This window comes from Crocodylus siamensis, chromosome 2 (genome assembly GCF_052110815.1).
Source record: "Crocodylus siamensis isolate JL-2025a chromosome 2, ASM5211081v1, whole genome shotgun sequence".
In the NCBI taxonomy this organism is placed as follows: Eukaryota; Metazoa; Chordata; order Crocodylia; family Crocodylidae; genus Crocodylus; species Crocodylus siamensis.
This window is the reverse complement of record NC_143396.1, coordinates 209,671,720-209,802,354: the sequence shown is the minus strand read 5'-3', so window position 1 is coordinate 209,802,354 and position 130,635 is coordinate 209,671,720. Positions and strand designations below refer to the sequence as shown.

At 43.3% G+C, this 130,635-nt stretch overlaps 1 protein-coding gene and 1 long non-coding RNA gene across 5 annotated transcripts; one reads left to right on the top strand and one right to left on the bottom strand.

The window, feature by feature from the left end:
- Positions 1–13,709: 13,709 nt before the first annotated feature.
- Positions 13,710–78,394, bottom strand: CAPRIN1 (cell cycle associated protein 1). Of its 3 annotated transcripts, XM_090032918.1 has the most exons (19): positions 78,222–78,389; positions 77,677–77,909; positions 58,527–58,589; positions 57,083–57,169; positions 47,330–47,568; positions 47,127–47,209; positions 43,001–43,138; positions 42,316–42,368; positions 42,138–42,224; positions 34,748–34,903; positions 34,270–34,378; positions 33,843–33,904; positions 30,886–30,996; positions 30,196–30,345; positions 28,452–28,602; positions 18,416–18,610; positions 17,569–17,669; positions 16,904–16,967; positions 13,710–15,012 (listed from the first exon to the last, which is right to left on the bottom strand). In XM_090032918.1, exons 2-19 carry the CDS (start codon positions 77,905–77,907, stop codon positions 14,948–14,950), a joined length of 2,145 nt encoding a protein of 714 aa, XP_089889044.1. In that variant the 5' UTR covers positions 77,908–77,909; positions 78,222–78,389; the 3' UTR covers positions 13,710–14,947. The 3 variants fall into 3 exon arrangements, with proteins under 3 accessions (XP_089889044.1, XP_089889046.1, XP_089889047.1); XM_090032920.1 differs by lacking the exon at positions 42,138–42,224 and having other exon boundaries at positions 78,222–78,391; XM_090032921.1 differs by lacking the exons at positions 13,710–15,012; positions 16,904–16,967; positions 17,569–17,669; positions 18,416–18,610 and adding an exon at positions 20,885–22,926 and having other exon boundaries at positions 78,222–78,394.
- A 155-nt stretch (positions 78,395–78,549) lies between these two features.
- LOC149871653 (uncharacterized) lies at positions 78,550–112,371 on the top strand. 2 transcript variants are annotated; one of them, XR_016440283.1, is made up of 6 exons: positions 78,550–79,211; positions 79,425–79,529; positions 87,349–87,514; positions 108,582–108,703; positions 110,053–110,167; positions 110,306–112,371. It is a non-coding gene; the product is annotated as an uncharacterized LOC149871653 (long non-coding RNA). The 2 variants fall into 2 exon arrangements; XR_016440284.1 differs by lacking the exons at positions 108,582–108,703; positions 110,053–110,167; positions 110,306–112,371 and adding an exon at positions 88,238–91,205 and having other exon boundaries at positions 78,550–79,529.
- The last annotated feature ends 18,264 nt before the right edge of the window (positions 112,372–130,635 follow it).

The window sequence follows — 130,635 nt, the reverse complement described above, 5'->3', positions numbered from 1 at the left end:
GAGTTTGTCCTATAGCTAATAAACTTCCCTTGCTGCAACTTGAGGCCGTTGCTCCTTGCTCTGTCATCTGCCACCACTGAGAACAGTCCAGTTCCATCCTCTTCATAACCTCCAGCTAGTTGAAGACTCGTTGGTCACCACATTCACACCCACAGAGTTCATGGGGCAACTAATGCAAAAAAGGGCAGGAGCAGAGGTGAAGGAGGCACCTGACAGAGCACACGAGCCAGCACCCACTACCCCCCACACACTTCTTAGCGAGTTCAAGGACTCTGTGGACACTGCCTCATGAAACCACCAGGAGCCATGAGCAGAGGAGGGACAGGAAGATGGCCCTACAGCCAGACACTGGCCCCATTGTTCAGCAAAAGCAAGCATGGACCAAGGCCCAGAGAAACTGAGGCCCTCTTAAAAAGGGAGCCCACTGAGAATGACTTCTGTCCTGGGGAAGGTCTTAAAAAAGTTTATTAAAAGAGGTCATCCTTAATGGACTGGCAGATGCCAACATCCTGAGACAGAGCCAGCACAGGTTTGTTGCGGGTAGGTCTTGCTTGACCAATCTTATTTGGTTCTACGACCAGGTGACCTATCACCTGGACAAGGGGGAAGAGATTGATGTCCTATATCTTGACTTCAAAAAAGCCTTCAATCTGGTATCCCATGATCACCTCTTGGTGAAGCTGGCCAGTTGTGGTCTTGGGTCCACCACGATCCACTGGCTGGGAAATTGGCTCCACGGTCAGACCCAGAGGGGGGTCATTGGCAGAAGTCAATCGTCATGGTGTCCTGTGACCAGTGGGGTCCCCCAAGGCTCTGTCCTTGGACCCATATTGTTCAACATCTTCATTAATGATGTGGACATTGGTGTCAGAAGTGGACTGGCCAAGTTTGCTGATGACACCAAACTTTGGGGCAAAGCATCCACACCAGAAGACAGGAGGACGATCCAGGCTGACCTGGACAGGCTCAGCAAATGGGCGGATGAGAACCTGATTTCATAGACATCAGGGCTGGAAGGGACCTCGGGAGATCATCGAGTCCAGCCCCCTGCCCAAAGGGCAGGAAGTCAGCTGGGGTCATAGGATCCCAGCAAGATGAGCATCCAATTTACTCTTGAAGGCGTTCAATGTAGGTGCTTGAACCACCTCTGCTGGCAGACTGTTCCAGACCTTCTGGACCTTCATAAGAAATTCTTCCTTATGTCCAGCCTGAAACGGTCTTATAGGAGTTTGTGACCGTTCAACCTAGTCAATCCTTGGGGCGCTCTGGTGAACAAACGTTCCCCCAGATCCTGGTGGTCACCCCTGATAAACTTATAGGTGGCCATCAGATCACCCCTGAGCCTACGCTTTTCCAGGCTAAATGTCTCTCAGCCTATCATCATAAGATCTGTTTTCCTGACCTCTGATCATGCACATGGCTCTCCTCTGGACTCTCTCAAGCCTCTCCACATCCTTTTTGAATTGTGGAGCCCAAAACTGGACACAGTACTCCAGCTGCAGCCTCACTAAGGCCAAGTACAAGGGGAGAATGGCATCCCGGGATTTGCTCGAGAAGCATCTATGGATGCAAGCCAGCGTTTTGGTCACTTTATTAGCCACAGCATCGCATTGGAGGCTCATGTTCATCTTGTGGTCAATGATGACCCCCAAGTCTTTTTCTTCTGTAGTGCTATCCAACGTAGCACTGCCGAGCCTATAAGGATGCTGCAGGTTTTTCCTCCCAAGGTGGAGAACCTTGCATTTTTCGGTGTTAAACACCATCAGGTTCTCGTCTGCCCATTTGCTGAGCTTGTCCAGGTCAGCCTGGATCACCTGCCTATCTTCTGGCGTGGATGCTTTGCCCCAAAGTTTGGTGTCATCGGCGAACTTGGCCAGTCCACTCCTGACTCCAATGTCCACATCATTAATGAAGATGTTGAACAGTATGGGTCCCAGGACAGAGCCTTGAGGGACCCCACTGGTTACAGGGCACCAAGATGAGTGACTGCCATCAATTACAACCCTCTGGGTCTGACCACAGTTAGATGCGTTAGTGTGCAGTTGCACAGAAGGCAGGGAAGGGTAGGCACCTTAGAGAAGACTTGATTCACACAGGTATGAACAAGCAGACTTTCCCAACCAGTTTCTAGGCTTTATGGTAATTTAGGTCAGGAGGTGGCAAACTTCTCTAGTGGCAGGCTGAAATAATAAGGCAGCTTGGCACTTCTGAACCCCCTGCTCCTGCTTCTTCCAGTGCCAGATTGCTACCACCATTCTGCTGCAGGCAACAGAAATTGGAAAACTGAGGCCCCCTTTACATGTTACATGCATTACACAATTAATTAACACATGCAAGTCAACTATGGTGCCTGAAAAAGATCCAACCAGCTATAAAGTTATTAACTTATTACACATTTTCAAGCAATAACTTAATAGCTGGTTTCTATCCAGATTTAATTTTGACATGTAGCCTGTGGCTGGGAGCCCCACCAGGTGATCAAAGCTCCCAGCTGTGGGGGACCAAGAGAACCCACAGCCTGGGAGCCCCATCAGCTGAAAGGGCTCCCAGCCACAGGGATGTGTGGTGCCTCCCTGTGGCTGGTAGATCACAGCAGCAGGAACTTGTGTCCTGCCCATGCAGCCCATGATTGGGCTCCCCCTCTACCAGCAATAAGGCATGATGGGATCAAATTCACAATTTCAGTCATGCCTCCTGCCATGCAATGGGTGGCATGGAAGGAGATGCGATTGTGTGGATCACACAGATCCCATCAAGCCTTTTGAACATGTAGAGGGACCAAGAATGGCAGGGGAATTAAATGTGCCACCACTAGTTAGTAACATTTAAGCAAAACAGTATTCACATTGTGATTTGCCATCCTTGGGCTAAAATCATATTCCAGGAACCATCTTATAAAACCAGCAATAAGCAATTTTTTTTGGTGATGGGCTGGAATGATCCATCTTGGGTCTGAGACAGGCTGGCATGAGGACCTGAACATTGTTACTGCTTCTCCCCACCAGCTACTTGGCCATAGTGTAGACAGAAGCTGCTGATGCTGTCTATCCCCACAACCACTTACTCTCACTCCAATACTGGCATGGCCCTGGTCCCACTCCAGAGCCTGGGGCACACAGCATATGCTTGCTCCAGCCCTAGCCCACTTGGTAACAGCTGTTGCAGTGGTGGTAGCTCTGGATGGGTCCCAGAACTCAGGTCAGAGCTGCTACCACTGCTACCAGACTGGGCTGGAACAACCAGGCTGAAATGGGGCTGGCGCAGTAGGGGAAGAGACAGGGACAGGTAGCAAGGAGGGACAGGTAGCAGGGGTAAATAATGGGGGCAGGGGACAGGAAGCAAGGGGAGGCGATTGGGCTGCTTGACCCCCCCTTTATCACCTAAGTCCATACCACTAACTTCCCCCACTGCAGCATTTGAGGGGAGATGAATTTAAGACAACCTCTCAATAATTAGATTCTATACATGGAAAATTATACCAAAGTTATAACTTTCCAATATATAGATTCTAACAATGGGGGAGGGGGGAGGGGAGTTGTCTTGGATTCAAGTCAGTCCAGTATTTAAATGCCAAAATACTCTCTCTGCTGTTCTAGCCTGCAAGGGATAGATAACCAAAACCTGCTTATAGAGGACCCCCCGCCTTTGCAAATAACTGTACATTTTTTTGATTTTGGCTTCAACTTTAGGTCACCATTTCCTATAAAATCTTAGCCTAAATATCAACATGTGGCTAATAATATAGAAAAAGAAAGTTTACAGCCCCAAATTCAACCAACAGCCTTATAATGTTTAGACAAGATATAAAACCTGCCTCAGTTCCTTAGCTGTACCATAGCTCAAAAAGTGCCACATTGTATATACGCAGTGGCTTCATAGTTTCTAGGGCTGGAAGGGACCTGAGCAGATCTAATCCGACACCCTGCCACGAGATACCCCCTCAGCCTTCTCTTTTGGAGGCTGAACAGGTTCAGGTTCCATAGCCTCTCCTCATAGGGCCTGCCCTGTTGTCCCGTTATCATGCGAGTGGCCCTCCTCTGGACCCTTTCCATGCTGTCCACATCCCCCTTGAAGTGTGGCGCCCAGAAATGGACGCAGTACTCCAACTGTAGCCTGACCAGTGCTGCATAGAGGGCCTGACCAGTGCTGCATGTTTTCTTTTGGCGTAACCCCATTTCTGCTGACTCGTCTTATCTTTGTCGTCCGTCTTTCTCATCAAGAGCTCTCAGTAATCTGCAGACCGTAGTAATTTGTGTGAACTGCTTGAAACCTGTATTCAGCAAGTCTGCAACCCACTGTAATCGCTGGGTGACAGAGCATCTGCATGCTGTAACCAAGTAATCAACTCCTCTGCCTATGCTGCACTACATCAGTAGCGTAAGTAAAATAAATCACCTCTTTGGACCTGCTCAAGATGCATCTGTGGATGCATGACAAGGTGCGGTTGGCCTTCCTAACTGCCTCCCCACACTGCCGGCCCATGTTCATCTTGGAGTCAATTATGGCTCCAAGATCCTTTTCCGCCTCCGTACTGACAAGAGGGGAGTTCCCTAACTTGTAGGTATGGTGCTGGTTGTGCCTCCCCAGGTGTATCACCTTGCACTTGTCTGTGTTGAATCCCGTCCTGTTCTCATCCGCCCACCCTCGTAACCTGTTGTCAAAGATCAAAGTATTTGATTTCAGATGCCAATGGCAAAGGTTAGAGGCAAAAGGTCAGAGGCTAACACAACAAACTCTACAATTGTAGTCTATCCCTCTGTATTAACAGTGCTGCATATACACACCCCTGTCTGTGCCACATTTCAAATCACTTGAGCTTCTCATACGAGAGAAAAACTAACCTTGACAGCCCAGCACGAAAGATAAAGTACCTATAGTAATAAGATTAGCTGACTTTAATGAAACTGTAAGATCAGAATAATGTGTCATGCTTACCCTCTTGTGACCAAACAGGCTCAGTACCACCTAAACTAAAAGAAAGGCCCCCCCTTTCTTGAAGGATGGGCTGCCAGCATGAAACTTGAGCAAACAAAGAAAGCATAAGTGCCAACCTGTTAATTATTCATGCCTGGCATGTAGTAATTGGCTACCCTGCCTAGTATAACTTTGAAAGAACTTCCACCCAAAGCAGAGATCTCGGAGCATTCCCAGGAGACACAATCTGTAATCTGATCAGTTACAGACATCTCCCCGCCCTGGTTTATTTTCTTTTGGCGTAACCCCATTTCTGCCAACTCATCTTATCTTCATTGTCCGTCTTTCTCATCAAGAGCTCTCGGTAATCTGCAGACTGTAGTAATTTGTGTGAACTGCTTGAAAACTGTATTCAGCAAGTTTGCAACTCACTGTAATCGCTGGGTCACAGAGCATCTGCATGCTGTGACTAAGTAATCAACTCCTCTGCCTACGCTGCACTACATCAGTAGCGTAAGTAAAATAAACTTTCTGTGTAACCATCACGCTTTAAATCACCTGACTCCTGCTCGCCGTTAACACCTACCTGACTGGTCATAAATCCCTCCTCGCGCCAAACCGGTCATGCCGACCCAGGCTCGCAGGTCAAGGGTGCACCGGTCATCGGGGCACGACACCTGTCTAGGTCTGTTTGTAGCCTGTTACTTCCTTCTAGTGTGCCCACATCTTAGTGTCATCAGAAAATTTGAACAGGGTGCTTTTTACCCCCTCATCCAAGTCACTGATGAAGATGTTGAACAGTGCGGGCCCGAGACCTGTGGAACCCCAGTGCCCACGTCCTTCCAGGTTGAGAAGGACCCATCCACTACCACCCTCTGGGTGCGGCCCTCCAGCCAGTTGGCTGGCCATTTGACTGTGTGGATGTCTGCACCACAACCCCCCCAGTTTCTTAATGAGAACAGGGTGAGACAGTGACAAAAGCCTTCCAGAAGTCCAGGAAGACTATGTCCACTGCTACCCCTGCATCTAATGATCTGGTGATCTGATCATAAAAGGCCACCAGGTTGGTCTGACAGGACCTGCCACTGATGAACCCGTGTTGGCTGCCCCTAAGCATGCAGCCCCCTGCTGGCCCCTCCTGGATGTGTGCCAGAATAATTTTCTCGAATAGCTTGCCTAGGATTGAGGTAAGACTAACTGGCCTATAGTTTCCTGGGTCCTCCTTCCTCCTTTTTTGAAGATGGAAATCATGTTGGGCCACTTCCAGTCCTCCAGCACCACTCCTGAGCAACATGAGTGCTCGTAAAGCCGTGTCAGGAGTCTTGCAATGACCTCGGCCAATTCCTTTAGAACTCTAGGGTGGAGATCATCCGGACCGGCTGACTTGAATACGTCCAACCCCTCCAGAAGCTCCCTAACTTAATCCTCGCTAACCCTTGGCCCAGGTGTGCCTCCCCCGAGGGGGGCCCAGCAGGGAGGTGGCTGTTCTGGTCCCTACTTAGGAAGACGGAGGCAAAGAAATCGTTAAACATGTTAGCTTTGCCGTCTGGTGTGACGACCAAGTTTCGCATCGCGTCCTGCAAGGGCCCCACATTACCCGGGACCTTCTTTTTACCCCCTATGTATTTAAAAAAGGACTTCTTATTGTCCTTAATCTGGGAAGCTAGTCCCAGTTCCATCTCTGCCTTGGCCTTCCTAACTACCCCCCTACATGCCCGAGCAACTACAGAATAGTCCTCCCTGGTGATGACCCCTTCTTTCCATTGGGTGTAAGCCTTTTTAGCAAGGAGACATTCCCAGATACTTTTCGTGAGCCATGGAGGCTTGTGTGCTCTCCTGCTCCCTTGGATCCTCGTTGGGATTACCTTCCTTTGGGCTTGGAGGATCATCTCCTTAAGGAGCGACCACTCTCCTTGGATACCTGGCTTCCCCCCCTCTGGGACCTCAGTGCTTCTCCAACTATCCTCCATAGCTCGTTGAAGTTTGCCCTCCTAAAATCTAGGGCCGCTACCTTACTGCATGCCTTTGCCACCTTGCGCTGGGTGGTAAATTCCAGCAGGCGATGATCACTGTCGCCCAGCTGGTCGAGCACCCTCAGCCCCCTCACCAGGTGGCCAGCACTAGGTCCAACAAGGCATCTCCCCTGGTGGGGCTGTGCACCTCCTGGGTTAGATGGAGGTCCTGCACTCTGGCCAAGAACCTACGTGAGAGTTCAGACCTGGCTGACTGCTCTTCCCAGCAGATGTCCGGGAAGTTCAGGTCCCCCACGACTACCACATCCTTAGCCTTCACTACCTCTGTGAGCTGACCCAAGAATTCCTGGTCAAGCTCTTCTCCCTGGTTGGGAGGTCTGTAGTAGACTCCCACCATTAAGTCTCTTTCCCCTTGACTGCCTTGTACTCTAACCCAAAGCACTTCAGAGTACCCCTCCCCTGGCTCCTTGCTAATTGACAAGGATGTGTATTCCTCCTTAATGTAGAGTGCCACGCCCCCACCTCTTTCCTATCCTGTCCCTCCTGTACAGCCTATAGCCCTTGACATTCACTGCCCAATTATGCGTTGAGTCCCACTACGTTTCCGTGATCCCCACTATGTCCAGACTGGTGTCAGCCAGCAGGAGGGTGAGTTCCTCCTGCTTGTTACCCATACTACAAGCCTTACCAAACAAGTGTTAGGTCGCCCCATTTTACAACTTAACTAGAGTTGATTTTCTTCTATTCAAGGGTGGCATGAGGGAACACTAGTGAGAGCTTGCTTGCATTGCCAATGAAGGATCAATGAGAAGCAGAGACTGGTTCCAGAAGATGCTTGAAAAGGTATTGGGACACCTGTACCAGAGAGCGCATGGGAATCAGGGCATGGAATTCCAGTTCAACCAACTTGAAAAGATCTTTGGAGTTGGATTGCTAGTTGGTACCAGTTCCCTCTGGAAAAGGACACAGTGCTGAGTAGGATGGGTTCAGCCAGCTGAATTGGAAAACAAGGCTGGAGTGTCAGTGCTGGTTCCTTATCAAGTTTCAGCAATATCTGCTTGTTTGGTCTGGTAGGGAAGTAGGTCTCATCATGAAGCCCTAAGGTGGGAACTTCCTTCCTGAACCAGCTTTAGCCCTTCAAAGTTTATCTAGACTTGAAGCTGGATAAACTAGACTCCAAATATTTTTATTTGCTTCAAGAGCTAATGACCGTCTGCTTGTAGAAAGAAAAAGTCACATCCAGCTCCAGATTTTCTTGAGTCATACTATTCACTATTTGGATCGTATTTCAGGAGGACAGAGTGGCAAACATCACCGACATGACTGTCCTAGAACTGAAGACCTGAAATCTGACACTGCAACTCAATCTAACAATCATCAGTTCCTTAAAATGCTCAAAAGCACAAAACAAATGAATGGATTAATGGCTAAATTTTTTTTAGACAGTGGATCTTCTTGCCCATCAGTTTTGATACCCACGGCCACCATTTTTAAAAATGTACTATTTACATACTTTAGGTATCAATGCAATTTAGTACCCGTACATCTTGTGACCAGCCGTTTCACTGAAACCCGTAAACAGTATACATACCATTTAATGACTGCAATTATAAACTCACATATAACCTTAATTCTGGTAGCTTTCTTCAAGTTTGAGACTGTTGTTCTCCAATCACAAGAAACTGTGTAAACCAAACTTTTAAATACAAGTGGCAACATTGATACTATTTCCAAGTCTTTTGTTCTAAACAATTCCTGAATTCCACCGCCCCTCCATTACTGAACACAGTATACCTAGTAATTTCAGGAAGACATCAGGATTCTGCAGTCTTGGTATCGACATTCCCTTTGTAAGACTGATTTTGTACTACTAGGGAAAAAAAAAGCTTATTTGGATAGGCTGAATGTTACAATTTAAGCTTGATTGCAGGAAGCCTGAGTCATTTATCCACTGAAAGTTACTGGCCGATTCAGTCACTTCCATATGCAACCTTAAGGTGCGTATAGAACTTTAACACACACCCAATGAATCCAGTTGCATGAAATCTTTCACTCCCCTGAGAATAGCTTCACTATCCTAACAGGTCAAGCTTGCCTGGCAGTAAAAAAAAAAACAAAAAAAACTAAACCACAACAAAACAATGCCCCACTCCCTGCAATCTCATTGCTGGAAATCTGGAAGTACTACAGCCTCCCTCTTTATGTGGCTTTGCTAGTCCTATTAATTGTTATCATTGAAACCTTTCAACTCTGTCAAATGCTGTTATGAAATTTATTGGAGATGTGAAGCAAAATGCAGAGCTTACACCATCTCCACATATTCTGCACTCCCAGACGTCAATAAATCTGTGCTGGCATAAACAAGGTAGAATTTAAATTTTGGAAAATATGTAAGACTGGGTAGGTTACTGAATTATGAAATTGCAAAAGACAGTGGCAGTCTTCTCAGTAAAACTGACTTACAAATAATTAAGGTCTGTTGTTTAATAACATCCTAGCTGTCAAGTTTTTTTATGCAAAAATTTTAAATGAAACATTACTGAAGCCATGATAGGAAAAGAATTTATCAAATTGAACTCTCAGGCTACCAGTTCTAGGAATACACTGCAGCAAGCACTGGCATATTCTAAATCCTGTTATTTTAGCAAATCTTGATGTCAAATTCAAACCTGTAATACCAACTTTTGTCTGTATTTAACTCATTCCTGGCTTTCAATATTTCCAAGAAATCTAAATTTCTTGAATAATGATGCAATTTACAACCATGCTAATATCATTCCACAGGAAAGGATTTATTTAAATCCAACTTCCACGAGCAAAGTTAGGTATTTTAGCCCCAAATACTTGGATTGTAACATAACATGATCCTTAGATAAAGGACTGTAGTAAAAGTTGCTAATAGAAAGCCTATAGAGTTCTGTGAGCAGATGAACTGAATTACCGAGACAAGACCAACAGATTGCAGAAAAATAAGACAGTCCTTTACAATGTATGGGAGAGGTGTACATAGAAGGGAAGGACATAAAGCACATTCCTTTTAACAGAGCTGAAGAATTATAAAGATGTAAATGTAGGTATCTTAGGCTGTTCAGTAAACTGAACCTCCACCCTGAAAGTTTGTTTTATAAACTCACTGCATCTTAGTATCTGTACAATCTTAAATTTCTTTTACATTCAAGTTTCTGCACATCTCGAGAAACTTTTAAATTTCTTGTTAATTTGGCAATTAATTTTCAAGACAAGTTCATTACAATCTGGTGATAGTCCAGTGGGATCAAACTAGTAAATTCTCACAAAATAAAATTCATCCCTTCTTCCAGCTTATACTGTAGAAACTGGCCACAGTGGTGGAGCTGGGCTCATTATATCCATCTAGAAACCCTGCTCGATTTTAAAACTTCCAGTCAGGTAGTTACCCTTGAAAGTGAAACGATGCTTTAAAGAAAAAAAAAAAAGAAAAGAAAAGCAACTAACACTAAACTGGTGACACCCAATTTACATTCAAACCAATACAGGTTGGGTTGGATATATGAACCTAGATTCTTGAGGAAAACGTCATGTAAGCAAATCAGTTTCTGCTACGCCCACTAGTCCCCCCGAAAATAGGATTTTTAATTGCCATATCTACTTACTGCTTCAAGAACCAGGATGCATACTAGTTGCATCTCCTTTCCTAGGAAAGCCATTTAAAAAATGAATTCGTCCTCATTAACAAACCTTGCATTTGAGTGTGGAGGAAGCTACATTTGTAGCAGCTTGAAGAGGGGGTCAGGGATTGGGAGTATACAGATGTTGTGAGCATAAGCCTGTATATACAACGGAAATGAAGTTAAAAATGGAGTCGTTTTTGCTTCCTAAGTGACAGGCAGCTTGTAGGGCTACAGGTTCCTGCACAGGTAAGTTACAGTATAACAACTGCTACAGACCCCTGGCAGCAGTTCCCCCTGCCCCTCTAAGGCTGCCAGAAATTTGTCCAGAGCTCTCAAAATATTTAATTCAAGAGGCTACAATGGAACATGGTTGTTTTATTTAACTGAATATAACCATGAACCATGGTGTAGTTTCCCAATGAAAATGCAGCACAGCTGCAGTGAAGAATAGTTAAGAAGTGAAGAACAGTAGCTCGTTGCTATTGCACAGTAGCAGCATCATCACAGTTAGTGCCCACCAACATGTCGTCTTAGTGACAAGCTACATCACTGTAGTTCATCGCTGCAGTGACGTAGTGGCACATGTAGATGCATCCACTCTGGTCCACTATAGTAACATCCATCAGGAATTTGTCAGTCTTCAACTACTAATATGTATTACACTTTCACAGTTTCCAGCATGGAAGAACAGTTGTCTTAATCATTTAAGTCAGGGTTTCTCAAACTGTGGGTTGTGACCTTGCAGGGGGTTGTGAGCAACTTAAGAGGGCTGCAAACTTTCCATGGGGCATGCACGGTGGCTCAGGGAAGCAGCGCACTGTGATTACTGCCACGTGTGAGCTCCTCATCTCCCACTGCCACCATCCAGCATTCGGGGTCACAGTATCGCTAAGTTTGAGAACCCCTGATTAAGGAGCTACGAAAGGCTATGGCTGATTAGGAAGGATTTGGACTCGCTGAATCCTCAAGCATTAAGATCAGGCAGTGGGTCCAGCCAGGAAATCTAAAAGCCTGGAGGACATGCTACAGACTGTTTTTATCATGTTAATCATGTCCAGCAGGAAGATAACATCTGGGGTTGAGTAAGGCCTCAAAGACATGTTTAATCCTAAATGAAATAGGAACAGCTCCTCCATTTAACTCGGTGGTAGCACTACTGGTAGAAATATACTCCTTATTGGCACTGCTTGACAGGCAAAGTAATCAGATTTTCCAATGCAATCAAAACAGAGATGTAGTAATGTGATATTCACCTGCTGTCTCATCATCAGAACTGAGCAGCAGCTAAGGCATTTTGCAATCATAGTATTGAGGTGGAAAGGAAAAAACATCCATGTCCTTGATGCCTCCCACTTGGTATCCCATAAGACATCCAAGGGCAGGACTGTCCAAGCATTCTCAGCAAGCTACCATCTATTGTGATGTTGTTCCCAGTGTCCCTTGGGGAAAAAGAAAACATTGGATATGCTTCTAATCTGGTCAGAGATTTAGATGTGGAGTCACATTAGGAACTAACTGCAAAGGCTCCAAATGCTTAAAGGGTTCTAAAATTCTTATGCATGTTTAATCTGAATTTGATCTCATGTTTAAGCTGCGTAGCAAACATGAGTTCCAGCTGCCCTTCCTGCACTAAGGCAGGAGAGAGTTCTGTCAGCCATGCCTGTTCTTTTGCTGTGCAGAGTACAAGACCAATTACTGGATCTAAGCCCAATTTAGATGAAGGCAAATTTTCAAAGGGTTTACCCAACATCTCTTAAAATTAATGGCCAGCCTGTCCCCCCTACATGCTTGCTTTAGTCCTGGACATGATTGTAGCATGTTTATATCATGCAGCACCATCCAGTAGCAGGGCTACACTACCTAAGAGGTCATTTGATACATAAAAGCTCACAAGATAACACCTCAAGTAAGAAGCCTAACAACTACCCATATTTTATTAGTACATTAAAGTTGTTTTGAAAAGAAATGAACTCAATTTTCCAAGCGGAATATTTTGATCCATTCATTGGTTTTCAATTCACTATGCTGCAAAGTTAGTCTGAAACTACTTAGCTATTAAAGAGTCAATTGGTATGCAATAGAAAAAAAACGGAAAGAGCTAACTGCCTAACAAATATTCATAAAATAGATGCAAAGGAGAAAAAAAAAATCACAAATCCACCCCGTTTTCCTAGATCTATTCAACATCAAAAAATGCTTTTTTAGTTGTTCTTCAACTTTTTAAAAAGACAACAGACAACTGGAGCTACCCTGGTAGCATTTTGCTATATAAATCATAGAATAGGGACTTGTTACTAGACTGCAGTTTCTACCATTAAATTACTAGAGAAAATTACCAGGTTCTAGGCCTTTGACCAAAAAACTGCTGTCCCAAGTACTAGCGCTTTAGCAAGGTGATAGATGTTTACTGTTCCCACAAACTTATTGTTTCTTGCAATAACGCTATGATGTAATTAATTTATGCCCTTCATACATGGGTCACAGCAAGGTAAAATTCTCATACAAATAAGCTTGGGACCACATCTCACAATAAACTAAAGTATGATGGAAAATGGGTTCTGGCAGTTCAGTCATGATACAAGTATAAGCCACATTGAGTGAAAGCAAGATTTTCAGTTTGATACAGGAAATCCCGTACCACTACACTACATGATTAAACAACCCCTCTTACATTTGTGGTTGCTCCTTATTCTGACCCCTTCTTCCAACATAAATTGATTACTTGATGAACAATATTTAACATGGCACTCTACAGCTTCAATGTGCTATAGAATGTATCAGTAGTAACACCTCCTCTATAGAGGTAGATATTTATGTATTCTCCCCATTTCAAATAGGGAAACAGGCACAGAGATTAGTGACTTCCCCAAGAATGCATCTACATTTTGCAGTAAAACTGGAATACCATTTAGGATTTTCAAACTCCCAGTCCTCTGCTAAGTCTTCCAAATGATGTTGCCTTGATGAACACAAAAGTTGCCACAGATAAGAAAAAAAATCCCAAGTAACCCAACTAATGTGTATTAAATGAGAGAACCAGAACTACTGGAAAAATTCAGTAGCAAGAAGGCCTACATAAACCTGTAAGTTTTATCAGAAAAAAAGCTTATGAAATGTCCAACCCCAGTGTATTAAGTTTACATCAGTCACTGAAAACTAGTGTTCCAGGATACAATTTTTATAAACATGTTTTATTTGTCTTGCTTATACCATTAGATTTGTAACTGCTGGCTGTCATTTCCCTTAAAAGGGGAAATCAATCCAAACACATACTGGTGCTTTTCAAAAGATAGCAATTAAAAGGGCAGCAGCAGCGGGCGTTTGAGATTTCTTAAAACCTTCAAGGCTGCAGGAAAGACGAAAGGACATGTGACCAAAAGTGTTATGATTATCCATTAGCGACTTCCATTGGTACCGGTATCAGTTATTTAGGTGATAATACAGCGAGGTCAAGTATTAGTGACAGACAATGTGCAAGTCATAAGGAATGATATAGTATACCAATCCTTACAAAAGTCATTGCTATCAAAATAAACTTAAAATGTGTCCCAAAAAAGATACCTAAATACTTCACATCAAATATACAGGTGGCCATCCAGATTATATCCCATATTTGTTGCAAAAATGTTTTGAAATGCCAATCAAAGCTAATCGTTTCTTTGGGGGGCGGGGGGGGGTGTTGGTTTTTTGATTTTTTTTTTTTTTTTAAACAAAGAAACGTTTACACAATTCTATCAGCAGTTACACAAGCAATTTATATATCCTTAGCCAAAGTAAACTGGATCAACTGGAGAGTGCTGTAGCTAAGGGAGTTTCTTGTTTGTTTAATCAAAAGCTGGATGTCAGCTTATTTTCTAGTTAGGGATTTCTGCACCATTATGCAAACTGTTCAGTGCTTCAATTTAACAAGAAAAAGATGAAATGCAGTTGCTCAGCCAAACCACACTTCACTTCTTCCATCCGCCTTTCATGGGAAAGTTTAATTTTGCCAACTGCCATCAGAGTAAAATCTTTAGAATTTTTCAGATTTTATCCAAATTTGTTCCATTACTATTGAATTTCAGAAGTGAGTCAGTCTTGCTTTTTCCTGCCACTTCAGTTAACGATGGATATTTAATCACCCTGAAATTGCCTTTTTGCTTTACTCATAGCAAGGGTGAGGAATCTGAATCTCATGTGCAAGGCTCAAGATGATGCTTAGGACAGAACATGCAGAGTAAACGTTGTTTCTTTCCATATCCAGGTAATATAAAGCTGACAATTGTAGTCCTGTCATTATGGGTAATGAAAATAGTCCCTTTACAATGAACTTCCTGCAAGGGAGAACAAATAGATAATAACTCTTCTGGTAACATGTATGGTACACTGGCCAGTGTGTTTTTGGCGTTTAATGTAATCCTGTGAATTATTTTAATTCACTTGCTGAGCATTCATTTGAGGCATTCCTCTGCTGGGTCTTGGAGGCCCTCCACGACCTAGAAAATAAAGAGAGCACTTAATTTTGGATCAAGCCGAACAGGTTTAGAACTCAAAGGGATCAGTTTCAAGAACTTTGTTTGGAATTTACATTAACATTAATGCATGCTTAAATGTCCACATTAATATTAATGTATGCCTTTTAATATCATTGCATGTTCAATATCCTTATCCATCCGAAACAGATGCATATGCAACTAATGAATCTTCTAATGTAAATTCTTAGGATGTCTGCCTTGACAGTTTTTCATGGCGTTACTCAGAACTTTGCTAAATAAATTAGATTCCAGTGAAATGTTTCCCTCCAATCAATTCAATATTCAAGTAACAAACGACAATCGATAAAGCGTCACTCACCCCCATATTAACAGGAAAATAAATCCAACATTAATTAAAGTTAAGCTACATTACTAGCTGTTGGTTAGTATTTTAGAGGAATTCCAGGCTTAAAACAATTAAACTCGGATTCCTTCTTATAAATACCAACCAGCCAGCTAGTAACTTCGCTCTCTCCTGTTCATGCACCGCAAGCTACATGGAAGTCTCAACAGCAGTCTGAAAAAAAATTGATCAGAATGTACTGTTCATTTAGAGATATATATTTTTAAAGTTAGTACAGCTACTCCTCACTTAACGTTTTAGTTATGTTCTTGAAAAACGTGACTAAGCAAAACCATGTTAAGCAAATCCAATTACATCACAGGCAGTGGCCAAATAGTGTTATAACCAAACAATGTGCAACTTTAAACAAGTATGTTCTCTAATAGATCAGTGACATAATAATGAAACACTGTTAATCAGGGCAATGTTAAGTGAGGAGTACCTCTATGTCTATTCTAAGTCAATCCACCTTACAACTAGATACTTACTGTCGTTTTTCTGAGCCCCAACATTCCTACTTTTATAGCTGTATCTTCCATATGTATGTAATGTTCAAACTCCATGACAATCTAACACTATCTCAGCTCCCACTCCCAAAAGAATTTATTAGGCTTCCTTATGACAACACATAGTTTCACTATGAAACTATGAAACATACAGATATTTGCATAATTAAATTTAAGCAGCAGAAAAAGTAAACAAAACAGCTATTACCCAAAGACGATTGAAAAAAATTATGAAAACACTGGGAATGCCATTAAAATTCGAAGGCAGAAAAAAATAAAAATCAGTTTAAGTTCAATTTCAGTTACTCGATAATAATTTAAGCTCACATATAAACAAGCAACTCCAATGCGTTACTATTTTTTAGCTCAGACCCAAAAGAACCTCACAGTGGGCAACTAGAAAGACGGGGACAGAGTCATTAAATAGATTTTTATAGAGGGGAGAAAATATGCATCTTTACTTTTGAAGTATTAAATAATCTATTAATTTTTCCACAGGATCTAGGAATAGAATGACAAGCAGAGTTTATGAAGATCAAAAAACCAACTCTGCAATAGGCTGCAAATAATGCAAAGTATTTTTATTGAAACTCAAAAAGAAATAGCAACATATACATTCAGAAGTCACAGGAAATTTCAAAAGCAGAAAAAGAGCCTGGTGTCAAAATTCTAGCAAATCCTGTCTGCCAGAACTAATACTTCAAGTTTATAGCACTAGAACGGTTAACATAAAGCTTTCCAAAAATATATGTTTTCAGTGCTTCATAAAAACAATGGCAACTGAATATTTCTGTTGAAAAGACATTGGTCTGCTGAAGAATATTCTGTCCAACAGCCAACAAACTAACTCCTTCTAACAAAGGTCTGAGGAAGTTTAAATACATTGTTGAACTGCAGCCTGTTCATTGAACACTATTATTTTTAAAAATCCACAACTATCTAGACAGTGAATTAGAAAACCCAATTCTGCTGAGTTAAGAACACATCATCACTTGAGAATTACCTCGAGGGGCTCCCCGAGGTCCATTCTGTCCAGAGCCACGTTTGAAATTCTGTTGATATCCATCCTAAAGAAAGTGCAGGAAAGTAAATTAAGGTCTCATCAAGATGAACTCTTTTGTTATTCTTCAGGAAGGTATATATTTACTAGTAAAAATATTAACATTTATTAAATATTAAAGAGCATTACAAATAATCTAATCATATTTTGATGAAGTGACGAGTTTGGGCACCATCAACATATAGCTTTTCAGGAAATCCTGATCTTGTGAGGAAGAAAAATCAATTGTTTTCAGCACACAGTGAGAATAATTTCCTACTGCTGCACTGCTCTCAAGGCTTGCCCCTGGGTAAATAAACTAAACTGGTAATTTTTTGAAGCTCATGAGGTACAGTGGTGGACACAACACCTTTATGTTCAAATCCCAGTATGAATTTAATACCGTCAGTCTGGAAGGTAAGGGTGAATTTTTGTTTCACTGGTTGCAATCTGTGGCTGGACATTTTTAGTTATCTTTTTGATAACATGTCAAGATAATAGTTCATCTAATTATGCTGAAGACATGATTGACAGGCTCTTTGAAGACAGAGAGAGCGAGCACAAAAACCTGTCTTCATTAAATTAAGCAATTTTTTCAGTCCTAGAATTTCAGCTCAATATTGGCTTACCCTCTGGTAGTTGGGATAGTCCCGTGGAGTGTTGAACTGGGGCTGTGTGTAACCACTGTTTGGAGTGTTGGAGAATGAAGGGCGATAGCCATCGTAACCTCCTAAGAAATACAATACAAATAGTTAATAAAGGGGAAACTGCCTTTTTTGAGTACACATAAACCCACTAATGGGATTTATTCAGTATCCAGAATATTTAAAAGTTTCTCAGATCCGTAGATATCGCAAACATTTGTATTAATAGCAACACAAGTGCCTTACATAATCTCATTAAGACATCTGGAAAGATGGCATATAATACTTTCTCCAACATTCTTTAGTAAACATGGCTCAAATCAAATGCAAGCATAAACATTTTTCTCACAACCAGACTAAAAAGGAAAAAAAAAAAAATCAAAGAGTTAATCTTCTAGGGTTCATACTGAAAGCTGTGGTGTTGAGTAGGTCTACTATTATTTTTTGTGCACTTGTAATTCCTCAGGGAAAAACTCTGAACTTCCTACATTTGTAAAATGCCCAGCCCTTTTGGGTTATTACTGAAATACTCAACACTTCATTTGGTATTTTACAAATGTATTATCATGACCAGGAAATGATAGAAGTAGATATCTTGCAAGGTATTATCATTTTAATCAGGTCTGTACAACTTCCAAGTGGCTGGGGGCTGCAAGACCGCCAGGCCCACACTGCACGCAAACCAGGCAAGTGCTGCATGGGCCTAATCTATTAAATGATATAGGATGTTGGTGCTAAAGATCCTTAGTATCCTGTACTACGGGGGGGGGAGGGGGGCTGAGGGGAGGGAAGGGGAATGATGGAGTCTCAAAAAGTGTACTTATTTATTTACCTCGAAACCCATTGGCCGGTCCTCTGTATCCATTCATTAAGCCTCTAGCACCACGTGATCCACCACGAGACACTCCCCGGCTGTTATAATAAGGCTGACTGTTACGTGGGAATCCAGTATTCTGTTGTGGAGGCTGCTGGTGATTACCTGCCACTTGATGAGACTGGTCTGGGGAACTGTGGTAGGTGCCAACCACTATAAAGAAACAAAAATGGAAGCATCAACAAGAGCATGTTCCCCAAAGACTCAAAAGAATACCAATCTAATGCAAAGTACACTACTTCAAGTACTATCAAGTAGTGTTTGCTGCTTATCTATCTAGAGCAAGGGTGGGCAATTATTTCAGGTGGAAGGCCGCTTAACAAGGTTTGGTGAGTTTTCAAGGGCTGCATGGGTAGTCCTGCCCCCTGGTCGCCATCTTGGGACCAGAAGTCCTGCCCCTAACCCCTAACCTTTGTCACCAGAAGTCCCTCTCCTTGCCCTCTAGAAATACTCCTTTTAGCAGAGTGTGGTTCCCATCTTAGAACCAGAAAAAAACCAAATCATACACTAAAGGTCAAAACACCTAGCAGAAAGTATTTTAAATTTTATTACAGAAAATATTGTTGTCATGATTTGTATTCAGGTACTGTATATAGAGACGATTGCATAGCGACTCAAAACATAAATTTTTAGTCTTGTATGTTGTGTGTGGGGGGCATATGTGTGTACGGTGAAAGGTGTGGGGGATTCGTGAGGGGGTATGGCTATGTGGAGGGGCAATAAGGTTATGTTTGTGGTATATGTATATGTGGGGGAGTGTGGACGTATAGTGTGGGTGTGTGGGGTACAAGTAGTGTTCTGCATTTTCAGGTTTTATTTAAAAAAATTCCAGGAATTTTTCGGGGTTTAATCTTCCAAACATAAAAACTGGGTTGAAATCTGGATAAAAGGAAGAAAAGGGAAAAATAAATTTATATCGGGGAAAATAAAAATACGTTTCTGTGGTAGGGAGGGACTAAGGCTGGAACTAGGGAAGGGGTAGGAGTATGGCACAGCCTATCAGCCGCTCCTGGGGCTGTGACAGGAATCAAAGCAGGGGAAAGCGTCAGAGGATGCAGGGCGGGGGGAGCACGGCTCTTGCTGTTACACACACACTGGGAGGGCTGCACCAGGCTCTTCCCAGGGGGTGCACAGCCCTGGATCCATGTGCAGGATGAGAGCAGGCTGCCACTGCAGGCTGGGGCCCACGGTGGCACTAAGTTCTTCCTGGCACACGGCACTGGACCCCGTCACATGGCATCAGACCCCACCATTCTTCCCTAGATGCGTTCATACCCCTCTCCGCTGCTGCAGCACTTGCTGCCCTGGTGTCTGGGGGGAGGAGGGAGTGGTGCGCAGCCGGATGTGGGGGTGGGAACCCAACCCTGGCACCAGCACGTCACCCCACCCGAGGTCAGAGCTGGGAGCCCTGTGGACCTGTGCAGAGCAGCTGGGTGCAGCGCCCACCACAGGGAGTGAGGCTGGGCTCTCCTACCTGCTCCCCCAGCAGGGCTTGTAGCTTCCAGCACCTGGGACAGGGCCGCAGCCAGAGCTGCCAGGGTGCAGCTGGGACCCATCCACCCTGGGAGCCATTCCTGCAGCCCCTCCCAGGGTCACACAGCTGGGGACTCGGCATCCCCAGGCAGCAGCTCCAGCTACCCTCCCCCGGCGCCCATATGGCCACCACTTCTCCCTCTCCCTCCCCTGCCAGAAACCTGTGCCTCAGGTAACCAGCACTTTTACTTTACCACACCTCCACATTCCCAACATGCTGGTTGACAGGGATTTTACTTTACCTAGTAAAATATTATTGAGTCAACTGAAAAATGGGTGTAAACCAGTAAAAACCAAGTAACTTGGGGGGGGGGGGGAATATCAGGCAATTCATTGGTGAAATTTGGTAAAAACCGAAAATGCAGAACACTAGGTGTAAGGGAAAATCTCCACCTCCCCAGTCTCGTCCCCACATGGCACAGCAGCAACAGGCAACGAGTGCTCGGGATTCTGGCTCTGGCCAGTGCTGCACATCACGGCAACAATCACCTCTATTGCTGGCACTCCCCGCCATGCAGCCCCCACACTTGTGTGGCACCAGAAGGAAGCCCCACGTGCCGTGCCCCACTGCCTTCCCCATGCCCTGCTGCATAGGTTGTACAACTCCGTGGAGAAGGCAGTGGGCTCCTGCACATGGTGCTTCCCTCCAGTGCCATGCAAGTGTTTGAGTCAAAATTTTTTTCTCTGGAAAATTTTCCAATGTCATAAATAAAGCGTGATCTGATTTAGCATGTTTATTGGGCTTATATTTAGTAAACAAATCTAAAAAAGTACCCCATGTTAATTTTATGTCCCAATAGTCACAAGTATTTGAATTGAAATATTTGATTAGGAAAAAATTAGATACAGCACACTTAATGTGGTTTAAATGTTATACTCAAACAAATTCAAACCTTTATATGGAAAGAAATTATTTTTATTGGAAAACTTGTAAAAATGTAAATACAATACACAATAACATGTACTTCCCTTACATTGCTTGTTTAAATTTAAGAAAAAAAATGAAGCCACCGAAAACTGTTGACACACTAATTCTAGCACATCCAAAGAAGTGTGCAATCATATGCTGCAGGTGTCCCCTCATCTACTTCAACGGAGTTTAACTCTCTTCCACTGACGTCATTGCAGTGTCTCCAGTTCCACTGTCACTATCCTTAGAATCACCTTCGCTGCTTATTAGTTCCATTTCAGAATCAGATTGAGGCAAATCTGATTCAGAACTACCTGAACCACATTGTCTTTCACTAAAGGATGGTTTTACCAATGAGTCTATGGGCAAGGACAACTTATTGTCACACTGCACAACTTATTGTCTGTATTAATTGTGCTTCGCACTGATTCTCCAGAAGCAAGAGATTTTGAGAAATAAAAACAAGCTTAGCGGTGCATTCCTTTGTTAGGCTAGTCCTCTTTTCTATCTTGATTGAGCTGAAAGCCTTCCAGTTCCATTCACAAGTTGTGTTGGTGGAATGCTTAGGATCCACAGAGCAATCCTGGACAACAGTTGGGTGTTACAGTATGCCTTCCACCATGTGAGAGGAGACATTCTCTGCTGCCTACCAAACAATGTCTTTTCTCCAAAGTTTTTCTTTTGGGCAGTACTCAGTAATGTCTGTCATCACGGCTATGTTGTCGATGTTGGGGACCTTCTTAACTACTTCCATAATTGTATCAAGAGCAATAGATAATTAATCTTCTGATAAATGTTGTTCTCTGTGTTGAAGATCCAAAATGTTTGCTGCCAGATGAACTGGATGAGAGCAAAACTCAGATTTCTTAGTAAACATCTGTTTTACTACTTTTTTGGATAGGGATGAGAAAGGCAAAAGCTTAATTAGATTTTCATTCAGTTGTCTGAATATCTCTGAAATATCTGAAAGGCTTAGTGCATCTCCTTCAAGTTTCTTGATAGCCATTGAAACTGGTGGTAGGAAACTGAATGTTCCTTGAACTTGAACCCAGAACACAGTTGTGGAGAATATGCTTCCAAATGTTCACGGGAATAATCTGGGATTCTGTGTCATCTATTGAAGCACACTGCAAACAGTTCTTTGTGCACGGCAAACTATGTAAACACTTCGTAGCTGAACCCCACCTAGTTTCTCCTGGCAATAAAAGTGCACTTTCCTTCCCCTGCTTCTCGTTCTGTAATTTCTTCCAAGTCTGATTAGCAACATGATGATTACTGAATACCTTCACAGTCACTTTGCAGTTTGCCAATACCGTCTTCACTGTATTCACACTTACTATGTCCTTTGCCAAAAGATTCAACCCATGAGCAAGACAACCAAATACTATTAAATGAGGATACTTTGCCTTTAATATTTGCCATGCAGTTTTCATGTTACATTATCAGTTACAAGGGCTTGTACCCTGGAGGGACCTGCACTTTCAGCATCTTCACTCAGTAATTTGGCTATTTATTCACCTGTATGACGAAAAGATTTGGTAACAGTTCCTTTCAGGAATATTGGTTCAGGTGTTGCTAACAATGTTCAATAAAAGATAGCCTTGTATATCAGTCCATTAATCTGACATCGGAGTTAGTGACTGTGCTTGACCAATCCTTTGAATAGCCATTCTTTGAACTTTTTCATACTCTCCAAGAGACAATGGGATAAGCAATAACATGACAGTAACTTATACGATGGGCAAATTAGTTTGTAATGTTCCTTCCAGTATTGATTTTCAGTTATGGAAAGAGATTTACCACTTGCAAATATAGCTCGAGCTAATGTCTCATCTGCTTTTCCTGATCTTCTTTTGACATTTTGTCCACAAAGCTTGATAAAAAGCCTGTCTTGAACAGGTACTCATGGCAGATCGCATATCTGGTGACAGTGATCTTCAAAGCAAGGATCCTGCTTCTTCCTCCAGACCTGGAAGCTCAACATTTTCATTTTTTGCAGATCTATTTCACTCAAGCTACCAAGTTCCTGCAACAAAAGGGGGAAATGATTTTTATTTTAGCCTATTCTAGTCTGGTCTCATCCATCAGAAGGAGAAGTGGCAGGGAGCTTACCCCCACCCCCTGCCAGAAAAAACACTCTGCTGCTCAACTTGCTGCTCAGTTGCCTTGGAACTGCAGAACTAAAGGGAAGTATATTCCTCTGGCCGAGGCCAGACTAAGCTCATTCTGCTGGGTTGAAATAATTAACTACTTATCTATTATATATTTTTTTAAAGTATTGTTAAACCTAAGGCACTTTGGGTGCTTAGTACAAACAGAAAAGCAGGATACAAATATTTTAAATGGCTAACTAATTAACTAACTAACAGTCCAGAGTTTCATTAACAACTTTTAAAATTATGTTTTAAAACAATATAGATGGTAGTCTAGACTATGCTAGTCTGCATGTTGTTTGACATATTCATTTGTTTACTTACACAGTATTCCTGAAGTAGACTTTTCTCAGACGATGTTATTCCACCACTTGGTTGTATTAGCTTTCTCTTGGCTTGTACTCTTTCAAGACAGTTTCTAAATACTATTAAATTCATCTTCATTCTTGTTGCGTTGTTAGCATACTCCTGCCCACAATATTTACATCTACCAACTTTTCTTTGTTCCTTCAGTGGCTTGAATTTCACTATAATGATGCCACACACTAGTTTTTTCTGATTAGGCATTATTATGACTACTTGAAACTAAAAGCACTAAAAAAACAACAGATATTATGCAAACACTTCCAATTTCCCCAACTCAAGAAAAGAAATGAGACACTGGTCTGTGAGTTTGCTGAACTGAACGTGAAACAAAAATTAATCACAGTTTTAGTTTTGGTTATGCTTTCACTTGCAGTTTGGAGATTTAATAAGAATTTTAGCTTTGGTTTTGATTTGATCTGCACAGCCAATTGGGTGAATTCGTAACTTGATTTTTGGTTTGGTGAATGTATTTACCCTCCTGTTTACAAATGAATAAAACAGATATGTACTCTCTCCCACACTTCCTAGGGAGAATCACCTGAAAAACATGATTTTCCTGAAAATGTTCTACCCCACATCTCTGCTCTGGTGCCACACAAACACAGGGGCTGCACATGCAGGGCGGTAAGAGAGGCATCCCAGCTGGGCTGTACCCCTTACCCCTATGTGCAGCACTGACTGGAATGCCTGCTGCTGCCACCAGCCAGAGCTGTGCGCAATGGGGGGGGGGTGTGGGGGGGGTCCCTGCCCACCAGAGCTCTGTGCTGCTGTAGCTCACTGGCCTCTGCCTGGGGTACAGGCTGCGTGCTGCTGCCAGCCCCAGCCCCACACTCCTGCCTAGCTGCAGCTCCCCCTCCACCCCCATTGCTTTCTTACCTGGAGCCTATCCCTATTCATGTCTCCATCTCCTGCAAGCGGCGCATCCCCAGCTGAGTCCAGCTCTGTCCCAAGAGCAGTGCTGAGCTTGGTGCTGCTCACAGCAGATGGAGATGGGGCTGGGCTCAGCTGGCAGGGCTGCAACCTCTGCAAGTGGCACTGCCTGGGCTACATCCAGTGCCACTCACAGGGGATGGGGCCACACCAGCTGAGCGCCAAGTCCGACCCCATCCCCTGCAAGCCAGGTGCGAGCGGCACCTGGCTTCCAGGGGATGGAGCTGTGCCACCCAGGCAGAGCCTGGCCTGGTCTGCCTTGAGCTGCGCTGCCAAATGCCAAGCCAAATGGGCTGGACTCAGCTGGTGCTGCCTTATCCCATGTGAGCGGCGGTGGTATAGTCCAGAGAGCACTGCTTGCAAGGAATGGGGCCACACCAGCTGAGCACTGAGCCCAGCCCCATACCTGATTTTTTTTATGTGGCACCGTGTAGAAGTCGAGTTTGATTTTTAAGACCCCAAAATCAAGCTTCAAAACCCAACTTATACACTGTGAAATACAGTACATGGTAAACCACAAGTCTTTTGGTTTTGGACTGTATCATGCATAGACTGTATTAAGTAGGTGCTAAAATTCTGCTTAAAAGTCTGTTTATAGAGTACCTGTGCCAAAGTTTGCAGGTGTTTCAAAAAAGGTAAAATGCATCATTTCTGGGTGAACTAAGTCTAGAGATACTACATGCAAATTGCTACAGCTATATTTATTTTAAAATCAGTTTTTTCACATTTGTTCCTCACTTATATGTGCTCAGGGAGAGCAGGGCCTGATAGAAAGAAGGGTAGGGAAAGAAGTTGAGGCACAGGGGAACGCAGCAAAGGGGCTACCTGACCTCCCAGATTTGTTTTGCCTAGTGTAGCAGTGGAAGGTTGACAAATTGAAGACAAACCTTGAAACATTAGATTCTATACTTACTAGCCAACTGCCCATCAAGAATGACTGGAGGGGGGGAGGGAGGGGAACAGAGGCCTAAGCCCCTTCTCCCACCTGCCTCGGGCCAGGGCTGGGGCCTGGGCTGCTCCCCCCCGCATTGCTTCAGACCAGAACCAGGACTGCTCCCTGCCTCCTGCCACTGCTTTGGGCCAGGGCCCACGATCATTGCAGCATTCGTGGTAGCAGTGTGGCACAGCTGCTAGTAACCGCCCTTCCTGCTCCACTACCTTCCCTGTCCCCCCCAGCTGTTGGGGGGCACCAGCCCCTGATTCCAAGGAGCAGCCCGGGGGGAGCAAAGCCAGCATGCTCCGGTCCCTGTCATCCTCCTCTGCCTGCAAGGAGCAGGGGAGGGGGATGAGGCCAGCCCTGCTGGCCTTGACCCCCTCCCCTCCGGCCCCCCAGTCATTGCAGTGCACCACTGTCTGTCCAGTGCACGCTGATTGCCTGTCTTGAGGGTGAATCAAACGTTACAGACAGACAGACCTAGGCTTTTATATTAGAATGTATGCATTTACAGAATCTAATTACTGGGGGGGTCGTATATTTGAATAAATACAGTATTTGAATGCATGTTAGCAGCCTATGTTAGGCCCTTAGCAGACATTCATTTAACGGTGCAATGGGACCTGTTCCCTGACCCTAATAAACATGCTTCCTGCCACGTATGCATGGCAGGATGCATGATTCTGTAATCAGGGATCACATCCAAATCATGTCACTACTACTTGCCAGTTCAGGGAGAACCCAGGATTATGACTGTAAGCTTCCCCTGCACTGGCATGTTAAAAGTCATGTGTCTCATGAGCCAGTTCAGTCCTGGGACTGGGACATACAATCATCCCAGCCCTGGGACTGCAACATACAATCATCCCAGCCCTGGGACTGCAACAGAGCCAGCTGGAGAAACCAGTGTGGTCCTGGAGAGCTGTCAACCAAGCCCCACTATACAGCTGGCATCAGGCTTCATGGGAGTGGACCCTGCCACACATTCAATTTAAGTTGCAATGGAAATGAGCCATAAAATTATTATACATATTTTACAGAAAAATTTTGTGGATGATTTCACATTTTGTTGTGCCATTAATTCCTTGAAGGCGTGGCTGGGTTACTACTTAAGAAGCGAATGACAGATCTCAGGTGTAGCTATACTGAGTGATAGAAGAATTACAGGAAACACGTTAGTAGAGCTACAATTGCGATATGTAAAGGTCTGGAGAATTCTGCCCCTATGGATGAGACTGAGCCCCACTACCACACATGCCTATCTACCCTTAGATCCAATAGACCTCAATTTCAGTGCTGAATCCTATAGGCTGTGTGTCATATAAACAAACCTTGCCAGGAGCGATCAGAAATGAGGTGGTATGTAAGACTGATTGCTGGTGATTGCTGGGGAGCAGGGAAGGGTGGAGGTTGTTTCTAACCAAGGTACTGTCATCTTGGCAGCCAAGATGACAGGAGAAGGACCCAGCCAGCCAGCAGGCCTCCTCAGCCAGGCACCATCCTGAGATACTGCCAAAGGGCAACACTAAGCACTGCCCATCTCTTTAACATTGTCCTTCAGTGGCAATTTGAGGAGGGAAAGGAGGCTCTTTCACTTCTTTTAAGGGTTTTTTTTATTTAATGTTGGGGGGAAGGGAAGGCAGTAGGTATGTTTTCACTGGGAGGGAGGGGTGGTGGTGAGGAGGTAGCCATAGCCCCTCTGTAGGAAAGCGGGGGTGTCGGGCTTTGCACAGTGAGGGGCTTTGGCATTAGGAGCTCTCCTCATGCTGCCAAGCAGAGAAGCAGCAGCAGCCACAGGAACAATCCACAAAGAAACGTTTGTGACTGGATCCTAATGTCTGCCTTCCTCTGACTCAAACTGGGCCATTTTAGTGCACAACCCAAAACGGTTGTTACACTTGGTCATTAGCATGTAATAAGTTACTTTTTGGAGTCTGGTACCTTCTGGTGCTGAATAAAGACACTAGGAGGGACCAGCTTACAGCACAGTCGCATGAATTCTTGATTAGACTGCTTAACAGTACACTAGACTTGTGTCCCATCACATATTTTTCTACACATCCTTCTTATCAGACCTTTTCAGCCATGTCCCAACTTCAAACAAACCTCCTCCCACCAGTAAGGCAGAGGCATGAACCTTGAATTTGTATTTACTGGTTTGTATGGGTTTAAGCCTGCATTATCACCAGGATGCCCTCAGATCTCAGGTCATTTGGGCAGAAAAGAAAGCCTATTAATGTACACAGGAAAATAAAGTGTGGATCAAAACTCTCCTTTACATCCAATTCTCCCCTCTTTTTCCACGCAACATAATCCTATACACTTCCTTTCCCCACATCCAACCACCTCAAAAAGCTAGCTCTTCCCATAAATCAATGTCAACCTAAGCCCTTCTCCTTATTTCTGGTTGCCAGAAAATATTTGCATGGGTATTTTGTTTCTTTGAGTGCCTTGTAAAGTATATGCTGTATACAAACTGTTTTCCTAAAAAAATCATCAGGATCGTCTACAGTTTAGATTTCTGCTAAATGTAGTTTTCATAATAAATGCCTAAAGCGTCCGTGTAAGTAATGACATTTCTGACGCATGAACATTCTGCATCAGTTTAAACTAGCTTAACCTTTTCAACTCAGAATTACTTCAATTTTGTTTCCCCAAAAGGGACCTACATGTCATCTACTGGCTGGGCTAACAGATCAGTAAGTGAATAATCAGATCATGATGCAGACTTACAATGTGCACACAAAATTTTCATAGAATCTATGAAGCCTGCCTTCCTTTTTGGGGGAAAAGGGAGACCTATTTCTTGAAGAATATCTAACATTTGGATAAAGTAAATCCCTCTCTTTCCAGGAGGATACACCAAAATACAGAACAATTCAAGCAAACACATGAATTTTAAAGCACCTGTGTATTACCAACAATAAATACAATTGAACTAGCATTTTAGTATATTTGCTGCAAAGTTTTAAGGGCACAGCATAGATTGAGAGAAGTGCACATATTCTTAAAATGCTTTCAGATTCTACCTAAGAAATCGCTAAGAGTCATAGACACAAACACTTTTCAGTTTAGAGCCTGAAGACCCTTGGTAGGTATTTGATACATTATAATCTCCCACTTAACACCTTACTTTTTGTCTAACAGCTTTATCTAAAGTAAGTTTACCTGTCTGGAGCTGTTCTTGCTGTAGCTCTGATTGTTCTACTTGGTGAGGCTGATTGGAGAAACTCTGGTTGTAACTGGCCTGGTACTGATTTTGTTGTTTAAGGGTTTCTGGCTCATTGACAGGAGGAACAGGTGCATTCATATTGAACACCTATAGCGTTAGAGGAACAAAAATAAAAAAAAAAACCAAACAAACCAACAAAAAATAGCTGGCTGGTCCAATTCTGCCTTTTTAAAAATTCCCACAATTCTTACTTACCATGCGCATGTAATAAAAGACCAGGTACACTCAGGACTCTTCTGCAAATTTATTCTGGGCAAATTCACTTATATGTGACAACCTTATTTATGCCAGAAATTTGCATTGTGTGAGAAAAATCCAATCTTATGCAAAGTCAGCTGGCAATGAGCTCCCTGCAGGCTGGCAGAGTTCCAGCCTGCAGGGAGCTGGGAGCAAGTGGAAGGAAGGCGATGAGACAGGGGACACCACGTGCACGTACAGTACATGCACGTGGCCCCAAGTAGCCTCGAGGGCAGCTCCAGCAGGTAAGTGGTGGGGAAGAGGAGGATTAAGGTCCCTGCAGGGAGCGAGTGGGGCAGGGATGGGAATGTTGTCCAGCCAGGGGGTGCTTGGGCAGAGCCAGGGCAGACCCTCCAGTGGCTCAGAGGAGGGCCAGCTCCCCGCTGCACCCTTCCAAACGAAAGGGGTGGATGCATGGGCACAGTAGACCATGGCCCCAAACCTGGGCCTGGCTTGGCTCCTCTCCCTCCCTGGTCCCAGCACCCTGCACCTCACTGCCCTGGCCACATGCCTCCCGTGGCGCAGGACTATGCCACTCAAAGAGCAGCAGGCACAGGAGGCATGCCCCTAGGGCAGCACAGGACAAGTAGGTACACCAATTCCCTGCTGCACTGCTCCAGGTGCCTCTCCAGCCCTGTGGGCATGACTTGGCACAACTGGAAACAGCAGGGCTGCATGAAGAGGCTATAAGCTCCCTGCTACACTGGGTCATGCTTGCTGGGCTATGGAGGTTCGGGGCAGGGAAGCAGGGAACAGCGGGGCTGGGTGGAGAAGGTGCTCGCCCCATGCTAAAAGCAGCAGCTTGTACAGCAGGCACGCTGCCAAGTCAGCGTGAAATGAGCATCTTCTCCACGTGGCCCTTCTGTTCCCTGCCCTGGGTGCCTCTACAGCCCAGTGGGCATGACCCGGTGCAGCAGGGAGCTTGTAGTCTCTGTGCAGCTCCACTGTTGCCAGCCACACTGAGTCATGGTCACTGGGCTGGAGAGGCACGCAGGGAAAGGAAGCAGGGCAGAGCCAGGAGAGGCAAGCACCTGGCATTCCCTGCCACCCTGCTTCCCTCCTCTTGGTGCCTCTCAAGCCCGCCCTGTACTGCCCTGGCAGTGCACCCCCTGCATGTGCTGCTGCTTGCGGTGTAGAGCTTGCAGCCTTTCTGCACAACACTTATTGTATTGTGTGATTACTGTTTGAATTTGTAATGGGTTCGGGGTGGGGCAAACAGTAGAGTGAGGCTGGTATGTATCCCTATTAATTACATGTAATAATGGATTCCCTTTATGCAAATTAACTTTATGTGAGGTTTTTTTGGAATACAACCCTCATATAAGAAAGACCCAGTGTACCAAGTATGATGAAGCAATTACATAACCAATTCCAGTTATAATGGCAACCAAAAGATGTTTTAACCAAGAGCAAATGGATTCAGTATTAAGTTTTGGTACTTACTGTTTGCATGGATTGGAATGGAGCTGCATTAACATTAATTCCACTGCTATGCAAAGGTTTGCTAGACCCAGTCTGGAATACTTGAGGCTGGGATACAGTGGGAAGTGATGAAGATGCTGGTGTCTGGTCTGCACTTAAAGACATTGAAGCCTATCAATGGAAATAAAGTACATCTTAGCAACTCTTGACTAATACAGATACAAAGCATTTGATAATGTCACGTTACCCTGGTACAAATTACAGGTGGGGTCTGAAAACTGCTTCTACTGATAAACAGATGACTCCTACTTTAACTGAGCTACTACCAATATCTATAACACACAAGGACAAAAGAGACTGAACAAAATTAAAAGCAAGCTCATCTGACATGCACTAGACAAGGTCAATAACATGTTCTTTCTTCTTCAAAGCATACACGTTCATGAGCTAATTTGTTTTTCCACAAGGTGGTAGACTGACAACAATTACCATCCCTCAGCTAATAGATAACCCAGTTTAATATCAATACCTGACCAAAAAATGACTGAAACCATAAACAGGGTCAAATGAAGAGCCCCTGTCATTTGATACCTAAATTAGTATTTTAAAATTATGAAACTGTCTTCAAAAGGGATAAACACTAGCCTTTTCCAGACCTGAAGACTGAGCTAGTTCAGGGTTTCCAAAGCAAGATGAAATCATGCAACTTGCCTGAAGCTGGTCAATTGATTCTTTCTGTGGCCGCTGCTCTGTTGTATGAGAAGGCTGATACATGGGCTGGGATGCTGTGTAGCCCTCACTTGTTGAAGAAACCAAAGGGACCTACCAGGAAAAAAAAAAAAAAAGAAAGAAAAAATATAGCGCAAGTTCCTTCAAGTTTCACTAAATGCACACAACCAGGCAGAACTTGCGCTTGTTTCACAGTAGCTAGGGTCAGGAGGGACCCTGCCACAGGCAGGATTGAATGCTGGGTTCACAAGACCCAACAGGTGATCATAGAATCATAGAAGGAGGGTTGGAAGGGAGCTTGTAGATTTTCAAGTCCAACCCCCCGCCTGGGCGGGAGAAAAACTGGACTCAAATGAGTCCAGCCAGGTAGGCATCAAGCCTCTTCTTAAAGATCCCCAGGGTAGGAGCCAGCACCACTTCCCTAGGAAGTTGGTTCCAGCTCCTAGCCGCCCTAACTGTGAAGTAGTTCTTGCGGATGTCTAATCTAAACCTACTCTCCAATAATTTGTGTCCATTATTCCTTGTTATCCCAGAGGGCGCTACAGGAACCAGTGTCTCTCCCAAACCCTTCTGGTCCCCCCTAGTGAGTTTATAGACAGTCACCAGGTCCCCCCTCAGCCTTCTCTTGTGAAGGCTGAACAGATTTAGGTCCCGCAGTCTGGGACTCTTGTCTCCGGATCACGCAGGTTGCCCTCCTCTGGACCCTTTCAATGTTGTCCACATCCCTCCTGAAATGGGGCACACAGAACTGGACGCAGTACTCCAGCTGTGGCCTGACCAGCGTCACATAGAGGGGGAGGATCACTTCTTTGGCTCTACTTGAGATGCACCTGGGGATGCACGACAAGGTCCGGTTAGCCCTACCAACCATGACCTCGGCCCATGTTCATCTTGGAGTCAATAATGACTCCAAGATCCCTTTCTGCCTCCGTGCTCTCAAGAAGGGAGTTTCCCATTCTATAAGTGTGCTGCTGGTTTCTACTGCCTTAGTGCAGCACCCTGCACTTGTCTGTATTGATCATCCAACCTCCTATTTGCCCAAGGTAGGGGAGAGGACCACTTCCCTGGAAGTTGGTTCCAGATTCTAGCCACCCTAACTAAAAAACTGCTTTCTGACTTCTAACCTAAACCTATTTTCCATCAGCTTATTACCACTGTTCCTCATCACCCCAGGTGGTGCTGGGAAGAAAAGGGCTCTACCTATTTGCTGTTGATCTCCCCTGATGAGTTTGTAGGCAGCCACCAGGTCCCCCCTCAGCCTCCTCTTGCTGAGGGTGAACAAGTTCAGGTCCCTCAGTCTCTCCTCATAGGGCCTGTCCTGCTGCCCTGTCACCAAGTGGGTGGCCCTCCTCTGAACCCTCTCCAGGCTGGCCACATCCCTATTAAAGTGCAGTGCCCAGTACTGGACACTGTACTCCAATTGAGGCCAGACCAATGTCACATACAGGGGGAGTATCACCTCTCTGGACCGGCCTGAGATGCATCTTTGGATACATGACAAGGTATGGCAGGCCTTGCTGGCTGCGGTCTGGCATTGGTGGCTCATGTTCATCTTGGAGTCAATAAATGACTCCAAGATCCCATTCCACCTCTGTGCTTTCAAGAGGGGAACTCCCCAGCCTGTATGTATGCTGTGGATTCCTTCTCCCAAGGTGCAGCACTCTTCATTTGTCCACATTCAACCCCATCTTATTCTCATCTGCCCACTTTTGTAGTCTGTCTAAATCTAGTTGCAGCCTCTCTCTCCGTTCAAGTGCGTCCACCTCGCCCCACATCTTAGTGTCATCAGCACACTTGGACAGCGTGCTTTCCACCCCCTACTCCAAGTCACTGATGTAGTGGTTAAACAGCGCAGGCCCAAGGACCGAGCCCTGGGGTACCCCACTGCTCACCTCTCACCAGGTTGAGTACAACCCATTCACCACTACTCTCTGGATGCGCCCCGTCAGCCAATTTTTTACCCATCCAACTGTATAGGTATCAATGCCACAGTCGTTTAATTTATTGATGGGGTGAGAGATGGTGTCAGAGGCCTTCTTCAGGTCTAGAAAGACCATAGTCCACAGTGACACCATCATCCAAGGATTTAGTTACCTGGTCATAAAAAGCAACCAGGTTGGTCAGGCAGGACCTGCCTTTGATGAACCCATACTGATTGCCCCTGAGCATGATCTCCCCTGCTGCCCCCCCACAGATGTGCTCTTTGATGATTCTCTCCAAGACCTTCCTGAGCACTGAGGTGAGGCTTATAGGCCTATAGTTACCTGGGTCCTCCCCCTCCCTCCCTTTCTTGAAAACTGGGACCACATTAGCCAGTTTCCCCCGGCACCTGGCCAGATGACCACGAATGCTCATACAGCTGGGCCAAGGGCTCCGCGATGACCCCTGCCAGCTCCCTCAACACCCTTGGGTGGAGGGCATCTGGACCTGCAGATTTAAAAATGTCTAGCCCTTCCAGAAGATCCCTAACTACATCTGCACTAACTGATGTGATTCATACCTCGTTAAGAAATCCAATAATGCTGTAATTTATCCCATTTAAACTTGTACATTTCCCTTGAAAAACAGGTGGGGAAAATTGGGGTGAGCATTATACACAGGAAAAGGGCTCTCTACTTGTATGGTAGAAAATATGGTACGGGGAAGAGGGGACATGGAGTGGTCTCACTGCTAATTGCTGCTGCTCTGAGAGCCACTGCAATTACCGCTGCATCCACAGCCTGCCCCTGCCAATAGAAAAACTTTCTTTTTTGTTCAGCCCTAATCTAGTTTAGACACACCAAAACTGAAGGAGTAGCCAAGACACTTGTAATGTAATAAAAGTCTTAAAATGGAAGAACAGAAGATTTCTGATAAACTTCTTACAACCCAATACTCAACAATTAAAGGAAACAAATCCAACTGAAGATGTAGTGAATATTTACTGAGGCTATTCTTACCTGCGTAGCTTCTGGCTGCACAGGAACCTGGGTAGGCTGGGCAAGTCTTGATTCAGCATGAACTGCAAGTATAGTGATTTGATTACATAAATTAGTGTTTCAGAGAGATCCTATACAGTATTAATAAAGCAGTGTACCACCCTACCAATTAAGCTGCCTGACACCTAATATTTGATGACACTGTCTTCCTGTTCTTACAACTTTAATTTAAACAGTTAGTTAGATATTTTCCTTGCTGTGCATATGTCTGAGTCTAAGTTACTTTAGAAAATTGAACCTGTTGTTTCAGAGAACAAAGCTAAGGCAAAACCTACTGTCCCATCCCCCACAAATTTTAAATTTTACAGACAACAAGAGTTGAGGCATTTCTAGTTTACATTTTGCAAGCCTCCCCCAACATGCAGTTTTATGATTTACCATTACAAACCTGGAGGGCAAACTATTTGCGGCATGTCCAAATTTTGTGCTGGATTCATGGGCTGTGCTGATACAATGGCAGGATCAAGAGCCTGATTCTCAAACTCCAGCATGGAGTCCTACAAGAATAAAACAAAATTCAAACTTTTAATACATTTCTGAGTACATAAGCTATAGATCTGTGAGCAAGATTAGGTCCAAAATTAAGACTGCTAGACTTTTACAAAATATTTAAATTTAATTAAGGTATGAAAAATTCCTGCAGCATAACCCCAAAATTACAGATTTTAGCTCACAAATATAAGGCATATGTCACTGAGCAGCTGAATGCTGCCAAACTAAATGAAGAGCAAAATGCAAGCAGCTCATCTGTACCTTACTATTTGGCTCAGTTAATTATAAAACAAATTTTTCTGCATGTCTTAGTAATTTAAATAATTATGTTAATTGTTTCTTAAACTAACTGACATCATGGAGCAACTACACACCTGCATGAAGTTATATGGGCCTTGCATCTGTGCCATGAGATCCTGTACTCGTTGTCTCCTAACAATAGGGTCTGCTTGAGCCACAGAAGCAAGTGTATGGGGTTCAGGAACAGGAGGTGAAGTAGCCTGTGTTTGTTGTTGGAGTGAATTTACAACCTAGCAAGAGAAACAAGGATCAACTCAGTTACAGCTACACACAGGTTGAAACAATATCACATAAAAATTAGTAAAATATTGACAACTTATTGATAAAGGACTGGTACATACTAATAAAGACTTGGTGGAGAGTCATTCTGTATCCTTCTATGATCACGCTAGCAATGGAGCTCCTATTACTTATAGATTGCCTGCACTGGTGATTAAACTACACTTTGTTGAACATTTCCATTAGTCTAATCAGACAACCATTTACAAATAATGATAGTGACAAAAGCTTTAGTAACTTTAAAGATTATCCAGTACTGCCATGAGATTATACTGCTTTTCTGGCAGAATAAATGCAAGACATTGTTTATATTATTTGTTTGTCAAACAGACTTAGAGGGCTTGTCTACACTTGTGAACCGACTAAAATTCACTAAAAATAGCCATTCTTGAATAATTATTCCACAATCACTTTCTATACAGGCACCTTTTTCTGTGTTTTCTTCCAAAGTTAATTAATTCACTAAATCAGAAATTAACATTCAATTTTGGAATAGTAGTAGCAATCCAAGGAGCAATTCCACAATAACTACTCTGGAATAGCTACTCCGATGAATTTACAAGTGATGAAAAACCTCTTCGATTTGATTTACATCAAGAGATTTCCAGTCTCTGAACAGACACCAAAATATTTTGAGAATGGAACAGAGATGCAGTTAAGCCATTTAAGTTTCAAGATTCAAGTTACAATGGTCAAGAAACAGGCTCAAATCTGCTGTGCAGCCAAAACAAACAATGCATACAATGACGGTATCTCCACCATACATGGAAAGTGACAGGCAGGATTTACCAGAGATAGTCCAATAAGAAAGGAAAGGAAGAATAAGTAGAAATGGTTGGATGCACTGTGTATCAGGTGTTCAGCAATTTGTGGGGTCACAGTATCAAAGCAGGTTGCATTGATTACATTCATCCTGAAACCAGTCAAGTTGGTGGTGGTGGCGGCAAACAGCAGAGGCTAAGAAGTCTGATCTTCAGGACATTTCTAGACTACAGCCTTTCACAAAGGTGCAAAATGCAATAACAAGCCCTTCACAGATCCACTGGGGATATATTCTGTTGCCAACCTATCCAGAATCTGCATTTAAATGACTTCCAAGAAAATGTTGCCAACAGAAAAAGAATACACAATCATACTTGCAAAGTAGGTGTATAAGACAAAGATTTTTTGTCACTGAATCAAGCTTAAGGGACAGAGGGAATTGAATTCTATACTAACAATGTTAAATCTCTGAGTCTGTCATTTGGGCTTTGTTTTTCCTACTCAAATCTGATGGTTTAGCTCCCCCAAATATCGTATGTACTCAAAACCAAGGCAATGTTCCCCACCCCCATTCAATATGGGGAGAAAACCTTCATTCTGGATTCAGTTATAAGCAAAGGGCCTCCCCCTGCCACATATCCCCAACAGGTTCTGATCCTTACTGCCACCCTCCCACTCCACCTGCCCTCCCCACAGCCTCTACTCCCCTGCCACCACCACCATCTCTCCACCATAGCTTCCCCCACCACCATTTAACTTTCAGTTATAGCTCTGGCTTGGGCCCTACTCTGGACCAAGGCAGGGAGCATGTGCTGCCTCTAGACCCAGCCTGGCCACACAGTGGCAACAGCAGCTCTGGTCCTGGCTTCACAGCAGCAGCTGCTACTGCTTCAATAGCTACAGCAGGCTGGGGCTGAATATAGCATTTGCTCCAAGCTCCCTACCCCAGCCCAGAGCAGGGACTCAGCTGAGTCAGAGCTACAAGGGAAAAGTAAGTGGTGGCATGGTGGGTGGAGGCGCTACAAGTGATGGGAAGGGCAGGTGTTGGGGCACAGGCATGAGGGAAGGGGTAGTTAGGAGGCATGAAAGTATGGAGGAGAGGCAGAAGGCAAGGTACAGGTAGGGAGGCAAGCAGAAAGAGGGTGGGGAAAGAATGGTGGTGGGAGGGGCTAGTCACCAGGACAGGCAGGAATCAGGCCACTTTACTGCCTGCCTCTTGCCACCCCCTGCCCTTCTCCAGCCACCACCACTGCAAAGGTATGGGGAGACCAAATTTAAAACAACTTTCCAAAAATAAATTCTAGACATGGAAGACTATAAACAAGTTAATAAATGTTCCATGTTCAGAATCTAATTATCTGGCCAGGAGAGTAGGTGGTAGGGGGTTACCTTAAATTCCAAGTCATCTTGGATTCAGGTAAATCCGGTAGTTTGAAAAATAAATAAAAATTTTTTTAAAAAGTCACTAGCTTAAAAAAAAAAAAATTACTACCTGTTTGAAACTAGTAATTCACATACATTCAGCAACTGCCTAGGCATTCCTAGAACTCAAAATAGCTATTCAGACGTTGCTAAACTTTTAGATACTTCTGTACAGTAAACAAGTATTCCTATCAAAAACTTGTTCTGCAACATGTGCGCACAAAACCTGAAAAGTGTTTTAATATACTTTAAAGCCAATGACCAAATTCTACCTCCCCCTAACAAACTTATCACCAGTTTTGTGAGGTTGTATTGTCCTCAGGGGGAAACTTAGAGTACCAAAATTTCTTCACATCACAAGAAAACCTGGACCAAAGGGTGGAGGGGAATATGACACTGATAAATGGAAGAGCATGGCTGTATAGTTTCTACGGTCGGAAGGGACCCGAGTAGATCATCTAGTCTGACCCCCTGCCATGGCAGGAAAGAGTACTGGGGTCAAATGACCCCCAGCAAGGTGTACATCTATGTCCTCCCCCAGCTGAGAACTCCAATTAGCTGACCAGCATTCCTAGTCTCTGAAGCACACAGGAATCTTAAAGGGCTCCAGTGTGCTCCAGAGACTGGGAATACTGGCCACATGTTCAATCAAAGGCATGATAGGAACCAGCTACAAAGTTATTACACATGTATAATACTTTTGTGGCTTATTCCTCATTTTATCACGCCATTAATTGAATGGATGTGTGGCCAGGTTGCTACGTCAGGCACCCCAGTTACTGGGATCTCCTTAAAAGGCAAAAAGGAAATATGTATTAAAGTCCAATTCTTATTTGCTGCTAATTCTGTGTAAAATGTAACAAAGATTGCAATGCTGTTTGGTGAGAGGATATTAAACACAAACACATTTTCAAGAATTATTCAGAATGCAAATACATCTCCCTTAACAATATTAAAGCTTTGACAAGAACTGATTTTCTCTATGAACATAAAAAACTCTGTAAGCAAATTATGCAGTTAATAAGTCTAATACATCAAGATTTGGAACAGACTACAGCCAACTGAAGTGATCTGAGAGATAATTTGACAGGTTTTTTCCCCTGCATGAAAAGGAAGTTAGTCAAATATTCAATTTAGACAGAAAACATCAGTAAGTTCAATGGCAAAGCTGAACACGCAGCAAAATTCTGTCTCCTTATGCATGCATACTATAAACAAGGGTGTCAAACTCATCTGGTGAGCAGCACCCCAGCATTTGCTTCAGCCAGTCTGTTTCTGCACCATATGTGGCACCTGCTCTAGCTAGATCAGGATGCAAGCCGCGCAGTATCCACTCTAGCCAGTTTAGAGCAGGTGCAATGTTCAGTGTGAATCGCAGATCAGCTAGACAGGCACCAGTTCTGGACTGGCCAGCATGGACACTGGATCCAGTATGAAAGGAACCCACATACCCATCCCCACCTCCACATGCCAGATCCAGTGCCTGCTTAAGCCAGTCCAGGACCTGTGCTGCAAGTTGGCACCTGCCTTAGACAGGTTGGAGCAGGTGCTAGACCTGACATGCTGCTTGAAGGAGGAGAGGGTGGAGGAGGTGGGGAACAGAACAGACAGGACTAGTCCCATGTGGGTACCACATGAAGCACAGGTCCTAGAAAAGACACATATGGTGCATGTCCTGGGCCCCACACACTCAGGGCTGGGCTGGTGTGTCATGGGTCAACTCAAGAGCTAGGACCAAATGTGACTGCATGAGTTGAATTTAGCTCACAGACTGCATCTCTGACACACCTGCCTCACAATACTATTTTTGAATTTTGACAGAGATGGACCAACCCGCAGCACACATGCTACAAAGCAGCTACTATGCAGCATGCAAACCCTGGGCACTTGGTAAGGGTAGGTGGCAGAATGGAGGCTGAAAGCAGAGCATAGGGCACACCCCTGATGCAAGTAGTGTCAGGCACCATGGTCATCCCTGGCTCTGCAGCCACCATCACAGAATCATAGAAAATTAGGGCTGGAAGGGACTTCAGGAGGTCATCTAGTCAAACCCCCTGCTCAAAGCAGGACCATCCCCAACTAGATCCCAGCCAAGGCTTTGTCTACCCAGGTCTTAACCTCCAAGGATGGAGAGTCCACAACCACATCCTTTCTGTGGTGTTTTACTACCCTTCTAGAGAGAAAGTTATTTCTAATATCTGTGGATCCTCACTTGCCATGTCAATCTGCAGTAGTTGTGGGGCCAGGGACGTGTTTAACCTGGCTTTTGGCAATGACACATGCTCTTGCAGCACCATCCTGCCCCTGGCTCTGGTCTGCATAGCTTCAGTCAGAAGTCCAAGCCTCCCCCACCCTGCCTCCATTCTGGCACCCCAAGGCACATATTTCATTAGGTATGAAGGGTGGGTTAGGTGGCAAAGATCAGATAGAACTGACAGGGTGACCTTGAACGATCTTTTTGAAACTCAGTGGAGACTGCCTGGGTCAAATGCAAAAGATTGCTAACTTTTAATAGAACACAACAAATTACTCAAACTACTCAAATGTTATTCCTTGCTCAAAAACCCGCCCATATCAATTTATATTACTCCATCTAACTTTTTTTATATTTGTAATACACCATGGTCAGAAGCCTAGTAAGTAAAGACTAAGCCATATGACTGCAATTAAATTGGTAATTAAATTGCCAAACATTGAACGTGCGTGGTTAAACCTTCCAGTTCCTATTGAAATAGGATTTAGCAAACAACTAATGCCATTTATATAATCGAAATAGCTGTCCACCTTTATCCATAGATATCTTAGGTGTCATGCTGTATTTTTAAAGCACCTGTTACCCTTGTGGAGGTGCCAGTCAGAGTTGTACAATTTATATTGATCTTATTTTATATGCAAAGTAAGAATCCAGCTATTTGGAAATGTACAAATGGGGAGAAGAAAAATTCTCCCCCCAAATTATAGCATTTGCCCTTTGGGAACACAGTACATTTCCTGAGAATTTACCAATACATTCATTAGTTTAAATTATTCTTAAAAATTTGGTTCTTCAAAGCAATGAAGCACCTAACTCAAACTTTTTTTCTGGTCTTCATAAACATTAGACCATGCATTTTTGTTTTTAAGCCACTTAATTTTAGAGAAATCTTGAAAACATCTTGTGTAACACATAGCCTTTGAAGAGACTTTAGTATTAATATTCATCTTTTTTCTTTAATTATTTATAATGTAAACATCTTCACCAGCAGCTGAACAAGAAGTAACCACAGTTATCAACATTACTGGGATATTTATTTGTGAGGGAGGGAGAAACCAGGGCATAGTTTCTTATGGCCACTAATGACACACAAAGAAAAAGAAATATGAAGAAGAATGCCTCTAAGAATATCAGTTTGATATTTCTAATATCTGTGGATAATAGATCAATATGGATATACAAACTTAAATTCATGTATTATATTTATATAGTTGTTGCACAGCATAAGTACAATTCAGTGTTCTCTGAGTACTCAACTGTGTGTTCCAATAAATCAATATCTGGTGTCTTAAAATATAATCTTAAGTCTTAATGACCTGGGTTTATAACTCTTCTTAGATGCACTTCTAATATCCTTTAAATAATTTTTTTTCCTAAATAATTCAACCTAATATTTGAATGATTTTATAGTTGGGGAATAGTGTTTAAGTGCTATGACATGGCAAAATCAGTACTGGCAATGCCTACAGAAAATAGCTATAGATAGAACGGATGTGAAACTTTTAAGTATTCATGAAATTTAGTGGCGGCCTTCAAAACCATGAATGTCAGTTAGTCTTTAGATGCAGAATTTGAACAGCTGCTCTCCTGCTCTCAAAAACCTGTAAGGGTAATAGGTATTACCTCAGGGCTTAAAGAGCCTAAAGACACAACATGGAAGTAAGAGGAAACAAATTTAGTCTGGAACTTGCTTCTGAAGGAAGTCAAGATGAACCATGAGATTCACCACCTTGGTTCATTTTTTTTTCAAATGGATTACTCAAGTCAATTCCAACTCAGAAATTGAGCAGTTATGAAGGAGGAGACAGTATATAACTACACATTTTTCACGCAAGTTCCCATACAATATAGCAGTAGATTCCTTACACATGTGAAGAATTAGAATATCTAAAAAACCCTAACAATCAGAGAAAGTGCTGCGAAAGACACTGGCAAAAATAAATATGTCCTTAACTTTACTTTACAACAACTTCTTTGAAGAGCTAAACACTTCTTTTAAGTATTTCCCTTTAAAAAGCTGAATAGGAATAAAAATACGTGCAGTAAACGGACACATCTATTTTGGGGCCAAGTATAACCTGTGGGTCAGGCAATGAGATACGGTTGGGTTGTGTGGAATTTTCTTCTTCCCCTCATAAAACAGCATAATACAACTCAACTCCACAGTGCTGCCACCAGCATCTGTGTAACAGCATGGAAATTCTACATAGACTCGATCCCAAAATCAATTTTAAAATTTCTTAATATCCCTTCTATTTCTGAAACCCTGCTTCTCCAAGCTGCTCCTGAACTGTTAAAATAAACTTCCTCACTGACGTCTAGCTGTATACTGCAGTCCAATTCAGTGGTTTTCAACCTTTGTAGGCATTCCTCCATAACTTTTGTAAATTGAGCAACACTTCCTTTCAACATTTATTATTACAGTTGGACCCCCTGCAGAAGGGCTGAGCGGGGAGTGGAGATAATAATGCCTATGCAGGGACTAAGCCTGATCCTTCACTTATCCCTTCACACCCCGTGCCACATTTCAAAGTATCCTGAGGCATCCGTGGGTACCCTGGTTGAGAATTACTGCTAATTTTTAGATGCCATCCAGCTTCGCACAGAATTTAAGAAAATGTGAATATAGTCAGCAAAAGTTTAAAAACCATAATCTTTGTGTTACAGCCTCTTAAGAGAACGCTGAAAGATCTGAGAGTCATTTGAAACAGGGATTGCAATTTTACCTGCAACACAAAATCTCTTACCTCAACCGTTTCAACTGTCCACTCATCTACCTGTTCCTTCTCACTACTGCTGAACTGAGTCTCTGCCATGAATTGTCTGTTTACATACTAAAATAAAAATGAGAAAGGGCATAAAAAGTAAAAGGAAAGTAGCATAAAAGTATAGAAAGTGACCACAATTTTTCTACTGATTTAATACCTCAGTTGATTCAACTTCAGTTGGTTCAGTGTATTCTTCCACTGGATCAGGTTCTAAGAGAAAGAGAGACCATTTTAGATCCATCGTATTGAGCAAGTTATAGACCTCTTTGGCTTGGGCGCTGAATGGGTGAAAAACTAAAATCAGAAGAGAAAAAGTAGTCCCCGGATACCCAATATTTTGAACATACCCTCCCTCCTTTGGTAAATAAATATTTACTTTATCTTTCTGATTTTAGAATTGCAACTTTTTAAAATGTCTTGCTTTAGCAAAGACTAGAAAAGAAAGGATGAGCTGACTATAAATTTTTAGCCAACATAAACATTCACATAAATTCTTTAAGTCACCATGGATTCCCTGTTCTGTAGCTTGTTTTAGTTAGTTTATCCGAAGGATATCCTTCTTACATTTGCCTACCCAATGCAGGTTCCATTATGGCTACACCTTACCCAGCTGCTGCTACAAATTGGCAGTTTAACTGCTGGTACATAACCAATCACATTATTTCTGCACTTTATATTCATCTTTTACTTTTTTTTATATATATATATCTATCTATCTCCTGGCTCTCTCAAATGAATAAGTGCTTAAGCTGTTTCCATATTTATAATTTTTCCTTTGCTTTTATGGGTCCCAGAGAATAATGATCACAGCTGACAAACCAATCGGAGCTTTATATACTTACCAGCTTCTACTACAGGATCTTCTACTGCAGGTGCAGGAGTTGCCTCTTCCTCCTCACACAATCCGTTCTGATGGTTGTGGGTACTATCAAAATAATTAGTTTGAAGAATACGTTCAACGATATCCTTTAGAGCTTTGTCTGCAAGATAAAAAGAACTCATCAAGTATAGACTGAAGATCACTTTAGTTTTCTTGCTTCCTATACCAAAACCCATATAAATTTAATTAGTGAAACAAGTTCTCTTTAAATTTTCATCAACAACCTGTGCATTATGAAAGAAAAAGATTTTTAAAAGTCCAGCTAATTAATTTTGAGTTTTAAGACTGCAGAGGATTGAGCAAAATTATTAGCATGGTATTAGTAAATTACTCAAATCCACAGGTCCTGACAGTTTAAGTCAACTACTTAATGATGACAAACTAAATATGTAACAGAAGCATTTTACAAACCATTTTAAGATTTTAACTTCTCTAAAAGTGGTTCAAGACAGATTCAGTTTTAAGTACAAGCATAGAGGAGACCTGAAATTAAAGTTGTGACCACCTAACCACAACAAAAGATGTCCACTACTTCTGAAGAGGCTAACAAGGCAGCATTACTGGCAAATTAGGCTTTTAAAAGGACAATCAAAGAAGACTGATGATCCATGTATGGTAGCTAAGTGCTGATTTTCATGGTCTGAATCAGCATACTTAATGTGGAAGTGTGCTAGAATGTACTAGGCTGAAGGGTAATAAAAATATTCCCGGTATGAAGACTTGAGCTAGATAAGGTTACAGTAGTTTGGAAAACCTGACCTACAAATTTCCACCTTCAACTTTTCTAAAAGATTTTTTAACATGCAACATATCTATTAACCTACAACCGTACCTCTGTATTTAAGCTTAGCATGGTATATTACTCCGAATAATGGATATTAGGGGTGTGCGAAGTGGGCCATATTCGATTCAGATTCGGCCCAATTCAGGGGACAGCGATTCGACTTGCTAATTCAGATTGCTGTCCCAACCCGATTCAGCCAAATCCGAATCGAAGATTCAATGCTGATTTGGAGAATCAGTGATTCAGTCACAAACACAGCTTTAAATATTTTTTCTACATACCTCGAAGTACCAGGCACAGCTCATGAAAGCTAGATGGTGGGGCAGATGGAGCATCCCACAGGGGGACCCCCTGCGTACTCGGTGGCAGGCCCGGAAGTAGACTGAAAGTACTTCCAGTTCACTTCCAGGTCTGCTGTGGAGCATGTAGGGAACCCCCCCCCTCCCACAATACACTACAGGGGGACCTCGGGTGCCCCCCCCCCCCAGAAGGCACCAGTCACCAAGCCAGGGGAGTCCCCCGCGTGCTCCGCAGCAGACCCGGAAATGGACCAGAAGTGCTTCTGGTCCACTTCCGGGTCCACTGCCAAGCATAGGGGACCTCCCCACCCCCCAAACTCCTCTGGGACAATCCATCCACTCCACTATCTCAGCGCTCACAAAGCCTGTTACCCTGAGGTATGTACAAAAACATATAAAGCTGTGTCTATGTCCAAATCGTCGAATCTCTCCGAATCAAATCAGACACATTAAAGGGTCTCCCGATTCGATTCAGATTCAGAGATTTGGCAGCAAAATGTAACCCAATCTCTGCCAAATCAAACCAGCAACCAAAGCTTTGCACAGGCCTAACGGATATTATCATGCAACCGAGGTTAACAGGATATAGTAGTTACCAAATTCTGTTCTACCTTGGAGTGATGCCATAATAACTAAACATTTTAGCATTTGCAGTTCCAGATTACAGTGAGCCAACTTTTTTAAGAAGGGACATTTATAAAAAGATATTCCCCTTCATTGTCCAGCATTACTACAGAACAGAATTAAGGCTATTTGGGTATGTACATGGAAAAATCCCACACCTCTTTGTATTCAAGTAAGTGTAAACTTCACTCGAATTCCATGGAGTTGGAAATTTACCCTTTAATACCTCATCCCTGTCAATTACTTATGTATACTCTTAAGCTTAACTCATTTTTTTGTTTCTTTGGTTTTTACTCAGTATTAGCATATATATATCATTTAAAAATGTCAAAGTATGCCACCCCACGATATTTCCAGTAATTTAACAATAGTCAGAATAAAATATTATCTCTTTAAAAATTTTAGCTTATGAAGACATTCACTGATACACCAGTTTACAAAACAGCACAATGAAAGAACTAGTTAATGTAAATTTAAAAGACAACTAAAGCGTAGTGGTTAATTTGGCCCTTAATTTGTTCATTAGTATAACAGGCAGTGTTAGTGAAAACAGGACTGAGGAGCACTATTACAGCTTGATCTAGAAGGCCAAGATTTCTATGCTAAGACAGTATTGCCTCAGGGCAGTTAACTCAATTCAGTAGTTCCAGTAAGTCTTTCAAGTACTAATGACTACATTACTGTAATGCCAGAAAACCAATGATCAGGGCCAGCTGGGCCTAGTAACCTTGCAATATACTCTTGACATATTTTTATCCTATTGATTTATTACAACTAAGAGATTTGTTGCATACAAGTTATGTAAAAAGGAATGGTGATAATTTCAGATACCTCTGCTGTCATAATGAACTCTGCACGTGAATTAAACAACTCCTAACCTGAAATATTCTGTAACCTATAACAAAACTATGGTGAATTATAAACTCATCTCTTCAATTAAAACCTTAGTTAAGATTTCAGTTAAATTTTAACTGGAAGGAAAATCTGAAAGTATTATTCTGCTGTTCATCCAGAGTGAAGAAAAAAACCGGAGTATTTAAACATCTTAAGATTCTTTTGAATGACTTGTGTCAAACTAATTACTCTTCAGAGGCTTGCTGCTCCAGGTACTGAGTGCAAACATTTGGAAGGATACTATTTTTTTGTGCATACTAGAGGCTTCTCCCTCTTGTATATGAAACAATGAAAGAATCAAATAAGCAGCTTCAAACTGGTGCTTTCATATCCAAAAAGTTCTGAAAGAACGTTTCCATCTCCCAGGCCACTGCAGAAAAGCACAGCATCCAGCTGTCCTTTAGAATACTGTTTCTACTATTACTAGAAATAATTTCTGTGTTACCTGGATAGTATTAAGAAGTGTGCATGAACATTAGGAACAATTGTCCCAACTGCAATAACACCACATCTATTTGCTATGAAGAAAGTATGGAGAACAAAATTTTAACTGTAGGTAAGTAGCAACTGTGGATAAAAGTATATGTCAAGATTGATTTCCTTGCCATTGCCTTGTTTTACGTACAAAAACACAGCTATTCTAAAACTAAGTTTCTTCCCACAACGATGTTTGTAAAAATACACCATGAGAGTATCTGCTCCCAACTTTACTCCCAACTCCCTCCGCCAGTCCAGGGAGACAGCATGTCACTTGGCTGGGACTCTACTGCTCCAGCCAAGCACAGAGCCCCTCTCACAATCCTCACAACATGCTGCAGGCAGTTTGGGTCAGCCAATCACAGCTGCCTGTGCACTACTGTCATCTGTCACCAGGCAGAATGGGGAGCCTGCAGGGCATGCTGAGGTATGTGCACAGACTTCCCCCTGGCTGTGCAGCAGCTCAGCATTTGAAGGGAGCAGGAGGGAATAATAATATACAAAACAAAAACCAAAAAACCTCAGTGTGCTCTAAAAAGTCACAATTAATTAAATCTAATTTTAACAGTTGCAAAAGGTAGACCATCAATGAAGCTGTTGCAAAAACAGACACAAGATGCAGTCATTCCTACAGCCTTTACTAATTTACTACATTCTATTAAAAAAAACCAAAACACTTTTGTTGTCCAATCCACAGTTCTCTTGAAAGAAAAAAAAAATTGTTGATCAGCACTATCACTGCCAAAATATTGCTGAAGGAACAGAAAGAAGGGACTCAGGTAAATGCTGAGGAAGGTTGTTTCAGTACCAAATGCAGTATGTGGTAAATTAATATTTCATTTAATTATTCAGTTACAGCATAACTGGAACTGATCTGAAGAGAAGAACAATTCTGACTGTTAAAACTGTACCGAAGGCAACTGATTGTAACGCAGTATTTATTCATATATTTACTACGAATTTCTTCTGGTGTTCAAAGCTCTAATCTTTAACAGGCAGTACATACTTACAGGTGGTTCCACAAACAGGTTTTTCCTTGCCTTCCAGTAAGTCCCACAGATGAATGGATGCTTGGTCATATTGTTCATTCAACCTTCAAAGATGTTTATTAATAGAAGCATAAATAAGTTTCTCAGTAAGTATCAAAATTCAGATAACCAGAATAAATTAAATGCTGAATATGAACTGTAGAGAGGTTACTTAATATATCTACCTCATATTCATGTCTCGTTCAGGGTCAACTAGCTTGTAAAAATCATCCAGCATTGTCAATTCCTCCTCTGTTAGTACTGGCACTCCATTTGATCCTTGTTTCAGGTCACTGCGCACTTCTTCATCACCTAATTTGTCCAAAATAAACTGCAGCTCAAGTACAGTCTTTAAACGTTTCTGTTCAGCTTCTTCTCGCATCAGCTGTTCCCTGCGAGCTGTCTTCTTTATTGTTTTCTGGATCTGCTCATAAGCAAAGGGAAATTTTAAACTATGTAAGCCAGATTTTGCACTGGATACAGTTAGATAATCTAGAGTTTTGACTTTCTACCCAAAAAGTTATTCTTCATATAATATATGAAGGAAAAACAATATTTACCAACATTATCGAATATCCTTACATATCTATTGTGGGATTATAAAGTAAGCCCACTTGTATATACAGAATTTAAATCAGACACATCAAAGGCTGGAGCTGAATGGTATAGGAACCATGTTGCAGGAAAAAAAGAAGCATCATAGGAATGGGAGCATGTCTGTATACATACTAATGATATACAGAGTAAATCTTCTGGTTAGTGATCTGCTGAACAAAGTGAAAACAGCCTTAAATTGGGACTGCCAACTCTGTACCTTGCAGATAATACAGCTGAAGAGCCAAACCCCAATGGCAACCCATCCTAATTATATCACAGTTTTGGAACGGCTTGGATGCACATCCCTCTGAAAAGCCACCACACATACACACACAGTGTTTGTTAACCCTAAAAGCATGGGATTTACATTTTGTTTTGTAAACAGCAAACAAACAAATACAATTTTGGAAGTAATTCCAATTTCCAGGTATCGACTTATTACCATATTTTCTTATATATGACATGCCTCCAAAAAAAGACACACTTTGTTTTTAGGTAGACAGAATGAAGAAAGCAATATTTTTCCAGAGTTATGGCCACATGGAGCAGGGACAGAGCCTAATCTTCAGATCACTCCCCCTCCCTTTCCTGCTGAGCCAAAAGCTGAAACTATAGCCACTGTTGAAGCCTGAACTCAACAGATGGATATAGGATTTTGAAAAAGAGCTAAAGAAAGTCTGCAGGGCTGAGAGATAAGAGAATAAAAACCAGGCATGGCTAGAATGCAGTAAAACTGTCAAATAAAGGATAGCTTGATTAATGGAACATCAAGACCACCAAAAGAGAGATCTTAAACACCCTTGGAGTGAAGAGCAATTAGCTAGAATCAGGTAGGTTATAATGAGCCATGAAATCAAATCGTTCAAGCTTCATCAGGGCTTCCTGAACAGAAGTGTCATTGATGCTACAGGACAGTAGGTTTAAAACTTCAGGTGGAGCAAGAATCAAAAAGGAATATGACCCACACTACTTGCACCCACACCTAAACCTGGCCTTCTGTCATGCAGCTGCTGAATGGAACAGAAGTAAAGATAATGGCAGCAATTTTACAGCATCTCCATGCTCCAATTCTGGGCAGAAAATCAGCTTCCTCCCTCAAGACACACACTGCAATTTTGGAGGACTAATTTTAGAAAAAAGGGGCACTTTTACACATGCCCCATAGGCACCATTGTTACCGTGCACCAACAGCCCATACTGCACTGTGCTGGCAGTGCAGTTAGTTTTAGCTCCAACATCGCTGTAGCGGCAGCGTTACAGTTTTTGCCCTCAGACACATCGCCATAGTGCATTACTACAGCGACACAGTGTCATGTGCAGACACACCCAAGGTGAGAGCATGGTAACATGAGTAAATATGGTGGTTAGGATCTTCAACATCCAACATTAAGTTCTGCAACCACCACAAAAAAACCCAATCCCCCCAGCCAAATAAGATAATGGAAGAGCCATTTTTATTTATTTTTTCCACACCTTAGATTTTTTGTTAAACTCTTCCATGCAGACAAGCTCTAAAAATACATAACGACCTGATAAGATGGAAAGTTAATCAAATTTTACCTATAAGCAGATTCAGTGAATATTCGCAGATTAGGATGTGATCAAACAGTCCAAACCTCTTGAAAGCTCTGTCTTTAAGACATCACATTCTAAGACATGGGAAATTGCAGATGAAATTATATATAAGGAGGCTTTACTTCCCCAACTCAGTTCCTTCACCGCTTAAAGAATTCAGCAGAAAGATCAATACAGAATGCAAATCTCTCAACTCCAGTTCCAAAAAACTTCTCAGTATCTGCCTTTACATACCCTTAATCTTGGAAAAGTCAAGCAGCAAAAAACACTCCTAGAGAAGTACGAATAAAGGTATTTAAGTGATTGGAGAAACATTCCAAATAGTACAACAGTTTATCCGGCCTAATAAAATAATGCAGTAAGCTGTACTCCATATAGTAATTCCACTTCTTTCCAAAACTGAGACATTCCAAAGACATTCCCAGAAATTGTCCTTAGGACTAACCAAATATACTAACATACCTTCAGGAGCTAGAATACCTGTTAATTCATAGCACATTACTACAAGATTCAATTCACTGTGAAAGTACTTTTATCTAACTTTCTTACAGAGTGCTTTCCACATTTGTACAAAAAGGTCAACACCCCTCCATTCCGCATATAAATGGGACTGCAGAAGCAACAGTAGTAAAACAGTGGCACAGCCTTCCACCTAAGTAACCACCAAGCGAAGAAAGAAAGAAAAGTAAAGTAAAGACTGGCAACCAGACACCTGACTACTGTTACACTGTCATTTATTTAGGAGTCAAATGGGACACTATCAGCATCTGGAAAGGATCCAAAGTAAAGGTTAACAGCAGAAGAGCTCTTATCCATCACCTTGCTGGCACCACCTGGGGTGCAAGTTTCCAAACACTTCACATCTCCACTTTAGCACTTGTGTGTGCTCCTACTGGGTACTGGGCACCAGTATGGGGTGCAAGCACGCACACCAAGTTAGTGGATTCCAGCCTCAACAGCATCATGAGGACTATTACCAGATGCCTTATGCCAACTCCAGTTGACTGCTTACCAGTCTTTACCATCCCGCCCTCCCCAAAATATCTGGAAACAAGCTGCTACCCTGGCCCTAAGCCTCAAAGCCCAAGATCCGGACCATTCTTTGCACTCCAGCCTAGTAGCCACAAAACCAACTACACTGCCTGAAGTCTCAGAACCTTTTCTCCAGTAAGCTCATCCAGTCTACAGATAGCATGTCACCTCCCATCAGTGGAACAAGCAGTCTGCGGCACGAGAACTGAAGCTAAAGAGCTTCATCCCCAACACCAGCTTCTGCCATGCCAGATGGCAGCTGCCCTGCAGAGCCTGGATTGCTCTTAACCGTCTCAGAACGGGAATTGGATGGTGTAAGGGTGAACATGCACTCTTGGAGCATCTCCAACAATGCTGGCTGTAGATGTGGTGCTCAAGTTCAGATGGCTGGCCATGCTTACAGCTCATCCTTCGAGCTTACTGGGATTGACCGTTCTACCTGTTGCCGGCCTTCTGGCTCTCATGCTTCCAATATACGAGTGCAGCAACACTCGCTTTATCACGAGCAGCAGGATAAAGAAATAGGGCATCACTTCAAAGTGCAAAAAATCTGAGAAGCATGTAGTAGCTAAGATTTATCTGTATGTTAACTAACTGCTCCAATATCTAATATTCTTCAAGAAACAAAGGGTAAATAAAATACATTTACCCTATACAATTACAATAGCTAAACAATACCCTCATCTTTCCCTACTGCGGAACACTGCTTCAGCAGGGTAACAGACCGGAGGCGTAATGCCCTCAATTCCACTTCCCATGATTCTGTGCATTTTCCCCTCTACCCAAGCAGCACACTGCATTGTAATAATCATAGGCTTCCTTCAAATTTATCAATTTGCATAACGTCTGTGTCAAAAACTATGGCCTAATTAACAGTAAAAGCTGTGGAAATATCTGTAGTATGGCATTTGGTTTATCTCATGTCCAAGTGTGGTTCAATAAAGTAGAGAATCTGATTGACTGCTTTAAATGGAGAGATACCACACTAATCAGGGTGTTATCTTAGCACTCTGTTGTTCATACAGATAAGTATAAAGAATGTTTATCATTAGCTTTTTAAATCTGCTAATCTTCCAGAAACCAGGAATAGCAACAGGAAGATGGCTCTGAATGAGGTAGAAAAAAAGAGCATAAACATAAAGGTTCAAATGAGGGTTCCACCAGATGTGTAAAACTACAATAAGGCCCCAGCATTGTGAAGGCTCCTTAATGGACATGTGATACGAGGGAATATAGTTTGTGTTTTAATTGAGACTTCCAAGCTGCAGCTTCAGCTAAATAATATATAAAAACATTAATTAATGGTGAGGCTCAATATACGGAGATGGAGAATATAATCTTGCAAACAGAAGCTCGCAATGGTGAAGCACAAATGGACAAAACTTCTTCCACTTTGATCAGCATACCAATTCCATAAAGGGCCCTTTGCTCTATATCGGTCTCTTCCACCTTTATGGAACAATCACTATCTGCTGAGCTTAGCCAGACAACTTCCAAGAAATCAAAAAAGCAGAGATGTGGGGTGGAGAGTAAATCTGACAGATTAGGAAGATCAGTTGATATATAGACAGATTCACTAAGAGCCAATTCTCTGTCCTGTGAATTGTACTGTCCTGATCCTCCCCATGACCCTGGCTAGCACAGGTATGAAAAGAAAAAAAAAAAACTATGAAAAATGGAGACAGCATCTTGCAAGGACCCTGGTCTAGTACTTTAGCATGGAAAACAGGGCTGTGTGTTACTAGTAACATGCCTACCTTTGGAAAACTCCACCTGTGCTATTGCTGAAGAACTTTGTTACTCTACAAAGATGAAAAAGGTTTCCTGAGTTAATCTGCTAGACCAGGCTTGTCCAAAATACAGTCCATAGGTTGCCATGTGGCCTGCCAAGCCATTTTATGTGGCCCGCAGCAGCACTGCTGTGGAGTGCAGTGGAGCCACCGCAGCGAGGAGAGGTGAGGCCCACAGGCCCCAGCTGGCAGCGAGGGGAGGGGAGCTGCTTACACCTGTGGGGCCGGGCTCATAAGTGAGCCGGGTCCTGCTGCCGCTGCCCTGAACTAGCTTATCCTTGAGATCTCTTCCATGTCTCTGAAGTATATGCCTACAATTTCTATTTAATTAACCACAATGACCATGATCAAGTTAGTAAAGGATCTCAAGGATAAGTTAGTCCAGGGCTGTTCAGATCTGGTGAGGGTGTGGGCCCCAGATGACACCAGCATGTGTTGCACAGGCTGCACGCTGTGGGGGTGGGTCCCTAGGACCCCATCACTGCACGGCCTGCTCCAGCAGCATGCAGACTCCCATCCTCAGTCATGCAGGGTACACTTGCAGGACATGGACCACTCCTCCCCACCTCACAGGCCTTTCCCCCTTGCACAGCAGTGAGAGAGGTGGCTGCCCAGGCCCATGCCCTATATATTAACTGCTTGCAGACCCTATGTAGACTGTGGGCAACATCCTGGCCCTTTGTGGGTCACATGTGGCCTGCAGATAGTCAGCTGGGCAGCCCTAATCTAGTCCAACCCCCTGCACAGAAAAACGATGTCCTGTTCGTAAGCCATACCAAACATACATACTTTCTGAAAACCACAACCTCCCTAGGCACATTTCCAGACCCATTTCACTGTCACTTCCTATAACTTCATTGGTGTCAAAGATCACGTGACATCACTTCCTGATGTGATACCACTTCCTGTGAGGTCTTTGAATATGGCTCGCCAGCCCACTGGGTGATAAAAAGTTTGTGATCTGGCCCCACATTCAAAAAGGTTGGACACCCCTGTGCTAGACTGTTCTGGGTACATGAAAGGTAACTGCTGTTATCCTGTGAACAACATAAATGCTTCCTGACAGAAGAGAAAGCAGGTATAACCCCACTTGCTAATACACTACAAAGGCATTTTCTGTCAAGACCTGTAATACCATTCCTTTAAGTGGTAAAAATAGTTTGCAACCTTATTTGACCATATGACATTCTAACACAGAGATATGGAATGAAGACTCTTCCCAGAAGCACATATACTTGTTTAGCTGCATCTACCAATTTGCTGTGAAAGGTTATCTTCACAGAATGCTATATATGCTATCAAACCCATCCTGTGCTTTCACAACTGACAAGTCAGAAGACCTCTGACTAATTTCTTTACTCTCCCCCATTTGAGGAATGAAAATGAGCACTACGAGTCACCCCCAGAATGAAGATTAGATATGCCCTGAGTGAAAAGACAGGGATTCAGTGCCATGCTTCCCACAAGTAACCTCACTCTGAAGGACTGAATATAGCCAAATGAAAACGCTGTCACTACTGGCAATGTTATCCTCTTTAAACAGGTACTGGAAGAGTGCAATCTCAAGAAGTCTTTCTGGAGTCCAAGGAAGTTCTTTTTTAGGCTTGTTCCAGACTACATTAACAAATGAAATTTTATCTGGGTATAATTCAAGCAACAAGACCTACTGGAGATGAACCTCCATAGGGAGAAACAGTTCCTAAAGTGGTTCTCAAGAAACAGAAAAAAATATACTGGATTAAGTTCACATGACAGAAACAGCATGCAGATGGAAAGTTTAGGGTCAGCCATTAACCAGGAAGGTTTCAATGTGCCAAAAAGTTTGAAAGAAAATAATTTAAACAAATCTAAGTCTGACATGACAAAGATGATCCTAAAGCAACTTTATATATTTTAAATGGGACTTGATGAAATGGAAACAAGGGAGACGCTGTTATGTTTGGCCTCACAAGTCAGAGAGTATAGAGATGTGGTCATAGCTATTTTGCCCTGTATCCTTGGTTATGGAGGGGAAGGGGAGGTGGAAGACACAGGGACATACAGATTACAGGCCTAGATCAGCTGACATTAGTCAAAAGATTCTAAACTCTCAAACACATAACACCATAAGCAGGATTCTTACAGACAGAAAAATCTTGTATTAATGGCATGGCCATTTCAAATCATCTCCAACAGCACTTACTTGCCAGAGTAGATTCTTTTCCCTGTCAACAGAAGAAACCGTTCCTAAAAAGAAAGTCAAGGGGATATATATCCAAATTTGAGAGGCCATTTGATTCAGCAGTAGGTACTCCACTGAAACTCAGGAGACTACTCCCATCATGACAATTGTGGACTAATCACTTCACATATATGCCTCTTTCCTTTCTCAGCTGTTTAGACTGAAAGATCTCTGTGGCAATATCAAGCATAAAGTGGCCTTAAATCCTTGTGGGATACCAAGAAACTACTGTAATTAATCACCCTCACTAGATGTCTTGTAGTTTGCACAAATCTTTCAACCTTCTATTTGGCAGTAAAAGATCCTAAAGCAAGAGCAGGTGAACTAGACATCTTACAATAGTATCACTATTTTTGCATACCAAATAAACTTAAGATTTCAACCTGTTAACAAAGAGAACACAATCGGTTGTACCTGGAAAATACAACCTTTTAAAACTGAAGTTAAATGTCAAGACAGACCTGGAATATATTCCATCCATAGGATCTCACCCACGCAAGGAGACAAACCTTCCAAAAACTTTCATATTTTGCCTGATTTATGATAGACCAGGACCATTCAGCCAAACAGCAGCTGTGTGGCTATAGATACAGTAGCTTCATAGCACATTCCTTATTGTGTTTTGCTCCTCTAATCTTCGGTCACTCTTGTCTTTCTCTCTACTACTAAGGAAATACAGCTAACAAATAATTTTACTATAGGCTAGAAATCATGATGAACAATAGGACAATGGTAGCTTTAGCAATTTAGTGTAGAAGATATTTTTTTGCCTTTTAGGCAAAAATACAAAATTACACCAGTCTCTGAAATTGCAAATTGTGTATATACAATAAAGGCAGCCCCTAATGTACCTTCTGCCACCTCTGCCAAGGCATTGCTTCCTCAAGCCTCAATTCACCCAAAGACTGCAACAAAAAAAGGTCCAATACCAAAAAAATTTAACTATTTAAAAAAGATATAAAACCTAATCTTAATTAATGAGCAAGAAAAAGAAGTCAAATTTGTTATTCCAGTGTTCACTGATCTCTGCCAGCCAACTGATTAGGAATGCCAAATAAATACAGAATATGCCTATCAGAGGATGAAAAGTTGTTGAGCTTTATACACAGGAAGGTAAAGCCCTCATACAGTGAAGGTAACTAGGAACTGGCTAAACAGTCCGGATGACTTCCATTTACATACCCAAGCTGACAGTATTGGAAAGTATACTTAAGCTGTCTAAAACACCGGTTCTCAACCTCAATAGATTCCAGACACCCACTGGAAAATGCCTGCTCTTAGTTTTCACTACTCTCTTTTTCTTTTCTTTTTTTTTTTTTTTTTACTACAGCAAAATAAGAGAAATTCTTTTGTTGCAAAAAATTCAGAAAAATCACGATGGCTCAGAATGGTTTTGACACTGCAGATTCCAGTTTGAAATCTCTGTTTATCTTGTGAATTGCATACAGATGTCTGCATACCTAACTGCTAATACGGAATGGCACTCTTGAAAAACTCTTCGAGTACCTCAGGGTGCTGTGGAACTTTGGTTGGAAAATCACCGCTTTAGAAGCACCACTAAACCTGCAAACTAGATGTGCTGCCAGGTTTTCTAGATATAAGGGTTTCACCAATACTGACCAGACAACAAATTCTAGGTCACTTCTCTTCCCACAATTTGCCAGTCTTAAGTATACTGCTATAAAGTTTTTTAAAAATTTCAGTGCTCCAGACCTGTTAATTCTGGAACACCCATTAAGCTTTATTCCATACGGTGCAACTGAAGAGTAACCATATTTAGTGGCTGAAGCACTTGGCAAAGGAAGCAAAAGGTACAAGGTCAGAGGACTGGAATTAAAGTTGTCAATTAAAAAAATTAGGATTCATTTTCATAAGTTAATGCAAGTATTATCAGTGAGCATAATAAATATAGTACCTTTCACCTATATAGTTATCATCTGAATTAGGACCCCACACTACACTCGCATGCAATTAACTTTCTCTTTATCGTAGCCTTATCTGACCTGAGAAAATTTCATGTACTTATTAAGTTCTGTATTGCACCAGAACAGCAAGAGTTCACCCAAAGGTCTGTAGAGCAGGGACTATTACTGACTAAGACATATGGTCTATCAGCTGACTAGGACTTTACATCCTACTGAAATATAAAGTAATAAAATGTTTGTGTTCATATACAAGCCTAAGTACACCTATGACATTATCTTCTAGTTTTCTTTTCTTTTTCTAATATTTTGTTTTAAGGGGATCTACTGAAATGATACAGTATGCAGGTCAATGCTGTACCATACTCTATTTTCTAAGTTTTGGTCAAGTTCTGCCAAGTGCTCAAAGAATTCAAAGAAAAAGTAATACGTTCATTCTTGTCTATATACTTTTTGACGTACAGTGGTACGAAAAAGGTACTGAAAAGAACTGATCATCATCTACAACTACAAATTATTCAGCATATTGTTGCAGTACATTCAAAAAAGCTCAATGACTGAAAAGTTTAAATATATATTTTCAAGATAACCTACCTAGCTTATGCTGGTTAGCTCTTTGCTTTAACATAGTGCAATTTAAGTCATATGATATTGTGCGTTAGGCCTTTTCTAGAAAAAGCTATTGAGCATCCTCTACTGTTAATGAAACAGTAGAACCCATTGTACAGCAGGAAGTTTAAAGACTTTAGTGCTTTCTGCTTCAGCTATTGGCCTGTAATGGACCACATGCCCTTTACTTACATCTTGGCTCAGGGCCATGAAGCTCCTCTGAAGTTCTTTTGCAAATTCCAGATTATTCGTGACTTCTTGGTACTTAGACACAGCATCCTTGACAAAATAAAAGCAACACTTACTACATAACATGTAGATGCATGTTTTCAACTAAAACATTATGCATAAAGCTCTACTTTTCTTGGAAAATAATCAAAACATTAAACAATAGTACTACTAATGAAAAGCAGGAGTAGTACTACTGAAAAATCCAAGTTAAACATTTGAAGAGTCAAATAAAGAGTAGGGGAAACTTCAGTTTGTATCAACTTTGTCTCAGGAAGTTGTACACAATTTTGAGCTTGCACATGAGCTCAAGATTTGAAAATTAAACTAATTTTCATACCAGATTTGGGCTGATGTACAGATTAATGCAACCTAAAAAAAGTATAAATTTCTCTTTGTAAAAGACTGCAAATATTAGTCTACATTCTGCTTTTTCATTCCATATTAATATTTCATTCTTGCAACACCAAAAATAGGCAGATCCCATCCCAATATCTGCATAATTCCAAGAGAATGTACACAAGCTGGGGAAGAAGGTGCCAGGAGGCTGACATCCCTGTGGTGCTAGTGATAATGATGGTATACTCTTGCTAAACAGGGGTTATACTAGAAATAAGGGTGAAACAATACATAAAATTATGACTGCCTTAGCCTTCAATTCCTTTGCTTTAGGAACTGTTAAGGGTATTAGAAAAACCTTAACTGATTAGGTTCCCACATACATCATTTTCCTTTGCTTTATTTTTTAAAAACAGATGCTTTAAAAAAAAAACAAACAAAAAAAACCTTTAATTAACTTAGTAGCAAGACCACCTTTAAAAATCCCACTCTATCTTCAAAGCAAAAACTCAACAAAGAGTAAGACCTCTACTAAGTCACTGTTGTAATCAAAGATAATACTCTTCATAAAACTGTTCAACTGCCTCTCTCCACTCCCAATTTTGATGAGTTTTGTCAGTGTTTGAAATAAACATCTTGCTAGCTTCCTTCATAAGTGAAGCTAGCTATCAATTTTCTGATAAAATAAGCTAAATTCTAACAGATTCAAAACAATTTTCTTGAAATCCTCCCACTTGCAAAAAAAATCAGAGCTTTGTGCCAAGCATATGAACTGAATATTTTGAATGCATGGCTCTCACAATTTGAAACAAAACCTGAATGATAACACAATCATAATTAAATTTCAGTACCATAGTGTTACACATTTCAGTCAGTTTTCACTGCAATGCATTAGTAATTTACACCCAGCCAAGCCCAATCAAACATATATTGTATCCTTGCAGCTTAGGCACTTGTTTACTCTGCCATCAATAGTGGAGCTGAAGCTCAATTAGAAAAATTTCTTTAGGTTTAAAAGAAAGTACGACATGGCTTAAAGAAGAAATGTAATGAAGTTAAAAAAAATTACCAGTTGATCTTGATTAAGGCGCTCTCCCTTGTTCATTCGTTCCTGGTAATCATCAAGTTTACCCTGGAGCAGGAAAAGTACTTTAATGTTTTCATAGTACAAATCCTAAAGATTTAAATAACTTAAAACTAAATTTAATATATATTATTACTTTCCTGAGTTAGTCCCACTGCATACTTTATATAAAGTTACAGTACAACTCAAGGTGCTTAAAAGGCGAAATTATTTATTTTGTATGAAAAACTCACCTTCTAGTATTAAAAATACACTTCTGTAAGGGATTAATATTTTAATCTCATTTTTTCAGGTGACTATAATATGCATCTTACCGAACACTACAGTTCACAGAAAGTTACTTGCAGTGTTGAAGGTGACCGGGGAAGGGGCCCTCAATTCACATCCTTTTTACTGTCATGGTGCCTAAAGGTAACCTGAAAATTTTCCACTTGTCACATGAAAAAAACTTGGATCTTATATCTTCTAGAAGATTACACAATTACACAAGTTATGAAGCAAAATGCAGGGCAGGGTAGCACTTCAGAGACTGTCTCACAAATGCACAAGCTTTTGCAGAGGAAAGCCTACCTCATTCATAGCATCCGATGAAGTAGGCTGTCACTTATGAAAGCCAATGACTTTCTGAACAAGCTGAATCTCTAAGATGTTTCCTTGCCCTACCTTCTGCCTGACTTCAAACTAATACAGGTAACTATTTTTTGATACATGGAAAAACAGGAATGAGGTTACTTTTTAAAACCTAAAATTGGTGATTTTTTTAAATAGAAAAAAGAAGAATCCCTACTGAACAGGTTAAAAGGGAGACAGGATAAAGAATTCAGGCCTGTCAAAACTTTGTTTCCCAGAACAGATGTGATCTGAGTTTTTCACGTAAACACAAACAGAAAAAGTTCAGGTTATCCACACTAGCTCATTCTAAGAGTTACTTCAGGAAGTTGACAATCAATACAAGACTCTATTAAGGCAGTGGTGCTCAACCCCCAGCCCATGGGGCAGATCCGGCCTGTGGAACTGCATTATCCAATTACACAGCTCCCCACAGGTCTGGAAATTTGGCAGCAGGGAACAATGACAGCATTAATTGCTGTGCCCCTGATGCCAAATTTCTGGATCTGTGGGGAGCCCTGGTGGCCAGATAACATGGCCCTGTGCACCAGATCAGGCCAGCACATGGCCAAATCCATCGCATACCATCTGGCCAGTGGACCAACCCCACTTCCCAACCCTGTAGAGGATCCAGCCCACAGATGGACACTATGACACTAACCCCAGCCTGTTAAAAATTACTTTTATTGTAAGTTTAGTACTGAAATGCTTTCTTTTCATACTGTTCAGAACACTTACAAAGATACTAAATCAAGTATTCCACTATTTCCTACAAATACTAAATACAACTGACATTAAAAAAAAAAAAAAAAAGAATTGCATATACAGACAAAACTTGTCCCAGTTAGCACATGTAATCTTTTTTTATTTTTCATATGTAACATTATGAGTTAACCAATAAGGTAATATTTTAGATCAGTGCCAAGATTTATGCTTTGTATTTATTAGTCCAAAACTACACACCAGGAAACAGATGTAAAGACAGAGTTAGTGCAACAGTGGCCTACCAGTACAGCAGACAAAAATGAACTGTGGGATGGGTGAAGGCCACCAGGCCAGTTTGTGGGCTAGAACAGGACTGACCCCCTATGCAGCACCGAGGGTCAGTCCAAAACACTGCATGGAGCCCATGCCCCACAGCCCATGCTATATAGTGCTAGGTATAGCCGACAACACAGGCAGTGCACATCCTGTGCCCTCCCTGCTTCATGCACAAAGAGTCCCAAGGCCAGCAATACTGCTTGTGTCATGTTGAGCTGGACAGATTGTGAGCATTGCATGCAACAAAGGGGACTGAAATAGGGTGTACATTGCATGTGGTGCCCCACCGATCCAGCTCTGTGCATTGGCACGGCCCGATTCGGACCAACCCTGAACCCAGAGCGCAAGGCTTGGCAGCAGGTCACACATGCAGTATGCACCCTGAACCGACTACCCCCACACTATGCACTAGGCACCCAGCGCTGGGTCCAGCCTGCACACTGAATGCAGCATGTGGGGACAGTCCAGCAACCCAGGAGTTGGATCATACGACTCCATGGGCCCATGGCATAGAACAGCCACCGAAGCCTTCAAGACTTAGGCAAAGGTGTTTAAATTATGAGCAAAGAAACAGATGAGGCTTTTAACATTGTTTCCTTAAGTACTTGGCTTTTGTAAACAATTTGATAGAATACATTTGCTACTTGGCAGCTCTGGCATTTTTAAATAAAGTGTATTCATTTTTACAGGTTTTTTTAGGCCTCTCCTTCCATGGTCCCAGAATCTTGACATCTCTTGGGCATGTAAATAGATAACTTAATGGCCATCAGATTATTAACAGATGTGCTCTTCAAATAATAGCTCTTCTGAAAAATAGTTCAATTTAACATAGACACATCAAGATGCACCACAACATATATACTATGACAATTAAGATATGATATCCAGGTCCCAAACCAAACCCAGGGATTATTAAACTAGTCCAGGGGCTCCCAAATCTTTGTTCATGGAAGGTCACTTAATGGTTGGGATACTGCACTGGTGGCTGCATAAAAGAATTAATATGCAATGCGAATACTTTATGTTCAACACATAGAATGTTGCATGTGTAAAGTACATAAAGCAGTACCCATTGCTTAATTCAAGTTTAAGTAGTATTTTAACAGCAAGGAAAGTCAGCTGTGTAAATTCATCAGGCAGCCAGCTCATGTAATTGAGCACCGCTCAATATATTGGTATCCTTATGCAGGGTGGGAGGTTATTTCATAGACATTAGGGCTGGAAGGGACCTAAGAAGATCATTGAGTCCAGCTGCCTGCCCGAAGGGCAGGAAATCAGCTTGTGTCATCGGACCCCAGCAAGATAAGCATCCAATCTACTCCTGAAGGTGTTCAATGTAGGTGCTTGAACCACCTCCGATGGCAGGCTCTTCCAGACCTTGGGGGCTCGGACAGTAAAGAAATTCTTCTCTATGTCCAGCCTGAAATGGTCTTGGAGTAGTTTGACCTCATTATCCCTTGGGGTGCTCTGGTGAACAAACATTCCCCCACATACTGGTGGTCACCCGATAAACTTATAGGTGGCCATCAGGTCACCCCGAGCCTGTGCTTTTCCAGGCTAGAGAGCTTGATGGCTCTCAGCCTGTCATCGTAAAATCTGTTCTCCTGAACCTCTGATCATGCGCGTGGCTCTCCTCTGGACTCTCTCAAGCTTCTCCACATCCTTTTTGAATTGTGGGGCCCAAAACTAGACACACTACTCCAGCTGCAGCCTCACCAAGGCCGAGTACAAGGGGAGAATGACGTCCCAGGATTTGCTTCAGAAGCGTCTATGGATGCAAGCCAGCATTTTGGTCACTTTACTAGCCGTAGCATTGCATTGCAGGCTCATGTTCATCTTGTGATCAATGAGGATCTCCAAGTCTCTTTCTTCCTTAGACTTGCCAGTGCTGCATTGGCTAGCACTATTAGGATGTTGCAGGTTTTTTCCTCCCAAGATAGAGAACCTCGCATTTTTTGGTGTTAAACACCATCAGGCGCTCGTCCGCCCATTTGCTGAGCCTGTCCAGGTCAGGCTGGATCGTCCGCCTGTCTTCTGGAGTGGATGCTTTGCCCCAAAGTTTGGTGTCATCGGAGAACTTGGCCAGTCCGCTTCTGACTCCAATGTCCACATCATTAATGAAGATGTTGAACAATATGGGTCTAAGAACAGAGCCTTGGGGGACCTCACTGGTCACAGGACACCATGACGATTGACTTCCATCAACTGCTACCCTCTGAGTCCGATTACGGAGCCAATTTCCCAGCCAACAGATCGTGGTGGACCCAAGGCCACAACTGGCCAGTATCACCAAGAAGTGATCATGACATCAATCTCTTCTCCCTTGTCCAGGTGATAGGTCACCTGGTCATAGAAGGAAATGAGATTGGTCAAACAAGACCTACCCGCAACAAATCTGTGCTGGCTATTCCTCAGGACGTTGGCATTGGCCAGTCCATTAAGGATGGCCTCTTTAATAAACTTTTCTAAGATCTTCCCAGGGATAGAAGTCAGGCTGATGGGCCTACAGTTTGCCGGATCCACTTTCCTCCCGTTCCTGAAGATAGGCACCACATTGGCCTTCTTTCAGTTTTCGGGCACTACACCGCACCAGGAGTTTTCAAATATCTGTGCCAGAGACTGGGCTACGATGCTCATCAGCTCCTTGAGTACCCTAGGGTGTAGATTGTCAGGGCCGGCTGACTTGAACATATCCAGCTTCTCAAGGTGTTCCTTCATGAGGTCAGCATTGATAGAGGGCAGGTGATCTCCCTCACCCAGACCTCCTTGTCCCGTAGCGGGCATGGGCATTCCATGGGACTGATGAAAAACCGACACAAAGCACCCATTTAATAGGTTGGCTTTTTCCTGGGCGTCAGTTGCCTCATCTGGTTCAGCAGGGGTCCAATGTTGCCCTTGCTTTTCCTCCAGCTCCCCACATATCTGAAAAAGGACTTTTTATTGTCCTTGATGCTTGAAGCTAGTTGGAATTCAGTTGCAGCCTTGGCTTTCCTGGTTTGCTCCCTGCAGGACCGAATCAGCGCAGAATATTCTTCCTTGGAGGTGAATCCCATCCTCCATCCTTTGTAGACCTTTCTTTTTAGCCTCAGGTGGTGTGCCAGATCCCTGGAGAGCCAGGGGGACTGCTGTGCCCTCTTGCTGCCTTTCTTCCGAGATGGAATAGAATTAGCTTGTGCATCAAGGATTGCTCCCTTAAGGAGCAACCACTCATCCTGAACTCCCTTCCCCCTGGGGTTGTGGTCCCTTAAGGCCTCACTGACAAGCCTCCTGAGCTTGTCAAAGTCTGCTTTCCTGAAGTCGAGGACTTCAGTGTCGCTGACTGACTTGTCAGCTTTATGGCAGATGGTGTAGGTGATCAGCTCATGATTGCCATCACCCAGCTTCCCAACAGTCTCTAGGTCCCCGATTAGGTCATCCCCAGTAGCTAGTACCAAGTGATGTTTGTTGCCAGTTTACTATGACCATTACAAAAAGTATCAGTTATTCTCAACAACAGGTAACATGGCTGCTGCTAAAATTTGTTCATAAAAATCAGTCAATTTCATAGATTCCATAGACATTAGGGCTGGAAAGGACCTCGGAAGATCTTCAAATCCAGACCCCTGCCCCAGGGGCAGGAAGTCAGCAGGGGTCATAGGATCCCAGCAAGATAAACATCCAAATGTCTCTTGAAGGCATTCAAAATAGGTGCTTAAACCATCTCGAGCGGCAGTCTATTCCAGACCTCGGGGGCTCGGACAGTAAAGAAGTTCTTCCTTATGTCCAGCCTAAAACAGTCTTGGAGGAATTTGTGACCGTTTGACTGTGTCATCCCTTGGGGCGCTCTGGTGAACAGATGTTCCCCCTGAAACTGGTGAGCACTCCTTATAAGGTTCTAGGCAGCCACCAGATCACCCAAGCCTGCACTTTTCCAGGCTGAAGAGTCCCATGGCTCTCAGCCTCTCATCGTAAGGTCTGTTTTCCTGACTTCTGATTATGCGTGTGGCTCTCTTCTGGACTCTCTCAAGCTTCGCCACCTTCTTTTTGAATTGTGCAGCCCAAAACTGGATGCAGTACTCAAGGTGTGACCTCACCAAGGCCAAGTACAATAGGAGAATGACATCCTGGGATTTGGGTGGATGCAAGCCAGCATTTTGCTCCCTTTACTAGCCACAGCATCACACTGATGGCTTGTGTTCATCTTGTGGTCAATCATGACCCCCAAGTTTCTTTCATCTGTAGTGTTAGCCAGAGTAGCACTGCCAAACTTATAAACACACTGAGGGTTTTTCTTCCCAAGGTGGAGAACCTTGCATTTTTCAGTGTTAAACACCATCAGGTTCTCATCTGCCCACTTCCTGAGCCTGTCAAGGTCAGCCTGGATCACCCTCCTGTCCTCAGGTATGGACGCTTTACCCCAAAGTTTGGTGTCGCCAGCAATAGCTATGGGCATGCTGCAGCCACCCTTAAAATACCTCTTTGCAAGCTCCAAAGGACCCAAGGGTCAACACTTTGGGAATCCTCACCTTACTTCATCAACATGCCCCTACCAGACACTAAGAGTCAATGGAAATAACTCCCAAAATGAGTCACTTAAAACAATACTGGACTTTACAGTGAAACACAACTCTCCCCCCACACAAAAACACATTTGTGCAACCTACTTTCCCCAAGCGCATGATTTAAAACTTTCTACATAAACTCCATTACAGGGATAATACCATACCAAAATACAGCCAATGAAAGCTAAATGTTCAGTAAGAGCCAATATTTAAAACTGCAATAACTCTTAGTAATCTATAAATTAAATGTAATGAATTTTGTTCAGCATTAAAAATATTCCTTCAGCTTCTAGAATTAGTTTTACAATTCTGTAGCAAGCTAGTTGTAATATACCTAATACAAGACTTTACTGTAAAACCGATTACTGTCCTGAATGATAACTGAAAACTCAGGCCATTCAAATTAATAGCATGAAGTACAGTGACTTAAATACTTGTCCAAAGCACCTCCTCCTGAAATTAGTCATTAAAAAAATAACACCCCCCCCCGCCAAAAAAAAACCCTGTAATGGCCATAATACCAAACATATTCTGGTTTCTATGAAGACTGTTCAGTGTTTCAGAACATCTACTTTTGATTTAGAGGGCAGTATGCAAAAAACCTCACTCTGGGTAGAATTATTGTTTGAATTTTTTAAAATTTTTAAATTTTTTTACATTCGATGTACCAGCTAACTGTCCTGAAAATCTGAGGTCACATGCTTTGAAATCATGTCACACAAGTCTTTCATCGTTCAAATTTAAGACATTTCTTTGATTTTTTGTATTCTGTTACACACAATCCATGATCTTTGGGAACCAACAGTGGAGCTTTGAATGCAAAAAACTTTTGAGTCTCCAGTTGAGGTGTGGCCGAGAGTGGAATACTTCAGCTATAAACATTACAAAAGTAATGAGTCAAACTTTAAAATGTTAGTAGCTATTTTTAACAATATTGGATCTCTTCAAATTTAAGAATGCATATCCAAAATGATTTTTCAGTTCCTGGCAGTTTTACTATGTTTTTACCATTTCCAGTGATATGCTACAAATTTACAAAAGTTGATTTATTTTTTCATTAGATTTACATGCTAACCTCACGGCAGCTTAACTGCGTATCCTCCCTTTTTACCAAAAATATATCTGAGCTAAACTGAATTTGACAGATGTTTTAAAACTATGAAAGATTAAAAAAACAATCAGCTGGATCATAACACCATGCAGTTTTAAACAGTAATTCCTTTACCTTCCTATATGTGATACTGCATTAACAGCTTAAGTGGTACTCTAAACAGGAATCAGACGGAAGAGTTTAAGTACCTCTGAAATTTTCATCATTTCTCTAAAATGATGGCAGACCATATTCCATGAAGTTTGCTTAGTTCCTCTGAGAAACTGCTTGAAAATACAACTTTCACCACTACTTCATGTTTTCTTCCGTTTGATTTACCAACTAAATCCATCATAAAGAATATCTTAACTATTACCTCCCTAATCCAGAAACAACTACAGCAGGAAAATAGCAACAAAAGTCTCTTTGAAATAATAATAATAAAAAAATCTTGGTAATACAAAAATCTTGGCACAATATTCTTAGGTTTAAATGTTTCTCCAGTGATAAAATTACTAAAATGCTATGAGCCAGGAAGACAAAGTATTCTGCTCAAACTTCCCTTAACCAATTCACTTTCTGGAGACCAAACACAGAGAAGTCCTGTAGGCACCATACCTACAGTTTGGGGAACTCCCTTCTTGTTAGTACAGAGGCAGAAAAGGATCTTGAAGTCATCACTGATGCCAAGATGAACATGGGCCGGCAGTGTCAGGATACAGTCAGGAAAGCCAACCACACCTTGCCATGCATCCACAGATGCATCTCGAGCCGGTCCGAGGAGGTGATACTCACCCTCTATGCAGCACTGGTCAGGCCACAGCTGGAGTACTGTGTCCAGTTCTGGGCACCGCACTTCAAGAGGGATGCAGAAAACATGGAGAGGGCCTAGAGGAGGGCCACTCGCATGATCGGGGGGCAGCTATGATGAGGAGAAGCTATGGGACCTGAACCTGTTCAGCCTCCACAAGAGAAGGCTGAGGGGTGATCTAGTGGCCTGTTACAACCTGGTCACAGGGGACCAGCAGGCACTGGGGAAGTCCCTGTTCCCCCGAGCACTACCGAGGTGATCAGGAATAACGGTCACAAGCTGGCAGAGGGTAGGTTTAGGCTAGATATCAGGAGGCGCTACTTCACTGTCAGGGCGGCTAGGATCTGGAACCAACTTCCAAGAGAAGTGGTGCTGGCTCCTACCCTGGGGTTCTTTAAAAGGAAGCTAGATATACACCTTGCTGGGGTCGTTTGACCCCAGTACTCTTTCCTGTCATGGCAGGGGGTCGGACTCAATGATCTACTCAGGTCCCTTTCGACCCTAGAAACTATGAAGTCCAGCTCAAAGGACTCTCATATTCTGGAAAACTGAGAGCTTGTGAAAAGGATATTAATGTGTAGACTGCTTCATAAGATATTTTAATCAAGTGTGATGGCTGGTGCTAGGTAAGAAGTTATACCTGCTTTTATTCCAGCTACCATTTTTATTCCGAGTCACTCCTTGTCAAAACAACTCATTTTGTTGAAAATCCTACAAATAAGGCAGGCATCTTTTTCACTTCATAAAAATCTGGCCAGATATTATCTTTGACAGAAAATTAAATCCACAACTAAGAACTTCCTGAACTCCCAGGAATTTACCACCATTTGCCCAGGTGTTTCCTTTTGGGAACAAACAGGCACAACAGAACGGTAGTCAAATGGAACACTGGGCGAGATCATCAACAGCATTCACACAAGGGGACTGGGAGACAGATAGAGCATGAAGCAAAGCCATTTTATTTTATCCGTAACAGCCTGCTTTCGTTTGAACAGCCATATTTATTTTCCTCTAGTTAGGATTCCAGTTTAGAGCTGCCTGGAGTAGATAAGGAAGCCTAGTCAGTAACAATACAGAAGCAAGCCTGCCCATTCTGCTAATGAACCAGCAGTTTTACATAGATCTCCCTCCCTGTCACCACAAACTGGAAGAATAATAATTACAATTTAACATTAGTTCCCCTAAAAGCTTTTAGATGGTTACTAAACCAAAGGTGAAGACAAAGTAAGATAGCTTTCCCTCTGCATTGCAGTTGAAAAGCTACTGTGCATTTAGTTAAAAGTTATCACACTAGGGACCATAAATACCAAGTAGGCACTCATTCTTTGTGCTCAAAACCATGGTATATTACAGATTATTATATTACAACAAGCTCAGATACTACCAGAAAAGTAAGCAAGATGGTCCCTCAAACTATTCTGTTAACCAGCATCTTGCTAAATGCTGTAATACAGCTGCACTAAAAAATATAAATTCTGCTTTGCCTGCTGTAGTGCCTCGGAAAAAGGAAATGTTTTCCTATTTTTCTCTACCATCCTTATCCTTAAGTCCTCAGGCAGGATAAATATTCTGAACTATAAAAGCAGGAACAAAGACATTTAAGAGGCCAATGAGTAGAAAAGTGATGTTGTAAATGGCTAATAACTTGGACAATGAGTCTACAGAGATACATATTCTACTTTAAACTCTGACAAACTGCTGAGAATATTGCAAGGGATATTTCATATCTTTGCCTCTTTTCCCATTGTGACACTGATGCATATTTTAAATATCTTTAGTTTTCTGGATAACAGAGGCTGCATGTTTTATTTTATTAGTCAAGTACACAAAATCATTACAAACGTAATCTGATTAATTACAAGATTTTAATGTCAAGTTAGATAATCTGACAGGTCCATTACATAACCTATTGGCATCAACCTGCCAATAACAAAGAATTAAAATAAACCATCCCAACTTCCTGAGGAAATCAAAGAGGTAATTTTTTTTTTAAGAAGATTCCTTTCAGCTAAATTTTTCTACACTTGATATCAAAACTAAGCATAACTAGCCTTTTTATCTGAGGTATGTGAAAAAACCTTATGTTCTGATAAACTGACATGTAATGCAACTAACTTGTTTTCTGTCCTTGGCAGATAACTTTCATTGCATAAAGAAAAACTTGGAAATAAAGACCTTATGAACTAAAGTTCCGTATTTTTGCACATGTATATTACAAAGTTTGTTGTCTAACTTTATCTTCCCATGGTACATGGGGGCTTTTCAAGACAGAAGCAAAAACATTTAAACAGTACAGACATCCCATACTTAAAAAAAAAAAAAAAAAAAAGAAAGCTAAAAGTCCAAAAGCAAAATTTAATGTGAAATTAAACACTAAAATGTTCTGAAATTGCAAAAATCAATTAGGAATCATCTATCTTGGATCTCATCCTGATCAAGAGGAAAGAACTGGTGAAGAATGTGAAGGTGATGGATAACTTGGGAGGAAGTGATCATGACAATAGAATTCCAGATCCTGAGGCAGGGAAAGCATAAGGTCATCAAAATTAGGATGCTAGGTTTCAAAAAGGTGGATTATATCCAGCTCAAAGAGTTAATAGGTATAGTGTCATGAGATGACAGACTGAAGGAGATAAAGATGCCCAGGAATGCTGGGAGCTTCTAATGGGCAATGCATTAGAAGCCCAACAAAAAAACTGTCCTACACAACGGAAGCACGAGAATGGCAACAGACCAATGTGGCTGCACAAGGAACTTCTAAAATGTCTCAAATACAAGAGGAAAGCATACAGGCAACGGAAGAACAGGCAGGTCACCAAGGAAGTGTACTAGGAAATAGCCAGAACTTGCAGGGACAAAACAGAAGGCAGAGAGAAAGAACAAGCTGCACCTGACTAAAGGTCAAGGACAGTAAGAAGAAATTTTATAATAGCCACAAAAGCAGGACCAAGGAAGCTGTGGGTCCTGTGTTAACAAGCCAAGGAAAACTCCTAACTGAAGGTACAAAGAAGGGAGATCTACTCAACAGCTACTTTGCCTCAGCCTTCACAAAAAAATTAAGCTGCAGCCACACACTTAATAAGGATTATCCGAATAAATATTACACAAATCATTAATTAACATATTGAACAGAACCAGGCCCAGGACAAATATCTCTGGGACTCCACTTGAAACCTGCCTCTGTCTCAGACCCATTAATAATTATCCTTCGCTTGCAGCTGTTGAGCCAGTTATCTGTCCACCTTGTACTAGTTTCTTCATTCACCCAAGTTAAAGAAGCAGATTAAGTTTGATACTGTTTGTTTTTCATAAATCCCTGCTGGCTGCTTGTGAATAGCTTTCCTTAGGTTACGCTCTAGTAACTTTCTAGGTGAGATGACACAAACTGGTCTTTAGTTTCCTGGGTCCTCCTTTTTTAATGAGGGGCACTGTGTTGGTCATTCTCCAGTCCTCTGGTACCTGGCCCATCTCCCACAACTTCATGAAGATCATTGCCAGGGGCTGAGATCTCCTCTGCCAGTTTCTTCAGTAGCCCAGGGTAACACTCATCTGGCCCTGCTGACTCTCTCTCTCTTGCCCCTTTCCTTCCTCCCTTAGCTTTCCCGCAAGCTGGCCATATTACACAATATTATGTACTTTTTGAGTACACAAATTCAAGTTTATTTTACAATGGGTCACATTTAACTCTTGAAATCTTAACAGCGTTAAAGTTGTAAAACTTACGAATTTTTAGCTCTGAAACATAAGCATATTCATTTCTTGCCCCTGATTATAAACTGTTCAAAAATGTCTGAGAAGATTTGCTAACTTTCTAATACACTACACTTAATTTTGAAGAGATTTCTACCTTAAATGTTGGTACTCAGGTTTACGTAAGTTGCACCAAGAACCCAAATATTAAAATCCTATTTATTTTAATGTTTAATATTTTATTTTATTTAAATGAAGGGCGCTTTTTAAAGAAAGACTTTAAAGAAGTTGATTTTTAAGAATGCAGACAGGTATGTGCAGGGCTGAGGCCTGATCCAGCACAACATGGAACTGGATTTAGGAAGGTGTGGCCAGCCTAGCATGCCCAGAAAGATTGAGAACTGCTACTAAGGCATGTGGTAGTCTTCTAATCCCGGGGGGGGGGGGCGGAATATGGGACCATGGGGCTGTTCCTACATCCCAGCACCAGAGAGGGAAATGCAGCCTTCAACAGCTTGCCAAAACTTAATAAGTGGCCCTCCATCAGAAATAACTGCCTGCCCCGTTGTAATCCACGAACCAGTTTCCCTGGCCTTCTCCCAAATATCTGTTATCTACAGGTCTACGCTGTTCTAGACAGTGCATACATAAATTCCTTCTTCAATTTAAAATAGTTGACTTACTCATTCACATTAGCATTACTGGGAATTAACAGACAAGGCACTCTATTGCATCAGTGAGATGGACCTAGATCTTTCCCTTATCCTCCTCATGGATGAATTCATTAACAGGAAGAAATTAATCACAAATACATTAACAGCAGCATTCGCTTCCACAAGTGTTAGCAACAAGCCAGTGTTTTACAATGGCATGCCAATCCCCTACTGCTTCCCCATCCCACCCTGCAGTCCGAGTTTACCATCACTGGCGAATCAGCTGTTCTGAATTGTTGCTTACCATGCTTTTAGCAGCACGTTTTGGTGGAAGCTGCATTGGGAGAGGGTGAAAGAGCAGCTCTTTCCACAGAGCCAGGATGGCTGGAACAACAGCAGAGGATCTGCAACCTGCAGGGATGGCTAGGTCACAAGCTGTGAGCTGCCATTAGTAAAAGGTTGCCAACCTAATCTACTGTATTCAAAAAGATATTTTTCTATTTTGCACCTTTAGCCTTCTGCCCCTACACCCAAGCCAATCTGATCTCCTTTTTTGTTCTATTATATTCCATTTGACAGTTTGATTGCCAGTGCCTTTTTTTCAATGTACAATCATCAACTGTTAAAGATTCTTTTTTAAGTGAAAAAATATGATGTTTTTAACAGTTATTGAACAGGGTACATGAGAGGCTTCTGTGTAGAAGTTAGCTGCTATACAGAGGTTTGAATACTCCAAACATTTTCTGGAACATTTTACCTGTTTTGCTTTCAACTAAGACAAAGGCACATACATCAGCAAAACAGATGATGGATCAATGAAACCTAAACCAGATTTTTTCAGTTCTTTTTTTTGCATCCTGTAGTTGAAAAAAGAGAACTTGTAAACTCTGGTGCGCAAAGTACCCTACTTAAGGTCTGAGGAAAAAGCAATTATAGCCTAAGCTAAATATGAGTTAAAACAATTAACTTCATTATGCAAATGAAGAGTCACTTGAAGGAGGGAAAGAGGGGAGTAAACCTGTGGAGGAATCATCATCAGATTCCTGGAAAACAAGTAAAAGGCAGATGAAATTTATGAATCTTTAATTTTTTTTGTTCCAGAAGTTTACTACCCTTTGCCCTATTGCCAAGTGATTATTTTCTTTTACATAATGGAGTTAAACAAAAAGCAATTGTTTTAGTTGGTATTCAGCTTAGGCTGTAACTGTTTTTTTCCAAGGGCAGTGTGCGCCCAAAAACCTGTCTAACATCAATTATATAACTGGTCCAAGGAAAGGTATTACTGAACAAAACCTGCTTTTCCTGTATTCCCTGGACCAGCAGTTATACCACCATTCTGAACTTACATAAAATGAATTCAAATGAGGAGCTAGTGCTCTAGAACGATTTTTTTTTAACACAAGACCCTTAACCATCGGGACTGATGTCAGAGCCTATTTATCCAGGGTAAGTCTATTTAAGAAACAATGGGAGGTCCTGAAGCAACTGAAAATGAAGTTACATTTTGCACCACTTTTGAGTCTGTTGCCTGGGACAGTAGACAATAGAAGGCCTTTCAGCAAGCCCAGAATGCAGATGGGCCCTTCATAAGCTGTGTTTCTTCTTAGAAAGCTGTTTCAGAAATTAAATAAGAGCAATGATACAAAGAAACACTGTCTACTTTTTAAGATGGATAAAATCAGTTTAAGAAAGGAGACTACATGACAGGTTTGCCTGTGAAAGCAAAGGACTAAATTTGATCCAGGATGTCCAAAGTCCTGCATTCCTAAAGGAAGAAAGCACTGGGCTCACTCTGAAGTTATGCAGAGCTACAACAGAGAGATGTCCAATAAGGTGACTGAGCCCAGACTGAATACTATAAACAAGAACATCTTCACAGAAACAACCAACTTGAAAACAGAGATAATGGACCCAGGGCCCCTTTGATACCACTGAATAAAGCAAACAGATCTACTGATGGAGAAAACTACTTGTTTCCCAAAGCTACATGGAGGATACTTTGTGTAGTGGTGGGAGAAAAGAAGCTGGGAAGCTTGGAGCACCTGAGAAACCTGAAGTCCAGCAACAACAGTCAGCAGCAGCACTAAGATAGTGGTTCCCTTCTGCTTCCACAAGATACAACTTACCACAGCATCCTAGTATAGACTGACAAACAGGTTCTTTATGCATTGTCTATCAAGAAGGAAAGGCAAAGAGAAAAATATTTAAAAAGACAAAGTAGTCTATTCCAATGGAAATTCCTATATTACAATGACAGTCACATAGTATCAAACGTTGCTAACTAGTGTATTTGGATTTATATCTAAAATTGGGAAGTTGTAGAGGTTAATGGAAACATTTTAAAACACTGCAAACCCTGATGGACACAGTTTGTTTTAGCTTAAATCATTTCCCGACTTCTTCCATACAAGGTGGGTTAAATAAAGTAAGTGCTCACAAAGCCTTCTGAACCAATTTAAAATCATCTCTCATGTAGATCAGAACTAAAACCATTACAATTTATTGGGAAAAAAAAAAAACAACAAACTTTTAAATCCAGGGTTTTGCATATGAAATATTCTAAAGTGCTTTCCTATGGCCACAGAAGTCAGGTTAGCAGATAAAGAGTTTGGCTTTGTGCGGTTCACATGATATTAAAGGTTAACCAAAAAAAAAGTAAACTGGGATGGGTTTTTCCCTTCAACACTATACAAAAATGCTTAACATTGTGCTCCTCCCTCAGAAATTCCTTCATCAGAAAAACAATAGAAATAGTTTGTTTTCCTTCAACTTCAGAAAACAAGCCTAGAAAGACTGAGTTAGAGGGTTTAAAATAAGCAGGCAGTCTGCTGCATGCAGCAGATCAGGGAGGGAACAGGCAGCACAACAGCAGGTTCAGCAAGAAGCAGAAAGAAGAGCAGCAGATCTGGCAGGGGGAGAGAATCAGAATGGCGCTTGGGGAGGGTGCAGGGATATTCTTTCTACAACACGCTGGTCAAAAAGGTTGACCACTCATTTATATGGAAGAAACTCATAATTAGGCTAAAGAAAAGACTACTAAAAACCAGGAGTGTCAAACAGGAACAGGTGATTGGCAAGGGACCAACTGGTCCATGGGCTGGATGAATAGACCATGGGCACCCTCCTCATGGCCCAATTCCACATGCTGCATCCAGCACCCATAAAGACTGCCCGAGCCAGTGCAGATATCATGTGGGGCTTGCATCCTGCACCAACCAAAGCACACACCACTGTGCATGGCACTGGGGGAAGAATCCCAGACTGGCACTATGCAGATGATGCATGCAGCGCAGGTCCTGGAGTAGATGCAGCAGCCCTGAGCCTGGGATGGGGGCAGGCCAGCATGCACTGTGTGTGGTGTGTGGGTCCACTTGAGACCCAGGGCCAGCACAAATGGCTGGATGATTTCACTCCACAAGTCAGATACAGCCTGCATGTCCCATCTTTGGACACCTCTGATTTAAACCAAAAATCGCTTGGATTAAAAAACCTAACACAGAAGAGATCTTCATGAAAGGGGAAAAAGAAACTTTTAGCTTTCCTGGTATCTCAAAATGAGATATCAGAGGAATATAAACTGAACATTTGTGTGGCCTTGTGTATAAAAAGTAAAAAAAAAAGTTCACACACTTTGGAACAGTGTCCAGTTATGAATTTTAAATTAACTTTTTTGCTCCAGCAGTTTCCTGCACTTTTCTTCAAGTGACTATTTGATTTCAAGAAAACAGAAAAATAAAATATTAACATAAGCAATCATTTAATAAGTATTTCCAATTCATAATTTCTACCTTAAATTATTTTGAACATACATTTTTACTATGATCCTAAAATTCTACATGATTAGCATTAGTCAAGCTATTTCACTTACAACACTTAAAATAAAACTGAAACAAAGATCTATTTAAAACTAATCTGTGAAATCTGATTTAACACAAGTATTTTCTTTAGGTCAAATTCACCTTGTGCACCAAGCCAGATCTGGACCATGGCACTCCTTGCAGGCCAGATCTGGCCCCGGGGTACAAGGAAGCAGTAGCAGCTGCAGCTCTGGCTCCAACCCGGGGCACTGCCAGAATGGCTCCAGTGTAGCAGTAGCTCCAGGAAGGGACATGGAGCAGGGACTGGCAGACAAGGTAGTAGGGTCACAGGAATGGTGACAAAATGAAGCGGCCGGAGGGCAACTAGGGTGTCAGCCCTTGCTTGCTGTCCTGGTATGAACTGCTATGTCCCTTGCAGTCCAAGGGCCCTGGACTCTGCAGCAGGCCACTGCATCCCCAGCCATACCCCCCTTTCCCCAATTTCTCATGGCCTGCTAGTAGTCTGGTAGGAAGGATACAGGGGTTTGCAGGCCACAACGTTCAACTCCTCTGCTTTAGTAGATTAAGCCATGTTTACCATTTTAGGCCTGAATTAGCATTCCTTTTAGGAATACTAATTTATGTTTTATCCTTCAAAAATACATCACTAAATCATGTTGTATTTTTCCTTTGTTCTTGGCCAATGACCATTCAAAGCTAATTTAGATTAACAGTCAAAACCTCTTTTGGCAAAAGCATTTTATTTTCAGTGGCTAAAGTTCATGATTCTTAAAGTCTTTCATGTATTTCTCTACAGCTTCACCCTTCCTGATCACACTTGTACAAAACACTGACTACATTTCCAGATATTTCAAAAATTCAAAATCAAGTTGTTTAAAGAACTGTAGTTGAGAAATAGCATTTGATTCCCAAGAGGTATGTGCAAGTTGGGTTGGACATGAAGCCTGGGTCAGAGTCCCTGATTTCTGAAGGAACAGTCATGGAATCTTACATATAGTACCTTACTAGAGTCTTTTTGAAAACAGAAACAAGCCTACAGTTACAACATGTTGTTCAACACAACTAAGAAAAAATCTTTTGCATGTTATGAGGTCTGCAGCAGGAAGCCCTTCATGAGCCTTCAGAGCTGTCTGTGCAGCTTTTACTGATACGATATGCAGGAGCTTCTGACCCTTCACTCACCTTCATTAATGTGCTTAATGCCAACTTAGCAATGCATACAACCTTTCTTTGTGCACTTTGACCACAGAAGAGAAACAGGCAAATACACTATTGATGCACAGTAAATTCAACAAGTTAAATATCAATTCATATAACAACTACTGAACAGGTTTCTCTCAAAAAAGGCTGTTTCCATGCCAGGCTACAAAAAGCAATGAGCAACTGAACACAGGGCAAAATGTTCGTAATACCACTATATTACACCTTTGCCATGTTATAACACATGTAAAATTAACAGAAACAAAAATTCCCAAGACAGCCTCTCTTCCACTTTTACCGATTTGTATCAGAAAAGAATTGCCGACTTGTGACTTTACAATATCCCCCTCAGAAATTATGAAAGAAAAATCAATCTATTACAACTCTTAAGGCACTATGAGATCTCTTTAGAAGTAAAGGTAAGAACCACTGTATTCAGACTGGAGATACCATGTACTTATAGCTAAGGAACTGTAAAAAAAAAAAATAGCTGAAGATAGTATTTGGGTATTTTTTCCTTCTCTCCCAAGTTCGTAATTTTTTAAACACAAAATTCTGGTCTTGCACGTTCTAGAAAATCAGAGAGATAACTTTTGGTTCCCTTCCCCGACTTCCCTGCAACCTGTATTTAAAATTCCATTTGAAGTCTTTTTACTTTACCTAAGTTACCTGGGGAATGTCACAAAGGAGTCTGAATGCTTCTGTAGATGAAAACTAAAAATCTGTTTACACATAAACTGACTTAAAGCACTTTGAAATACAATTCTGGTAACACCTTGTGCACAGGCAAGGCCTAAGCAAAATCTAAGCAGGTTTTTATTCCTTGCATTTGTGTTAAGTCTCTTAACTCTCCTGCTATTTTTAATAGAGGGGAGGAAAAAAAAATAAAATTCATGCATATACACAGTAGCAAAACAGAAAATATTTCTCCTACCACTGCAACCTAAACATGTTAGATCCAGCTAAGAAACACCCCCCAAAATGCTAGTGTGTGACTTGTGTTCCAAGTCCTACTTAGAAAAAAATATAATATGCACATTAGCCTGTGTTGGGGGGGGGTGTTATAGTGTAGATTTACAGCATACATCTTGCTGCAGGCCAAAATCATTCTGCGCACCCCAAACTTTAGCTTATAAATCCAAGGTTCATCATCAAGCTTGAAGAGCACCTCCCCTGCCCCAAACTGCAACAGGGGCTGAGGTGCTTCATTCAGATCCAGAGTTAGGGTGTCACTGAGCGCATCACGTCCTGCCCTGCCTCATGGGGCCTGGCGCATTTCCCACACGCAGCTCCGAGCGCCGGGCAGAAGCAAACGCGACCGGTGCCGTCTCCTCCCTCCGGAGACCGCAGCTGTTGTTGTCAGGACGCGGGCCCCGGGCACGAGCTGCTCCCCGGCTTTGTGCCGCCCGCCCGCTCACACAAAGCAGCTTCCTCGGCGCGGCCGAGCCGCTGCCTCCCCTCCCCCGCCCGCCCCACGCCCGCCGCCATGTTAGCTCCAGCCTCCATGTGCTCGGGCTGGGAAGGCGCCGGGAATCCTCCCCTCCCCTGCTTCCTGCCCGGGGCCGCGCTCACCCCCGGGGCAGGGAACAAGGCGGGGGGCAGACGCACCCGGCCGCCCGGGGGGGGGGGGGGATCTGGAAGCTTCCAGCGGGGTCGGGGGGGGGGGGGGCAGACTGAGGCACCTTTTTCTTCTCCAGGTTCCGTAGCTTCTTGTCAATGACGCCCAGGATCTGCTTCATGGCCTCGGTCTGCACCGCCGTGATGCTGCCGCCCGCCGCGGCCGCCGGGGCGTGAGGTGTGGGTGTGGGTGCGGATACGGGCGCCGTGGCCGCAGGCGGGGAGGCCTCGCTACCCGGCGCCGCCGCCGCTTTGCCGCTGCCACTCGCCATCGCGCTGCTGGTCGCTGAGGGCATGTCTGCCGGGGAGGAGGAGGAGGGAGGGAAAGAGAGCGAGAGCGCGTGAAGGGGGGAGGGGCGCCAGACGGGCCGCCGGAGGGGACAGGCGGGGCGGGGCCGGGCGCGCGCTCGGCATCTCCCCACCCCCCACCGCGCGTGCGCCCCGGCCGCACCTGCCGGCGCGCGCCCGACGCCCAGCCAGGCCGCCGGGTCCGAGTGCGTGAAGAGGGTGGGCACGTGACCGGCAACCCCCCATCTTCTCCCCCCATTCCAGTCCAACGGTCGTTTGGTTTCGTTGCCCCCCACCCCGCGGTCTGTTCCTGGCCCCTCACCAAGTGTCCTGGGGAGGCCGGCGGGGAGGGGGACGCCGCCGTGCGCTGCACTCTGCCTGCGAGGAATGACCACCTCAGCCCGCTCCGGCCCCGTCGCGCCTGCGACCGCTGCAACAAGCCACTCCGCCAGGCAGGGAGAGGGAGAGAGAGCGAGCGGGCGCGAGCGAGCGGCGCGGGGGCCTAGCGGCCGGGGGTGGCCGCGGAGAACGCCTGCGCGCCGAGCAGCGCCATCGCGGGGCCGGCTCAGCGCTGCACCCCTCCTCCCCCCGTGGCGGGGGGCCTCCCTGGCGGGAGGCGACGAGCTGCCCGCTTCTAAGACCTGAAGGAGGGGCCGGGCTTGACCGTGGGTTCGAGGCCTGCGGCCGGGTCTTCTCCCACCTGGAGCCCGAGACTGTTTAGCGGCATTGCGGCGACATGGCTTGGGCCAGAGCGAAAACTGCTCTGAAACCATCACCTCCCCCCACATCTGTCACGCAGAAACATACCCCCATACACATGTGTATGCACACACATATACACGCATGCACATATATGCACAGACATATATATACACACACATATACATGCATGCATATATTTATTTATATGTGTGTGTGTGTATACACACACATACCTATGTGCATATATAGATACAAATACATATACATACTTACACATATATACCTGCCCCCTCTCTCAACACTCAGTACACACACCCACATATATAGCAGTTCAGAGGCACCCTGGCATGGCAGGGTTGTTCCCCCACCCTATGTTTAAGCCCTTCCTACTCTTCATAGGAGGATGTCAAGCCAAAAAGGCTGAGGTCTGGCCTAAGCCTGTGTGCTGCAGCCCCTGGGCCCTGCCAGACAGCATGTACCACTGCCACTCCATGCCTTTCTCCCCTGATCTGTCTGAGGGTGGTGAACAACTTTACCTGGTTTCTTCCTGGGACTACAGCCTGATCTGGACTCAGCCCAGACATGGGCAGGGAGCACAGGCAATTGACAGGTCAGCTGTGGAAAGCAAGCTGAGAAATGGTATAGTAAAGACTGCTTTGACCTGAGGGAGGGTGCACATCCCTAGCCTGGGATTGGGGTCCTAATTTGGGAGGTGTAATGGGATGATCTGTCCCCTTAAGAGAAGGCAGCTAGCCTGGCTAATGGGTGGCAACTGGGGGAAGGTTAATGAGGATGTGGCTCAGTGGGAATCAACCCCCAGCAGGCAGAACCAGAAGCACCAGAGGCAGGAGATTTCTCGGTTGCAAGGAGAACAAGCCTGGGAAGGGGAGGCTGAAGTCACAGCAGGCCCATCCCAGGGTCTGGGACAGTAAGTTTTATTTTTTTCCTTACTGTACTTTTTTTTTTTTTTTGGTGAAAGACTATGTGACTGGAGCATGCTGTCAGGTGTGACAGGCATCAAAGGCCAGCAGGTTTCAAGACAGATTGTTACTGAGACTTGCTGTGAGATGCTCAAGGAAGGGACAAAAGTCTGGTTGAAAAGGCCCTGAGGTGGTAACTGGCTGTAGGAGCCTTATGTTAAATTTTAGGGGTGTCCACATGCAAGCTATGGGCAAGCAGTTTGTTTTCCAGTCTGTGGCAATATGATGGTAACTTCTATAAACCTTTCTGCAGATTTATCCAAACCTGTGTCAGCCTAAGATTAGTTTGCAGTAAGTGTACTTTACATGTTCAGAATATGACATTAATGTACTTGCCCGCTTGTTAAACTGTGTTTCACATCAAAGGCACATGTTGCTAGCAACGGATAGGCTGCCCTGACTACGTGCTAGTTACTAGGTGGAGTTTATGGTGCTTATTTCAACTTTAAAATCCTGTTGCTTATTTCTGCAAATATGCTTGGCAGGAAACAATGTAGCAGTTAAGTTATAGTAGCAACCAGCACCACTTAGCTATTTCCATTTTGAAAGCAGTCAATACTATAACGAACTAAACCTCACAATGCTCCTATGAGGTAGGACATAGGTGGTAGATTTTTTATGAGAACATGAGAGTTCCTGAGTCTTGACATGTGCCTTTTCCTCTAGCCTGTCTCAGGATTGCATATAGCTGCTGAAAATGTTAAAACTGGAAATAATCTTTATAGATTTATAGACTCCTCAAGAGCAGTTGCATATGTTTCTGGGTTTCAGCTGATAAGCCCAAAAGGAACACAAAGTAATTTTCCCCTCACCAAGTAAAGTTTTATATTATATACATTACCTGTTATAGCTGTCTTTCATATTCTTCTGTATCAGGTATTTTCTGCTCTCAGAGGCAAGATCCTTGATGGACCAATGGTCAAATTTGATTTGACAAATCCTATGTTAGAGAGACGGGTAGTCTGGCCAGAGACTTATTGCAAGAATATGAGGTGCCATGTGGCTAAACAATAAAGAAATAACAAGTAAAATTATTTCTAAAGAAGCGTGGCTGAGTCAGTGAAGCATCCTAGTGGAAACACTTGTTTCTGCCATGCAGGAGACCCTGGAGTCAGTTCCTGCCCAACTATGTGACTTAAAATGCTTCATAGTAACTCACTGGAGTTATTTAAAACATGACGCTGGTCAGGCTTCAAAAGGAGTAACCTTCAGTCCAGAAGAATGGAAGCCTAACACAAAGGGAGGAGAATGTTGCCAGTACCAAAAATGAGTAAAAGAAATGCCCTGAGTATTCCTAGTAGTATGGAAAACTCAACATGCATTAAATAAATTATATCATAACTTTATGGGGATGCCATATTCCCAACTTAATTATTTAAAAAAGTCAGTTTCTAGCCTTCATAATTATAGAGAAAAGCCTAACAAAGTATAAAAGCCCAAAAGGAAAAAAAACTAAAATCCTTTTCCTCTCCAAAGCTTGTGGCTTTTGAAAATTTTAAATTTTCAGACCTCTGAGCCCTCTTTAGCTTTGCGTTGCTGAATGCAGATATTGGGCTGCATTCAACTGATTCTTTATAAAAAACCTACTGTATTACTCTTTCAGTTATATGGTGAAAATGTAAAAGTGATGCCACCTTAAGAACTACACAGACTGTTTAAACAAATATTCTTTTATGGAAAGTTTGAGACTCTTAATTCAGCTATTCAGTTTTAATATCAAATTATATTTTATAACTTAAGTTTTATAAACATTCTTTTCTAGCTTACTTTGAGACATCCCGAAAAGTGAAAACATGCTGAATTTTACATTTCAACCTGTTACAAAAGAAATAATAATAATATAAAAGGTCCTTCAAACTCTTTGCAAAACAGAGAAGCTGATTCAGAGAGATTTGGAGATTTGGCCATAGACTATAATGGGGAATCACTGAAATACCTAGAACTTTGTCATTTTTTAGCTGATTCAGATAAAAATGCAGGGGTAGTAGCCCCTTAGGGCATTCAAGGAGATATGTGCAGGGGTTTCTGGGAAACTCAGGCTGCTGACAAGCAAAACTTGTGACGTGTAACTTTGTGTGTGTGTTAAGGCGTGCCCTCACTGGCACTGGGGCTCTACACGACACGGTAATGTGTCCCAGTGAGGTCTCCTCCTCCCCTATAGCCTCAGCCTAGTTCACCACTTTAAATAAGCAGTGCACTGCAGCACAGTAGCACTAGCATCTCAGGCAGCCAAACTGTCACAAAGCCTTTTTTTCCTTTCCTGCAGGAGCTTCTTCTCCAGCAGCTGCCAGAGAACTCTCCCTGCCAGCCCCAGCCCAGGGCCCTGCCTCCTTCTGGTCAGCTGACTGGGGACAGGTGTTAGGGGTGTTGGTCTAAGGACATGGCACTGACAGACAAGGTTCTTTGGGTCAATCTGATGTCTTTTAGTAGAGCAATTGAATAGTTAGAGAAATGTATCTTAGCAAGTTTTTGGGTTGAAAAACCCTTCGTCAGGCTGAGGAAGCACCTGTAGTTGGTGTGTGTGCTCTTCCTGGATGGAAAGAATAGTAAAGAAGCCAGAGGCTGGCATGCAATGCAGGCAAGAAAGTCAGTCAGTTAAAATGGAAATGGAGGAGTCGGGGAGAGACAGCCTGGGATAGGGGGAAGGGGGATGTAGCAGGTAAACGTGGAGAGGTACTGGGGGAGTCACGTGTCCAGCAGGTTATAGTATGTCATAAATCCATTGTTCCCAAAGCTTGCATCCCAGGCAGCTAAGCTGAGCTTACCTGGAGCCTCACAACTCCACTGCAACCAGCCTGTCAAAGACATGATGGGTCTGGGCTTTCCCCAGCTAGGACTGTGTGCATGTGTGTGGTGGCTGGAGGTTATGGCGCCTCCTACCTGCCTTTCACCAGGGAGATCCTCGGTCCTGGCATTTCCTGGGGCTGCTGCACTGCCATCAATCCCATCAGGCCCCCTGACCCTGGCAGAGTGCAGTTTCAGTGGTCATGCCCAGGACCTGGGGCTACTTCCTGCCCCATAGCCCCAGTCCATACCTCCAAGTTCATCCTGGCACAGGAGCTCAGCAGGGACAGGTTCTTCCCCTGCTGGCTCATGATGCAGTGAGTGCCACCTCCATGGTTTAAAAAAAAAAAAAAAAAACTGGTTAAAAAACCGAACAGAAATAGGGGCAAACAGAGTCAGGAAGGTGGCACTCACTTTGTCTGCAGGTGGAGCTTGGGGAAACCTCAGCAGATTCACCTTCAACTAGCTTCAGGCATCAAGGACAACAAAAAGTCCTCTTTCAGGTATGTGGGGAGCCGGAGGAAAAGCAAGGGCAACGTTGGACCCCTGCTAAACCAGGTGGGGCAAATGGCAACTGATGCCCAGGAAAAAGCCAACCTATTCAATAGGTACTTTGCATCAGTCTTTCATCAGTCCCATGGAATGCCCATGCCTGCTATGGGACAGGGAGATCTGGGTGATGGGGATCCCCTACCCTCCATAAATGCTGACCTCGTGAAGGAACACTTTGAGAAGCTGGATACCTTCAAGTCAGCCGGCCCTGACAATCTGCACCCCAGGGTACTCAAGAAGCTGGCGAGCGTCATAGCCCAGCCCCTGGCATGGATCTTTGAAAACTCCTGGCGCTCTGGTGTAGTGCCCGAAGACTGGAAGAAGGCCAATGTGGTGCCGATCTTCAAGAAAGGGAGGAGAGTGGATCCGGCTAACTACAGGCCCATTAGCCTGACTTCTATCCTGGGGAAGATCTTAGAAAAGTTTATTAAGGAGGCCATCCTTGATGGACTGGCCCAGACTAACATCCTAAGGGATAGCCAGCACGGGTTTGTTGTGGGTAGGTCTTGTTTGACCAATCACATTTCCTTCTATGACCAGGTGACCTATCACCTGGACCAGGGAGAAGAGATTGATGTCATATATCTTGACCTCAAAAAAGCTTTTGATCTGGTATCCCATGATCACCTCTTGGCCAAACTGCCCAGTTGTGGCCTTGGCTCCACCACGATCCGCTGGGTGGGAAATTGGCTCCGTGGTCAGACCCAGAGGGTTGTAATTGATGGCAGTCACTCATCGTGGTGCCCTGTGACCAGTGGGGTCCCTCAAGGCTCTGTCCTTGGACCCATACTGTTCAACATCTTCATTAATGATATGGACATTGGAGTCAGGAGCGGACTGGCCAAGTTCGCCGATGACACCAAACTTTGGGGCAAAGCATCCACGCCAGAAGATAGGCGGGTGATCCAGGCTGACCTGGACAAGCTCAGCAAATGGGCAGATGAGAACCTCATGGTGTTTAACACCGAAAAATGCAAGGTTCTCCACCTTGGGAGGAAAAACCTGCAGCACCCTTATAGGCTCGGCAGTGCTACGTTGGATAGCACTACAGAAGAAAGAGACTTAGGGGTCATCATTGACCACAAGATCAACATGAGCCTGCAATGCGATGCTGCGGCTAATAAAGCGACCAAAACACTGGCTTGCATCCATAGATGCTTCTCAAGCAAATCCTGGGACGTCATTCTCCCCTTGTACTCGGCCTTGGTGAGGCCGCAGCTGGAGTACTGCGTCCAGTTTTGGGCTCCACAATTCAAAAAGGATGTGGAGAAGCTTGAGAGAATCCAGAGGAGAGCCACGTGCATGATCAGAGGTCAGGAAAACAGATCTTACGATGATAGGCTGAGAGCAATGGGACTCTTTAGCCTGGAAAAGCGTAGGCTCAGGGGTGATCTGATGGCCACCTATGAGTTTATCAGGGGTGACCACCAGGATCTGGGGGAACGTTTGTTCACCAGAGCGCCCCAAGGGATGACGAGGTCGAATGGTCACAAATCCTGCAAGACTGTTTCAGGCTGGACATAAGGAAGAATTTCTTTACTGTCCGAGCCCCCAAGGTCTGGAACAGTCTGCCAGCGGAGGTGGTTCAAGCACCTACATTGAACGCCTTCAAGAGTAAATTGGATGCTTATCTGGCTGGGATCCTATGACCCCAGCTGACTTCCTGCCCTTTGGGCAGGGGGCTGGACTCGATGATCTGAGGTCCCTTCCAGCCCTAATGTCTATGAAATCTATGAAACACCAGCTGCTCCACCAAACCAGGATCCAAGGAGGTATGGTGGGGTGTTACAGTATGCCCAGCAATGCTAAACACCCTCTCGCTCAGAACACTGGTGGGTGGACAGGACAGGTGTTCCTGGGCAACCGTGGCCAGATCCTGCCACATCTGGCTGCAGGTTGCCCAATAGACCAAGGGGTCACAGTCCAGCGGCTCCGTGTCCTTAGTGAGATAGGTAGCCACCGAAGCCTCGGCGTTACCTGCCTGAGGCTGGGGTCTGGTGTGTCTGGACCCCAGCATTGAAGCCATGCACTTGGCCCACATTGGCGGTGGCTGGCATGGAGGAGACTGGCTGGCTGGTGCTGGTGCTGGTACGGGAAAGCGGATCCCCCTCTTCCACGTCCCTTCACCTCTGCCCTTCTGCCTCCCTGACTGTGTTCACCAGCACCTCTATTCAGTGATTGAGGATTTTGGTGCTGCCACTACACACGCTTCCTTCCATCCTTGGGTCGCATATGTCCACCAGCATGTGGACCGTACTGGACTGCAACAGATCTAGCTGTTTCCTGATGTCCTCCTTCAGCTGCCTCACCAGTGCTTGCATGTCTGGTGTTCCCAGCTTCCCCCAGCCAGGAACATTGATCCCCTGGAACTTCTCCATTTGGTTCTCAAGTTCCCTCATTACAGGGATCACTTGGCTAAGGAGGGCTTCGCCAATGCTGAAGATTTGGTGGCCTCTAGGAAGGGTTTGAAGACCACCAAGATCAGGGAGATGGTATTCCACACTGCTTTGTTAAGGAGGCCACTGATCCCAAGCTCCTCAAGCACTCCACTAGTCTTTCCAGCATCAGGTATATGGAGTTCCACCAAGTGGGGAGAAAAAACCAAGAACAAATAAGAGGTTTTTGGGGCAAAAATAAGATGAAAGAAATGGATTTAATAAGGATAAGTAGAGTTAGTAGGCTGTATCCAATCCTTTCCAAGAACAGAAACTAGCAGGAGACTGACTAGGTAGGAAGCCAGGCCAGTCCCGTACCTTTCGTATGCTGTTGTTCAGGCAGAAACCACTCACAAAAGGCACAGAAAGGCTGCAGACAGAGGCTTATATGCTGTTTCTATGTTCTTCCTGTAAAGCACTGTGATTGGAAGGGGACTCAGGGAAAGATCATAGTCACTGGCAAGCTACAGGTGTTAGTCTTCCCCCCACCCCCCTCCCCACTTCTCAGTTTCTGTTCCCCTGAAAGACTGCCTTCTGAATCTCTGAATCTTTTCGGAATCAATTCAGAGATTTTTTTTTTCTCCTGATTTGATTCAGATTCAGTGATTCTGCCTCTGAATCAGGCTAAATCTTCTTCAAATCGAATTGGCGACTGAAGCTTTGCACACCCCTAATACTTATGTAATTTTACTTGTATGAGTTATCTTATTTTTTTCTATGAGACTGCTTAGTCCACGTGCAAACATTCCCAGCATTAGGGCATTTGTTTAATGGACTTGGAAGGAAACAGAATTGAAGCATTTCTGGTGAAGGCCTCTTCTGAAAGATGACTATGAAATGATTTAGTCTTAATAGGTCAGTTCTAAGTCTATACTGAGGATCATATTCTCTGATCTGTTTTTCACTGATACTTTACTTCTGTTGCCTCTGCAGAGTAACTAAGGCTACTTATGCATTAACACAGAATTGTTTACCATGTTGCATTAGATGCATGATTGAAAAACTCTCTGAATGCAGTGGGACTCTATAGATGTCACTGAGGGCATAATTAGAAGAGAATGGAACTAACAAGTGTAACATAGGCTTAATTTGGCTGACAGAACCTCTACCACTAGCAATGATAAACCCATCCTAATTCTTACTTTGTAGACTGAGTTTTCAGGGCTGGTAGTTGGAACCCCCTCCTCCCTATATTTTAACTTGTTAATTGAGCACATAGCATCCAAAGTAATGGACATAGAACTTGCACTGACTTCATAATAGATTTACTTAAATATGTATTTTAACTACACAGAACCCACAATGTCTTCATAAGAGACTTGTATGAGTGTGGAGCCACACATTCAGCAAAAAAGGAAAAAGAACAACAGCTCTAGTCAAAAAAAGGATCCAGGCAGATGAAGAGAGGCGCTACCTTTACTAGGATTTGCGTTCTTAAAGCGGGACAACCTTTGTATATTTCAGCAGTTGTATTTCTTAAAGTTGACTAGGTTCCTCTACAAAGTTATAAATGATTTTGTTCTTATTTAGGTTTGCTTTTCCAAACATTTGCCCAGGGGTGAGATATGTGTGCTATGTCTAAGCTCATAGGTTGACTAACTCTTCATAATCAAATTACACTCAAGCAAAATAAACCTTTCTCTTTCAGTAAGAATTTAAAAGCTCAATAGATTTTTTTTGTTTGAATTAATTGAAATTACAAGTTTTGTAACACGTGTGTTAAACATTGTGTCTGCAGCAAGATTGATAAAATATTGAAAAGGCTGCCAATTGAGAGAGATCCGTTCAAATAGTTCTATGCTTGATAAACTAGTTGACGAATTAGAAGTCTGAATTTGAGAGGCTTGTAAACTCTGTACATTGATGTCAAATAGCATTTTACACAATCACTAGAACACATACTAAGCTGATTTAAAAACTGGATAACTATTATATTTTTACCTACATTATTGCTAAGGGAGAATCTTCATCATTTTTTTTTATTGGCATCCCACAGGGGCTGATTCCTGACCCCATGAAGAAAACAAAATCTTATCAAATCTGCAGACTGGAGAAATGATAATAAGGAGGGTGGGAGACACTGGCTTACATGGCAGGCAGAAACAACTGACATGCATTTTACTGCAGAAAATGGAGTTGTTCACCTGGGAACATAAAAACAGGTACGTTAACTTGCAGGATAAGGGACTCTATCCTGGAAAGTAGTTAGAAAGGGCTTGGTGTAGTCCTAAACAACCAAATGAAGATGAGTTCGCAATGTGATGCTGCTATGAAAAGTGTTAATGTGGTACTTGGATAACCAAACCAGTCAATATTACCATAACTAGTGAAACATTGAATATTGTGTCCAGTTCTGTTGTCCACCCTTTCAGAAGAGTATGAACATTTGGAAACATCTTAGACCTACCTGCTTTGTTTCTACATGACTATTCATTTTGTATGCTAAAATGTATAATTACATAGGTAACTGTGTAATTATAAGGATACTTTGACTTCTGTTAGATGTGTGACTTAATAGTTCATTATATTCTATTTTAAAACAGTTGCCATACACAATAAAGCATGTGTTCATGGAGTAAGAATTGCTGACAGATCTCAGAAAGTAGCTTTCACTGGGGAATCAACAATGGATGGGCGTATGTGTAGTGGAGTTTTGCAGGCACCAGTACTAAGCCTTGACGCTATCAATATTTTCATTAGTGATTTGGAAATAAATATAAAATAGTTGTTACTAAACTTTAGAAATTACACAAATGTGGATGAAATAGTAAATAACAGTGGAGATGATTGAGCCTGTATAATCTGTGTTCTTATGTAAGCGTGGCCCATTTGAACAAAATGCCTTTTAATTCAGCCTTTTAATATGCAAACTATTATACACCTAGAAACAAGCCATACCTACAGAATGGGGAATTGTGTCCTGGAAAGCAGTGGCTCTGAAAAGGATGAAGAAGTCAATCTGGACAAATGACTTAACATGGACATTGAGTGCAAGGCACAGCAATCTTTAAATCTAGAAATGGGAGAGTAGAGATTAAGAGTAGGATGGTGAGTCCTATACTGAACTGGTGCATGCTGTTTTGGAGTCTGCATTTTCACGCAAAAAAAACTGAAAAATTTGGAAGAGTGCAGAAAGATGTCTCAGAGGGAAGTGAAAATGCCTTACAGAAAGAGTGACTTCCAGAGTTCAGTCTGTATGATTCAGCCAATCTTAGATCATGGTTTGTGGGCTGTTGGTGGTCTGTGAGGCCTTGTTGTTTACAGTAGGTCCACAGATCAACTTGGGCCCCTTGGTTTTATAAGTTTGGTGATAAGGGTACCTGGTGTCCTGCAAGGTTTTTGAGGATTGATAGCGGTCTAATGATCTTAATAACCTGGAAACCGTGGTGGTCACCAACTGGTTGATCATGAGTGACCAGTCGATTGGGGGGGCCCCTGACAGTCAGTCTCAGTTTGTGGGGGCTAACCTTCTCAGACTGAAATCAACTGTCAGAGGCTGTGCAATCAGGAATGGCAGGACGCACTTGGGGTAGTTGGGATGCAGTCCAAGAGGTAGAAGCAGCAGGACTTACATAGCTGAGCTGAGTCATTCCCTCAGTTGTGGGGCCCAGCTGGATGAGTGAGACAATCCCCCTCCACAACCCCTGCCACTGAGTTAGTGGGGCCCTGGCCGGGCTCGGGGAGGGTCCGAACCCAGGAGGCTCATCCAGGCATGCAGGGGGGCTCCTGTTGCTACATACAACCTGGAAGAGGTCCTGGGGGGCACATGCCCCCTGATTTATGCATGGGGCAAGGCAGCTGCCCCTGCACACTGGGCTCTTCACCTGGAGCCCTGCTGCAGCAAGCTTGGAAGCGGCCTGATGCCATGTATGTCCCACTGCTGGGCAGGCAGGGGACGAGGCTCAGCCCAGTGGCAGGAGGCACATGTTGTCAAGCCACTCCTGGCCAGCTGCAGCAGGGTTAAGGGCGCAAATTCCAGCCCACAGCAGGAGCCGCCTCCGCCGTGCACAAATCGGGGGGCACATGCCCCCCCCAAACGCCAGGCAGTGTGGGTGGCTGCAGCATCTGTGAGAGAGGGAACAAGGCTGGAGTAGGGGCAGGTCCTGCATGGGCGAGGTGCATGACGGAGCCACAAGCAGCTCATCTGGGGGGCCTGGGCAGGGGGGCACGCAGCCTGGGATGGCATAGGCACGTGCCCCCAGATCTGCACGTCAGCCAGACTGGCTGCTGCTGTGGGCTGGGGCGGTGCTGTGCTCTTCCTGGGGGCTTCATCTGAGCTGCACTGCAAGCCAAGGCCTTTTTCTGCTGTGGGCCCCAGCTGTGCTGCGCACCAGACAAAAGACACAACTGCCAGGCACCGCCACTGTCCCATTGCTGCTTTGTTGCTCTGAGTTGGAGGTGGCCTTTGTCAGCCATGCAGCGACAGGGATGGAGGTGGGATTGGAGCAGTACAGCTTTCCAAGAGTGGCAGCTTGGACTGGGCAGGGTGGCACTGGGAATGGGGCTATGGGGAGGAGCTGCAGGCACCTGAAAATTCGCTGTAGCCCACCCAACCCACCTGGCCTGAACCACTGCTCCCAGGGGCAGCTGATCCACTCCAGTCCCACCTCTGTCCCTGGCACCATGTGGCTGACACAGGCTGCCCCCAGCTTGGGACCAGCAGCTCAGAGCAATAAAGCAGCAGTAGATCAGCAGCGGTGCCCAGCAGTGGTGTCTTTTGTCTGGTGCACAGTGCAGCCAGGGTCCGCGGCATAAACAGGCCCTGGCTTGTGGCACAGCTTGGGTGAGCCCCCTGGGAACAGCCTGGTGCCATCCCATGCACCGTGCATCCTGTCGTGTCCCATGCACAGCCCACAGTACCAGCTAGCCTAGCCAGTATGCAGATCCAGGAGAACGTGCCCCTTGTGCCCTCCTGGGCTGCATGCCTCACACTCCCCAGACAAGCTGCTTGTGGCTCTGTCTCATGCCCAGCCTGTTCAGGGCCTGCCCCTGTTCCAGCCTTACTCCCTCTCTCACTGCCATGGGTGGGGGGAACAGATTGAGGCCCCAGCAGTGAGGGAGGGAGCAAGTCACAGGTAGGAGCAGGGGCTAGGGGGAGTGGGGGACAAGTGGAGGCCTGGGGGACACATGTCCCACCACCCAGCCCAGCCAGGGCCCCACTCACTGCAGCCCCTGCTCCTGCTGTGCCCTGTCATGGCTGGGGCTTCAATTTGCCCCAACCCCACCATGGTCCTTTCCTCTCCGCTTGCCCTGTCTCCCACAGACTTACCTGCTGTGGGGGGTGTGCCCCCCAATATTTTTTTCACCCTCTGCCACGATCTGCCTCCCACTTCCCTCCCCACAGACTAACCTGCAAGGTGGAGGAGGGGTTGCGGGGGTGAGCGCAAGGTAGATCTTTGGTTGCTTTTTAATTAAAAAAGTAATCTCCTACTTAAAAAGATTGGAGATTAATTCAACAAAAAGAAAAATGAAACATGACTTGATTACAATATGTAAGTACCTCCATAAGCAGAAAATGTTGGGTAGTAAAATGCTAGTGGAGAAATTTGCATGTGTGTTTTAGTCAGCTGAAACTAGGTGATTCCAATTAAATGCTAAGCACATATTTTTAACAGTGTTAATGATTAACCAGTGCAATGGGCTGCCAAAGGAAGCGGCGTATAGGAAACCCTCGCTATTCGCAAACTCTGGGTTCGCAGATTCAAATATTCATGGGGGTGGGCAGAGCTGGGAGGTGGGCAGAGAGCGAGCGCCAGGGACATGAAGGGAGGTGGGGGCAGTGGCATCTTCTCCCCTGGAGGCAGCTGCGGCAGCACTTGGGGGAGGAACGGGTTGGTCCCCAGGCACTGTGGGGGAGCCCTGCAAACAATGTGGGGGGGGCAGGGGGCAGCTGTGGGGTCAAACGGAGAGTCCCATCAGTATTCACGGATTTCACCATTCTCAGGGATCTCTGGAACATGTCTCTCATGAATGGGAAGGGTCTCCTGTAATCTCCATTTTTTGATGTCTCTCTCTGGAACTTTGGTTATTTTGCCTAGCATGGGAGTAAAAGATGACCAGTGGCCTGTGATACACAGGTGGCCATTCTAGATGACCTCTGGGTTGCTTCTGTCCTGGAGCTGTTTAAAACTATGAATGCAGGATTTCAAACAGCACATTTACATTCCACACTCCTATATGGTTATGAAAGTACCTTTATGTACCATTGAATAGTTCTTTCTATCTTTAAAGACATTTATAACACATGCATCACCTGTTTCTGAGACCTAGAATTATTGATGAACTCAAGTAGTTTTAACCCAAACTCAGGACTCTGACTGAGACACCCTTCTAAAAGGGATCAATGACAGGGACACCTATCAACCCATTATTCATTGCTAATCTTTTCATACTTACTATGAATTTAAATTAGTGACTCGCCTACCTTGCCCCTGAAGAATAGAACAGGTCTGCCACTTCATGGCGGAGACTATTAAGCAAGATTCATAGCTTATTTTGTTTCTTATTCAAGCATGAGATGCTTGGTATTGAACTAGGGGAATGTTCAGCTTATCTATGACTTAGGATGGATGAGCATTCCCAAGTGCTTTATAACTGGCAATTGTTCAGTAATTTTGCTAATACAATACTATGATTTCATAGTCACTTGGGATTTTTCACAGTTCAAATAGAGCAGACCAAGGGACCTGGCTCTGTTTAGAAAGTACCACATACAAGCACTTTTTAATGTGCAAAGGCTACATTGATCTATTGCCTTGATATCAAATCTTAGCAGAAAACATTACAAGTACCTCCTATTTCCAGTTTAAAACTGGCATAGTCTCTCCCATTGTAATATTAGTGCTGATGTGTGCAAATTCCTACATACTGAGATGAGGATATACCCTCAAAAGTCTAACTCTAATGTTTTTTGCTCTATTGTGACCTGCTTCTCTTAGGCATTATCGTATATTTACCCTTGCAAAGCTGCTGGCACTTTCCCCAAATGATGCACAATTTGAATGGAACAGGATCACACACCTGATGCCTTGTACACAAAAAAAATCTCAAATGAAACATATCATAAAGCACATAGCCAAAACAGCTGCAAGCTGTTGTAACAATGAGTCAATAGATGACAGACAGACTATAGTACACTCCTGTTTGGCAATCATTAAATCATAAATTGTAAGAACTACAAGAAAAGAAAAATGTCTCCCTTAGAGTTGTATTATGCTGTCCATTACATAGCAGCTAAGCACTAATGGCCTGAATTTCAAAGGTTCTGCATAATAATTGCTCCTATAGCAGGTTCCTGTACCACTGGAAATAAGATGCATTCATATTTTTAAAAAGTCCCTCTCTCCACAGTTGGAGATAAATTGACAAGGGAGTTAATATTCCTATGCAATGGACTTAACTGTAGGTCTCTTTGTATAAATTCTAGAAGGGTTGAGGTCCTCCCCAAACAGTAATAGTCTGGTTTCTACCCCCAGAGAGGACTGGACCTGGATGGTCAGCCTTGTTATGCAGTCACTCCTAATAGTGCCAAAGGGCTGTGTTTGAGTAAGGCTTTTACCCACTTCATAAAGCACCAAGGCTGCTTTGGGAGGAATGCTAGTGGTTGTATTTGTTGAAGAGGTGTGCCAAGAGGCACTTCCCAGCACATGCCTGCAGCATCTGGGGGTATGTATGCTTTGGAAGGCATAATCCTCTAACACCCTGAATTGATATGAAACAGTTCTCCACTTCCTCGTTGTACAATCTGTTCAGCTTTGTTAGAAGCAAAAGTGAGGATCTTCCTTGGAGTTTAACCAGCCTCCTGACTAACATGGGATCCAAGTTCTTATAAAAAAACAATTCAAATTTAGTACGTAATTGATTGGTAAGAGTTTGCAAAAACAAATATTGCACGCAAAGGCATATAATACCAAACTGTATGCAGTTATCTGATTAAAAGAAAGCTGCTATATCATATGTTTATTGCTTGATAATAGATCATACAGGGCTGCAGTTGTTTCTAAAAATTGCTAGGGGGGGATAATTTGCCAATTAAAAAAAAACAAACATCTAACAGGAGTGAGGATGGGTAAGATACCTGTACTAGACTCCTTGGGGCTTCTCAAGTTTCATGTCACATCCCCACCTGGGGTCATTGTTGAGTTCGAACCTTGGACCTACATGGCTAACAGGAGCAGAGATTGTTACTGGCAGAAGTCATGAGAAGGGGAGAAAGCCACTGTCTTAATGAGAGCTATGCACAATTAATTTACATTATAAAACAATTAAATTATAAAGCCATTAACCCTAACCTATAGTCATCTTCTGCAAGAGTTCTGAGGACCAGAACTTTTAGAAAGACATCCCACTCCAGCCTAGTGGATCAGATTATAATCCCCAAGGATGGGACCTGTTTAAATGAGACCGAAAGGCTCCTGGAAGAATTGCCATTCTGTGAAGAGGTTTCCATACTTGCAAACAGCTGATAGAGAAGCCTCTGGGTATGCCTGAAGATAGTTTAGAGGAAATAGATAAGTATGGTTTGGGTGGCACAGCAGCTCTCAGTCTGTCACACAAGGCTACTGTGTGCAACATTGGAACTGATCTGTGTTGTCCAAGGGGGCTAGGCATGCCCCAAATTCAGTGAGTGCAAAAGATGCATCACATCTCCCAGTCCTGATCTTAAGGGAAAAATATAGTGCCTCACATTAGCAGTTGTGCATTGTACTATACAAGAAACTTGCAAAGTGTGTATTTTGAAGAAAACATTAGGAATATGCCTTGGAAATTACCTTGCGTGAAGTCTTCATTTCACTGAGAAGCTTTCCAGGTTACTCCAGATTACTTTAAGAATAAGTCTGGTACTCAGGGGTGTTGTTATTTCTTAATGTAATACAGTAGCGTAGCTTCAGTGTAAAAATGGGTAACAGATAAGCAAATAAAACAAGATTGCAGTTAATGTTCAGAGAAGTTCACCAATAATCCCTCCTGAAAATATTCACTTGGACCCAGTCTTGCAATTTTTCCAAACAATAAGAGCATTTTATTACTTTCTGTTTCATGGTCTGCTTTAATCTGTCCTTTGGTCTTGGAGCTGCCAGATTCTAATAAGTGGGTCACCTAGTTCTTTCTGAACTCTGCTTTCTGCAGCACAGTGAAAATTAGCATTTTCTGTGACATACATTTGGGGCTTTTATAATGATCATGGATAGTAATTTTAATTGCTTTTTCTTCAAGATTTTTCTCCTTATTGTTTGTATTCTTAATAATAGAATGGAAATGTAAAATACTTGTAATTTATGGGAGAGCATGCAGTCATACATATACTTAACTCGTGTGTGTGTACATATATAGTAATGTTTAATAACAATTAAACTTGGCAAATATAAATATAAGATTAAAATTGCAATTTGTTTGTTGGCCTAAATAAACAGACAGTATCGCAAGAATATATATTCTTGGATACATTTAAATTTGCTGGATTGTATCTCTCTTTTGTTCAGTCCCAGGCACTTTGTTAGTTCCCAGTAAATGCATACAAATACAAAAAAGCCTTTTAAACAAAAAACACAGTATGTGTTACTTGTGCTTGATATTTAACAGGAATATATTGAAATGACAGCCCTAAATGTCATGACCCTGCACGTCATCCACAAGAGGGCACTCATGAGCTGTTCTAAAAAGCCATTCAGAAAACCAAAAATCGAGTTGGATGTTACTGTCAGTTGAAGGATTAGTATAGTTCATACTGACTAAATGTTTTTCATCTTCTCTTCTACATTATTCTGATATTGTTGGATAGATGTTTGGGGTTTAGACAGTCAACAAAGGGCACTAGCAGTAGAAATATGCAACTTGCTCTGGCGTGACAAGATACTTGAGTGGGAATTTTCAGATTTGCTATCCAAGTTACTAGAGCACAAGGACATTCCTATTTTTGATCAGACAAGGGAAATATGTAATTCCTACTGCCTACTCAGCACTTTCTCTGATATTAATGAAGAGACAGTTTCCTTCTATGGAAGGTGCATAGAAGACAATATAGCTAGTGAAACAGCATAGGAGATTTGAAACCTGCTATAAAATGAGTTAAAGACAAACTTTTAATCACATAATAATAGCCTACGCTCTTTGTGGCATTTTGTAGCATATTTATGCACATATATTTAAGTGCATACCATGCACAACCTCTTAACAAAAAATAATCATCCAAAATTAGAGTACATTCCTTAAGTGAAAAAACTGATTTCTATGCCAGAATGGAGGCATGACAATGTTAGAATGGCTGCTGAGGTCTGTGCTTGGCTCCCAGCTGCATCGAGCAGGGGCAGAGTCTACTCCTTAACATTGTCTTCCCCCTGCAGCTGTAAAGCTAGAGGTTTAACCCTCTCACAGTTGCTGCTGAAATGGCAGCAGTCTTTGGCTGAACAGCAAGGAATAGGGAGTGAAGGTAGTGGGTGGATACTGCCTCAACTCCATGCAGCCAGCATTCAGCAATGGCGAGTTTGTGCTGACAGGTAACACTGGAAATGTGTGATGTGTGTCGTGTGTCCCCCCCCCCCCCCAGTTTTGCCTTCCTAAAAAAGGGCATGTGTCTTATTCAGGGTGTGTTGTATGCATATAAATATGGTACTAAGAAATGGAGCACAGGGAATATTCAAAATATTCCCACAATAAGATGAAGAAAATCAGATCCAGCATTCCAAGGATGCAACCACTAGAGTCAGAAATCCAAAGGTCTGCAGGATGACTCGGGAGAAGCACACAATAACTGGCACTAATATGAAAGTCATCAAACACTCTGCTTTTTCATTGTTTGAGTGGGAACTAACATTCTGAAATGTGTTAGTTTTATATGGCTTCTCTTAATGAGATAGTAAAGCATCTCAGCTAGAGCTTTGTAATCAGCATTGTGTAATGTCCACTCTAATCATTATCACATTGGGAAAGATATCACTCTGCATCTTGTCATGCTGAGGCACCTAATATGCAGCTCTGAATCAGATACCTAAAATCCAGTGGGAGCAGGGGTTCAGACACACCCCTGTGCCTGACATCTCTTATTGGGTAGCTGCAGGCATCTCCCTTCTCAGCCCATGAGTAGTTTGGGTTATCCTTAACAGGTGGCTCAGTCTGCCCATTCAATGTATAAGAAGTGTAAGATCATCTTCCAGGGGCAAGATATGTAAGGTGAAGGACCTGCAAAGTTCATTTAAATCTGGCCCAGAGGCAAAGAACTAATGAACATGTTCTCTTTTCAAGCCAAATCACCAAAAGGGGTAAAAATGTTTAGATAGCATTTAGAGGCAGCTAATGACAGAGAAAATGACACTTCACTTCACAGTTCCTACTGAGAAAGCACACTTTCTCCTGCACTACATAAATGGATCGCAGGCTAGGAAAAGAAAACAATTCAGTTTTGCCAAACATCACTGTCTTCTTCTTTAATCTTCCATGAAGGCCACTGTAGCCAGATGTCAGGTTCTATGACCCTGAATAAAGATACAGAGTTACTCCTGTGATTCATCTGGCAGCAATATCAGGTAGCTTTATTTGCTCCTACTGAAGAGGCGAAAGTTGAAGCCTTGAAGGCTGTAGAACGAAACAAAAGCATTACAGGGAAAGCTAGATCACATTAAAATTACATTTAAGGATAAAAGTAAGTCTCAGATAGGGGTTGAGTTCTGAATACAAACTTTATGTAACTTTGTGTACATGCTGAATAAGTACACATGCTACAAAGTACATATTTCTAACCTGGGGTTTATGGGTGGGTTTTTTTTTTCCCACGGAGAAGGTCTTTTTCTCTATATGCTTAAGTTTATTAAGGTGTTTCATTTTGTATTCCTTACTCTGTTGCTCTAAACCAGTACTTGGCTGACCGTTCTTGCCCATAGCAGTGGTCACTACACATAGGCAGAGTATAAGAATGTCAGAGAAGTGCCTTGTAAGTCATATTTGAGTTGTAGAGGTTATGGTTCCATTGTAAACAACCTGCATAGATCTTGTGCATCTGTGTTTAGGAGATATTATGCAATAAATACATTATTCAATTGTGTGGTTAGATTATTTACAAAAGTAATACTTCAGCCTTATAAAGGGAGCTTTTGGTACTAGCCAGCTTGAACCTCTTGCAAGGGGAGAACTGGGATCTAGTTTAATTTCTAGCCCATGTACTTCTTTAAAGGGGGCAGCTGAGAACTGACAAAGATACTGCAACATAGTCAAGCAGGCCAGGTCAGAAGACAGATACTTACATTTTACAGTCTCGTGAAAGATTTCAGTGTCTTATCAAAACATTGGAATCATTCTTTTTGAATACATACTAGAAGGACTGAAGGAAGGAAGGACAATGTTTTTAGTCAGAAACATTCTCTCAGTTTAAATTGCTTTTGATTTTTTTGAAGTTTATTTTCAACAGGCCAGTGTGGCTTTAGAACGCAGATATCAATAGCTGTAAATAGCTACTGAAATAGCATGATTTTATAAGAAAGGTACCTTTGAAGTGCCTTGTAAGATGTGCTTTTTGAGTGCCTTGTAAGATGTTGCTATTATTGTATTGTTAGGAAAACTGTAATGACCACTCTAATCATATGCTTGGTATTCTCTGGATAATATTAATGCCCTCTTTTAAACTCAGTTCTAGAAGCTTAACACATTTTCTTCTTTTGTTATTTCTGTCATTATATTAGTTCTGCCTCCTGAAGTCTGACTGCAGATGACCCTGGGTTGCAGCTAGTTTTGTCAGGAATTGAGCAGAATAAGAAAGCAAGCTAATTAAATTGTTTTAATTAGTAATGTTAGGTGCAGTAGCATGGTGTATGTCTCTTTGAATACAGTTTCAAAAACTAGGTCTGTTGTGGGAACTGATGATACTTCATTAATAAAACAAGCAATGAACTTAGGGCAAAATATCAGCTGCACATACCGCATCCGTTTTCTGCTCCCTTATATGAATTTGTACAGTGGCCTGCAGGTGGTGTCTGTGCTTTGTTAACACAAAAAACCCCTAGCTGGACCATTTAGAAAATGTAATATATTATCCTTTTGCATTTCTGGTGTAATGAAATGTATGCCACTTGGTTCCTTGATGTGAGAAAATGAGATATAGTGAAAGTAATAGACCCACATCCCAAAGGATGTTCCAGAAAATAAAAACAGCATGTCAGAGAAGAGGGGGGAATGCCTGATGGAAGGATAATACTTTACTTTCTCAATATTTTAAGTAGAAATAGACAGAAGAAGCCCCTCTACTATGAATGCTGTGCGCCCCCCGGAGGCTGGGGGTGCACAGCGACTGCCTGCAGGTGGCGGCAGTGGGGGTATGATGGCAGTGGGGGTGGGGAGGGGATGGCAAGCATCAACTAGCTGTCGGCAGCTACCCTCAGATGCCACCAGCAGCAGCAGCAGCCGCCGCCGCCGCCAGCGACGATAAGGGACTGCCCGCAGATGCCACTGGCAATGTTGGCGGCAAGGGGAAGGAGGGATGGTGAGCAGTAACTGCCCGCAGGCACCCCGGCAGCATTGGCAGAACTTTTTGCAGGGTGTGCACCACCAAGCTCAGGGGGTGCACATGCATCTGTGTGTACCCCCTATGTGTTGCCAATGCCCTCTACCTGCGATCTCTTGAGCATATATTCACAACCTTTTATAAAAGCAGGGTGTTGGCTGCTTTGGTTCCCCTGCTTTACCCGTGGCAGGTATCGGGGATAAGGCCTCCACTGCCTCCCCGCGTCAGGGTCGGCTGGTCCTCCGTTCTCAATGGGATTTGCCGACAAATCAAGGGTTGAGATGAACTTCGCCTGGCCTATGCGTTCCACTAGTTCACTGACTTGGGGCATAGGGAACGCATCAAACTGCGTCAGGGCATTTAATTTCCGAAAGTCCATGCACAGCCTCAAACTCCCATCTGGTTTCGCCACGGCCACTAAGGGGCTGCGCCATGGGCTACGGGATGGCGTGATGATCCCTTGCTCCAGCATCTTTTCTAGTTCCCTTCTAATAGGCTGGTACCTATGGTACAGGATTCTGTGCCATTTTTCACGTGCTACCTGACCCTCCTTGGTCATAATTTTGTGCTCCACGCCGGCTGCTCTCCCCGGCTTATCCGTGAAGACGTCCTTAAATTCTTCCACTAGGCCTTGCAATTGTCGTAATTGTGTAGCCTTCAACTGCCTCCCTACTGGGACTTGATCTCCCTCCTTGGGGTTCTCCGAGTTAACCCTGATTTGTACCCCAATTCGTCCGCCTCGGGTTCAGGAGAAATTAATATGCCCTCGGGCTTGTGCCACTCCTTAAGGAGGTTGATGTGATAGATCTGTCTCTCCCTTTTTGCCCCCGGGTGCAACACTTCATAGTCAACGGGGCCTACTCTCCTAACAACAGTAAACGGCCCCTGCCAACAAGTTAAAAACTTTCTGGTTGAGCTGGGTAGCAGCACGAGCACTTTCTGCCCCACTTTTAACTCCCGTTCCTTTGTATGGGCGTCATACCTTTCTTTCTGCTTGCTTTAGGCTTGTTCCAAATTGTCTTGGGCCATTGCCCTGACTACCCGGAGACGATCCTGCATATCTCGGACGTACTCGGAGGCTCCCCTGCCTGAATTTGGGTCTGCCTCCCACCCTTCCCTCACAACGTCTAACAGGCTGCGAGGCTGATGCTCAAATGTTAGTTTGAAGGGCGAGGAGGCCTGCGGGGCATCCCTGATTGCAAACTAGAGGTGGGACCATTAGGTTCCATTTCTTGGGTTCGATCTGGGTGCACCGGCGCAACATCCCTTTTAATGTACCATTAAAATGTTCTACCAACCCGTTTGTTTGGGGGTGGTACACTGCCGTCTTCAGGTGACAGATCTGTAGCACCTTGCACATAGCCCCCAGCACCAAGGACATAAAATTGGACCCCTGGTCTGTGATAATTTCCCTGGGGATTCCAAACTAGGCAACCAACTTCATTAACTCCTCTGCCGCCTTGGGCCCTGTGACGGCTCTTAGTGGAATAGCCTCTGGGAAGTGGGTCGTGTAGTCTATGAATACCAGCACGAACTGGTGTCCCACTACACTCTGGGGCAGCGGGCCGACTACATGTAAGGCCACCCTAGCGAATGGCTCTCGCACCACCGGCATCGGCCGTAAGGGCACCTTAGGGGGCTTATGGGTGCTCACTTTCTGGCAAAGCTCACAGGTTTTACAGTACTCTTCAACGTCCTCGTACATATGGGGCCAGAAACACCATCTAGCTAGACGAGCCTCCGTTTTGTGTTTTCCTAGATGTCCCCCAAGGGGGTTCCTGTGCACTAGGCGTAGAAGGGGTTGTCTATAGGGTCGGGGTATAACCAGTTGGGCTATCTCCTCTCCCTCGGCCCTACCCCGCTTGATCTGGTATAGCAACCTGTTCCTTATCTCCACCCAGGGAACCTGTTTTTCTTGTTTGGGGGAGTTTACCTGGTGGTCGGCTCTCGCTGAGTCGGCCTCTCGAAATGGCCACAGCTCCTCGTCACCCTCTTGGGCCTCGCGGAATTGACTGTTAGCCAAGGCCTCCACTTCCATGTCCTCTGGGGTCTCGATGTCAGTCCTCTCTCAGGCTTTCATGCCTATGGAGCACTGCTAGTACTTCAAATATTTCGAGCCAATCCCGACCCAAAATCATGGGGTACAGGATCCCTTTGTCTAGCCCCACTGGGTTTCTTCTATGGATCCCCTTCACTTGAACGTCTAGCAAACGCCTCTCAAAATAAGATTTTTGTTTGTGGAGGCATACCATTTGCACCCCGGCACACCATGGTGGTTGCTTCCAGTCGACCAAAGAGGGGCGCACTAGTGACTGGGCACATCCCGTGTCCACGACTGCTGTGATGGGACGGCCTTCGACCCATGCCCGCACTTCAGGTAAGGGTTGAACCTTAGCAGACCAGCTGTTGCCCACCCCGCACTCCATCGACTCTACTTCTGGGGTTTCCCCCGACCTTGGACGATTGTCAGGGAATTCTAGGTCCTTTGCAGGTCTGGACCAAAAACCCTGGGAGCAGTTCCGGGCGATACGCCCTTTTCGTCCACATAGGAAGCATGTCGGACGGGAAGGGCTCCTCTTCTGGCTCCCTTTGCTCTCCTTGTCCCTCTTCAGATTGTATCTTGCCCCCTCGTACCTCTGTCTTGGCACAGATCCCCCTGGGCCATATCGAACTGCTCAGCCAGCTGCCGGGCCTCCTGAGACGATGTCGGGCAGTGGCACCTCACCCACTTCCACGTGTCCTCATCCAGATCTGCTGTAAATTGCTCTAAGAGGATCTGGTCACATATTTCCTCTTTAGAGACAGCCTCTGTGTCACGGGGCGGGGCGCAGGGGCAGCCGTGATCCCTCTGGCACCCCTAACGTGCCAAGTAGGGCGACTCAGCAACCTCTGTCTCGCTCGCCACGTCTTTGATCTTAAATGGTTCTCTATGGGAGGCTGCCTAATTGTCCTCTTGGACACAGTGCCCAAGTGTCTCCCGTCCCCTGTCCTGAGTGTACTGCCCTGGTGCGCCCCAGCCTTATGGGCCACACATGCCTCCAACCACCCCTTTAGCGTGCCCCAGGCCTCACAGCTGTACCGGACGTTCTTGTGTTGTGTACTCACCCCTCCCGGGCTTCTGTTCCCCTCCCACCCTTCCTGGGCCTCTCTCCTATAAACTCTCTCGCAGAGTTTTTCCCAATACAAGCACCCGTCTCCTGGGGCCTCTCCGATATATGCGCCCCTCTCTTGGCCAGTCAACCGTACACGCAGCCCTGCCCGGGCTCCTGCCCACGCGCTCAGCCCTGTACGGCTTCTAACTGTGCGTTCAGCCCTATCCGGGCTCCTAGTCCCACGTTCATCTCCGTCGGGTCCCTATCTGCACATCCACCCCCCTCCAGGCTTACTCTCGCGCGCCTGCCCCTCTCCGGGACTTTGCGCGGTAGGAGACCAATTGCTCACTCTGGAGCCTCTTGTCCTGATCTGCCCTCCCTGGGGCCTGTGCCACGCTTCCCTGCCCTCTCTGGGGCCTGTGCTGCACTTCCCTGCCCTCTCTGGGGCCTGTGCCATGTTTCCCGCGCTTCCCTCCCCTCTCTGGGGCCTGTGCCGCGCTTCCCTGCCCTCTCTGGGGCCGCACTCGGGCTTCCCAAGGTTGGGGCTCAGGTGGCCTTAGCCTTACCTGGCCCCCAATCCCTTTCCTGGGTCGTACGCCCTACTGAGCAAAATACTGCCCTCACGGGCTGGGGTCTCAACACCCCTCACACTGTGCCTCTCTGGCACTCACCCGTTGTGCCTGCTAGGGTGCCAATTGCTGTGCTGCCCTGGCACCGCTTGCTGTGCCCTTACTGGGCACCAGGAACTCCCAGATTATTGGGGAGCTCCCGTGAGGCCTCCTCACACCCCTATAGCCTCACCCAGTCCTCCGGTATTCACACAAACAGCCCTACTGCAAAGCAAACTACTAGCCAACCAGCTCTAACTCAAAATAAGCCTACCGGCTATAATATAAGGGTCCAGGCCCAAACTGGCCCTCTTGCAAAGGCATCTCCGTCAGGATTCTCTCTGCCCTCACCATGCTGCGGCCCCTTAGGTGCTCAAGCTGCACTGCTCGTCTCTGCTCTGCTGGGCTCTTCTGCAGAGCTCCTGCACCTCAGGCTGCCAGAAGGGAACTACCGCTAGGCTTTGGCCTGGGCTGTTTATAAAGGCCTAGCCCTGCCCCTTTCTGGTCATGTGACCAGCCTGGTTGCTCCGGCAACCAACACCTGTGCTGCCTTAGGGAGCTTCAGCAGCCCTTATTCCTACTGTCAGTAGCAGGCACCCTAGTGCCCTGCTACACTCTGATCTGAGCCACTTATTCATCAGGTCTGCAAGGCTCTGCCATAATCCTCGAGGAGCCTTTGCCTCTCTTGGTTTCTTTCCTCGGAAGGCCTGGCAGTGCCTCTCTGGCGTTATGTCCAGCCTCCGCAATATTTCTGCCTTGACCTTGTCATAGTCCAGGGCGTCCACTCGGGTCATAGCCCTGTATGCCACCTGGGCCTGCCCAATTAACGGGACCCCCAGATGACCCACCCATTTTGCTTTCTTCATTCCTGCGGCTATGGCCGCCATTTCAAATGTCTCTAGAAAGGCCTCAGGGTTGTCCTCTTTGGACATTTTAGGCATCCTGAAAGCCCATGGGCCCCATCTGTGCCCACACCTGATGCTGGAGCAAATGCTGCTGGATACTTGTCTGTCTCATGGCCTGTTGCTGCTGTTGCTGCAGCACCTGGGCCATCAGGTTCATTGCCATCAGGTTCACCTGGGCCATCAGGTCCCCATCAGTCCAGGCTGGTGCTCCATCTGGACTACTTAGTACTGTTGGGGAAGCCGCTGCCGACTTCCCGGCCAATGCACCAGTGTCAGGGATAAGGCCTCCACTGCCTCCCTGCATCAGGGCCGCTTACCGGTTGCCAAGGAGCAGCTCACCTGGGATTGGGCGTTTTACACGCGCTTGCCTTTCCTGCCACGACTTTGATGGTAATATTAATTGGTTCACATGGTCTGGCGCGTGTCGTCCAAAAATGAGACTCCTCGGCATCCGCGGGTCCCGCGTCAATGAGGGCTCCGCCGCCCCTACACCCTCGCCCATTCCACTGGGAGGTGGCCGGCTATCTGGCCAGGCCACGTGTCCGTAGATCACCCCAGATCGTCCATAAAAGAAAAGGCAAAGGTAAACACAAATGCTATGGACAGGAGTTCTCTGGATTGAAGTGACTGCTTTGACCTTCAGCAGCTGTCCTCCGATATCCTCCTGTATGTCGTGGGGTTGAAACCCCTTCTCTAACTCTCAGTGAGATCCTCTGGGTTCGTTAGGGCTCTGCCCTTTCCTACAGGAGCTACGGGTTTCCCAGACAGTGATTGCCCTTATATTCCAGTTTATACGGTACCCGGCTTCTGCTGGGTTCCAGCCACTCCCGGGAGGCACCAAACAGTTCATGGCCCTGCGAGGCCAGCTGCCCGGGCTCAAAAACCCAGCTGGGGCTTACCCTTCCTCCAAAGGGTCCTGCCAAGTTTGAGGACGGCTCGCATCCGCTGGAATGTGCTCCGGCCAGCTTCAGCTTCTCCGCTGCCTTCTTCCGGTTCCACCACCCCATTTCTGGCCGGCTCCGGCATCTCTTTTATGCCGGCCCTTGCCATGCCAGTGCCTCCCTTCTCCGTGCACCTGAAAAGGTGAGGTCCCGCCCGGCGTCTTGGGCCTGTGGGCGTGTGATTAGCGGGTTTGCACCTGGGTACGGAGCCCCGGAGCCTGCCAGCTCCTTCTCTCCCTCACAGCAGGTTAGGGTATTATGTCTTGTGTCATGTCAGGATAGACAGCAGTTTTACAAAGAGTTTAAATTATGGATTGTATAGGATGGCTTGGATAGGGATGATCCTGCTTCAGGTAGTGGTTTGTGCTAGATGACCTCTGGAGGTCCATTTCAACCCTATTTCTCTATGATTTCTTTGCTACTGAGACATTTTTAAATTTTGGCTTTCAGGCTGACTTCTGTTCAAAGTGATCCACGTGAAACCTACTGCATCAGCCATTTTATAAAAGAGAATATGGCTAGATTCTGAAAACCCTTGACAATACAAAAAGGCCCATTGTTTGAATAAAGTTGTACATTATCCTTACATAGCATAGAGTGCTTTTACAGAGAGTTTGTCTTGCCCAATTCAAACAGCAACTCAGGGGCAGAGACAGCCTGGAGCCAGAGTTAAATTCTGTCCTCACTTAAATCAATGGTGATGCTTCCATTGACTTTTAGAGACAGACAGGATTTCTCTCCATATCTTCTGAATCCCAGCCCCACATGTCATCCAATGGATAACAGCTCCTTCCTTGCCACTTGTGATGAAGGCTCAGTAACTTCTCACACACATAGGTTGTAATCAGGTATAGATGCATTTTGTGTGCATGGGGAAATTGTGTTAGCAATCTGAAGCCAAGATTTTGCACTCCTTACTCCTTAGATTAAGTATCACCTAACTGGACAAGTAGTCCCACTGATTTTCTCAATTCTTCACCATAAATAGGCATATCACTATAGTATACTATGTATTAAAATGCTTTGTGTTTGAAAATGAACTGGAAACATTTGAAGTGTTTGCTACCTTTCTGCTTCCTTTACGTAGAAATGTCTCAATTAATGTAGTCTGCTTACTAAAATATGGGAAATGTTTGTGTTATGGTTCAGCTTCAAAGCCAACTAAAGTCAAGAGGGTCTTTCATTAGCTATGCTGGGTTTCATATCTGGCCATTGAAAATATGTAAAATTGGCTTGATTTTCATATTTATGTAGCATTGACTCCTCATCCTGACTTGAAGCAGGTGTTGTGGGTAGGTCGTACTTCTGAGGATCAAGTCAAATTCGTATTATTTATAAAAGAGAAACCAGTGTAGCAGGCCAGATTTAGGTCCTGGACAAGCATGGTTTGAAATACCTTTAAGAGTGCCAAATAGCAGGAGAACACATGTGCATGGCTAAAGTAGCACTTCAAAAGTAGCCAAAGCACTTTAAAAAATACCCGCTAAAAATGAGGACTCTTTGAATTGCTTCTTTTTGAAGCACTTCCTAAAATGTTTGTATGCTCCAGGAGGCAGGAAGCAGGGTTGACAGTCCATGAGCACTCTCCTGTATGCACTCTCCTGTATGCTGTTTTTGGGACCTCTTGGGACCATAGGGCAAGAGGCATGCATAGAATCTTATTGTGAAGAGCAGTACTGCTGTTTGTCTTCATGGCCATTTTGTAATGCTTCAGTAGGTTGGGGTGGAAGGACCATGTATCTGTATAGCACTGGATTTTAAGCACTCAGGGACTTGTAGCACTTTAAAGGCTAAGACAGAAGTTACATTTGTTGTGTGATCAGCCCCTTGAAGGTGCTCTACAGTCATGTCCTTACAGAAGCGCATGGCTGCAGGGTACTTTAAAAGTCCCCAATCCCACAACAAATTAACCATCATGATATGATGGTTCAGAAGAAGGTGCTCCAAAGTGCAAGAGAAGCTGCAGACACACTGCTCCTCAGATGGGTCAGCTCCAAAGCAGAGCTCTAATTTCCCCCACCCTTCTGACTCAATAGCGAAAATCTGTCAGCTTTCTGAAATGCCATGAGTTGGACTGGGGAGCTTCACATTTGTCAGCAAAATGCTTGACTAGCTGTGGCCTTAGTATTTAACATTCTCTTCTCTGGTAGCATCAAAATAATTTCTCATGGGCCTCTGAGCAGAACAAAAGCCAACTAGTATTAGTTCAGAATTCTGTCTTCTATGTTGGTGCTGTATTTTGCAAATATTTGATTAAAAACATCCTGGTGATAAGTGCTGCAACTCCTACTGATGTCAGTGCCTGGTGAAGAGATTGTTCAGGTCCATATTTCATAGATTTCATAGATTTTAGGGTCAGAAGGGACCTATTAGAGCATCAAGTCCAACCCCCTGCCCTAGGCAGGAAGGAGTGTTGGGGTCAGATGACCCCAGCCAGATTTTTGTCCAATCTCCTCTTAAATACCTCCAAGGAAGGGTACAGCATCACCTCCCTTGGAAGCATAGTCCATATTTTGGCAACCTGCACTGTAAAGAATTTTTTCCTTATGTCCAGTCTAAATTTGCTGTCTTTCAGTTTGTGGCCATTGTTTCTAGTTACCTCAATAGGCGCTCTGGTAAACATCGTATCCCCTATTTCCTGCTGTCCCCCCAGTGAGTTTGTAGATGGCCAGAAGATCACTTATCAACCTTCTCTTGCGGAGGCTGAAGAGATTCAGGTCCCTCAACTATTATTAAAAGCTAAAAGTCTGATACTACATCACAGTAATCATTGGGAGTGTGACCATCTTGCTTTGAATATCCGTTCCTGTGCTGCCTTGGCGCAGGTACCTGGTGGTAGGTGTGGTGAGGCTTCATTCAATCTCTGAAAGGGGCCTCAGTCACCCCAGGGAATACCCCAGAACTTGCCTGCCATGACTTTGAATGTACCTTCAGTGTTGGGGTTCCCTGTTGGAGGTCCCTCAGGATTAAACACTCCTCCTGATGGATATTTTTGGGGCTCCACCTCCCCTACACCTCATCCATGCACCAACCTCTGATGGACCACCTGATTTCAATACGGTTGACCCTCCGGTCCTGATGGTCTTTACTTCTCATGCCCCTTTGGTATCAGTTCCTAATCTTTTCTTCTTTCCTGTGGGTCACAGGTCTGCTGTGGGTTCACCCCTTTGAGGGTACCTCTCCTGCTGTGTCAGCTGCTTGTTGATTCTCATGGGCAGCCCATGTATCAGGGTGGTACCCTGATCCCCTCACTATACCAATAAAGGAGAAAATAAGGACAAAATAGGAAAACCACAAAGGAATACGCACAGGCAAGAAAGATATGAAACAGGAATACACAAAGAAAAGAAGGCAGCTAAAGAAAAAGGGGAGATCAAGCTAAATTGCCTTTGCTCCCATCCGGCCTTAGAGCCTGTGTCTGCCTGTGTCTCCTGATGCTGCTCTGCTCTCCACTTTCCCTGAGGGCTTCCTCTATCCCTTCCCTGATCAGCTCCTCTCCGGTGCTCTGGGGCTGTGGGTGTCTGGTGGGGAGAGCCTCTGTCATCCCCTGTACTCTTCCCAGAGCGGAATTTTCTCCTGCATGTTAGTGCTGCCCATGACCAGCATGGAGGAGTGGTATAATTGCTGCTGCCTGAGATGCTTTTCCCTAGGCGGAGTCTTCCTTCGCACGCTGGCGCTGCCTGCCACCAGTGTGGAGAGCCTCTGCAGCCTCCACTGCTTCTCTCGCTCTCTGCTCCTGCTGGCTTGTGTCCACTTTTATTCCAGCCAGCCAGCAATCACTCGTGATATCACCTGCCAATCCCAGCTGTATATAAGTGCAGCTGATGAACTGTGCAGGCTTCTCTCTTTGGCATTGTTCGTCCTGCATCTGGATTCCTAAAGTGGGTGAGTAACTCTTGATTTTGGGGTCTTTCTTCTGTGGGTGTGTAGCCTGCATCCTGGGTCCCCCTATGGACCCCTGTGATTGTACCCCTGGGACAGGGAGAATTGCCATTGGATTAAGCAAAAGCAAGTTTGGACTCAAATGGAGTGAATGGGAAAGCTGAATGAAACTTTTCTTTGCTGAGAGTACAGACATTTGATTTTTTGCTTTCCTCTTATCTTCAGAGCCATGCATCATGTTGATAATCTGTGTTGCATAATCCAGTGCTTGTGTGTTTTTTCTAACTGTTCTTCTCCCCTCTGTTTTTGCAGTGATTTTTTCCCTATCTTCCATCTGCTAAAAGGCAGACGTGGGATTTTATCAGCACCTTAATCAAGAATACTTCACTGAATGGGATGCTTTAAAGCAAGGCTACTACTTGGGGTTTTTGTTTGTATGTTTTGGTTTGTTTTTGTTCTTTGTTTCTCTCCCACATTATGACTTTACAAAATAGCTTTCAACCTGAAGGATCCCAAAGCTTCTTAGCAGCTATTATTCAAGTCACAGACAAGGATCACATCGTCCACAAATAGAGGAGATTCACAACACGCTGCTGTGTTACTCAGCATCACAGGGTGGGCAGTTTAAGAACTTATTGTCCAGCTGAAACTTCAGGAAAAATTTAAGAAGGCAAAAATGTAATTAATTGAATTGGAATTTGGCCAAGACAGAAGCTTTAATACGTTTGTAACCCGGGCGGTACTCCAAGAGGTATCCCTTCTCCAATTGAAGGGATCAAAGCAGGTGCACAAGTGCTGTGGGAGGTGTAGGGACTGTCCTCCCCCTGTAGAGCAGAGCCAGACCACCAATGAGGACTTAACCATATACCTTTTAATACTGGGAACAGAACAGGCATAAATCAGAGGGTACAGTGGACACTACAATGCCCCAAGGGGGCAGGATTCAACAAAGGTTAGACACTTACGATCACTTACCAAAAAAAAGGGGTAACAAAATATAAAACACAAACAGCAGAACAAACAATACAGATTGGTGAAATATAAAAAGGCGCAAAATGACAAGGAAATATAGGGCCTCAGTACCTGGAGGTGGAGAAAGGAAACACAATGGCCCCTTTCCACTGCAAGGAGACTTGCTTCTTGTTATTTCACTCACCCAAGTCACCTCAGCTGGGACTTGAACCAGATCCCCTGTGTGGTAGGCAGGAATACTGCCACACAGCCACCACTGGTGGCACTGCTCTAGGCTGCTAAGAGTCTTGACCTTCCTGGTGCCCCGGCCTCATGTCAAGCTGCCTGACCTCTCATTAGAGGAGCTGGAAGGAGAGCTGGGAACCTCTCAGGTCACTGCTCAGATCCTTCCTGGAGCTGGGGAGCCTCTCCTGCTGGCTGCAGCCTCTCCTGGGGGGTCCTGGAGCCCAGTGGGGAGCCTCTCCTGCCGGCCGCATGCGTGCTGCTGAGGGTCCCACTGCTGCCTGCAGGCCCTGCTCTTTCAGGGCAGTGCTTCTGCCCCACTGGCTCAGTTCTTGCCAGCTCTGTGAATCCCCTTCCTTGTTGTCCCTCACTGGTCTCTCTCCTGAGTCAGTCCATGCTGCCCCTTTTATCCCCCTCCAGCTGACCCAAGGGGCTAATTGGGACACGGGGGGGGCTGAGTCTCTGGGGCCTGATTGGTGCGGAAAGGGAATCCCAAGTCCTCCAATCATCTTTTGCCCTTTCAAAACCCCTAGGCTAGGTCACTGCCAGCTAGCCCGTCACATGTTATATTTTCTTTTTTCCATTTCAGAGCAGCTTCATGGATATGGGCAACAATACTATAACCCTGCCACCCATTCTCTTCAGGGCTTGTTCCTCCATTCAGCATAATTCAGTCATGATAGTATCCAGCCATCCAGTCAATGGTCAGTCTCCAGGTTGTGTGTGCATGATTTTCTTTGCCATTCTGTCACCTGTTTGTCTCCCACTGTGTCCCCTCCACCATAATTTTTTCAATTATAGGCAGTCTAATGCCTTTATTTCACATTCTGCTTTCTTTCCAGATCCTTTATTTGTCTCAGAATCACTCCATTTCAGACCTGCCTTCTTTCCAAGAGCTCTCATCTCTACTGCCTCCAGGCTTTTGATGTTCATGTTATTTAAAGCTGCTATTTCCAGTCCACAGAGTAATACTGTTATCACTGTTTTGATAAATATGCATTTTGTTACCAAACAGAATGTTTTTATTGGTACATAATTTCATCATTTTGTGTGCAGGTCCTACAGCCAATGCACATCTCCATTTTAACTTGTTTTTGATGATACTGTCAACACTGATTGGTCTGCCAAGGTACACAAAAATCTATTTGTTCTATGGCTTCAAAGATGCTGCATGTCAACACTTTGTCTGCTGCCCCTTTTCCAGCTATAACTGCTTTGTTTCTTGACATTTCATGTCAGGCCACATCAAGCACACTGATATTACAAGGTAGTAAAGGGTATCAGCATTAATTCAAACATGCTGGCCAGGGCTGAAATAGACATATAACCATAAATTTTGATGATACAATGTCATGTTCTACAACTTACTTATAATGTCCCGTTTAACCACAGGATGACAAACTATGATACTTCATGTCTCTTTCTCTTTCATCAAACTTTATCTTGAAGCACTTGCTTAATTTTCTATTTATTCTTACAAAACCACAGGCATTTGTATACATAGCTTTTATTGTTGCAGTAATCTTATTTGGAATTGTCATATCATTTTGTTTCACTCCAGACTGAATTATATGACCTTATGCTGTAAATTGCTGTTTTCACTTTTTCACATTCACTTACGGCATGATTGCTTTTGGCATGACAAACTTATGCATAGTTGGATTAGCAGGATCTCCTTTCTTCAAGATGAGTACGACTCTTGCCTTTAATCTGTTAGCTGATATTTATTCCCACATCTTCTTGTATAGTTTTTTCTGATGTTTTGATGACACTTGTCCTGCCAGTTTTTAATAGCTAGAGCCTGGACACATGACACTTGCTCTGATGTAAATTACACCAGGCGCTGGATTGGACAGACAGAAAGATGTCCAGGAGTAGTTGCTCACAGTGAGTAGTATTACAGTGCCTTGACACGGCCAATACGGCTACAGCCTGGATAACTGACACATGGAAGATACTGAATTTTAGCTGATTTTAAAAAAATGAAATCTTCATAATTTCCCAAGCAGAAAACATCTTTCACCATCTGAGACCTGAAATACTGCTTCTGCCTTTGTCAAAGGTAATTTGCATCATCACAGCCTCACAGGAGCGCTGAGAGACTCTTCCAGCTAAGAACTGCCTGCCCAGAGGAGTTTTCCATCTATTGACTCCTCTGTGAAATCCTATGAAATATGAACTTTCATTTCTTCCCAGGAGAACTTTTACAATCTTTTTTCAAATGCCTGATAAAGGGTGTTTGTGCCTGAAAGCTTGCAATTAAAGACATTTTTTTGCAAAAATCTTGTTGGTCTAATAAAAGAGATCACCTCTACCATGAGCCCTGATCGCTTTTTCCTCTAGACCAGTGGTCTCCAAACTTTTTTGATCCCTATCAGTAAAAAATTTTTGAGCATGCACACCCAATATATGTATATTTATATTCGTGCACCCCTATCAGTAAAACATTTTTGAGCACGCACCCCCAATATATAAATACACATATAAATAGAAGTTCTAATATTTTCTTCCTGCACCCCAATGGATCGTCTTGAACATCCCCTGGGGTGTGCGCACCCCACTTTGGAGACCACTGCTCTAGACCTATATGGTTACAACCTGGATACTTGACACCAGGTGGCAGGTGAACAGATCATAGCAAACATAAAGCTTATAGCATTGTAGCTACTAGTATCATTTTACTCTTGATTTTTCCCAGAGTAATTATATACCACCTTCAAGTAAACTATGCTGGTGTAGCCTTGTGAATTATGTGTTTGCTCCTTGTTCACACAGATGTAAAACTAATTACAAATGTAATGGGTCCATGTCCAAAACTGATACATTTTGTTTTGAAAGAGTTGTGCAAAAATCTAGCTTGGTAGCTTTTCCTGTGTGTTCAGATGCAGCTTTTCATGAGGAAGCCCGATGCTTCATATGACAAACAGCACACCTAGCTTTTAATACTCATGCCTTTTATATAATGTTCAGGTACAGAATCCTTAGAATAGAAAATGTTCCTCATCAGTCCTCAGGACTCTTCTGTTTATTCACGCTAAGATTTCCAAACCCTTTTTGAGATCAATGGCCTGGATACAAAGAGTATGTCTTAGTATTATGATAGTACTGTGGACAATATAGGAATTGTCATACTGGATAGGTTCAGTGGTTCATTTGGTCTAGATCATGCCTCCAACAGCAGCAAAAGTCAATTGTACAACCATTTTTCCCGTAACAAATCTGCCTGGGAATGTTTTCATTACCTGCATAAGTGCCTGGTCCAGTTTTGAAATTTGTTAATGCTAAGACTCAGGAACTTGCAATGGTAGTGAGGGCAATAGTTTAATTATGAATTAGATAAAAAGTGCTTTTATCATTTTAAATGTGTTACTTTTTAATGTCCGCAAATATTTCCTTGTTATTCTATTATGAGAGGCCAAATAAGAGCTTGTTGTTTTCTGTGCCCTCTCCAGTCATAATTATGTACATCCCTTTTTTGGAGAGAGAAATTTAGCACTAAACATCTCTGTTATTTGAGTTGCAAATTCCTTCCATGTGTTGTTTCTATAATCATGATTCATTATACAAATAGATGCAGTCAAGCAGTTCTATTCCAGTAAACCTTGTGGTTTATTTCACTTCACCCCTCCCACATTTTTTGCCCTCATATTGCCCTAAACAGCATCTTGCTCTTTAATAGTCCCCTATCTCCTGCTGTTTAACAGCTCCCTACCTTCTCTTATTCATTTGGACAGAGCAGGATATAAATAAATAATTCCTTGGTTCTCACTTTTTTTCATGTTGCCTGCTCAGGCTAGAACACTGTTCTGGTGTACCAAGAACCATTGTTTTAAGGAAAGGAAGCTCTTTTTTGGTTTCAAGGCACCCCTCCATAACTTTTGTGAATTGTGTGACATCCAATTTCAAAAACTAGGTTATATATTACAGTGCTTACCTCCTTACACAGGAACTGGGCAATAGAAGTGAGAGACAGTCCAGACAGGGACAAGCCTGAACCTGGTTTATCTGCTTATTGCCTTACACTTTGGGGCACCTTTCAAAGAATCTGGTAGCACCCCAGGCTTCCCCAGCACCATGGTTGAGAATCACCGCCTTAAAACTTACTCCTTTATCTCTACATTTTCCTGGGACCAAACTATTGTCCAATTTGTTGTGTGTGTTTGAGATTCTCCTACAAGCTGCTGTGTCCATTCAGTTCCCGCTGAATTCAGCACTCTGTAGTAGAGAGTGTTCAGCAGCTTGCAGGACTGAGACTTCAGCTAGTTAGCTCACATGGGCTGGAAGTTTGATGCAAATTTATCAAAGTCAATGGAGTTAGACCGGTACGATTTTGGTCCTTGGGCCATTTTGGATTATGGTGGACTGTGCTCTTACTGCTCTCTGTAAAAAAAAAATGTGTTTAAGATGAGAAAATAAAATGAAACCCCAGCTATATGTATGGTGAGGTGCCCTTCCACTCACAACTTATTCACAGCTTTCCCACCCAGCCACAGGAGTTTCCCAGTGCTTAGTACAGTTCAGGTTCTGCCGCTGTCAAGTCTCTACACACTTCCTTTTTTTACTACAGCCCAGCACATACTGAGTCATTCTGCACTTTACATTAGGGAGGGGAGGGGACATTTCCTGCAGCTAAGAGACAAAATTTGCTTTTCAGAGACAACTTGCCTAACTTGGTCTACGCATATTCACTATGTAGGGCTGTAGAATGCAAAAAGTCTATTTTAGATGAGTCAGGCAACAAAAATTAAGGAATTTTTTAAAACACTGTCCTTTTTTATAAGATGTTTTTCACTTGCTTCCTTTGCTATCACTTTGAAGACTATTTTGCATGACCCTCTCTGAAGGAGTGTTTGTGCCTCTGTGGGGGAAGATAAGACATAATGGGCAGTAGTCTTACCCCACCCACTTTAACCACACAACCTTTCCCCCTTCCTCCCTTGCTTTTTGTTATCCTCTTTTTTTCTAGATGGCAGGACATATGGGAGGAGGGATAGCTGTCCCCTCATTATCATTGCACTGCAGAAAACACATACAGAGACACATCCCTTTATACTCTAGCCACCTTTCTTCTAACTTCTTCCTCACTTTCCTAGAAGTGTGACTGTAAACATAGCCTCCCTCATGTTAAAAATTGCTATCAGCTTCTTCAGAAGTACTTCAGCATAACAGACAATATCTGTCTGATGTATTAAATCAGCAGGGTACATGCAGGGCATCAAACTATGATGCCTGCTTAAGAAAAGCTTGGGTCTTAATCTCAGTCCAAGGACTACCATGCTAAGAGCTGATATCAGTTTTTAACAGTGGACATAGCTGTGTTTACATCTCACACTTCTAGGAAAGTAAGGAAAAAGTTAGAAGGAAGATGGCATAGAGTGCACCCTCAGCAAGTCTGCAGATGACACCAAGTTGTGGGGAGAAGTAGATATGCTGGAGGGTAGGGCTAGGATTCAGAGTAACCTAGACAAATTGGAGGATTGGCCCAAAAGAAATCTCATGAGGTTCAACAGGGACAAGTGCAAAGTCCTGCACTTAGGATGGAACAGTCCCATGCACCGGTACAGCCTTGGAGCTGACTGCCTGGGCAGCAGCTCTGCAGAAGAGGACCTGGAGGTTATAGTGGACAATAACCTGAATATGAGCCAACAGTGTGCCCTTGTTGCCAAGAAGGCTAATGGCATACTGGGCTTCATTGGTAGATGTGTTGCCAGTAGGTCAAGGGAAGTGATTATTCCCCTCTATTCAGCACTGGTGAGGCCACATCTGGAGTACTGTGTTCAGTTTTGGGGCCCCCACTACAAAAAGGATGTCGACAAATTGGAGAGAGTCCAGCAGACAGCAACAAAAATGGTGAAGGGGCTGGGAGACATGACTTATGAGGAAAGATTTAGGGAACTGGGCTTATTTAGTTTAGAGAAGAGGAGACTGAGAGGTAACTTAATAGTCTTCAACTACCTGAAAGGGAGGTTGAAAGAGGATGGAGCTAGTGGTGGCAGATGACAGAACAAAAAGCAACTGTCTCAAGTTGCAGCAAGGAAAGTTTGCGTTAGATATTAGGAAGAATTTTCTCACCAGGAGGGTAGTAAAACACTGGAACAGGTTATCCAGACAGGTGGTGGAAACCCCATCCTTCAAAACCGAGCTCGACAAAGCTTTGGCTGGAATGATCTAGTTGGGGCTGGTCCTCCTTTGAGCAGGGTGTTGGGACTAGATGATCTCTGGAGGTCCCTTCCAACCCTAATTTTCTATGATTCCTTTCTTCTCTTCTCATAACTGGAATGTGCATAAAACCAGGAGAGTCACAAGAGACCTCCTCCTGGAGCTCCTCCTGATTGGCCTTTTTTAAGGATCCTGCTGTTGTTCCTTAGGCTGACAGGTTAACTGGTTGCCAGTGACATCCAGCTCAGTCCATTTGCCCTTTCTGATAACAGTGGGTCTCTAGAGAGTATTGTAATTAAATAAATCATTCTGACATTAGAAGCATTCCCTAATGCTTTTTAATGCAGAAAAAGCTCTTGTTTCGTGTATAAAACAAACACCATTGTCACTTTAGGACAGCTTTGTTAAATTTAACATTACCTGTGCAATTTGGCAATAAACTACCCTACTTCAGTTTACCATGTATCTTGCCATCTTGCCTAACTATTAGAAAGGGCTATTTTGTACCCTGCACCTAAACACATATTAGCCTCTATTAGAACCCTGTTTATTTTGTTCCCAGTCATGTTGTTGATTAGTGCTGGTTACCTATTCACCCACTTCTAAAGTCTGAAGTAGAAAAACAGGGAAAAGTGTGGTATGTGTTCAGGGAACAGCTTTTCCAAACTCTTATTTAGGTTACAGACTAGGATCTATTACTCAGAAACTGAGAAGGATTGTAAACACATCGGAAGACAAGAGTGAGATTCAGAAAGATCTTGACAGATGGAAAAGCTTGTCTGGAGCTAAGAAGTTCATTGCTGACAAATGCAAGGTGTTACACCTCACAAAGAATAATCAAAACCACAATTACAGATGGATGCCTTCTGGCTAGATGGCAGCATTGCAGAGAAGAATCAGGTAGTCTTGGTAGGTCAGAGACTCAATGTAAGTCTGCAGTGTGATTTAGCTACAGAAAGGGTGAATGCAGTTTTGTGATGCATTAATAGATTCATTAGGTGCAAGATATGGGAGGTAATGGTGCCTCTCTACTCAATGCTGGTTGGGCCTCATCTAGAGTATTGTGTGCAATTTTTGGCTCCACATTTTAAAAAGGACATGGAGAAGTTAGAGGGGACCCAGAGGTGGATGACAAAAGGCTTGGAAGGCAGGTCATATGAGGAGAGGTTGAAGGAAATAGGTATGTTCAGCTTGCAGAAAAGATGCTTAAGAGGGGACATGATAACAGTCTTCAAATACCTGAAGGGCTGCCATAAAGAAGAGGGAAAACATCTTTTTTGTCTTGCTGCAGAGAGGAGGACAAGTACTAATGGCTTGAAGTTGCAGCAAAGTAGGTTGGGATTGGATACCAGGAAAAACTTCTTCACTGTTAAAACAGTGAGGCAGTGGAATAGACTGCCCAGGGAAGATATGGACTTTCCATCCTTGGAGATGTTTAAGAAGAGGTTGGACAGGCATCAGTCAGGGATGATTGAGACATAGCTGTGCCTATGTTCTCCTGTGTGTAGAAACCATGTTTCTGGGCTTTACTGGTTTACACATGGGGCTGAGAAGGAATTTTTTCCCTTCCTGCTGCTATGTGAATCAGGGTTTTTTTAAGCCTTCCTCAGATGTATTGGATGTTGGCTGCAGCCAGGCTGGGGTATTGACTGGGGTGTGCCAATGCTTCTGCTGTGACTTAAACCCAGAGGTTCCCGACTCAGGGTCAAACAGATTGCCATATTTGGGGTCATGAAGGAATTTTATCCTATGGTCAAATTGGTATGGACTGTGGGAGATTTTGTCTTACTCTAGGTGGAGGCATGCCTCTTTTCTTGGGATCTCTCAAGCATATTTTAACAACCTTTGTAGCAGCAGAATATTAACTGCTGTGGTCTTCCTGCTTTACCTGTGGCAGATTACAGAGTTATGTCTTGTGTTTTTTAGGGCTGATTGTGTAGTTTGGTAATGGGTTAGAAAATGGATTTGCATAGGGTGGTTTGGTTAGAGATCATCTTGCCTCAGGCAGGGGGTTAGACTAGATGACTTCTGGTGGTCCCTTCCAGCCCTACTGCTCTATGAGTCTGTGATCTGTGACCTTTATTCAAATCAAAATGAAAGTGAAGTCAGTAAGAGTCTGGTTTAACAAAAGAAGTCAGGATTTAGCCCTTTCCATTCAAGCAGGAAATATTTAAATTCTAGACTCTGTTATCTTTCTTAATTATATTGTTGTTCCCAGTAATTTTTGATCCTGGACAATAATTTTGTCCTGGACATTTATCATCCCAGACACATTTTTTTTTAACCTTTGTCGAACATAGCCAGCTATTTTTTCTTCGTATGCTGTCCAAGGTTTTTAATTTAACAGGCCACCACTGTTGTGAATTAATTTTGTTATCTTAAAGATTTTCCTCATAAATTGCCATAATAAACAAAGGATTCATTTGTAATCTGTCTTGGGTTTTATATATATATATAAAACACACACATACACACACACACACACTAGCGTTACATCCCATACATATGTAAGGCTAGCTAGCATAGATACCCACCTATATCTATATCTATATCTATATCTATGCTAGCTAGCCTTACATATGTATGGGATGTAAAGCTAGCAAATTTGAAGGAAAACTGAGTTCTGTTTCAAATTATTTTGGTAAAACTAGGCAAAACAGGAGTGGAGAAGTTTAGAGAAATGAGAATTTCATTTCTGGCTTTGAGGATGGTATAGTTTTGAAGGAATAAAAAAACTGAAATGGCTTCACAATATTTTAACTGCTCCTTTAAGATGTGTTTGCTCATTAAAAAGAATCTTACGAGTTTTCTGTTATTAATATTGCCATTACTAATTACTGTCCTCTTTTAAGGAACTGGATGAGAGACATTGAGGACTATAGTTTATTCCACCTATTAGGCACATAAGTAGATTTAGGTAGCTAAATGCAATTCTGTTCCACTCAGTCTGAGTACTTGCGAAGTGGTTAATAGAAAAGATGAGTGAGTCTTCTTTTTCCTCACTTCATTTTTTCTTACTCAGTCTTAAGGACAAGATGATTGTGTGTTACAAAGTAGATGCATTAAAGTATGGCTGTCCAGCTGGCAACAGCAGCCAGTCTCTGGGCTCCTCCTCCCTCCACTGGCTTGCACTTCCTGCCCCTACCCTAGGGAGTAGGGTGGTACAGCATGGGGAGCTGAGGGTGAGCCTGGGCTGTGAAGGCATGCAGTGCATCTGGGGGGAGAGTGCAGAGTGCAGGTGCGGGAGGGTGCCCACACAGTGCTGAGGGGGGACACCCACATGGCGTGTGGTCCAGGGGGGACTGTAGCTTTGGCCACTAGCCACTTAGAAGTTGCACAGCTCTGCATTAAAGGATTTTCAGGTGGTCAAGCAGGGTGGAATAGAATTACTGTTAGGTGCCTAAGTCCATTTAGACTCCCAATTGATTAAATAAAATCTGCACTAAATGGTTTGTTGTCCCTATTCATCTGGAGACATTGGAATATATGGCAGTGGTAAAAATTAGGACTATTCCTTGCCCACCTATGAATCAAAACCTGAAGATATTAGACATATTGCATGTGCTGAGGCAGAGAAAAGCTTGTTGACTATCTCTTCCTTAGATGTACAAGACAGATAGCGGGGATGGGTTGGATAGTCACACTTTTCAAATTTCAAGGGATAAGCCACGGGCTATGGCTTTTCCTTATCCTAGACAAGACTCAGGTTTTGTGATAGAGCATTGCATTCTTTGGTACCACTCCAGGGTGATCTGATAAAGACTTGACTGAAACAAGTAGCAGGTATGGGGCTGAGACAATTCAAGGAGGCACTTTCAGTTGGGAAAGACTATGGGGAAGCTAAGCTTTGTTAGTCTTAGAAGAAACTTGAGCTAGTTTCAAGAGCTGCTGTCTGAGTCCAGGACAGAGAGCACATAAGGGGCAGAACTGCTGGATTTCTGATTTCAGCTGTTTTCTACATTTCTGGATTTAAGCTGCGTGAAAGGACTGTGACCAGAGGCCACAACACCCCTGGGATTTTATATGTTGTTTTGTTTTCTCATGATTTGTGTTCAAAATAAACCTGGGAGCCCAGAGGTTTGGTGTTCTTGTTTTCATTTTTCTTTCACTAACCCTCATATGAACTTTCTTTTTAGTTGATCGGACCCTATTGAGTCTACACTCAAGACTCTTCTTATTTCCACTACTATAATTTCATTGACTTTACAAGGAGGGAAGAAGTAGGCTCCATGTCTTCTTCAGGAGCTGGGAGAAGCTCTGAATGTTTCATGTTTACATCAAGATGTGAACCACAGCTCTAATTTTATTCTCCAATACTTTTAACACCAGTGGCAGATTACAATTATGATGAGGAATGTTAAAAACTATTTCTGTGACAAGGGATATTTCAATAGTCCAGAATTGTCCCCATGCTGGAGAACATTGTGAGTTTATTGAGAAAAAAATAAAGATTTCAGTACAGAAACTTTCATTTATTTATTGTGTTTTTCCCCACAACATCTAAAGAGAGGTCAAATCATTCTTCAGTTTTTAGGAGACACTTTTGTAACAATATTAAAATCAATCACGAACTTTCTATTTGAACTGTTTATATATTACTGTTGTCACAGTTCCTACCCTGCCCCATACTTTTTGTACCTTTCAGGCCACCTCTTCTCCTTTATAACTGTATTACAGTAACATCTAATAGAATTTCATTGTGCTAGGTGCTATACCATTGTGACAAGAGATGGGGTTGCATCTATATAAGATGCTTACTGCATATTAGCCTAATAACACTGCACAGTAGCATAGCGGTTAATAGCCTACTGTGCAGTGTTATTAGGCTAATGCACAGTAAGCGTCACAAAAAAATTGTGCACTGGTGCTAATGCACAGTAACTCTAGTTACTGCACATTTAGTTAGTACTTTATTAAGCTTGTACTAAACTAGAAGTGCAGTACCTAAGGCGTTTTAAAGAACATGTGGACACGCCCAGGATGACAGAAAAAACTGGTGTTATAGGAAGACGATAGATAGATAGATAGGGAGAACTGAACCACAGAAAGATGAATAGGCTTCTCTTGAGGAAAGCATTTAATTTTTTTGTCACAACTTGTTGCTACCTATGCCTTGTTCATATTGAGTTGGAACCACCACCCTCCCTTTTTGAACCTCAAAGCTGAAATCCCAATCTGGATATTCCTTGGTCAGACCCACCTGCTATAGGTATACAAAATGCTTAAGTAAAAGTGCTACTTCCTTAATACTATTTTTGGCTAGGCTTCCATCAAGTATGCGATTTCCTCATTACTCCATAAACCCTTTGCTCCATAAACCCCTCTGGACTCATTATGTGGCCGTCTGTTTTCAGTTATTCTCACAGGGCAGACTTTGTGCATTCCTGAAGCCGCAGAAGCTGAAACAAAGTATTACATTTGTCACTATATCATCAATATCTCTCATCTGTAGCACACATAACAAAACATGTCGGGACAAAAATCATCCCCATTGACTTCATGACTCATTATATCATGCATGGACTTGTATCATGAGTTTTACCTCTTGAATGAGAAGCCCCCATTTATAGTGCAGCCATGATCTATAATAGCTTCCTATTCTGATCTTTCCATTGATGCAACAAACAAGAATAGTTAACTCAGATTTCTAGCATACGTTTCCAAGATGAGAAAAGGTTCATTTTACAGCCTACTGCTCTATTCCCTGTGCAGTGTTTTACTCTTTGCCTGACTGAAACATTCCAAAGGTCCTATTAGCAAAAGACCCAGAAATATAACTACATTTTGACTTTCTATCTCCATTTAGAAACCACCCAAACTCCAAGATTCCTCTTGCTAAAGCCTGTCTTCTGTAACTGAACCTGTGTAAGAAGGTTTTGACACAATCTTTCATGAGGCATGAGACAGTGCTTATGCTAAATGTATATGTCATTGTCCAATAATGATATTATCCCTATGAACAAACACCTGTGTTGTTGGATACAGGGAGATACTCTGCATGCTAGCTGGGGAACTGGGTATTTGACTGTTTGTTTGAACAGGTAGTTACCTGATTCACTCATGCAAATACCTGGTTGTAGGTGCAAACTGATGTTTCTGTAGATTTTACTGGGTTTGGTTTTCAGTATTGGCCCATAAATTATTTTAGTTTACTTTTCAGATATATAAGCTTTAGTGTTAGTAGTGATCTGCTTATGAAGCACCCTCAACTTTACCTATGACCAGCACTGCACTTTTCATTACATTAATCAGAACGGTCCCACTGTTACTGGATACTAACCCAGTTGTTGTATTCACCTGTTGCTTCTTGTTTGATATGACAGGGAGTTTTTCACTTTATGTGTATATAGTATCTGGTACAATGGGTTTCCAATTCCTGATTGATTCCAGCAACAACAGATTCAGTGCATAACAATAGAAATTTCCATCTCACATAACACAACTTTACTGCTATACACTTGAGACAAGGCTTTGTAACAAAGCAAGTCTCCCAACTGCCACCATCTCCATGCTTCCATGACAGCAGCAGTAGTAAATAATTGTTAATGGTTAAAAAAGAGTGAAACAGAGTGACAATGGTAAAAGACAGACAAAATATTAAAAGGTGCATTTTCTTGTCATCCTCATAAAATTCCCTCTTACGAAATTAAGGAGGAAAAATGGTTCATTTGTTGCTGAGATGCTGCCCATCTGTGTCTGTGTCTAATCACAGTTAATTATAAAGAGCTGAGCTTTTGTAATAGTCTAGGTCCCAGAGCTCTGGAAGGCCCATCATGTTATTCTATAGCTTTCATTGCCAACTTTTGTAGTTGCCACTTTCTATTATCAAGTACCAATAGGTAGAGATTTTACAGGATCCCTGGCAAGCAACACAAAGTAGCCCAGCTTAGTGCTAAAGCAATGACTAATCGGAATATCCCATGAGGAAGCTTTGCAATAGCTCTTGTAAGGGTAATGAGGACAATTTTCATAGCTGTGACATTTTAAGCCAAGCAAAATGTTAGCAACATTTTTTCCAGGCAAAAGTGCACAGTAGGTAAAGGGCAGCTCCAAAACAAAAAGGGTTTTTCCAGATGGGATGCATGGCACCATGAATGAGTATATGATTAGCAGCAATGTTTGTGTTGTTTTATCATAGGGCTAATAGCGAATTTCTATTAATTGCTGAATGCTGTTTTGTTTGGCAAATACAGGAAGCAGTTTACATGGCTACGCAGTGCTCTGGTTCACAGTCCCTCTGAAATAGTATTATTGTAACGGGATAATACTGATTAGGGACGGTTCCCTGAGGAAGGAGGGCCTTTTGATGATTGAGTCATTTCCTTTCTCTGCTCAACTTCAGTAAGATAGTGCTTCTCTCACCACAGACACGCACCCTTTGTATCCACAGGGTTCTTCAGCAGGGAGTTCAAAAGCACATGCCCTGGCTTTAGATGCAAGTGCTTGAGTTAAAGGGTATAGAGAATGCAAAAGAGTAATGACCTGTAGAAATATGTCACACTTAGATGTTCTGCTGTCACATTTCACTGAAGAATTTCAATACACTTTTCTCAAGCAATTAAGCCTCAGAATATAACTGTGGGACATTTAAGTAACACCCTTGTTATAGTTTAAATGATTTGACCAAAGTTATACTGTGGGTCAATGACAGAATTTGCAGTGGAGCCAGGGATGAAATCCTGACTGTACTGAAATCAATACAAGGTTTTCTAGTGCGTTCAGTGAAACCAGATCTTTGCCCCATATGCCCCAATGGCCAGTCTCTGGTCGAACCACTACATAACTCAGAGTTTTAATTTTGTATATGTCACCAGGTAAGAAAAGAAATTTTCTCTTCCATGAAGTTGTTTAAGCTCCATGTAGCATACTTGTTATTAGAAAGCTAAGATTTAAAGAATCTTTCTTTTAAAAACAGAACTAATGAGCTAGTTAATATGAATTTTCTATACCCTTTTGCTTGTTAAATTTTTAGAGGCAAGCAAAGGCATAAATGTAGAAATAGTGAGAACCTTTTCATAACATGCATTTGTTAAACTATACAGATATAATATCAAAGAGCTTATGATAACCCCCTGAGAACATTCTGAGATATAAAATTACTTACCTTAGAAAGAGAGTTGGGAAAATGCTGGTCAGATCCCCAGGTCAGCCTCACTGACACTCAGCACAGCTAAGCAAAAAACAGCTTTTCCTGCTTTTAATCATGGGCTGCCTGAGGGCCACTTTAGGTCCTGGTATAACTCAGGGAATCCAAAGGGCTGCTCTTAGTTACAACTGCAACAGAGTCCTGCATGTCACTGCTTTGGTCAAGGATCAGGCCTCTCTTTACTCCTCCCCATCTCCTCCACAGCATGGTGAGCTGTCTAGTACTGAGTATTCAGGAATCCTCAGGCATCCCCTTAGGGCTACCTTGTGGCTGAAGCAGCACCAAATGACTAGAATCACGATGGGCTTGAGAAGATCCTATCATATTTAAACAAGAGTCATAGTTAAAAATATGTGACTACTGGTTACTTACCAGATGTCAAAATCTGCTCTCTTCCTCCCAGTACTGCTGATAGTCTGATGGTTCATATACTCTCTGGACATGATTCTTTTCTGCTACACTTGTGTATAACTGGAGTAGTTTCATTGCAGTCAATGGAGTATAAAACCAGTATAAAATTGAGGTAAGTAAGGGAAGCGGCCCACTTTTCAATGTACTCTCACACTAAGTTCCAAAATTAGTCTGCCAGCAACACCTTAACTCATGAATGCAGATGTTGGGCTCATCTCCTACAGTACTTGAAATCTGTCACTGAATCCATTAGGAAGGGGATGTTCAAGCCTCAGTCTGTGGGCCAGATCCTCCACTGCCGTGTCACTCAGCCTGCGGGGCTTCCCACAGGTCTGAAAATGCGGTGGTAGTGGAGCAGTGGCATTGCTTCTGTCCTGCTACATTTTCAGACCATAGAAGAGCCTGAAGCCCTACACACTAGATCAGGCATGCAGGGTAGCACAGCTTAATCCTGGCATTTGGGGCCAGATCCTAGCAAATGGGGCTGGGTGGGAGTGGTGCAAGTTGCCAGGGCCCAATCCTGGTGTGCAGGACTGGGCAGTGGAGTTCCAGGCCACCTGGGCCTAACTCTGGCCTTCAGAAGCAGCATGGAAGCAACACAGGGCCTGATCCTGGGATGTGGGGCTCAATCTAGCCCATGGAATGACCCTACTCTACTGATCTGGTCCACAAGGCCAAAGATTGAATACCACTGCATTAAGACATTAGTCTTGGTAGCCCAGACAATCTAGGAAGCTCTTTTGTATGAGGAAGTCAGGCTTATTTTTTTCTGAAAAAAAGTTCTGAATTGTTCTGATGTCAGCCCTGGAGAGTGAAGTTCCTACCTGCTATACAAAATACATATAGCAGGAGTAGGAACTCAACCTATTTTGCCCCAATGTGCCTTTACCCTGATCTCACTGGGCCACTTCCACAAATGACAGTATGGTTAATTTCTCCATTAAGCCTTTAACTTTATTATTAGCAAGGTGTCAATCAACCCAGTTGCAGTGATAGGTTCTGATATGTAGATACTGGGCGTGTTTACACAAGACACTACTGTGCACAGTGCCAGATTTAGGCTTAAGCTACTTAAGCTACAGTTTAGGGCCTCACAATATGAGGGGCCTCTAAATAAGAAAAAAAGGACATTTTCATTCTAATTTGACAAATAAATATATAGATAGATAGATAGATATGGATTAACAGTTATTATTCATATTAAGTTCATAAATGTATGCAGAAATAACAATAATTCATCTTAAAATTTCATGAAAATCCATTTCCATGGATTTTGTGGATTATTTTTATCATATGGGGTCTCTTAAACTGGACATAGGTTAGGGCCTCAGCATGTCATAATCCGGCACTGACTGAGCAGTAGCAACAAGTTTGCTCGGCGACAATACTGTACAGTAGTAATGAGCTTGTTGCTACTGTGCAGTAGTATCTAAAAAACCCCAACCCTTCCAGAGACTGTACTGCGCAGTAATGCCGGTTGCTGCATAGTCATTTAAAACTTGTTTCTGCGTCTACATGAGCTTATGCTTATGCATCTGCACGAGCGGTAGTTATTACTGCACAGTCTGCCACTGTCTGTCAATGAGAACTGGAAGGAGGCTGTTAGTTCATTTCACAGAACCACTGAGCCATCATGTGGTGATATTTTCTGATCACTACCAACCAAGAGAAAATTCAGATGAAGGATCTAGGCTGAAAAATCCCATATGAGTCTCTAAACAAACTCTGTGCTCCTCACATTCCCAAAGTCTGCGGAAAATCAAATCCAGATTAAGGCGTTACAGCTAAACCCAATCTACCCACAATGCAACCCTCTGAACTCCCAAATATTTGTCATATGTGGCATAGGGGATGCAGTAATGAAACTTAAGGCCTAGCAAGGATTAGCAAGAAAATGTTTCTGTTATCACTTCTGAGCTAAAACTGGAGTCTTCACAATGTTTTCCCTTTTGAGGTGCAGTAATTGGTTTACGATTAGGCAGGAAGCTGTACCAGTATTATTGCTCTAAAGGAGCCAGTGTTATCAAAAAACAACACATCAGGCCCTGTCCTCACAGGAAGGGGATCATGAGTAATCAACAGTGCTATAATCCAATTGGCTGCTGGTCCCTTTGTGTGGACAGTACCGTGTGTAGGAAAAAATACTTTAGGGACTTTTGTTTGAAGTAACAGTATTTTAAAAGACACCAAAGTCCTCTTTTCTTCTTGCTGTGGCTTTTCCAAACTTTCATGGGATTTCCTCAAAAGAAGTCATTGGGGTAATGATGGACTTAAACAATGGTTTATTTATATCAATGCAAGGCTTTTCATTGTGATGGATGTTTTACATCTAAGGGCCCAGTTCTTCCCACTCATTTCACCAGTGCAAAGCTACCACCGCACAGCAAATGGTGGGGACATCACAGCTCCTCTGTTCTATTCCCAACCTCTACATAGGCTAATTTTTGAAAGCTCTATATAAAATGGTAGATACACCCATACGCATGTGAATATGCAGATAATTGCTGTCACAGGAGCTGTAGCCAAGGTGAAGGGAAAATAGACAATGCTTTTCTTATAGACATGGGACCATAATTCAGTCTACCTACAAGCTCCCCATGGCTGCTGCTCTTTGTTTCTGACTGTGCAATGTGCCCCTGGGATGAAACTGTGAAGCTCCATGGATTAAGCTCCACGATGAAACTGTGGCAGCAAATCAAGATGCAAGGATCTTCCCACCATGCAATCAGGATGCAAGACCCCTGTCCACTAATACTACCTTTTTCATTATGCTCAATCCTAGCAGTAGAATTGATTGCAGCCATTCTTGGGGTATGGACCTGAACATAATTTACCTCAGGGTAAATGGCACTGGGTCTTGTGTTCATGCCCTTACCCTGCAGTAAGTAAAATCCAATTTGTGAGTTGTTTAGACCTTCATGAAAGAAGGCCAAGCTAGGGTTTGGCAACATTTTGTGGCAGGGGGGCCAGAATGACCCAGCTCAGGTCAGAGGTAGGTAGGCATTAGGAGTCAGTCACTACTGCCATTTCTCCTCTGCACCTGGGCAGTTACCCGGGAGCAGCTAACACAGTAAAACCCACTCTCTTTGAGGTAGACTGTTTGCAGTCTGGAAAGTTGAACTCTGAGGAGCTGAAGTCAGGGAACTCTTTGTGGCAGGGTTACAGCTTCCCCATTGGTCTGACAAAACCTTGTTCTCCAAGGCTCAGTGCAAGGCCTACTTATTCAGGTTTTCCCTCAAGGGGTACTTTGAGTGGTAGAACTGTTCTCACATCTCAGCTGCTCTGCTCAAGTTGACTTTTTGTCAGCTTGGTTGTTTATTTCATCAGTGATGTCTGTAAACTGAAGCCTTTGTGCCCAGAGGGTATGTAAACCAAGAAGCTTTTAAAAGCCAAAAGATAAATAAAAATACAATCTTGAATAAACAGTAGGCTTTTGTCCTAATTTCCTTCCTTTCCCTAATGGATGCCAATAAAAGTTCTGCATTTCCCAGTGTATCAACACAACAGTGCCAGTTAATAGAAGACCTCACAGCCAATCAAATTGATGTGACCAAATCAATAGTCCAATACTTATTTCCTTAAAACATTTCTTTAGCTATTGTGACCATAACAGGTTTCTACTTTCTTAGCAGAGATATTCTGCATTTATCCAGAAAGCGTAGCATATTTTAGGGACCTACATATTTCCAATGAAGCCAGTGGAATGAAATCTGGCTCAGTATATATCACTGAAGCAGTTCTCTTCTCTTATCAAATATATTTTTAAACATCATGATCCAAAACTGCTTTAACTTTAACAAGCCTTAGGCTAAATAACTCCACTTACTTACTTAAAAAAAGCCTTTCCCTGTGCATATAACCTTAACCCATGGAGAAAGGAATGATGATTTAAATTTCTGCACTTTGTCTGTTTTGTTCTTGCAAACTAAAGACATACGCTTGGCAAGATCTGGAAACATGCTTATATAGGACCAGAATTAGAGATTCAAGCTAAGAGATCATACACTCTGAAAATGTATTTGATCATATGAAACATAGGGCATGTCACTGAAATACAATAGTAACAGTTACGGCCTGATTTTCAGAGGTACTGAGTAACCTCCGTCCCATTTACTGCAATAGGAACTACATCCTTCAGGTTTGGGTCCCTGAACTACATCTCATTCAGTACCACTCGTCAATCATAGCTTAGTTATACTAATAGTCCCAGTTCTTTGTATTTTCTTAGTGCCATTGTTGTATCAATCTCTAATGTCATCATAATCCTTAAAAGAACAGTCTAAGGTATGTCCACACATTCATTATTGTGCCATAGTTATTGCATATTTAGTTTAGTACTTTGCTAATGAAAAACTAAATGAATGCACAGTAACTACATTTACTGTGCAGTAGTGCTGGCGCACTGTTTTTTTTTGGTGATACTTACTGTGCAGTAACCTATTAACACTGAGCAGTAAGTTATCAGCACAGTTTTTGACTGGCATGCTACTGTTCAGTGTTATTAGGCCAGTGTGCAGGAAGCATCTGGTGTAGATGCACCTCCTGTGAGGTGAACTGGGGTTGCTGTTGACCCTTATCACACTGAAAGGTCCAAAGGACTTAATCATTCCTGCTATCTTAATCTTATAAATCTGTAGTATCACCTGGACCCCTTCCTTCAGAAATCCATTTTGTGCACAGCTGCTCTTACCACGAAGAACTTTTCCTTATGTGTCTAGTCATTTTGTGTTCAGGCCATTGTTCCTGAGATATTGTGGTTTGTTTCTTCCTTAGCTCAGAAGTTATGCAGTCATTTTTTGCATATTCTGTTTATGCTGGGATTGAGTCAAGCACTAGGGTGGTATTTCTATATTCTGATCTGTTCCTCTCATTTGCCCCTCTGTCCTCTAAAATTCTGTGGAAAGCACACAAGGAAATTTGACCCTATCTTGAGCTTGCAGCCTTTGAGTACTAGCTTCATAGTGCCAGCATTCCCAGCACTACACAGCACAAGCCCCTGTGCAGTATCTGGAAGTGCTCAATACACACATATTGACCCCCTAAAAAAGATGCATATAAGCCATGCTTGAATGTCCTGCTCCAGTACTCTCCATTGGCTTTCCATAAAGGTCTAAAGGTAGAATGCCTTTCTAGCCGGTGCCTTTCTGCCTCCTTCCCCATTCTGCACACCATGCTGTGGCTACTAAAACCACAAGGGAGTCTTACACAGGCAATTCCCATGGAGGTACAATGATTCTGAGACAATGAAAATCACATCCTTTAAAATGTAGTCTGTGGTGAACAACCTCAACCACTTTGACATTCCCTGAAGTATGTTCAAATGGCTTTGTTTTTTTTTTCTTCTCTAGCTTTTCCTCAGCACTTTAAAATTCATCAGTGATAAAAGCCTGGGTCCAGGATTTCTGCTTCCAGCAAATATGATGTACGGGCATGTTTTTCCCAATTGTTCTTCCAATTCTAAACCAAGGGCAAGTCAGAACAGGCTGAGCACCCACCCATGGCTTTTGTTTATAGAAGTCTTCCTGGGCAAGTCACACCCAATCCATTTTTCTTTCTGAAAGTCACAAAAGAAAACAGGCTGTGCACCTAATAATTAAGAACACACACACACACACAATGCTAGGGTGGGCCAGAAATAGGCAGCAGGCAGAAAAAACTTATAAAAAAGTATAACCATGAGCATGTCTGGACACAGACAATATACAGTTTGCATATGTGTATATATGTGTGCAGTCAGTTGACCGTTTGTTGCCTGGCAATGTGCTGTACAGTCAAAATATTGCTTATCCTCTGTATTTATTCATTCTTATTGTTCATTATAAACCCTATGTAGCACCCTTGCCATGGTATATGAGATAGCTTTCACAGTTCAGCTTATTTTTGCTTCAGAAACAATGAAAAAAATATTCAAACAGAACAACGTGTAGAGCCATATATAAATATACAGCAAATTAACTTCACACCCAGGAAGGAAAGTAGCAATATCAGAGACAAATGGATAACAGATTGATTTTGTGTCATAAGAAAAGCAGTCAGAAGTCATAAGTAATGCTATTTTTCTATCATCCTGGCTGTTTCTGTCATTGTCTAAGAAGAAGAGGCAGCCCTTATAGAAATAACTGGAGTCTCCATTTATGAGCATTTGCATAAGTGAGATTTAGGCAGGGTGTGGATTCAAGTAATTAAAAGTTGTATAATTAAAGTATGAATTGCTCTAATAGAAAAATGAGAGAATCATAGCCTCTTTATTGGAAATCAGGACAGAAGATGCAATGTTCAAATCTGACTCTGAAGCTGGATTATGGCAAAACACATTTTGGACATGAGGTTGAATTATGATTCAGGTTATGATTAGACAGCCATACTCTTTTGAGATTAAAGGCCAGAATATAAAAGTATTTTCTCACTATCTGTTGCTAACTGTAAAATTTCTATGATTCTGAGAAGAAATCAGCT

Excerpts from the sequence above, each read along its gene's own strand:
- CAPRIN1 (XM_090032918.1), bottom strand. The coding sequence starts at position 77,907 with ATGCCCTCAGCGACCAGCAGCGCGATGGCGAGTGGCAGCGGCAAAGCG. Across the intron at positions 47,210-47,329 it reads GAACGAGACATGAATATGAG|GTTGAATGAACAATATGACC; the intron begins GTAGATATATTA and ends ACATCTTTGAAG. Across the intron at positions 30,997-33,842 it reads TGCAGCCAGAAGCTACGCAG|GTCCCTTTGGTTTCTTCAAC; the intron begins GTAAGAATAGCC and ends TTTTCCTGGTAG.